Source organism: Gobius niger (assembly GCF_951799975.1).
Source record: "Gobius niger genome assembly, chromosome: 10".
Lineage (NCBI taxonomy): Eukaryota > Metazoa > Chordata > Actinopteri > Gobiiformes > Gobiidae > Gobius > Gobius niger.
Genome location: NC_136861.1, coordinates 27,806,251 through 27,928,146, shown reverse-complemented (window position 1 = coordinate 27,928,146; position 121,896 = coordinate 27,806,251). Strand labels below are relative to the sequence as shown.

General features: G+C 42.9%; 2 protein-coding genes and 1 long non-coding RNA gene across 3 annotated transcripts in view; all 3 read right to left on the bottom strand.

The window, feature by feature from the left end:
• Nucleotides 1-1,021: 1,021 nt before the first annotated feature.
• LOC306968602 (protein shisa-8) lies at nucleotides 1,022-71,991 on the bottom strand. The gene is made up of 4 exons (XM_079564030.1): nucleotides 69,513-71,991; nucleotides 35,368-35,483; nucleotides 8,418-8,534; nucleotides 1,022-4,746 (listed from the first exon to the last, which is right to left on the bottom strand). The coding sequence occupies exons 1-4, from the start codon at nucleotides 70,082-70,084 to the stop codon at nucleotides 4,247-4,249; spliced, it is 1,305 nt and encodes a 434-aa protein (XP_079420156.1). The 5' UTR covers nucleotides 70,085-71,991; the 3' UTR covers nucleotides 1,022-4,246.
• A 25,616-nt stretch (nucleotides 71,992-97,607) lies between these two features.
• On the bottom strand, nucleotides 97,608-97,985 carry LOC306969553. Its single transcript, XR_013793334.1, has 3 exons — nucleotides 97,887-97,985; nucleotides 97,733-97,853; nucleotides 97,608-97,699 (listed from the first exon to the last, which is right to left on the bottom strand). It is a non-coding gene; the product is annotated as an uncharacterized lncRNA (long non-coding RNA).
• A 14,477-nt stretch (nucleotides 97,986-112,462) lies between these two features.
• The window catches only part of LOC306969607 (myocardin-related transcription factor A-like), a 26,637-nt gene continuing 17,203 nt past the window's right edge, over nucleotides 112,463-121,896 (bottom strand). The window contains 11 exon segments of the mRNA XM_079565270.1: nucleotides 112,463-113,022; nucleotides 113,096-113,141; nucleotides 113,939-114,007; nucleotides 114,090-114,188; nucleotides 115,901-116,017; nucleotides 116,119-116,295; nucleotides 117,467-118,267; nucleotides 118,393-118,532; nucleotides 119,793-120,021; nucleotides 121,578-121,707; nucleotides 121,782-121,896. The exon segment at nucleotides 121,782-121,896 is cut by the window's right edge and continues 76 nt beyond it. Coding sequence (XP_079421396.1) covers nucleotides 112,508-113,022; nucleotides 113,096-113,141; nucleotides 113,939-114,007; nucleotides 114,090-114,188; nucleotides 115,901-116,017; nucleotides 116,119-116,295; nucleotides 117,467-118,267; nucleotides 118,393-118,532; nucleotides 119,793-120,021; nucleotides 121,578-121,707; nucleotides 121,782-121,896 — 2,438 coding nt within the window. The 3' untranslated portion in view covers nucleotides 112,463-112,507.

Sequence of the window (121,896 nt, the reverse complement as noted above, 5' to 3'; positions counted from 1 at the left end):
CAGGGTTTGTTTCCGTAACGTGCGCGCGTTGCAAGTCGTAATCGGGTGACACAGTGTATACGCCCTCAACAGAGCACACAGTCGTGTATGTGTGTGTGTCTCAGCCGGATGACATCACACACACTTAAGGGCTTTAAAAGACACAGCAGCAGCTCATAAGTCAGAGCACACGCATCCAGACAGTCCCAGATGACGTCACAGCCAATAAGCAGGCAACACAGAGACGTCAGCGAGGGAAAATCAACTTTGAAATAACTATTTGAGGAATTCCAAACCATTAAACCACATGATGATGCCATTAGATGATGCTCCATTGTGTTTTTAACAAGTGCAGACAGCTTTTTCAATTTTGTTCTGACCATTTTTGATGCTCAGACAGTATTTCTTGCTAATACCTGGCAGATATTGAGCCAGATCCTGTGGCTGGCGCAATGACAGCGCAAGTTTGTAGTGATGTGGTTATTTTCCGAGTGGCGCTGCTGTTGTGCTATGTGCCTTCACCACTTCTTATAAAACGAGAGGACCGAGGCATGGTTGGCAATGTTCGTGTCTCGATAGAAAGAGATGTCGCCTACAGCCCGTCCTCGTTCGGTTTGGTCTCGATAAATGCGTTTCTGAGACCCAACTAAAAGCACATGTTCACCCCCCACAACCCCTCCTTCTCGCCCCTTCCTGGCCGAAGGGTCTGGTCCAGACTTGAGGAGGCTCTGCAGTAGCTAAAAACATCAATTGAAGAGAAAGGCCTTTGCAGTGCTTTCATTAACTTTATAGAAAAATGAAATTCGACTTCCAACAGCGCTTTAGTCGCCATGGTATTGGTCAAATGAGATGTCTATAGACCGGTCATCGGGACATCCCTACTCTAGACGTTTGGTAAGTTCTGAATACGTTTTTTGGTGATACATCTCAATACCAATGCTCAGGAATGGAAAGTAAACCTGAAACCTAAAAACATGACAGAATATTTAAATATTTCCAAATCCACGCACATGACAGACGGAAACATTTTATTATTTTTTATTATTTTGTATGCATGAAAATTCAGTATTACATCCCTTCAACCCTTAGAAAACCAGTGGAGAAATTTGTGTGGAGTTTACAGAGATTGACGTCGGGTCGCCCAGTCTGCTCGAGAAAAAGCCCTTATTTCAGCTGAGTAATCGACAGTTCACAGCAGACACGTGGTACCGCATACATATATACACAAGTAGTACACAGCAAACCCCAGGAGGCCTAGTGCCTCCGATACCAAATGATCATGAACAACACGTTTTGTCATTTTCAACAGATGCAGAAGCTGTACACATAACCTTCAACTCACCCTCCAGCTAAAGTGTTGGCAAAGCACTTTGTTACAATGCAGTATTTGAACATTAATACATGAGTGCGTATAAATAATATAACAGAACTTAGCATCACAAGCTCAAACACACTCGTGAAAATTGGGCCACAAGTCTAAAATCTGGAAGCATTTCAAATGTTCCATTGGTCGAATAAACTTTTATTTTTACAAGTGCACAATCTTTGAAAAACACAGTACAAAAACAGACAAAACAATTGAACATTACGCAGGTATCTATATTGCTAAGGATCATGGAGCCCAAGTATGTCTATCAGGTCGCATTCAGAATACCTGATAGCATACTTTAACTGTTTTATATAGAGGAAGTCTTACAAACAACAGTCAGGTAGCTCGAGGAAGAGCGAGTGCCGCCACAGTCTGTGATGAGAAGATATTTGTGGAAGTTTGTTTATTTGCATCCTGATTCAAGTGGATTGGTCCGCTGTTCTGCCACACTCTAATGTAGATAATGACAAACAACTATGAGAATATACTTTATCACCTATTGTACGATGGCCAGGAGAACTGGGAGAACCATCACAGACGTTAGGGGTTGACCTTTTTGGAGTTATTTACATAGTTTTGACCTGGGATTATATGCCATATTTGCAACTGTTGTGAGCCATGATTGAAGTCAAACTGTTTTATGGCACCCATTAAAAATCTACAGTGTATTATTGTGCCTCCAGAATATGTGACACTGGGGAAACACATCTTTAGCGCTGCCAACACAATGAATGCATATCATGTACATCCACATTGACAGAGTGAAGAGATACGGTATCTGCTCTGTGTGATGCTGATGATGTGAGCTGCTTTCATTTGGCCCGTAGCCTGTCTACAGGCCGGTTTCCTCCTCAAGGGTGTGTTGTTGACTGTCACTTCCCTGTTGTCCCAGTGTCACTTTTGACACTGTATTAAGGATTTACAGTTGCTTGTGCAAAACAAGGGAGACAAGTGAAATGATCATGTTTCCATCTCCAACCTGACAGACAATATATGCCCCGACAGTTAAAGGGAGGTATACGTAAAAACACTTTGGTTAACCTTACTCTTTTGTCTATATTTGTTGAATTATATTTATTGAATTGAATGACACATCGACTGTGTGAAGACCTGGGCTTATTGCTTAACAGTTGCATATTGCTCATGTCATCCCCGTTTTGAATTTGAGATGCGGAAACATTGTCTGAATGCTTTTAAGGAGCTGGGATAAATTCTCAAACATGCAATGTACACATTGATGCAATTCTTTCAACATTCCACTTTCTAAATGGCCTCTGTCGTACTTGTCTTTTAAAGAAGGTAAAGAGCAGGCGCCGCAGCAGCAAAGAAGCATTTTCTTTCATTAATGAAGTTGTTCGTTGAGAAGGGGAGTCTCTAACGCTGAGATGCATATATTTCTGTTTCTAGAAAGTCTTCCAAGTGCAACGCTGCCATTGCAAACTGACTGGGCTCATCTGAGGGAGGCAGATGGAAGCGGTAAATCTCCCGATGTGAATAATATATTGTGAAGCATCTGCCCATTCATGAGCCTGTGTTGTTGTATATGTGATTGGGAGCATGCTTTAGGAGGGATTGTCCACAGGGAGTTCTGCTTCTTATGCAGGAAGAGAGCACATCCATAAGATTACTCAGAGAATTGGCTATAGGCAAACCGTTATGGGCGCGTAAGGAGGACTGCGGTCAGGCATTATGGAGGTGGAAGTAGGAGGTAAAAGCACTAAATGGTGTGTGCTTGCGATAAACCCCGCTGTATGATTAGCTTCCACCACCTGTCTGCTGTCCTTTAGCGCTGGCCGAACATCAAGCATATGCACCGCAGCAGAGCTGCCGTGTGCAGGGAAACAAATGAAGGTGAGTTTAATCAGGGACTCAGCCTGGCTTTGGACCACTGTGCTGTTCAAGCCAAGCTCAGTTAGCTCTGTGCACCAGTGAAAACATGCACAGTTATACAAGAGAATGATCATATTGTGTAAAATGGAGCTGTTTGCACTTGTCTGTATGAAAGACTTTGTTATTGATGATGTGCTGTCTTTGCTGCTTTAAGGTACTCTGCTCTTGTTGGATTTGACTTCATAAGGGGTTGTAGTTTCTTTGTGTCATTGTGTTCTTTCTGTAAATAGTGCGCCTACACACATTATCTCTACAACACACACGCACTCTTATGTCTCTGTGATTGACAGCAGCCCTTTGGATGAAACAGAACCATCACCAGAGACTGAACAGCTTTTTGAGGGTTGTTACACCTGTCATATTTGGGCGAGGCTGTTCTACATGCACATCCTTCACACCAAACCTTCAATTTCTTTTTTTTTCTCAATATTTTTGTGTATTTAGACGTCTGGAAAAAATACTAATCTCTCTGATGATTGTAAATGTCGACACAGCACTGGCAGAACACACATTAAGTATGCTACAAAGTTGAAAAGATTACAAGTACAAATGCTGATGTACAAAGATGTTTTATGTCTATTAGATAGATATGGCCTCTACCACTCTGTAGAGCCTTGTATTGTGTCGTCTTTGTCGGGTCCTCTCTGGGCCCTGAAATGAGGTGAAGCCGCCCTCCAGTGTGTTCCAAAGTGCCAGTGTGATATCTCACTCCCGGAGCGCCCGGGGCCGGTGCAGCTGACTACACAATGGCACCGCCTCCTCCACAATCTGGAGGTGGCATCTGTGCTGATGAGCTGCGGCGCGGCCTGCCTGGGTAAATAGCGCTGCTGCAGATTGTCATTGAGGTGTGAGAAGGGGAGCGCAGCGCCACACTGTGAGCGGCCACTCAATTATTTAGCACAGCCCCTGGTTCAAAGAGTTATCCAGCTCTGGACCGCACCACACCTCACTCATGTTCACACAATGAGAATAGGATGATATTTACTCTGTATAAAAGACCTCTGTCCCCTACACAGTGACCTCTGTCTTGCTGTTGGTGGGCAGTCCTTTGTGCTTGGGGTGCATGAGTGGCGAGTGCCCGTAGCCCAGCGGCTGCGAGAAGAGCTCCGGCAGGGTCTCGATGCTGAACTGCCTCTTGGTGGAGTAAATCTGACGCCTGTTCTGCTGGTGCAGACTGTGGTGCTGCTGCGGGGGCATGGGGTGGTGCAGCAGTCCCATGTGGCTGTGCTGCTGCTGCTGTTGATGCGGTTGCTGGACGTGACTCTTGCTGGGGTCCCAGGCTTTGAAGGCCGAGCTGGAGGTGAGCGGATGGGTGTTGGTCTTGGAGATCTTGGGCCTGGGCATCTGCGAGGCGTTGATGGTGATGGCCAGCGGCGCGTGGATATCCGGGGGCGGCAGGAAGGGCTTGTCCTTGGGGTGGAAGTTGATGGGCTGGAAGGTGGGCGGGGACTGGCGGTGGGGATATTCCAGCATGGGGTAGCTTTTGTAGTAGTCTCTCGTAGTTGTGTCTGGGTGAAAGACAGAGACAGATGAAATGTTGTTAAATAGAGAGGGGTGAAAAAAACGTGTTTCGCTCTGTAGACTCAGGGGGTAATAAACTCTCAGTTGTTGTGAAAGCTAGAAGTTGAAGATGGCACTAAACAAACTATGAATTAAATAGCTGCTTGGCTTCCACAACAACGGCTGTCGCTGTCCGTTTGAGTGGCCCCCGCACATGTTGCCAGCCCGAGCACCTGACAACCCTGTCCTCTGCGCCTCTCCATTTCAACAACTCCCATCTGCCACAGTTTCCCCACCAACTTCTGCTACTTCATGTTGGCCATTCTTTTAAATGTCCTGTTTTATTCAGGCTGTTGACTCTGTAAATTATGAACATGTATGTAAAAACAATGTGGACCATCCCAACTTGGTAGGGGGAAGACGCAATAGCTGCTAACATGAGGCAAGAAATAATAGTGGCGGCGCTTTGAGTGCTGAAAGCAGAATGAGGCTGGTGAAGCTATTTAGACTTCATGTGCCAAAATAAATACCAAAGTATCACATGTATGTACCTGGGGTATGGATTTTTGGGGTCCGATACGATACCCATATGAAGGTGTTTGGATATACAGGCCGATATGGCTAGTGATTTAATTTTATGTATTTTTTATCTCCCAAATAGCCTATTTTGAAACATTTATTACTATAGTAAAAGTTTAAGTGATAGAAATAAAACTCACCACTTATGTAAAATAATTTCTTATCGGTTAGTTTGAAATGCATTTTTTTTATGTCCTATTGCAAAGCCACTTCTTTAGCTTTAGCTTTAAACCAAGTGCCTTTTGGCTCTAAGCATTTCGGCTTTTTGTACTTTCATTGTAATTTTCACTTGTATTAAACTTAGGGCAGGCTCTGGTCACTTTGGCGTTTATTCATAAACATTGCTGTCCAAGGTATTATTGCTAAACATTGTTTTTGTTCGCTTATTTAGTTGATTGAATATGCATAAAAATGTGCCCATTGCTTTCATTGATCTTTCACATAACAATGTTGGCCCAGTAAACATGAATACTGCCAGCAGCTCTTTGAGAGCATTAAAGTTATGCCCAAAAGTTTATATACTCTGGAAGAATTTAGATTTTTTTTACTCACATTTCAGAATGTGAAAGATAACGCAACAAAACGGAGTTTGCTCTGTTGAAATCATAATGAAAAAAGAAAGTACCAAAAATGACCCTTATCAAAAGTTTATGATCAAGCTACCACAAAAGACTCCAAGCTGTCATTGATGCTAAAGGGGGCAATACACAGAACTGGGATATGTACACTTTGGATCAGGGTAATTTTGGTACTTGGAGCAAACTAAACTAAACTAATTTCACAAGATTAAAAAATTCTGCCAGGGTATGTAAACTTTTGAGCACAACTGGAAATTATTTATATGTAGCTAGAGGATGAAAAAAACCTGCCGTTCATTGCACTTTATTTGCCATTATTACCATTAGTATACTTCTATAAACATTCAAGCCTGACCTAGGCTATGTGCCATTCGCATTTAACCTCACTATTTTGGCTTCAGTTTATAAAGACACTAATGAAACTCCATTCATTTCCCACCATGTTCAATGTAGACGCAGAACAAAATGGCAGCTGACCGGTGGACACTGGTGTTTATCTCGCATTGTTTGGAATTCATGAAGGATTGTGTAATGTGTGCAGGACAGTTCTGTAAAAGGAGCGAGGGGCTCGCTTTCCCAATGCAAATTCCCAATTTCTATCACTTTTCGTTTTCCGGATAATTGCAATATTTGTCGGCAAGATAATATCGGACATATCTGCAAAAATGTTGTCCGATATTCCTCTGGGTGCCCACATCGCCCACTAAAATCGGTCAGTCCCTATTATGTACTGCACTGAAGTTCAGCGCATAGTTTGCAAAGGGCTTTAGCTGCGTCATTTGGAAAGTTGTCTTCATTTGCTCATGCACGCGAGTCTACACAGGCTGTGTTATTGATTGCGTAGAGGACATGGAGAGGGCAGCAGGGTTTATGAAGGAGCGGTGTTGGCATAACTTCAGAACTGATTTGTTCATACTTCATCTTAAGCCTTGTGCATTTCATTAAGATTTTCCCCGCAGTGTGTTCCAGATGCCCGCTGCATTCGCCGGCGTTTCTGCCCCAACCTGATAGTGTGCCCTAGCCATGACTTTGTGGGCACAGTCAGGAGCGTTTGGACGGGGGTGCGTTATCGCCGAGCCAAGAGCTGCTCAAACCGTGTGAAAAGATGGATCGGGTTTTACAGTTGATAAAAAGCTGAAAACATTGCCCTAACTGTTTAAATTGCCACCCACCATTATTCTAAGATCACTGTCTACTGTACGCTCACATATCTCTATCTCATTCTGTCTGTCAGCAATGTTTAGTCGCTGGATGGTGCTCTTCTTCTCATACATCATCGTGCATAGAGCCCATGTGTCAGGCAGTCGCTCCTCATCACCGTCACTTTGTCATGTGTGTCTGCACTGATCACATGATGACATTCTCTGTTGTAGTTGTGAAATTGTAAACCTCCCCCCCCTTTTTTTTTACCCCCTCAGCATCACCAACCATGCAAGTCTCATGGACATGCTTTAACAGTACTGGTGCCTATGCTCAATGCGTTCATTATTTAAAACCATAATGCAGGATTTTGGCGGATCGGGCAAGTACCTGCAACAATACTCAAATGTTTCTGTAACTAAGAAGGTCATTTAGCAGGTTCTAAATAGCAAGAGCAAGCTCGAAATGTTCATGTGTTTGTTTTTTTAGGGCTCGTTGCACCAAATTCACCAAACGAGAGTAAAGAAAATGCACAAATGGCCCTGCTTGCTCATCCACTTGGTAAATGACCCCCCCTATATATGTTCCTGTAATAACATAACAGCCAGTTCTGCCATCAATTCCACTGGCTTCCGGTCCACCACCAGATTGAATAAAAGCCTTCACCTGTTAACCTTCAAAGCTCTCCATTACCTAGCCCCCCCCTCCACACACACACATCTCCAAGCTGATGCACCCCAGCACGCTCACTGCCCTCACCCTCCTTCAAACGGACCACTATGGATTAGGAACCCACTCCCTCTGCACCTCCGTACACTGACTGGCCCTATATCTTTTCAAATCCCATCTTAAAATGCCGCCTGTAAGGTGACTTTAGATGATAGGCTACCAACAAATCTAGTTTTATTAATATTCATTTTGGCCTGTTCCCCAAAACCAATGCACCAAAAGGTTTTCCTTAAACTACTGAAGGCAAAACCAGTATACTGCAATCTTATTTCTGTCTCTTGACCCTCCAGCTATTAGGAATATGTGTATCTTCATTGCTTTTTGGGGGTACTGTACACCCTTTGACTTTTCCCTACCCTGATAATCCGACTTGCAAGGGGGTAGAAAAGCTCTACAGAGGACTTCGAACTGCATATCATCTCGGTCATGCTCAGTGTAGTACACAGCCTACGAAACAAGTGACTTTAAACATGAGCCATGATAGGAGCCGGTCCGATGAGAGTCGCGCTCATAAAAAATCCATTACCTAAATGGGTGCTTGGCCCCGCTCCTGGGTGCTGCGGAGCATGTGCATTACTGTATTTTTTTAATCGCGCCCCTCCTGACTCAGGACTCCCCGTTCCGCACCGTGCCGTGCCGCGCTGCGTACTCACCCAGAGCTTTGAGCGGCGTGTACTTATTGAAGCCCATTCCCAGGTTGTTGTGAGGGTGAGACAAGGCCATGGCCGGGCCCAAGGGAGACAGGGAGGCGTTGTTCAAGTGGTTATGCTCTGCGGAGACAAGAGGACACGAGGGATTCACTAAAAGATCAGCAAACATAGTACCTGCAACATTGACAACACATCATTCGGGTCTTTCTGTTGCACAATATGAAGACATCTACACGGACTTTCAAAACACAGATGAACTCTTCGTGGAGCGTTTGAATATCCCGAGGAGAAGGCGGACTGAATACGCAGAAGTACATTATGATTAAAAGCTCAAGAAAGTTTTGTAAGGTAACTTTCGATCATAACCTCTTCCGACAGCTACGTTTTATATTGCTTTTCTATTCACCACTGCCGTTAACAAGTCTTCCCATTGTGAGAGACTCCGAGCGCTGGGAATGAAGTGAAGAGGAAGTAACAGAGGAGCAGCGAGCCGGAGATGTGACACCAGCTCTGACTGATGGAATTAGAAATGGATCTGCGCTTCCCCGTGTAATTGATATGTGACGATGACACGCCGAGGACCCCACAGAGCGAGGAGAGCCACCAGTGTGCGTTGTAATTGAACGCATCTCCCCTGTTCGCTCAGCCGACAACACCTCCAAAATACATATTCCAATGAATGACCTTCAACCGAGCTGTGAAAGATGAAATGACTTTTGAAAGAAAGCTCAGAGGCGCGGGGGTGCGTTTCGCAATGAGGCTGGATATGTAGTAGCTGATGAAAGATTCCACAGAATTCTTTCATGGTACCAGTCAGTGGGACCCTGTTTTGTGCCCCCCCCCCCCCCTCAAGCGTGTTCTGAGAATGGAGACCAATTAATTACTTTTCATATTCAGCATTTCCATTTCTTGGAATGGCGAGTGTTCTCTCCCAAGTGTGTCAGACCCCCAGCCTCGCAAACAAAACCACACGTTGCTCCTAAATTCATAAGTCTGGGACCTGGTGTTATCTCCGAGAAGTCCCCTGGGCAAAATTGACAGGGAGATTAAACCAATCAGAATAACGCATGGTCCATCAGAAGGAAGCAATGAAAAAGAACTCATACAAATCACACAATAACTGCGAAACTGTGTGATCTTCTGCCAAGTGCTGAACTTAATTACAGGTGAGAGAAGTTGTAAAATGAGTTAATGAGAACATCTTTCATACAGCAAATGCGCATCTGTGAGTGGATCGATGCCAAATTTATCAGAATGTCAGAATATCTGAATATCAGAATATCTGAATGATTCAATGTGCAAGCTGGATCCCGCGGTCCTGCTTTTGAAAAGTAGCTGGCCAGGCCCGCGTAAAACAAACAAAAAAACATTTACAATGACTTTACTTTATTGAATTTATGCTTTGGGTTTAAGCTCAGAGGAGATTCTCTCGTACAAAAAGTATCGCCGGCTTGCGTCATACATAGCGAAAGGAATATGCTGGAACAATCATCTGGAAGCACAACAGAGGAGGCTGGAGAAACTGTGCATGAGTGTTATAAATTCAGCTGGAATGTGCTTGATCTTAGTCTAAAGGGCTGTATTAGACCGGAGATGAAGAGGATGCTGCCTGTTTGTGTGCGCGCACTGTTTTTTTTCCCGCCTCTCCATGCCAGCTTGCATTTGTTGTGTTTGTGTTTGTGCCTGGGCTCTGTCTGTGCGAGTGTGCAGCAGCAGTTCCGCTGGTGATGTCCTAATTCAGCAGGGCTCAACATCAAAGAGGCAGACTGCAGCGAGTCTCAAGCCCTCTCTGCCGTCGCACACTCTGTTCTCTAAGTCAAGGAGAGAATGACACCTCTGGCCAGCGCTGGGCCTTATATTATGCTTCATTAACCTTGTTGTTGTTCAAATTAAAATAATTGAACTACTTTGAAATTTAGCTTCAAAAAATGCCACCAGAGGGCGCAACCCGAGTGATTAGAAATGTGGTCCAAATTGAAGTATTGATGTATTATGAAACAACTAACTTGTTTATCAGCACATGGAGGAGAGACTGTAAAAATAATGGAAACTCACTCACTCCTCCCCGTTTGCCATAATGACCACGTTCAAAAGGAAATCCATGCAGGATTTACAGACTCTTCCTTCCCCGCTTCGATCGGGCATGTTCCTAAAAAGGGCATAAGGGCATCTACACTGTAGACTCGGCCCTCGCAGGGCGTGTAGTTCGGTCGCACACCTTTAGATCTGATGCAAACGGCCTGTCAATGAAAACCTCATTAATATACAAGAATTCTAAAAAATATGAAAACCCGCCTGGTTTCTTTAATTGTAAGTCACCCAGTGTTATCACAGGAGGAATATCTAGCGGCAGAAAGTTGAAAAAAATTCAAAACCAGGCTTGACAGTTGTTTAAAACGTGTGTAAAGTGCAATGCTTTCTAATGGAAGATTAGTGTTTTCTGCCGCCCCTAGATGGAGGTATTACAGCAATGGTGGGCAATGGTCACGAAATGGTTGTGGTCCCGAAGCAGAGCAACCAGCGACCATTGGTTTAATCACAGAACAGGTTTCGTGAAAGTGTCTGTTCAGCGGAGCGTGATGAACTACTCTGAATGACGTTTACAGGAGTGTGTGCAGGCAGCACAGAGAAGATGGACTAAAGACAGACTAAATGTGCTTGATTTCTGAAACGTGAATGAAACAAACACCGATCCAAGTATGTTTGTGATGAGGATGAAAGAAGTTTGTGTGGGCAGTCTTCAGAAACATGGAGTAATTGGCTTCTATGTCTTCGTGCCTTTATGAATGTAACCCAAATGTGCGAGTAACACAGTAACAGCATTTTTGCCCTTCCTTGTCATAAAAGCTTCTGACATCTTTTTTGTAGTGCTCTCTGAGTGCCGAGAGTGTGACACTGGCGCTATAAACTTCCCCTGTTGACTCGCTGTGCGCTCAGGCAGATTGCTGTAAGTTTTTTTACTGGCTGTGTTTACAGACATATAAAGAGTCTGACAAAATGGCCGGGAGCAGGAGCTGATAATGCTGATTTTCTTTTCTGCGTTCAATGGAGTAGAAGGACTTGTTTCAATGCAGTGACTGGAGTCCACGCGAAGGGTAGACCGGGGCTTATCCCGGGATAACATCATTATTTCCAGCCTTTAGCTCAGCCTACCCGCTGCATTGTTTTCAGTCCACCACATTACATCATTCGGCAGACAGCTACACGTACACACTAGCACACTGAAGGCTGCCACTGTTTGGGCGGTACAACAGCCTTTCCATACTGCGAAATAGAACGATTTGGCGTTCATATTTGAGTCTTCTCCCTGGAGAAGACTGGACTGTGAACTAAATGCAAATCACAAATCCACTTGCATTTGCACCTCGTGAAATGGCCTTGATCATGATGATGCCGAGCTGCAGCTTTTCTCTGGCACTAGTAATGAATTTGTATTAGTTTGTATGCTCCTGCGTGTTATTTAATGCAGAAACAATATGCATAAATCTTTCCTCCCCATTATTCAATTTCATTATCTACCAACAGTTATTTTCCTTGACAGACTTTGAAGTCCCCTGGTCCCTTTCAAACCGACGGAGCCGCCGTGATTCATTTTCGTTGTCTCTTCTTTGTCTGTAATTGTTCTTAAGGGAACAACAAAACAGACCTCTGGACGCTGCCACTTTAACATTCCTGTTAATAGATACAGCCTTTCATAATAGCCCCGTCCTTTTGTAGGACAGTGCGGCACGTTTATCTTCATGGAAATAGCGCATGTACGTGAATATGCATGTTGCGTAACCCTTTGAGATGCAAAAACAATGAGAAGAGGAAGAAATCCGCCCGGAATGTGCCTTTGTACTCGTCATTATTTATGATTTTTTTTTTCTTAATGAGAAAACAAAGCCAAGAAAACCCAATGTGGGATAAAGATCACGAGGGCTGATTTGAAATTACAATATGAATGGTTGCTATTATATTGTCCTTTGTAGAGTACTAGATATTCTTTCTCCGTGCAGTTTTACAAAGCATAAATACAAGGATGTTCTGAAGTGCCAGTGTAGCAGTTTCAATCTTCCACTGGACATACAAGGTCATGCAGCTTTGGACTGAGCCTCGCCGTGAGACCAGCTACATCTACTTCCAGAAGGCTTGAGAGCGTTGCTAACAGGTAGCACTCCTTCTGTACTCCGACGGCTGCTGAATAATTGAAGGCATCTGAGTGTCGAACACAGACGATCATCACTGAGGCCAAGTGGGCCCCGGGGCTTTCCCTTTACAAATCTACGAAATCCCACCCAAACGCCGACAAACCCTTTTTACACTTCACTTCAGACTCATTCAATATTCAAGCGTTTGATGTGCACTTATTGCATGTTTACACAGTAGGTTTACAGGCTCTAAAGCTTTTAAATACAGAGTCTGGCTGCGTTTGAAAGCACCCACACGATACCGACTCCCGCGCGAGACACTGGCCTAATCTAGTTCAGGGTAAAAGGCTCTTTTCATTGAAACTTTGATATTGGCTTTACAACGCGTTACTTACTCACAGTCACTCGCTCATTGTTGCCACATTTGCCCTCTCAGAAACTGTAATGCAAGATCGATATATGGGACCTTTAACTAAGTCCTATTTTGCCTTGGTTTTCTTTGCGCTTCAAAGCTCAATAAATCAGGCCTGGAATATAAAAAAATCCTTCAAAAATAAAAAAGTAGTTTGGAGTTTGTAGGACTGACATAAATGGACATGTTGCAAGAAGAAAATGGACCCTAAAGTTTCGTAACATCTGCGCATGTGTGTAATTCTCCTTTAGCTGGGGCTGTCTCCCAAAAAGGAAATGCCCATATTTGGATTGCAGCCACATCTGGGTCAACTTTGGTGCTACTCGTGGATGCCAAGTCAATATTGGTAATAAATACGGACATGTGAAAGATGCGGGAATAAAATAAGCATCGCAAAGGGTGAGTTTGATCTTTTTTGTTTTATTAATTAATAGATTTTTTTTATTGTCAATATCCTTCTGAAAGGGTTTTGAAGTCATAGTAGCAGAGGTAAAATGATTTAATTATTGCAAGTAGTAGTATTGGTTAGGTTGCACTATATTTCACTGGTCTGTATTTCCGTTTCACTTTTACAATGTTATTCTCGTCCATGCCGGGCCTTAACCACTGGTCAGTGAGAAGAGCCGCTTCTTATCATGCTCAGAGCTGTGAAAAAAGAGAATCCGGCGGTGGCTTCATTATTTATGTATGCACGCAGATATGGAGAAAGGCCATGGGTTCTGCATATCGGCGCCTTTTTGAAATATAACTGAACAGACCTTTGATGCCGCCAAAGAAATGCAATAAAGGATGAAAGCGAGAAGGCATGTGCTGAGACGACTGGGAGAGAGAGAGTACTGGAGGTGGAGAGGGCCGGCAGAAAAGCACGAGATGGAGCGATACACCGCTGTTAGTGAGAAATAGCGATTTGAATTCGATTGCGCTTATTCTGGCGGCCATACTGCGGCGCGTACATGTACAGCGCAGGCCTCATTCCTATTCCTGAAGCGAGCGCACTAGAGCTCGATCACTGACGCGGTAGCACTATAAAACCTGCAGCCAGCCTCTCTGTCCTTCGCTCAACAGCCCCCATTACTGCGCTTGGCACGGGGGGGGGGGACCGATGGGGAATTTTAATAGTGCACCTATAGTGGGGAAGAAACGGCTTAAAATGGCCTCCACGTACAGTCAGAACAGAAGACGGTGTTTTTTTCTCCTTCAATCATATCCATCTTGGACATTTTCTCCATGTCATGTACGCCGCATTAAAGTTGAGTGAAATAGAGGTCGACCGGCATCTTTTATTGCATATAGTCTGTGTCAATGAATTTTTAAAATCCTGAGCCAATATTTTATCACAGACATGTAGGTCTTTGGGCATATATGAATTTTGAGCTACATTTTTTCAGTTGTCCATATGTGCCACAGTGGGTTTCTTTTCTTAATCCATACATCTGATCATTTCAGTCCTCAAATTGAGTATGTTTTCATAATTTAAAAATGTGTACTTAATTATGACGTTTTGTTTGCGAGAAAGCCAGAGATTTAATAACTACAATGTGATGATCCCTCGATATCCATGCGTCGTATGAAAGGCAGACCGAGATGACGCTGTAATCCAAATACGATCTTTTCCTATCAGGGGACATCCTATCTCAAAACTTAACACTTGCAACAATATCTCCACTTCAGTAGCACCTTCAGAGCCCAATCTTGTGTTTCTAAAGACTACAGTGTAACATTTTGCACTAGGAGTACACTTTCAGATCCTGCCACTCCAGATTTAGCGCTTTTAAGTGGGAAGTACGTGGGGTGGACGAACACTCATGACCCATGATGAATGTTATGTAGAAACAGACTTTTCCTCCAACCAGACTCCGCGGTCAGGGGGAGGGGTCGTGGGGGTGAACATGTGCTTTTGTTTTGGTCGCGTTAACACGTTATGGCTGAAAGAGTGCCGACCGGTGCCACAGCGGGACCAGCTGTTGGCTACATCTCTTTTTTTTCTCGGGACACGAACATTGTTTAGCTCACTGTGGTGGTAATAAAGTTCTTCGTTTGACCTGTGAGAACCTATAGTGCTTAAGGAAGAACATAAGGCAGTGTGATGTAAACGAGGAAATGAATGTGAGGCTGCCATCAGAGCACCGCTGTCAGTGCTGCATGTAATAAGCCACGCCTCAGTCCTCTCTCTTCTTATAAGCAACACCCTCTCGCTTGGTGCAGGCACATGACGCAACAGCTGCGCCTCAGGGAAGATAGCCATAGCGCTTGAAGTTTGCGCTGTCCTTGCGCCAGGCACAAGATTTGGCCAACAGACTCAGAACTTTCCAGTCTTGTATTTAACAAGTTTCCAGAGGGATTTTTTTTATATCTAATTCCCAGCCTGATTTATTTTGCTTTGAAGGGCAATAAACAACGCAAAATTTAAATTGTTACAAGAACTAAAAATCCCCTCTGACAAAATCTATATTTCAACAAAATAAAATAATGAATTTAAATCTGTCTATTAATTATTGAGATTTTGTAGCTGAAATTTTGGCAGTTTTGGCTTTCACTAAAACAAAAAAGTGACCATTCTTTCCCCTGTAAACCTGCAGGGTCTCGCCTTAAGGACCCAAACAAGACAAAAGTTTACCAAACCATAAGATTTGGAAGCTGCTTAACTTGTTTTACTGCTCGAGTCGCTTTTTGTACAGAGACTCTGAAGTGGACGTGCCTCAATTACACGGTCATGTGGGTTCCCCCGTGAGGACCGCTGCACCACTCTCGTACTCCATCTCCCGCTAACTCCTCTTCCTTTGTCTTGTTGATCCCGCGCCAGCCCGTCTCCCCTAAAGCGTGAATCTCCTGCCGCTGCGCCCGCCCGCCCATATCTAACGCTGATTGATGCTGGCCGTTCCCCCCCCCGTCATACAAGAGCTCGCAAACAAAAGCCTCTCTGAACGCACTGTGTTCTTTGACCTTCAAGCCACCCTTTTCCTGCGACAGCGACTGTACGGCACGCAACAGCCCACACAGAGTTTGCGGATCATTAATATGGTGTAGCCGGGGTCGGTCGCTCCCAGATCCACCTGGGACACAGAGTTGGAGGCGGTTACAATGTCCTGTACAGACTGCTAATTGGACACCGTCCTGCAGTGGAGGGGGAACAAAGGATCGAAAGGAAGGTATAGAGCAAGCGCTGATTTATTATTGCGGAACCGAGAGCATGTTCAGAAAATATAAAACAGATGGTGTGAAAGGAAGCTTGGGTGACATGAAAAGTTCCAAGCGCATCGCAAAGCAACTGCAACAAAACATGGCAACAAAAGTGAAGACCAGTGTCGACACAATGCCACAAACCAGACACCACCGAGGCATTGGACTTAGCTGGCCCAGATTGGGAAAAGTTCACTATGTGTTCCACTTTTTATACTGTATTGATCAGTCCTCCTCATGCGCTTCATGTCAAGTATCACCTTTCAAAATAACTTTTACAATGAACGCAATGAGGTCAATATCATGACGAACTTGCGCTAAATAAAGTCTTAGTTTTTCTCAAATCAACAGAAAAGTGACCATAAAATACTATACTGTTAAAATATAAACTTGGATGAAACCAGGACTGATGTTTTAACACTTTTATCCCCTACAGTAAATTATACACGCATTCCCAATGACGTCACACAATAGTGATGTTTATTATACGGCTCCATTGACTTGAATGGGATTTTCCAACGTTCTACCAGTCATTATTTTCTGATAGAGGACCTCTGAGAAAAATAATGACCACTGCCAATGGCAACGGAGGTCGTGCTTGTAATACAGGTCTTTCATATCACTCCGCATGTTGTAATAGAGGACACTATCTCTGTCCCTGTCCCTACGAGAGAAGATTAACGTGAGTCCGACATTCAACTTACCCAGAGATTCCTCCTCTCCAACTGCACCTTCAACTAAGTAGCTAGGCTAGCGATAAGAAGCTAGCCTAGCAAAAACGAATCACTTGCCAACGTGGATCAGGTGTTTTGATTCGTGATTCAGTGAGTCAGTCTAATGTAAATTTCAGTTTAAACCAATGAAAACATTACAGTGGGCGGGCAAATCACAGAGAAGCAAAAACTGTCGCTGACATACTGAATAACATCGTTCATTCGATTCATGTCAGTGCTTTCGATTGCATAGGACTTTGCGGTGCACTAGCTTTTGTTATGTACAGAAATATTCAAACTCTTAGTCTGGTGTAGGATCACTCTTAACGAAGGAGCAACTACTGTAATGTGAAAAAGGAAAAATAGGAAAATACTGGATAAATTGTGGTGTATCCAAATGAGTTAATAAAGCAGGTGAATCATGGCTCCTGATTCAGTAATGTGACTCGCGAGTTTTGAATGATTCATTCACAAATCGATTACTATCACGCATAGTTAAGGCCGCCATTTTGAAGATGGAGATTGAAGTGGACCATGCACTGTAACAATATCTCTACTCAGGATGAAAATGGACAACTGATTTACAGTAGCATTTTGTATGTAATCGTAACCATTGCTCAAAAGATAATCGTAAAAAGACATGTCCCAGAGAGCACATCTTTATCTAAACAAACCAGCATGGGGTTCTGTTTATATAAGCCAAATTTTGTTCAAAATCTGCTTCAACTCCCAAGTCTGAATGAACACATCAAAGAGGTAACAGAAAACCTTTCTTTATCAATGGGTCATGTCAGCAGAGCTTCAGTTTGTCAGTGTTTAAGCTGCTCAAGACGTTAGCAGGTAAGTGGTAGTATGCGAACAAAAAGAGACATCTTTTAAGGCAGGTTTTGTCGCCTGTCTGAAAGTTGTAAATTGTTCATATGAATTGATGCGTGTGAAGAAGCTGAAGAAGTGGAAGGGTGTGCGAGACCTAGATATGAGTTGGGGCTGCTGCTAACTGCCTGGTTTAAGAACGGCAGAGATTGGGTACTATAGCTTTAATGAACTAAATGTCTGAATTGCAAAAGACAGTGTATATTTTAAGAATAGATTTTTGAGAATCTCCATACTATCTTTCCCTGAATGTATTTTACTACATTGCTCCGCTTTAGCCCAGCCCCGAGTCAGACTTTATCCCATTTTTGTTCCCCCATGGCTGTGATTTGTGGATTCTGTCACATTCTGGCAGCTGGCTCCTCTGTCTGGGCCCTCCTCAGGAGAATAGAGCAGCAGACAGGAAGCGAGTGCAAACATAGAAAGAATGGAAGTACATAAAGGTCCAGCCACCTTTGAATAATCACAGCTCCCTCATCCGCTGTCATCTTCTCCGCGGTAGAATGTAGGCCAATTCTGAAAAATACTATTACGCAGGGACACGGCTTTTATGAATGGCTGCCCATTCTTAAGATGAATAAAGATGGCAATGCTAAAGTGTCACAAAAGTAATTTAAAAGCCTGAGTAATGTACATAGTGATAGTGCCAGCTGGCTACCGAACACAAAATCACAGTGCACAATAACTGAAGCAGGGGATTCCATTAATCACAAAGTGCCCAAGGTTTGTACAATCTTTGACATTTGCTCACCTGACTTGAGCTAACTCGTGTCGCAGTTAATTACACGCCGCCGCAGCTCCAGCGTGTCAAAAAGTGCAGTGACAAACGAGCCTCGTGTCTGTGCTCTTTGTCCAAACAATTAACCTTTGTAATTCATTTTGTTCTGTCCATTCACGGTCTTTTCTTTCAGCGCTGCCATGTCGTGCACCGCTCGCTGAATTTGGATGGAACTCATAAATTCTGCAAACCGGTGTTACTGGCAGAAAAATTCAAAGCAAATATACATTGTGTTGGTTTAAATGTCAGACCATGTGGATTCAGTTGAACAAACATAAGGCTGAGATGGAGGTTGCTGACAAGATTCTGATTGTTCTGCATCTTTCCTAACACTGTTCTGGTTTTCTGTGTTCAGCTGCTCACAGTAGATGTGCCTGCATGGATGATGATACTGGAAAAAGGCCGATTTTGTGTATCTCAGGAACTCAGGAGGGGGTTGGCCTAAATTTTCATAAATATACCTTCAATTGGGATATCAAAGACATATTATGTCAGCTATGGTTTTCTCTCTGAGCCTCCTCGTCTGAACCGTGGCCGTCCTCTCACGGTAATAATATACTCAATTGAATTGAGCTCCACAGAAGCGCCGTGTAAACGCACTGTTGGGAGCGTCTTATGAAGGCAGCGATGTGATTTCATATGCCAAGGTCATGGTGCTGACATTTGTAACATGTGATTCAGCTTGTTATTGATGGAGACGGGCGGGTGAAGTGTACCTCCTCAGGGCCTGTTATAAAACACTCACAGTGAGGAGGCTGTGCTGCACATCCACAGGGAGTGGGTTACTGTCTCTGATTAAAAAAAGTGCTCATTGACGATGTCTAATGGTTGGCTCTGCCTTGACTTACAAGGAGACATTATACTATGCTTGACATTTCTGTCACTGAGCAAACGGCAAATGTATTCTGTCCACTGACATTTTACACACCCTCTGACAAGAGATTAAATAAATACAAGGCTTCTCAAAGAGAAAAGAAAAGGCAGTGTACTCTCTTCATCTTTTTTCAATCCACTTGTTTTGTAATGCACAAGTATCTTTAGATTCTGTCAACACAACAGTATGTCTCTCATCTCACTTTGTTTAAATTCTGAACAGGAAAAGCCACCTATCACATCTGTCTGTCTTTGACAAGTGAGATGCCACAACATACAGTATATGATGTGCATGATCTAAAATCCTATTTAGCTGTGCTTCCTTCTCCTGTCTCTCCTCCGTTCCTCTCTGGCTCTTCTTGGCTCTCTGTTCCAGCATGGTGGCCCACTCTCTGGCCTCTCTTTGATCCCCCATAATGCATTGTGATAGCTGTGTCAGCGTTGGGCTGATCTCAGAGAAACCCGCTCAGATCAATAGCACAGTGTCATGAGGGGCGTTCTCTCTGGTGGCCGGCTCCTCTCTCATCCCCCTGTGATCTCATCCTCTCTACTCTGCGTCTTCTTACTCCTTAAAGGCCACATGGAGCTTTCTCTCACTTTGTCTTATTTTATTAGGCTCTCCTCTTTATGCGCGCTAATAAATTATAGTTCAAGTCACGTATGCCTCGCATGAAATAGGTTTGTGTTCCAATACTATAGGACTTGTTTGGAGTTGGACACATTGATACATTGTTGATGTTGCAGACATGACAGTTTCTAGATTATAATGAGCAGTTTAGCGCATTATGATCTGTTGATCTGTTGAATTAATATCATCATTAGTTCATTAACAGTATGTCGTTTATTAGAAAATCCACTCATTTACTCAACAGGCCCTTTGCTTAACATGATTCCACAGATGAGACTGAACAGTGATAATATCCTCTATCAGCTCTGGTTGCAGATGATGTAAAATGGAGGAATCGACCTGTGACATTTTCCACAACAGTTTTGACATTCCCGACAGTTTGCAGATGTAGATTGCACGTTGGCGTCTGGTTTGTCCTTGTTCTGTGGATGTGTACTTGGCAGAGAAGGGGCCGCAGCAATGTGTCTGGACATATGGTGTGTGTGTGTGCGAGTGTGAAACATGACAGTGTGTGGGCAGGAAGCATCTGACTGACGTCCAACATGAGATTCAATTAATGTTTCATTATTCAATCAAACCCTGCTCGGTTGTGACAGCAGAGTGGGGGGAGCGTCTGAGGAAGTGGGGCTCAGGGAAAGGCGACTCCACAACAACAAACACGCCAACTATAGTTTACAGACTTTTTTTTATTGCTTTTTACCATGTTACACTGTTCTCTAATTAAAAACGTTCCCGCTGGAGCTGTGTTTCAACCCACTCGCACATCTTTGAGTAATCTTTGGACTTTCCCCACTGGGTGTTCTTGGCATCACGGCGACAGCTCCCAATAAGCTCCTCCTGAGGTCAAGAGCATCCAGGAATCTTGCTAAGCTTAACCCGCCCATCGCCGAGTAGAAACACCACAGTTTCACTACAGCCATACGAGCGGAGGATCAAAAAGTGAAACTATTCGACATTTTTGTTTGAGCAGTTTTAGCTCGATACAGCAGTTTCGAACCAACAAACTGTAAGATGGTGATAAAGATGTGTTGGACATCATCACCAAATACCTGCAAAAAGCATAATACCCCTCTTTAAGTTTTCCTCAGTTTTTGCTTTCTTTACTTGAATTAATTAATAAATTACAATTTGGCCAAAATATTGTTTGCAGCTCTATTTGTCTGTCTAGATCCCAGACCTTAGACAGCTCCTTACACATGAGATCTCCAACCAGTAGTTTGCTCTTTCAAGGTCGCCAAAGGTTTTCTACATTTCTGCATTTTCTTCATCACCTTGAAGACAATCCGCAATCATTTAGGCGAATGTTGTTCTCAGTTAAAGGGAATTAAGAAACAAAGGCTCAATTCCCTTTAAATATGCTTAAATATCACCTTGGCTGAAGGTGAATGGCTGAATCCCTCATAAGTCGCTTAGTTGCAAGTGTCGTCAAAGCATGAGTAGCTCTCTGACGTTTTTCTCACGTTGAACAAAGTAGCTCACTGGTCTGGCTTTAGTGACACAACTACTTGTTGGCAAATTTGAAAACCTGCATAATCACCACACTGACGCACAATTATCCATTTTCCAGTGGGTTCAAGGTAAAGGGATCAATGGGACCTCGTCAGGATGAAGTTTCATCGGCAACAGGGCAACAAAAAAGGTCTTGGTTCCAGATGCTTATAGTCACTTTCCAATTTTCATGCATTATTCATATGTAGCTGCCCTGGGGTAGACTGGCAGAAGCAAGGCTGCCAATTGGCGACATCGGCCACTCCGACGGCCACCAACCACTTACACAGTCTCACAAACTACATGCAACCAGGCTTCCTGGTGTTCCCTGGTGGTCTCCCATTGAGACACCAACCGGGCCCTACCTGCTTTGTTTCCGAAATCTGGCAGGATCGAGCATAGTAAAGGCGTTAATCATTGTCTCGTTGGTAAGGCTTCTCTTCAAACTCTTTGCCCCCTGTCACCCTATACTTTCTTGTGCAACAAACAAGTGATAACATAAAAATAAAACATACATACACAAAACAAAGTCCATCCATCCATCCATCCATCCATCCATCCATCCATCCATCCATCCATTCTTTTTCTTCCACTTGTCCGTTTCCGGGTCGTGGGGGCAGCTGTTGGAGCTGCCCAAATCACATTGCACCAGCCCCTTATGGCTTCTCCTGCAGGGGGTTGGGCCACAGAAGGACGGCCTCATGATTCAAACCGGGCCTGTTGGTCTCTCATAAGGGGCTTCTGAACCGCTCTTTGTCTGACCCGTCACCCAGGACCTGTTTGCCATGGGAGACCCTACCAGGGGCACGAAGCCCCGACAACAGAGCTCCAGGATCATTCGGGTGCTCAAACCCCTCCACCACGTTAAGGTGGCGGGTCCAGGGGGGGCAAAACAAAGTCAGATAGCGCATCTTGAAATATGGGTATAGCAATCTAAAATCCAAGTCATTTAGTGAGTTAAGGGTTTCAGCATTGATCCAGACCATGACAATATGAAAACTTGACGCCGTGACCTTCTAATCAGCAGCATGGACGCGTACAGTAGGCCTGCACTGTACTGTTAAAGTGTGCGTGCTGCCTAGTGTGTAGTTGGATGAGTGCGGTCAGTGGTCTCCGGAGCCTGCAGCCGTCACACAGCACATGGGCTGTCATAACAGACTCCTCGGAGGATCATGCATGGCTGAGTGGGATTAGGTCGTACACGCTCTGGGAATGACGTGATGCGTGGTGGCAATGTGGCTGAGCATATAGGCGAATATTTTTGTGTACCAGGATATTTTGAGTGGCTCTAAAAATGTCGATTGGTGTAAAGGTGTGTGTGGTGTTTGGAAGCGTCTGAGGTTTGATGGGAGCACATATTACTATATATACTATACTAAAAATCATGTTTGTTCAAATTATTTTCCATGCAATCAGGGAAGAAGAAACCCATTGATGGAATAACCTGGTCATTCAGGATGTTCAGGTCGTCAGCTGATCTCATTCTTTAGGCACATAGTGTTGCTGAACCTAGACCTGACCAACTGCAGCAACCCCAGATCAGAACAGTTAGTTAAATCCAGGTCGTGCCTAATTTATTGAGAAAGCTTTGAAAAAGAAGCATGTACAACAGAGGAGCTGAAATGTCTTTATTCACAAAGTCACAAACTGTAACGTTGACACACTTAACTCTAAAAGCCTGAACTCTCCCATACCTATTCCACATTGATCAGGTGAGAGACGTATTTGTTCTGAGACAAAGCAAAGTCTTCCGTTGCAAAACTACTGTTTCTCTGACGCCATTCCTACGTGCGACTTCTGCTCGTCATCAGCGCACATTGAGGGGGTAAAAAAAAAAAAAAGAACTTCAGAAATTTCGGGGGGGGAAGCATTCTGTCGTGAGAGAAAGTGTGAAATGCCATTCTATTCATAATCAAATGTGTTGCGCAGCTCGCTTCTTCTGGCATATTTTTGTCCTACTTTTTGCTTTTCTCCAAACGCCCCCTCAGTTCCCTGTCATCCGGCTTCCCGCAAGTCAGCAGCATTGGCGTTAACCAGTAAACTCGTACACGGCGGCGCGGAGCACGGCTCATTATGGGAGAATTAAAGGGAGTTCGAATCGAGCGTCCCAGTCACTTCGTAATAGTAACACTTGGAGAAAGCCCGCGGCGGTTCAGGCTAATCCGGGCCATTAAATGTATAGCCACGCACCTCTCTCACTCAGGAGGTTACGCTCATATCAGACTCCACACACACACACACACACACACACACACACACCAACGCTCACTTTGGGTTCACTTTTGTCACGCCACTTTCCCTCCATGATGTCCCTATCCCCACGCCTCGGACGGCCTCAAAGCCACTTCCGTGAACTCGCTGGTAATAAAGCCTTAAAGCCAATCCACGCCATTATTGTCGTATTTGAGGGAAACTGTTTTATCGCGTCGCTCGGAATGAAAGGGGAATTGAAAGCCGTGTAGTTCCTTGCTCTGCTATCATCACGCGTTTCGAATTTAATTGATTCACTGGCTATGCTGGCTTAAGGTCATATTATAAGTAGACAAGGAGAAAAACAAAAAGAAGTAGTGAGGTTCCACATTGTTGAGTTTCTTTTTGAGGCCATCTATTCATTAGAAACTTGTTTTTTGGTGTTTGTTTTGATGAATTGGTTCAGTTCATTTTTCACTAAATAATACAAGAAGGAAGGCAGAAATAGCGTTGTCCTTTTTTTCATGAGAAATTTTAGCTGCTGACTCTAATTGTACACATATCATCAATATGCGTCACAAGAGGCGCTACAGGGAACAAAAAAGGGATACATGAGGAGGTATCTATCTCTACTATTGTTGTGACTAATGTCCATTCACTGGAGAAAAAGATGGATTATGTTTGTCTGCTACGCTCTTCCCAGAAAATGGTGAAAGACTGTTGTGGAGCGGAGGGAGCTGCGCAGGAGGAAGAGGAGGGAAGGGTAGGAGCTGACCTGTGCTCTGAGATGGGGACAGATCCAGAAGGTGGTGCACCCTTTCAGAGGAGCACTGAAGGCAGTACTCCGGTCCTAGCCTGATAAACCACACCCACCTTCTTTCTGCGCGAAAGAAGGTGGGTGTGGCCACACACGGTAAATAAGTTGTTGATTAAAGGACAAGGTTACGTCACTCTCTGCACCACTATGTTGTTAGTTCAATTAACATTAACATTAGCCAAAACTAATCATGGATGAAGTAGTCGAGGATTTTGCCTCGCGTTCTCCGCGTGAGTTCATATTCACTTCATTTAAAAAAAAATGGACTACAGCTGTCGTCACGTCCGCTAATTGCTAATTGGTTTATTTAACTGACAATCTGTGCGCGTTAGGCCCGCCCCTTCAAACTGCTCCAATTGCTCCGTGACCAGACTAATTCCCTGGAATGGACAGGGAAGAGTATGGCAACTCGTCTGACCTCCAAAATCATACTGGTCAAGTTGGCCCACAATGGCGGCGCGCTCAGTCACAGCGGCTCAGGACTAACCCAACACCTGAACACAAGTTCGTTGTATAATGAAGCACTTACAGCTTGAACATCCCGGCATTCAACAGTTGAGCACTTTTTAAACAGGATTACTGCATTTGCATGTGTAGTAACGTTGACAATGTAGACAGCTACATGGAGCCGTCTGATTTTCTGACAAGTGAAATATCAAAATGACTTGCTTTCTTTTCCAGAATGACAAGTTTCTTGCCAAAACTCTTATATGAGAATCAATGGATTTGACACTGGTGCAGTGTCAACCTCTAAGTTATGGTAACTATTTGAACTAAAGCATCTTTATGAAATCAAAAGATATATGTAATATTTCTTGATACATTGGTTATTGGTTTCAACTCCTCTGTTTGTGATATTGGTATCAGCTTTCAGCCCCCAAAATTCCATATAGATCGGCCTCTATTTCCCATCACACTCAGAAACTTTCTAAACAACACAGCTATTTTCTGAGGCCAAGTTAATGAAATGTGTCAATCCATATCGGCTGGATAACTGCAGGCAAGGACGCAGCAGCCACAACACAACCACCCAGGGCTTCTCTTCTTCTCTTTCTCACCCCTACCCCACGCATACGAGTGCATATACATGTACCGATCACCACTCCCAGTGCTCTCCCAGAGACGCTCCTCCTGTCACTGCCCGGGCTTGCCGTCATTTGTCTTCATTGAGCTCAGTGAATTGTCCGTCCGCACTTTTTCTATTGACGGCTGATGCTGCTGTATGCCAGAGTGAGCGTGTTTTTGAGCGTAGACATAGGCTCTTGATATGGAATACAATGGTGTCACGTGAACGTAGCTTATGGACTAATTATGCACAAGTACTGTTTCAGAAAAGCCCGGAGATTACGAGCCTCCCTCATATGCATAAATTTGCACTAGAAAAGAAGCTGGTATTATTCCATTCAAAACAGGCGGTGACCTTGTCCTTGGTGTCCACGTTTTCTCCATCCTTTGATCGATAAGTCATTGGTTAACCCTGGCTGCTGACCTGCAGCGCTGCAAAACACTACTAATTACCCAATATTTCCAATCACGCGGTCGACCCCCTGCCTGCTTCTCAGTCATTCCCATTCATTTGTGGGTCATCAAAGCTGCGATCTGCCTCTGTTCCGGATTATTAAAAAAGACGAATCTATCCTCAACTCCAATACACCACTCTGTTACCATATACAATTGTTAAGTTTTATTACAATGACTTGATTTAATTTCTTCATTTGAGCTTTGTTGGATGAACCGAAATTAGCATCAGTGATTCACAACCAGTTAAAAATAACTATTATATATTATATAAATCCTTTAAGAAAAGAAATCTTCTCTTGTTAAAACGAAAAAATCGACATAACCATGTGTCTCTCATATTTGCAAAAAGATTTATTGCTGCCTTTTGGTAATTGTTACGCTTAAGTCACAGAACAAGGTTCAGACAGCACAGATTTGAAGCGGGCGGAAGAGGAGCGGGGAAAACAGGAGGGGAGGGGACACCGAGATGACAGCAGAAGGGAGACAGAAAGACACCTCAAGGGAAGCCAGGCTGTGAGACAGAAAGAGGCCAGAGCAGAAGAGAGAGTGGCTAATGAGAGGAGCTCCTCAGAAGAAGACAGTGGCTCCGGTGCTAACGCTTGTGATGTGCCTCAAAATTACCACCGTGAGTTACACCTGATTCCCCCATTTCAGAAAGCCTACACTGTTGGGCTCTCTTTCAGGCACTTTCTGAGCTGCTCTGTGCTGAGCTCACTGCATGTAATGGTTTCAAAAACATGAGTCGCGTCCTATTTCTGCAGATCCTTTTTTTCTCAAGTAAAAGATGAAACACAAACAAAGGCGCACAGCAGCTTGTCTTAACAGTGGTTAAGGCTGCTGCACATTTACATAGAACACTTTTCCACCCTCAGCGTGAGTCTTAAGTCCCGGCACCAACACTTTGCTGAATGTCTCTCCCCACTCTTCGCCCCTTTTGACCCTCAGTTGTCCTGTCTCATAAAGCCCATAGGCCAAAACATCCTTATGCAAAGACTGGGAAAGGGGAGAATAAAGTTATAATGAGAGCGAGAGGAAAAAGTTTTATTCTTGTAAATTCCAAGTAGTAAAACTGTTTGTGAGCAATGTTGACCATTTGTCCTGTTCTTATGGATAGAGGGCAGCTGTAAGTGGGTCTAATGAAACAGTCCTTAGCACAAGCAGCCCCTAAAGCGGTGGCAGAGCTCCTTTGCTTTTACTCTGGCACACTGCCAGCTCTCCTTGTTTTCACTTACATTAAGGCATTCAAAGTGCTGGCATTTGTGCTGATGTATTGCAGCTGCCATGTTTAGTTAAACATGTTTGTATGATAACAAATGTGTATTGTTTCAGCGTTAGAAAGTCACCCAGAGGCTGTTGAGAGTGAGGTCTTAGTCGGCCGTTTGGGATTCACATGTGAACAATGATGCACATTGTTTTAATATATAGCCTCATATAGAACAACCTGCTGCTTTCCACCATTCATTTACATTCAGTCTTTATTAAGGACACAAGTGTGAACACATGATCCACAGCTACGTTCAAAATAAAGAGAATGTGCTCTTCAGTGAATATAGCTGCTGTGAGAGACAAGTGGGCCACCTGACTGCACAGGCAGCAGCTCACGCCTCAGTGGATGTGTTCAACATACCACATGCACAGTCATATGCTCACATATAAAGCATACAGTTCACTTTCACTGTCTGTGCCATCCTCACTCAGATATAATTGGCATTGGCCCCATGTGGCCTCGCTGTGACAGCGAAGGCTGTGTGCACATGTAAACAAACACTTAGTCTCTCGCAGATGCCCCCCCTCATGCCTATAGTGCTTCTTTTCACTTAACACCATCCTGCAGGCTCCCATGGCACTCATTTCCTTGTTTTCATTTCAATGTCACACCAATTCTATCTCGCCTCCAAACCCTCGTTCTCCTGATGCAGTCCTCTTCCCTTCTGTCTCTACTTCTCTACAGCCCCTTCCCCCTTTACTCACATGTTTTTAGTTCTGCATCTTACTGTTGCAGGCCAACAACATGCAAATTATGCCCCACAAATGCAAATCCCCTCCTATCTCACAGGAGACCCCCCGGTGGAGAATAGAACCAGCACAGCACCGAAACACCGGCCGCTTATCCTTTTGTGGCAGGAGAGCCTATTGTTTGAAGGTTACCTGTGAGAACTGCTGAATAAACAGGAAAAATGGTCATGCATGAAATGGTTCAAAGCTTCATATGGAACCGATAATCTTCAATATATTCAGTCTTAACCTCATTCTGTAATGGCTCCTGCTGTAATTTTTTTCTCGCCTCATTAAAACATGCCATTTATGGAGAACAGTGTACAAACATATTACTGGGTTTGCCTGTTGGATTATGTAATTCAGGGAAATCCTTTCAAATCCAGCAGCACAAAAACCTTAAAAGTGTGCTGTTTTTATGTGCGTTATCCGTGGTGCTGAAATGCGCTGACGGCAGAGAATGGCTGCAGGTTTGCATGGCTCAGCTGCAAGTGTGTCTTTGTATCCTCCTTTCCCCGACCATCTGCTCCTCACCCTCAAACATTTTAGCTCTGTGTTTACAACCCTTGCATGTCATAGATTTATTATTGTGCATCCAGCAGACCATGTTTTTACGTGTTTTGCTGCTGTAACGCTTTGGACACTTGTTTAAAGAGTGTGTATTGAAGTGTGTTTTTGGCCCACTTGTACAGTGTGCATGTGTAGTGTGTGTGTTTTCTCCACTTGCGTAGTGTGTGTCTTGTCCACTTGTTTGTCGAGTGTGCATGTGCAGTGTGCGTTTTGTCCACTTGTTTGTTGAGTGTGCATGTGCAGTGTGCGTTTTGTCCACTTGTTTGTCGAGTGTGCATGTGCAGTGTGTGTTTTGTCCACTTGTTTGTTGAGTGTGCATGTGCAGTGTGTGTTTTGTCCACTTGTTTGTCGAGTGTGCATGTGCAGTGTGTGTTTTGTCCACTTGTTTGTTGAGTGTGCATGTGCAGTGTGTGTTTTGTCCACTTGTTTGTCGAGTGTGCATGTGCAGTGTGCGTTTTGTCCACTTGTTTGTCGAGTGTGCATGTGCAGTGTGTGTTTTGTCCACTTGTTTGTTGAGTGTGCATGTGCAGTGTGTGTTTTGTTCACTTGTTTGTCGAGTGTGCATGTGCAGTGTGTGTTTTGTCCACTTGTTTGTTGAGTGTGCATGTGCAGTGTGTGTTTTGTCCACTTGTTTGTTGAGTGTGCATGTGCAGTGTGTGTTTTGTCCACTCGTTTGTCGAGTGTGCATGTGCAGTGTGTGTTTTGTCCACTTGTTTGTCGAGTGTGCATGTGCAGTGTGTGTTTTGTCCACTTGTTTGAGTGTGTATCATGTGCAGTGTGTGTTTTGTTCACTTGTTTGTTGAGTGTGCATGTGCAGTGTGTGTTTTGTTCACTTGTTTGTTGAGTGTGCATGTGCAGTGTGTGTTTTGTCCACTTGTTTGAGTGTGTATCATGTGCAGTGTGTGTTTTGTTCACTTGTTTGTTGAGTGTGCATGTGCAGTGTGCCCCTGTCCTCGGGGCGCTTGTCCACACCAGAGCAGAGCAGTGGCTGACCAGCTGTCCCCCCTCGCAGCAAGCAGCATGTTCTCTCAGCTTTCCCTATTTCTATGCATCGACTTCATTCATTATATATTTTTTATAGAAAATCTGTTTGACCTTTTCACACACTTAGAATGCGACAATTAAATGCATTTCAGAACATTCATGTAGAATTCTTTCAGGCAAATAAAGATTTATAGTTGTTTGCAGAGGCCTTTTTTTTTTTAATCTTTCAAACCAGTCAAGTTGATTTACATGAATATTACTGCTCTTTATTTATAGAGAAAATAAATAGCAAGTGCACCATACATTTTCAAATACACTAAATAACTTTGTACCACACACATTTTAAGTGGTTTGTTTTGCTTTCCCATTAAAACAAAAACAGCTGAAACTTGTCTTATTCTTATATTGAGCCCTAGCCAGTAAACTGAATACCACAGTTGAGAGACCTGAGGTGTGAGGTTAGTCTTCCAGGGCGGGACAAAGCAGAGACAAGTGGAGGTTATACAACGGCTACGATGAGTTGAAGCCGCTAAGAGCTTCTGCGGCTTTACACATGAGAAGAAAAGGCATGTCACAATGAGAGGGGTCAGGAGAGAACAAGTGCCAAAGTCAGAGGAGTCGCTGACGGTGGGGCGGAGAGCTGGATTAGATGAGGTTAAAAGAGACATTGTACTTTAATGGAGGCGCCAGAGGAATGACAAGACATGGAGAAGACCAGGGCCAATCAAAGCGGGAGCGATGAAGGCGAAGGGTCACGAGGAGACAGGAGGGTATCGTTTTCATTCTAGTCACGTGTAAACTAAGCGATGTGGATTACCATGCCGTCTTGGATTTACTTTCGCTTTTCATTTTGATGTAGTTTGCAGCCATCGCCGACACTATGAAGAGCCCAGACTCTGATGAAGCTTCATTTCAATATAAGTGACAGATCTTTGTGATTGATCCCAAAGGCCGGAGCAAATGTAAACATACTTTTCTCCACCTTTTATTTATTGACTTTCCTCTTTTAGACGTCTTCTCTCGATTTGAGTTGTATATCGATTATGGTGTCATATGCAAACCCTCCATACAAGATTGTTAATGTTGCCCTGTGACCATAAAATACATACAATATCAGGTCAGCAAAGCCTTGCACGATGCAACTTTTGGCACTCAGAACTCAGAACGTTCATATTATTTAGGAGAGTCATATCAATTCATTGGGGACTCATAAGTCTGCTGAGCTGATACAGTATGACCTGAAATGCACCAGAATGCAGGTGCAGGAATACAGGAATTGTCAGGTGTTCAGTTAAAATTTTCCTCAAGGCACCCCTCCTGGTAAATGTCCTTTATGGCTCCCCTCCCGGTAAATATAATACACTTGTGTGTGTGACTTATGAATAAAGCCTACTTGCCTACCATCAGCACTTTCCGTTTCCTGTCATTTCAAATAATAGGCTAAGTCTTCTGTACAACTGGGGGTGTAATTAGAGATGCACAGGCTATGAGATCACATTAATATTAACAGCGCAAATAAAGTGATCTGATCATTATAACTTGTGCATTATAAATAGCCTATGTTACATCAGTTATTCTTTAATGAACTAAAATGCAAACACTTGGCCACTCCAGCAGTGGCTACTTTATTTGATTATGTTTTCCAATCATGATTTCTGTCCCAGCTTTGATTTTAACGTATTAACATTCTGCCGCTAGCATTAGCATACTGTTGCTATAGCCGCGGGATTTTGCAAGGGGAATCACAAATACATTTGCTGGGGTTAAAACTAAGAGTGATTGAATTCTCCTAGTTCTTTGCTTCGTAATGGCATATCGCATGCCCATATTGCTGGTCAGGAGGGCCAGCTCCGTCCTGGGCTGCCCCCTGGACTCTGTGGAGGAGGTGAGGGACAGGAGGGTGTTAGCCAAGCTCACCTCCATCATGGACAACACCTCCCACCCACTGCACGGGACTGTAGAAGAGCTGAGCAGCTCTCTCAGTGGCAGACTGAGACACCCTCAGTGCAGGACGGAGCGCTACCGCAAAGCCTTCATCCCCACTGCTGTCAGACTGTACAATAAAACTGTAAAGTAACATGTGCAATAATCTCTGTATCAGCTGCACTTTATTAACTCTGAGGGATCTTCTTGAACGCCGACTGTAACAAGTGAATTTCTCCTTTGTGAGATGAATAAAGGATTATCTTATATTCTCTGATATTTAAACGGTGAAAGTTGTGTTTTTAAAGCTGTGAGAGCCAAAACAGGTATCGGTTCAGTATTGGATATTTGTAGCCAATACCCAATATCGTTTTTTTCCCAGTATCTGCTTCGATATCCCATACCAGTATCGGATACCGTGCACAACCAGGTGTAATGATTGTTATTGTTTCCCCTTTTAACCTCAAACTACTCTGACCTTTCACCTCTGATCTCTGGCAATCAACAAGACACATTTCAACTAGTCTCTGTATTGTGTCAATCCTAACTCGTATTTTGGAACCACTAATTTGCCGTCATCTTAAATTAATTACAGAAATGCTGTAAAAAGCGTTCCTTGTGTCCCACTGAGCCTCCTCATATCCTCCAGTACTCTGTGTGCCGTCTTGTGTCTAATTATCCTCCAGGGTTAAATATATGTTTAATTGAGAGCTCGTATAACGCATCCAAAACCCTGGCCTTTTCAAAACTGCTTCGGCACTTTCTGCGTTTCTATTTTTATGCACAGCTTCTTTTCTTTAAGAGCCAAGAAAAAAGACAAAAGTGAGGAAGACAAACGGCCTCAGTTTTACGGCAGGACTGCAGCTTATCAGCGCCGTTTGGGGGTGAAAAGCGGGACACCGGCTTGTTTGTTGTAATTGCAGGGGGATGAAAGCATTGCCTTTTGTCTCTCGCGAGCGGGTGGTAGCAGTGTGAGAGCTGAACAAACTCAAGGCAGTAATAATTAATGTACGAAATAACCCATATATGAATCAGCTCACAGCTTTTATGTTTGTCCAAATGACCTCCTTCGAGAGTCCTGTTTATTTGTCACGTGGAGCTGTGTGACCACTTCTGCTGTTTACAAAGTTAGCATCAAGCCAAGGCCCACTACTGTTACTCTATATGAGAGTAGTGAAAATAATCGACCCGTTAGGGCCTATTAATTCCATGTTATGTGTCACGTACAGTTGGAGATGCTACACGAGTACTGATGAAGATGCCGAAAGAGTCAAAGACAGAAGTAAAATTACAACTTTGCACTGAAATATCTATAGAAAGCCTCGTTTATGACGAGGATGGACTTTAACTTAAAGAGGAGGTATTAAGCTTTTTGTATGTATTTGGTATTGATCCCATCTTTGTTGACATTGATCTAAAACAGCTGAAACAAAACATCCTGTTGTCCTCTTTCTCCCCTTTGCTGTGCAGCTGTTTGGAGTGAGCTTGGCTTTATTGAAGCTATGGCGAGATTTTTACTGCTTTGTGAAAGGATTAAGCTTAGCAAGATATCGAGTAGTGAGGAATGCATTTCCTGGATGCGTTTCCTGCCACTGCAGTGCCAAGAATTGCCACTGGGGAAGATTCAAAAATTACTCAAAAATGCATGACTGGCTGTGCTCAGTTCTCACCATGCTGTTTATGAATTCCGCAGTCAATTATTGGTTTTCATGTTCTTTATTATTATTCCTCTTCCATCTTTTTCCCGATTTTCTCCAGCTTTCAGCACCTTCATGCTTTGTGCAATTTATGCAAGTTATGCATCAAAATGTTCCGCATGTTGAGGAGAAGGGTGCTATTACTTTTGGGCCAAAATGTTGGAGATTTTTCCAGCACTTTCAACAGTTTGACCAGTTTATGGAATATAAAAGTTTATGCAATATTAACAATTTATGCAAATTAACCACTTTATGCATTTTAAACCGTTTATGCAACTTAAGAGTTTATGCCATTTAGGATTTATGAATTTTAAAGAGTTTATGCAATTTACATAATTTATGCAAATTAACCAATTCATGCATTTTACCACTTTATGCAGTTTATACAGTTTATGCAACATGACATTTTATGCATTTTACCAGTTTATGCAAATTATATTATGCAAATTAAGCAATTTATGCAATTTGAACAGTTTATGCAATTTCTGCATTCGCTTCCCGCAATTCCGCAGTCAATCGGAATTCCGCAGACCATTTCTAGTTCCTCTTCCATCTTTTTCCTGATTTTCTAGAGCTTTCAGCACCTTCATGCTTTGTGCAATTTATGCAAGTTATGCATCAAAATGTTCCGCATGTTGAGGAGAAGGGTGCTATTACTTTTGGGACTTCTGCAATTTACGTTTTTTCCGCAATCGGACAAAATGTCGGAGATTTTTCCCATTGACTTATAATGTGGCTTCCGCAAATCCATGCTTTTCTGCACTTTTTTCTGCATTTTCTGCAATTTCTGCACTTTGTGCATGTTCAGCTTATGCAACTTGTGGGTTTTGAGAAAAAATTGGCCTTCTGCAGATTTCCAGTTTTTTTTATTTTAAAGCGTTTATGCAATTTACATAATTTATGTGAATTATCCCATTCATGCATTTTACCACTTTATGCAGTTTATACAGTTTATGCAAATTTGATTATGCAATTTGAAGAGTTTATGCAATTTCTGCATTCGCTTCCCGCATTTCCGCAGTCAATCGCAATGGCGCAGTTATTATTATTATTTACCTTTATTTAACCAGGATAGTCCCACTGAGATTAAGAATCTCTTTTTCAGTGGAGTCCTGGCCCCAGAGGGGAATCTATTGTACATGTTTTTAGTGGTAGGGGAAGCCGGAGTACCCGGAGGAAACCTACGCAGACACGGGGAGAACATGCAAACTCCACACAGAAAGGCCCCGTCCAGGTGGGAATCGAACCCAGGACCTTCTTGCTGTGAGGCGTGAGCACTAACCGCTGCGCCACCGTGCCGCCGTTTAATTTTAACAAAAGTATTTCACAGGAAAACCCAATCGTATCCACTGTAAAGACTCAGATCTGTCTGTTTTTATAATGAACTATTAGCCCTAAGTGAAATGTAGAACTGATGCAAGCCTCTGGTGTTATGTAAAATTGAGACTTAATCTTCATTGACGCAAGAAGGGCATGCATTTAGTCGACCAATAAAAACCTGGACCACATCGACTTAACGACCAAAAGGGGGCAGCCCTAAACTCCAGATATGTTTTGGATGAGTGAACAACAGCGTAACACGATTAAAAGCTCTAAAAAGTCAATTCTTCAAACCACTATGACTGTTGTAAATATTGTTAAGAGCTGTTTAAAGATGTAGCAGCTTCTTATTTTGTGAAAAAGTAATAATAAGCCTTAAAAGTTTTGCTGTTGGCAAATGCATAATCCGCCCACTCACGGCACCTGATTAGCACCAACTGCTCCACCATCGAACGGAATCTACCACAAACAAATCCACGGGCGCCTGACGAGATGGATTTTTGTAAGTTTGTGAACTCAAACAATTACACGAGATGATTTGTAAGCAGGAGTTGACTGATCTAGCATCTTAGCGTCCTACTGTTCAGTGGCTTGAAGTCGATAATGTGTTTTTATCCTAAAGACTTGGCTCCTGTCACAAACGGATGAAGGCAGTGCAGCCTGAGCCTCCGAGGACACAGAGGGTTATATTAGGAGCGCTGTAAGTGTGTGAGGAGACAGATGGGTCACAGAGCTCCCTCAGTGGGGCCAGAGCTGGAGCAGGGCTAATTACATCTTAATTAAATACAAGCGGCCCGTCCCGTGTGTACAGCCACTGCATGTGTAACAGTGTGAGTAACCGTGCGAGTGTGAAGGACTGACCGTTGTTGGAGCGCAGAGCCCGCGCCGAGATGCCGTTAGTGCCGATCGGGTGATGAACCCCGGCTCCGTCCAGCACGCCCGCCTCCCCCGGCTGCTTTAGCAGCTCAGTCAGGGTCCTGTCAGGAGTCAGAAACAACACATTTATCACCAACTTTAGCACACAATCTAACAACAAATCAAGAAAAGCTGATACCGAGATGGAGAAGCACAGGCTGAGGAAGATGATGAATATGAAAATGAAAACGCGCGAATCCACACAGCCCTGACATGGTTAGAAGCAGATGGTTCGTGTGTATAAACTGAAAACGCTCTGAATTCATTTCAAAAAGCCGGCACAAAGGGACCGTCTGGAGGTTTGCCAAGTCGCTTCGTCAATCATTTACAAAACGTCATCCATCTTTTTTATTATTATTTGACGCATTTGAACAAGTCGCACAAAGCTGTACCAAAGGCTGGAAGAGACGAAGCCTAATAGGACACTCTTATTGAAAAATAACCAAATCAACCAGAACACTCAGTTCCTATCTTCCTGTAGCATAACTTCTACCATCTATAAACATGATGACGGCTATGACTCACGACAGTTCAGTTAAATTTGATGGTAGAAACGAATTTAGAGTCTCTTGGCACGACTATCATGCTCAATACCTTACACTTAATACCTCTTTCACATCATAACATTTATCTCTCACTGACGACTTGCGAGCGACTTGCGAGCTGTCACGTTTGCATACATCCCTTGCTTTACGTGCAGCGTGAAGTTTAAAAAGCCCCGGACTTATTTCATCCATTTTGCGATTCTTGTTTTTTTTTTTTTACAACACTGCAGATCAGGGAGGGGTTTTGCATCATTCCAAATCTACGCCCAATCGTTATCTCCCCAACAACTAGCATTTGTCATATTAACAAGGCCTCCAAGCCGCGAGCTGCTGTTTTCCCCGCATTCGCCGGGACATTTAGAACCAGCCAGTCAACAAATCAGACCTCAGAGCTATATACGACTATCGGGAGAGAGAGAGAGAGAGAGGGAGAGAGACGTGGATATTTCCTTCCCCGTTAATCTCGCTGTTGAGGCCTTTTAAAATACACCACAGCGATTGTCTTTTTATTAGCCCGCTGCGTAACGACGGCCATGAGAGCGCCGAGCGTGAAAAACCTGCGCCGATAAAAATGAACTCAACCCATTAAATCTCGGGCTATTTTTAAGCCCCCTGCTTTGGCGAGGAAACGGCGGCTAATGGGCGCCGCAGCCACTTCGCCGCCGTTACATATGCTATTGTGTAAGGCGTAATTAGAATTTAAATGATTACAATGGGGCGAATGGAAATGATCAAATCTCTACAGCCCACTTTTGGAAAAAGGACGGCCAAGGACATCACTGCGCTGCACACGTATATTGTGTTTATCCTTTTGGTATAGTTGCTCTCATTAAAAAGCCCGGCTTGTTTCCCCGACAGCCAATAGGGCTCATCATTCTTCCTCCCGCTTACCCCTCCAGAATGCTTAAGAGCGCTAACGTCCCGGCCTCGGCATGTTATCTGGGCGCACTATCTCCCAGAAAACATCTCTTTTTCCTAATCCGTTCTGTCTAATCGGCTTGACTTCACGCATCCCGCTCTCTTGTTGTTGCTGGTAGGCGTATAAATATCTCTTTCTCTCTCTCTCTCCCCCCTTCAACTTGTTATCCTCGTGATCTGCTCTTATTTGCGCTCCCGGACCGCTCGCCCTTTGGTGCCCATTTCCTGTTTGTTTACATCTCTGAGCAGCAGCAGCCTTATTCACAGTCAATCCTCTCGTTTTGGCTCGTCCTCCCCGGGGTCCCTGTCACATAAACTCACCAACTTGGGGATATAGGCGCGCTTGAAATGATCCGTTGTGATAGGAGGGGATGCGCAAAGTGTAGTGGCGTGGTTACGGAAAGATTCATTCTGAGATCACGACAGGATGTTAAGATGTCAAATAGTACGATACAACCACTTTGTCTCTATTCTAGAAACGGAACTGCCTCCTGATCGACAGATGGAGTAAGAGAAACAAATGGTTGTGAGCCATTTCCTAAAAAAAAAAAAACATGGTGGCTGGGACAAATCATCAATATTTTTTGCATGGCTGTTCTCACAACTGAATAATTTGCTCACTATTTGATGGTCATGAGACAGTTATTATTTTAAATGCATAGATAGTAGGCAGTCTTTTGATGTGCCCCGGATTACTTCCTCATTTCTTGCCCACTAAGCATGTGCACTGCAGCCCTAAACAAAGTTATTTATTAGGCAATTGAAAGTGCATAAGACACATAGTTCACACCATTATATTTAAGAATTTGCTATAAAATGTACCCAGTTTTCTTTAGTTGGACCATTTTTGTGATGTTTTTTAGGTTCACTTCCTTATTGGACACTGGCAGGAAGTGACATGAATAGAGGCAAACGATTTCAAACTGTTGCCGTGCCGACCATGTTATGTCAATGGGAAATGAGTGAGTCGAACGGCTATGGAGCTTTACCTCTATACAGACGGCATTGCGTCATAGAGTAGAGTACAGTATTTTGGGAACGTTTTTTCACTCTTTTCTGGCGGAATAGAAACTTATTTATCTGATACAAATAAAGTGAAGTCTAAATTGGGTTCATATGGATAGTTATTCACAGCAGGTGGTTCAGTAGGAGCGAAAAAACGGCAGTCGTAGCTAGCGATAGCATTAGCACAATGCTAACATGACGCATTTATTTATGCATTTATGGGCTGTTGAACCACTTTGCACTTCTCCATGTCTTTGTATTTTAATTTAGTAGAAAACTATATTCATAATTCAGCATTTGTTAAAGTAGTTTTTGAATAGAGAATAGAGAATAGAGAAAGTTTAGATTTTTCTCCAAATTGTTTTCCCCCATAACAAGTATTCAAACATGACCATATATTCCAGCGTTGCCGTCTGATGGAATCTGCAAACTGGTTCAACAGCCCATAAATACATAAATCAGGAGAATCGGAGAATGCTAACATGATGCGTCATGTTAGCATTGTGCTAATGCTCATGGCTAGCTAGCGAGAGCTGCGTTTGCCGTTTTTTCACTTTTTCTGAACAATCTGCTGTGAGAAAATATCCATATAGGCCCGCTTTACACTTTACTTTATATTTGTTTGGTAAACAGGTTCATATTCCACCAGAAAATGGCTAAAAAGAGTGGAAAATTCTGTTTCCCAAAAGATGGAAATGATAATATTTTGTGTGCTCATGCAGCTCAGGCCTCAAAGAACAGGGAGCGCATGCGAAGGCCAGTTGCAAGAAACCGCATCAATGTCATGTTGGCAACTTTTGGTAAAGCACCGTGTCAGAAATCAAGTTGACTTAATTACACAGTGGATTGAGAACAGATTTAAATAGAAACAACAGGTGACAAAAGACAGTACTAGAAACCAGAAGTGAAAAAGCTCTCCCTGTTGAGTGATATGGGTTTGCCTTTGTGCAATGGAATAACCCATGGCTCTAAAGCTCTAAAACAAAAGCTGGAGTGTCTGCCCAGGCGAGTGTAAACCATCCATCGTGCATTGACAAATTAAAGTGCAAAAACACATTTGGGGGAATTGGGATATAAAATGATTTACTTGATACGCCTAATATCACTATAGTGCTCTGTATCTTTGCCTTTCTCACAAAGATTAAGCTCAAATGAGCCCTTCAGACTGAATGCAGATCGAGATAAGCGCTGACAGAGTAATTCATCGTGCATAATGAATGTATTCTTCCCAAATTTGACAAATGTAATTGGAAGCACTCGCACACAGCAGCCCCGCCTGACACAGCCTATTTAACAGTATGATCTAAAACCAGGGCTAAATGTTCACTTGACAGAGCCCTGGGCCATGCACTTATGAGCAGTCACTTTTACAATGTTAGGATCATGCCGGATCTCATGTTTGCAATACTGAGATCTTTTTATTATACAGGCTTGTTTGTGCAATTGCATCCACCACAGTTCACATTCCACAGCCAGACGTTTGCTCATTTTGTTCTGTGTCAGCGTACACAATGGCGATAATGAAACCCCTCTGCCTGTTCGCTTTAATCCTGTTTAGGTTACCGCTTTGCCCCCCCGATGTGGTTTATTTCACATCAACTGCCCCACAGTCGTTAAATCAGACAATACATTTTAGCATTGTTCCACCGAAACCGTATCCCAACTCGCTTCCTCTTTGGGGAGTTCGGAGGCTGAATCACTCCTCACTGTCACAGCAGGTTAGTGTATATTACAAGACCCCCGACAGATAATTCCAGGGGCCCGGGGCCGAGCATGGATCCGAGCAGGAGCGCAAACCCACTCATTTGACATGACGATGCTGGAAAACTGTTATTCCGCCTCCCACATGGAGCGCTGTGTCTCTGGCCTACGCGGCAGACTCATGAACATGCAGGAATGAAGGCTATAGGGACCAAAGCTCTGAAGTAAACTCTAGATAGGACATGGACATAGTATACATTGGATCGAATGGCAATTCTGGCGGCCATCTTGTGATTGGCTCCTCCTAACCCAGTGCAATGGAATCAAATGGGGAACACACCTTGTTATATATAACTTTTTTCCTTGATACTGTTTTGATCTATTTTTAGTTTCTTCATGACTCCAAATCTAAACGCTTCTCAACTGGAGAGCAACAGTGTCATGCTTCATTTGAAAGCTAAGACCTACAAAACTGATCCTAGCTTTTTTGTCACGTTGTCGCCGCGTTTTTGTCACATTTTTGAAGCGTCTCTTTTTTGTCATGTTTTTTTTTGTTTTTTCATTGCTTTTTGTTGCTTTTTTGCTGTGTCTTGGTCACATTTTTGTCACGTTTTAGTCTCTTTTTTGTCAAGTTTTTGTGGCTTTTTCATCGCGTTTTTGTCATGTTTTTGTCCCTCTTTTGGTGCTTTTTTGTTGCTTTTTCATTCCTTTTTTTGTCATGCTTTCACCATATTTTGGTCATGTTTTCGTCACATTTTTGTCACGTTTTCATTCTATCCTAAGCGCTATTTTGATGCTTTTTTTTAAGCTTTTAGATTTGGGTAAAGTCAAACTGGAGAACATGTATTTCTGTACTTTTTAACATGGGACAGTCTTACAATGAATGCTACCCACTGAACCCTGGGAGTGAATGGAGAAAACAATGCTAATATGGCTAAACACCACCACTAAAAAAAAAAAGACATTTTAAAGAAATTTCATCCTGAGACTGAGATACCTTAAACTTAAGTTATACAACCAATCACAAACAATCAGTGTATCTCACATTCTGTCCTTTAATCAAAGAAAATGCTCCTGATTTTGTATTAGTTACTATAGGGGTTAGCCACAAGCCACGTCAACAAGCGTCATGTCCGATCTAGAGTTTTATTAAATATCTTTGGTAGAACTAAGTAACTTGTTTACCATAATAAATATTTTCTGTAGTCCCTCTGGGGTTAGTACAACTGTTAATGGGATGATTGGGGGGTCTTTCAGTGTCTCCGGCCAGATAACCACAATTGTAACTTCCCTGCACTGGGTCGGAGGCCCCAATACGCACTAATAGAATCACAAAGAAGAAGCTTTAGAAGAAGTGCTTTACAGATTAAAAGCAAAGCGTAGCAAATATAGCGTAGTATTTACTCTCACGGACAATTAATGAGTAAAAAACCATAACATGCTACGACACCTGCAGTGCTGCTTATGGCCTCTAGGGGCATGATTTACTTAGTACTACTTTAAGACAAAGGGGCCTTTCTGTGTGGAGTTTTGAATCCATTTGCTTAATTTTTTGTCCACTTCCACAAGACCAACTCCAAAAGTGTCCCGAACACAACAGAGAGTATTCATTTCGGTCTGCATTTGCCCGCTACTATCACAGTGAACCCCTGTGCCACATTTGACTCAGATTTCCCTACACTCTGCATTCATTCACTGTCGGAGAGGGGCCTCAGCACTGCAGCCCCCCCTCACAGAACATCACACATATACATTATCTGCCAGAAAGTGCACCCTGGTAGGCTTGGTCTGCAGCCCGAGTCTGTCTCCCACCCTGCTTTACTCCTATTAGAGCTGACAGCTGCCAAATAATGTCCCTTGGCGTGGCTGAGCACTCGCCATGCCAGGCCCTGTCTGTGCAGAGCTACTCAAGAATGTGTGTTTGCATGCCCATTAGAAGAAACTCTAAAAAGAGGAGCAGAGGCCTCATTCTCGACAACAACCTTTTTCCTCAGACTTTATCGTAACACCTCCTTGAACCGTAAACAAAAACATATAAACAAAATCTTGTTACTTTTTTGAGGGGCAAGAAAGGGGCAATTAAGAGACTGGACACATTTCACTTAATTAAATTAAGTAAGTATATGTGGTTGATAACATTATCTGAGTGGGCGGCTAGGACAATAAATCAATGAATGAAAAAGTACTATCAGTGTTTAAACTGTGTTGCATTTATCATTATCATCCTTATAACAAGTTGTTTTTTATGTGTAAACCCCTCCCACACGATCGTCTCTTCCCACTTAGTGGCCCGGATTCAAACAAATCAGCAGAAGCTGCACAACGAGTTTGTGAATCTTGCAACAAATCAATTCAGTTTGCAGGGAGAGGTTACCAAAACACCAAAAACCTCAACACAGATGCCAAAACAAAGACCAGATTTATTGACTTTTCTTGTTTTATCCCCTCAGGCTACAATCATTCAGCTGGTAGGGGACTCCTCTGCCAGTCAGCTCCAGGGCAGTTGTGGCCACAGGAATCGTTTAGCACCACAGAGTATCAGTAAACGAATAATAAAATGTAACTTTCAGTGTAGAAAACAACAACTCTTTAACCTCTTAACCCCTGACATAACCAAGTGCATTTTCTGCAGTTCAGCTTTACCCAGATCTAAAATGTTTCATCCTATAGGCCAAAGTTACGCCTCATTTGAAGACTTGCAAAACTCATCTCAACGGATCTTTTGCTTTTTTTGTTGCGTTGTCGTGGCTTTTTCATCCTCGTTTTCGTCGCAGCTTTGATGCTTTTTTCAAGAAGCTTTCAGATTTGGGTAAAGCCAAACTGGAGGAAATGTGCTCGGTTCAGGCAGAGTTTAAGAGGTTCAACTGATCATGACCGGTTACCAACACCGTACCTCACATCCCTTTCACACTATTGTACAATGCCATTAAATACAGTTCAGAATTGAAGTAATAAAACCCAGTTCTGCAGAGGACCCTGAGCTCCACCTGAAGACGACCACACGCCGCAGTTTTCGGAATTGCCACTTCGTTCTATATCAGCGTCAGTGAGTGGTGGAAAGCGAGCAATAGCTTCATTCCATGTGCATCCTGCAGCCTGAATGTGTCCTGGCAGGATGTGCTTGGTAAAGATGATGTCACACACCGCACCATATGTCGCCTGTGAGTCACCGTCTGCGCTCATTATTTGGTCTTTATTTTAGAAAGCACAAAACCGCGCGCTCCCCTCTCCTCCAGGGATGTCTTGTCAAGCGTTCATCGGTGTGACGCACTCATAACCCACGCTTCAGTACGTCGGCACACACACTCTGTCAGTCTGTCACCGGGCCGGTCCTATATGCGCTATTGACGGCACAAATGTACGCAGCAGGCTACAATCATTACTTCATCAATCACCTGACTGCGATAGACAAGGCTGTATCGATCAGATATTAGCACAAATCCATATGTGTGTAAACGGCTTTTTAATGATGGAAATGCTCGAAAGTGAGGTGTGTTGTTGTAGTGTGGAGAATGTGTTTCGCTTTTTGCTCGTAACATCGCATTAAATCAATTCCATATTTTGTGAATAGACCATGGCCACTAGTGGGAAATTTGTCCTCTGTGTTTGACCGATCCTTCAACCAGTGCTTCAGGGTGACCTGTCAGAAGCAGGGGGCGACCGCAGTGCAGCGCCTGGGGACTGTTCTCCAGATTTGAGCAACGTTCATGGTCAGGATTACCGAGCTGGAAGATTTGCCTGCTGTGCATGGTCCGGATTGATGAGGGGAACCGTAAAGCTCAGAGGAAACCATACACACAAACATGGGAGAGCATTTGCATGCTCCACACAGGAAGTTGACTAGGACTTTCCTGTCATGAGGTGATATTTTTCTCTCCGTAGAATCTTTGTAGCAGCAATATCTAAAAAACATTTTTTTTTTTTTTTTTTTTTTTTTTTTTAATACAATGCTAGTGTATTGTATTTGGGCATTTTCACACTTGCCCTGTTTGATTCAAACCTTTGGACTATTCTTTTGGTTTGGTCTTAAGTCCCAAATATGAATACTCCCTTTGGTCCAGGATCAAGAGGTGGTATTGACCAAGGTTTGATTCTGTGTAGTGTGAAAACTAAAGATTTTTGGGTAAAACCCACTAAGTGACATACATTAGAGTGTGCATATACGAGAGGAGAGAGAGAGAGAGGTTAAAATACAGTAAACTCGTGGATTGTGCTGACTTCCTCCTGCTCAGAAGCCCCTTGGTTTAGCACAGAGAGAGCACAACACAGGAGAATATTAATGTCTCTTCTGTATCTCCATAAAAATTCCGTTCTTTCTCTCTTTTTTTCTCAGCTTTTGTTGCAGACTGGGGTAGTATTGTAAAAAAAAATTAAAAAATAATAATATTGTATTTTATAGTTAAAGGGACTTGCTGCAAGTTGGTCATTTTATACTCACTACTGCCACCTCAGGTCTTACGCGGAACTGCAGCTTACAGAGTTGATATGTAACTGTCTGTTTTTTGTGCGTGCCCTCAGTCACGCGAAATGACCAAAGATGTTGTTAGCATTTGGCCTCTTCCATTGTATTCCTATAGCTCCAAACGGGGGTGAAGTTGGAAGCTACCACGCTCTTCCACGGGCACACACAAAAAACAGACAGGTACGTATCAACTTGTCTAAGCTCAGTTAAGAATATATCACAGTATGGAAGAACTGTGTGCTCTCGGTCACTCAAAAAAGTCCAAAGACGTTGTTAGCATTTGGCCTCTCCCAGTATATTCCTATAGCTCAAAACAGGGGGGAGGTTGGAGGCGACCAAGCCCTCCTATGGGCACACACACAGACCAGACAGGTACGTATCAACTCGTCTAAGCGCAGGTAAGAACAGTATGGAAAAACGGTGGCCTGTTCCTTTAAGCTTGTGCATGACAGCATGAATCAACACCTTTTTGAGTGACAGTGCAGGATTTTAGAGGCAGTTGTGGTGAATAGGTCTGAGCTCATACACATTAGGACATTGCTGGAACATGTAGGGGAAGGAAAATACTTAATTTAATTTTTTTAAACTCCGTATAGTCCCTTTAAGAAGTTGAATAGTTAATAGTTTACAGTTTCTTCGTTTTTATTTTTTGCTCCTCAGGATTTAAATCATTGTGACGATTACAAAAGAAATTCCCATTCTATCAATTCTGAAACACTTTAGAAGATGTGACTTTATTTGTTCAGTAAAAAGTAGTGCGACTCCCCCCCCCCCGACACAGACAAAGACATCAGCTCAGTTGGTTACAGACAGTTGACCTGAACCCCATACACCTTAGCTCTTGTCACATAAACATGTCACGGTCACGGCTGCGCTGATGAAGAAGCAGTGCCACAGCCGTCTGTCATCTGCGCTCCCCCCCTGCCAACACAGAGGTGGGCCGTGAAGTCGGGTGACCTTGAGAGGGGCGACAGGCGAGCCGCACATGCCACTGATATGGACAGCACATGGGTGGGGGTTAGTTGCAGGAGGGAGGGCACCTATAAGTCCCCTCGCTTATTCCTGAAAGGTGCAAAGATGGAGGGGCAGACGACACGGAGATTGATGGCAAGATGACGGGCCGTGTTTTGCAAATGTGACAGCCTCGTCTTGATGGGCGCTATTTATGGCCAAGGGGCTGCAGCTGGACCCGTGCGGTCCTATCAGAGATCATGCCAACCACTTGATTAGACGCTAACGGATGACTCACTTGTCTACGATGCTTATAAATATGAGCAATGCCAACTCTGTTAATAATCCCTTACTTTTACTACTTAAAGTGGACGTATCATGCAAAATCGACTTCACTACAGTGGCATTTCACTACATTGACGCAGTTTTGTGCAATCCTCGGTTAATCCTGTTTAATTTTGTTGTTCCTCCTACTGTGTTCTGCACTTTGTTCTGTACTTCCTGGATTCAATTCAGTCACATTGTTAAAAACTGTAGAATCTGTCCTCCACAACTTAAAAGCCAACAATCCAACATTGTATTGGTTTGATTATGGGCAAAGTGTGTTTATCACGACGTGCTGAAGCTGTAAACCACGCTGTAAATTGAAACAAAAAGATTGTTTTTTTAAAATATGTTATTCCTACAGCTGCCAGCAGGAGGAGCCTCAAGTCTTCACCAGCTCCAGTGATTGCATTTCATTGTTACTATTTGATTCAGACTGAGAATGTCTATTTTTAAGCCCCATCTGAATGATATGTCCACTTTAAGTCCGGTACAAACTGGTGACGTCACCAAAGATCAAAGAGCAAACAACTCTGCGCCACTGCTGCCCCCAATCAATTTATAAAAGGGGCTTAATTTTTGATTCAGTCTTGCACAGCGCAAAGACTGATCTATTGTCTGGATGACAGAGAACCCCGGTCTAGCCTCGGGATACTCTTTGTCAAATCTAAATGAATATTTTCTCTATTTCTGTCATGATGTTTCAGATCATTGTTTCTCCACTAGAACAAATGGACCGAAGCGGCTCTATTTGATCTATTAATTCCATTTGAAGCCGGTACAATATACTGCAACACAAAGCAACAGTTCAGAGGGCTTCACAGCACTGGCAGTCAACCTCTGTTTAGCTCATAGTTCAGCCTCGCGCGTCCACATCAGAGACACAATATGGAGTTTGTCAGCTCCCAGCACTCACCGGTCTACAGCGTAGAGCTTGAGAGCACTCCTGTCGTGTACTCAGATGCAATACTTCACAAAATTAAAGCCACTCAGACGCCTGTTCATGCGATAAGTCCGCTGTAGAGTTCTCCTCAGAGTGATGGAGTAGACGCCTTCTGTAAGGGTCACCCCAATGACTCTAATTCATCAAGCTGTCCCTGCTGACCACCCTTTCCATCCAACACATGCATCAAGCTTTACCTTCACAAATCTACGTTCTTTCACCATTTATACGTGGATGGCTAATGGATAAAAACAACATTTTTCTTAAATAGAAAAATAGTAAATACTGCTAAAGTGGCGCTAGCCCGCAGTTAGCTTTGCCCGTTAGCCTGTTAGCTTCTTCTTTGTGATTCTGTTGGTGTGTATTGGGGCCTCCAACCCGGAGGCAGGGAAGTTGCTGGGTTGATTTTCTGGACAGAAAATTTTATTTTGTTAATTCTCTAATGTTAGCCGTTGGTCAAGAAATGTCCAGGTGGCTGTTTGAGCGTTTAATTCAATCTGGATTTGGGCAGTGTTTGCCTGGTGACTGCTGGTGTCACCAGCGCTTTGCCATCCTGTGGGAATGCAGTTGAAAACGTTGGCTCTGAAGGAGGGCTTTGTTTAATCTCAAATAGTAAGCCGTTTGCCAAGAAATGTCCAGCTGTATCGGTTTATCACACTCTGATCATGCACTTTATAACACTTTATGTTACAGGAGCAAAAAATTGGCATGCATTTTGCATAGTCGCCCCAAAAATCCAATATGAAGAGGATTTCCAATTAAGACTATACTGTGAACAGGCCAAATGTCAGACCCCTCGTAATTCTTAGTTCGCTCAGATAGTCATCCTGCTATGAAAGTGCAACACTCCTTCCTCTTGGACAACGAGTATTTCATAGGAGGACAAACCCCTGAATAGAAAATCATATTCTGGTAGACTTGTGTCCCCATTGGGACATTTTGTTCTCTGCGTGACCAGTCCTTCTAATGCCACTGGGACGACCTGTCTGGAGCTACAGGCCACTCTGTATTGGCTTTTTTGTGCCTGATTTAACGTTGATGGGTAATGCTGATTGGAAAGTTAACAATTTTACTTGTCTGTAATTAAAAATGTTTTACTATTCCTCTGCTTCTGCTTACAGGGAACTATCACCCACAAAATGAAACCTGTGTGCCTCCTTAATGACTCTCTGACTCTTTCTCTCACACTTCATCTCTCACGTCGGCCAACACCCTCCTTGATTTCACACACTGCCTTGTCCTCCCGTTTACCGTTGGTAGCTACTACTTATCTGTGCTACCTCGGCGAGTTACGTGTGCTGTTTAGCCGCGCTTAGCTTCACCTGTCAGCTCGGATCAGGCCTGTGGAGCGGCACATGACAAACTGCCCTCTGATTCACTCGCACACACATGCAGTGGCACACACACTTGCAACGTCTCCACAACTGTCCCGCCTCTCCCACTGGCTTTGTGTTCCAGTGGTGGTGCTAAAGGCAGGGCTGGCACAGACGTGGCCGTGGTGCCCTCGGTCTTTGATGTGGAAACTTCAGTATTTAGGTGTGTCTGCAAAGGATTTCTCGCAGTTGTAGGTGAATTCCCAAGAAAAAGTATGTGCTTGTCAGTTTTAGGAAACTAGATGGATTATCTGCTCTGTTGTTTGTTTTCCCAATGCTCCGAGACTTTGATGTGTGGGGCACTTTGCATTATGTTGATAACAAGTCAAGCGGCTCATGCATTACACAGTTGCAGCGGCAATCATTCATATGATGGACAGGGTTTCCGTAGGGCATTAAAAAGCATGAAAAGTCCTTAAATGGATTTGGCCAAAATCAAGGCCTTAAAGGGACTAGATGCAAGTTGTCATTTTTATACTCACTACTGCCACCTCAGGTCTTATGCATAACTGCAGTTTCTATGTTAAGCTTGCATGATGGCACTTAAACAATTAACAACTTTGACAGTTCAGGATCTGTGCAGTTGTGGTGAACAGGTCTGGGCTCATTCTACACCTTAGGACATTGCTGGAGCCAGTAGGGGGTAGAAAATACATCATTTAAACATGTTTAAACTCTGTCTAGTCCCTTTAATGTCATTGAAAAGCAATAAATTGGATTAAAACTGTCATTAAATCTAAATATATTGGAAAATTATGTCAACAATTTTTGCTGCATAAATTCATCGAAATTATTATGCTCAACATGTTCAGCTGCAGTTTGGGCTGAAATTGACCAGATTTGTTTTTGCTTAAATGTTGCCCGTTTTGTCCAATTATCTTTCCTCTGTTTGATGAATTGTTTGCAAATTCAAAGAGATTAGTTATGCGTTTTTTTATTAAAAAGCTTTTAATTTGACTTGCTTCTGTATAAACCCTGGATGGATAAAGCACACTTCACTGAATAGTGTTAGTTGTTCTTGGTTCTCATTCAAAGTGTCAAGTCAGGTGTTGTTCAGGTAAAAAGTGAAAATGAGTTTCAAGTCTAAGTGTAATTGCAGTGATGGTGACACATTGCGCAGTAGCATGTACGTGCAGTTTGTGTATTCAGTGTGAATTCTTTTTACTAAATGGAGGCCTAGAGTTAACTGAAATTCTAAAATGTCTGGCCTCATACTGCACCTTCTCAAATGAGTCCATTTTCCACAATAGCACGCGTACTGCATGGCCATCCATATTTATTGTATGTATTATGCAGACACGCCGTGTCAGGCCCAGTGGAATTGAGGTCATTTTATTCTCCTGGCTCTGCTGCAAGCTGGCATTTTGAAAGAAATGGTCCAAGAGTGTGTAAATCAGGTTTGACGGCTTTATTGTTTTGGAATAAAGCGCAGTAATTATCATTTTAAACCTTTTGCCACTTCCATTTAGTGACATGGTTGCAGTCCTGCAGTACTTCTGCTAAAATGGCCGTCAATGGGAGTAAACTGTGCTGCACAAAAGTTGTGTACCAACACAAAGGAAAGAGAAGCACTGATTCGACTTGGCTTGCTATAGCTCTCTGAGAAGAACGCCATAAATCCACTTAATGACTGGAGATATTAGCATGGGCTAAGCTGAGATGCTCATCACTTAATGGGGAAGACAGAGGGAGAGATGGATGGACAAAGGCAGACAAACATCCAGCTGGGAGGCAGTGCAAGAAAACACAAAAATATGGCAGAATTTCCCACAAAAATAACAATTCATAACATGACAGCGAAACTCATGTTTCAAATGAGCAGTGTTTAGAAGCTGCATGCCTCCACTGGCTGTAGCGTTTGGCTCTTAGAAGTGCTGGATGGAGTCTACACAGAGGAAGTCCTTTGAAGTGCAGTGTTTGAGCGCGTCTATTGCCACAGAGAAAGAAGAGCGAGGGGTAAACAGCCAGTCGGTTGACAGCTCAGGCTATTCCCCAATAGGCTCAGGCTTATCAGTAATTACCTCTAAAAACATGCCCGAGTTTTTGCTTAACTTTACCCACAGTCCCAGAGCCAAAACACGCACCATTCACTGTTGTTTTCTGAATAAATGGCGAACACAGCTTGAGTGGATGCAGTCACTCTGTATTCAGAAGGCAGTCCACAGCAGGATTTATCACCCGCGTTTGTACCAAGAGTTAGAGATGGAACACAAGGCTCTATGGACAGAATAGAAATGCTTTTACGCAGCGACACCAAGGCACTCAAAAGAACTGAAAAAGGTGTTTGTTACTGTAAAAGCAATTTTATGTTTCCAGATTGGATATATTATTAATGCCAATTGGCATAAAAGCTTCACTGCTGTATAATGTTTTCTGAGATATTTGAAACAAATGTATTATTCTTCCTTTTGCTGACGTCTCTACCTGCCGGGGTCTAAGCGCCAAACTGTTGAAAGGCCCTTTACATGACTTTTTCCCATTCTAAATAAGAGAGAAAGAAAAATATCTACTCCTTCTTCATCTGCAATGAATAGTTTAGCCTGATTGTGATGCTGAAGGATGTGTTGAGGTTTGTTGATGATGCCGCTGTGTCAGTGGACAAAAATATATTTTTACTGGTTAAAGCAGTACTAAGTAACTCTTGCCCCTAGAGGCCAGAAGCGCAACTGCAGTTGTCGTAGCAAGTTGCGATTTTTTGACTTATTAATTGTCTTGGAGAGTAAATACTACATTGACAGAAAAGATGAAGGGAGAGAGGGATATTGTGCATCCAATTATACAATGGAATTTCTTTTTTTTTCACTCAAACTTGGCTGTAAATACCGTTTAAAGTGACGCTAGCCCGCAGTTAGCTTTGCCCGTTAGCCTGTTAGCTTCTTCTTCGTGATTCTATTAGTGTGTATTGCTTGCTCCGGTCCGGTGGCAGTCAAGTTGCAAGCATGGTTTCATCAGGGGGAGATGAAAGACTCTCCAATCATCCCATAAACACTTGTATTAACCCCACAGGGACTACGAAAAGGATTTATTAAGGTAAACACGTTACTTAGTACTGCTTTAAACAGCTTTGGAAAGTTATTCAAAATGTTTTTCCCAACCTCAAATATCGTGAGAGTGATCAAGACATCAGCCAGGAAGTTAAAGCTTGGGCGCAGATGGGTCTTCCAAATGACCCAAACATACCGCCAAACTGGTTACAAAGTGGCTTAAGGATAACAAAGTCAATGTTTTGAAGTGGTCATCACAAAGACCTGATCTCAGTCCAGCTGAAGATGTATGGGCAGAGCTGAAAAGGCATGTGCACACAAGGCAGCCTAAACATTTGGCTCAGTTAGCCTACATCAGTTCAAAATTCCTGCCAACTATTCTGAGAAGCTTTTGGAAGGATATCCAAAAGGTTTGACCCAAATTATACAGTTTAAAGGCAATGCTACCAGATATTGATGAAATGTATGTAAACTTTTGGTTTTGTAAAAAGAAACAAAACCGTGGAGGAAATTCCATCTCTCATTCTTCTGGCATTTAGCAAATAGAAATAATTTTGAAAATTCTAAATGTCCAAAAAAAGTAAAAGTTAATTCTGGTTTCATGTAAAAAAAAATCATACATAATGGTTCCTACTATATGTCTTCTTTTTTCACTTTTTAATTCATGCAGTCCATATATTTGAAGAGTTTAGTTTTATTTTATTTATTTCTCCTTCATTTATCCAGGATAAAACTCAATGAGATTAAAAATCTCTTTTTTAAGAGTGGCGCTCGGCTAGTGCATGTCTATGGTAACTAGTAGTATCCTGCATTAAAAACCTCTTAAAAATCATGGGGTCGTCCTCCAAACGTTGCCATATCTGATTTGTAGAAAGATCCTTTGTGAATTCCACGTGTAGTAATGCCGGCCGCATTCAGGTGCACTGTGCTTGGGTCAGACTGTTTTTAATGCAGGCTACAGGTTACCATAGACATGCACTAGCCTAGCACTAGCCAAGCGCCACTAAACTCTTCGAATATAAGGACTGCGTGAATTAAAAACTAAAAAATCTTCAGAAATAAACAACACTCTGGATAACATGAGGCCCTATGTCCAAAATCCTGAAATATCCCTTTAACATGGTTTAAAGCTCAAAAAAGTTAACACTTTAAGGGAAGGAGATTGAGAAGGTGAGGCGGCTGATGGTTTCTGCTGCTGTGTTGAAGATGAGATGGTGGAGTGAGTGTTGCCGTACACGGCCGGAATAGATAGTGTCAATATGACGCTCTCAGAGGTCAAGACAGTAGGAAGCGCCATGCGTCATTGTCTGAAACACTGTTTATTCAAATTAATAAGGTTTAGGCTTTGTTTTACATCATTCACGTCAGAAAGAACTGACTCGAAAACACCACAGTGATGTGTTGATTTGAAGAAGCACCTTTGAAATAATTTAAAAATTAACAAGTGGCTTCTGTGGTTAGCGCCTCTCATTCACTCAGTCACACTCACCTTCTATGAGGAAAATAACAAAGAAAAATGAAACAGATCCATGTGTTGATTACAGTTCACCTCTCACCAAATGTGTAGTTTATTCTTTATTTCACTTCTTACTGTCGTAAAACATATCTGCTATGTGGCTATTAGGATGTTTACAGTTGGTTCTTCAAATGATCTCAATGGATACTATCCTGGAGGGAAGATGGAGGGGTTTGGTTGAGACACAGTGGTAGCAGCAGGCAAGAAGACAGGAGCAAGTTGAATTTAAACATAGCAGTTGCTTAAAACTATTGGAAGTATACAGATCTTCTTTTTTGTATTTGGCTCTTGACTGTCCCCAAAGCTTCTCCCCCGATCACTCCCTCCCTCTCTCCCTCTCGCTCTCTCGCACTCATCCCTCGTCTTGCGTTATGTAACAGTGTTTGCGTCTTCATGCTCCACTTTCCGAAAGAGTGAAGTCTCCCGTTATCTGTTAACCGCCTGCCTCTCTAGGATACTTTTGTTTTATTATCCATGTAACAATGCACAATAAGATCAGGTTTTCGACAGCCGTCTGGATTCTCATGGCACCACAGCACAATAACAGCACGTTTAGGATCTTTGTAAATTGGTCTCAATGGAGAAGCTCGTGTGCACATTTGAAGTCTATACAGTTATTTTACATCAAAGGCCATGTTATAATGCTGTTCCTCACCAAAAAGCATGGAGATTGTGCCTTGAGTTTTATTCTCCATCAAATCAAATAAAGCCAGAGAACATGAATAGAATTAAAGTAAAAGTAAAGAGGGTAAACTACCTTCAGCTAAATAGAACTGTTTTCAAAAGTTGCATCTGTGTCATATTGGCCCTTTAGATAAATACAGTATATATTTCCCGACAACACGATGGTGGGTTTTGCACAGTGAGACAGATTACACAGGGGCGAGGAGAGGGGCAAGGGGATATTGTGTAAAACGGGGCAGGAACGGTGATGGATGGACAAAGCGATTGCACGGGAAAGGGGAGGAGTGGCCGCATCAGCCGAGTTGTATTTCGACCATCACGGCTGTCACTCCGGAATGAGAAATCCCACTTCCCCTGTCATTTTCCATTCGCCCTGTGTTATTTCACGGGCTGCCCGCGGGGGAGTATTACGGTATATTGTTTTTCGGTGCAGCTCAAGGGCACCCGCTTTATACCTTTTGGGGCTGCATGCGTTCACGACGTGCAAGGATCTGATGTCATGCTTTCACACGGACAGCACCAGGGTCCTTTGCCGTAAAAACCCGCTCCAAAACGACATTAAACTATCGGCTCTTTGTGAGTGCAGCCTATAAAATCTGCTTTTCGCCAGATCACCCTCGCATTCCCGGTTCTCATGTTAAGCGTAAATGTTATGTCACTGACTTGGAAGCGTTGGTGCAGGCGTTGGTATAATTAGGCTGCCCATATTGACTGTTGTTCCGTTGCCAATTGTGACCGCTCGCATAAAGAGAGTGGCTAAACTTCCCTCTAAATTATTAGGTCGCATGCAGAAATTCGAATTCAATTTTTATGCTCGCCCATTTTGAAATTTCCACCGTATAGAATCACTCCACTTTGCCAAACTGCATTCAAACCTGGGTTGCACGCACAGTCCACGCCATAGAAAATAATTGTGAGCAGCTGACGGAGATAAACATTGGAAAGAGTTGACAGTGGGGTATTAGAGAGCCGGGCATGTTTCCAGTCCCCATCTGAGGCGTCCAAACTTTTTAGGTAGCGGCTGCACAGTGCTGGCTCTTTGAGGGCCGTCGGTAAATATGTGGCGTCGGACTGTGACCGTACGACATGGGGTTTAGCTCATTCATGAAAACATTCTGGACCATGCTCTTTTTGTACACGAGCGGCACACTCGCACCTCCCGGTCCTCTTTAGTGCAGTGACGTTAAACAAACATAAGGAAGCCGACCAACCACCCGCCCCAAGAGATTGTTTGTTTCAAGTACAGGTCGGTGATCCTCGTTCATTCAAAATAAATGCATTGTGGAAGGGACGGTTTGGTGCGGAGCTTTTTGTCAGACTTTATGCCTCCAGGTTGACAATGCTTATCTTTAACAGTGTTCACTTTCTTGATCCTTTAACAACACAACAATGTGCTCGTTAAAACGTAAAAGCAAAAGCGTGTGTATCTACAAACTGCCAAAATTACACCATCTTGTCTAAAACTATTAATTATAGTACTATTACGTTTTATTCAGGCGCTTTTGGACAGTTTTTGTCTAGTATAACATTTGGAATTAGAATATGTATATTCTTCTCAATGAACTCCATCTTCATCCATACAAATCATTTAATTTTTTCCCTTTCCCCCTGATCTCCCAGTGAGGGGACTTAAACTGGCCTGCGTACTTGCCTCATTTAGCCCCAGTGATTATTACCTGTCTCACAGTTTTTTGTTTCATTGTCAAAAAAGGAAGTTCTCACACCCCACCCTTTTTATTGGAGTCTCAACAAAGATTTTTAGTGTAAAGTATGGTGTACATCAGGGGTCTCCAACCTTTTGTACCCGGTGAGCTACTTTTACATCACAAAACCATTGGAGAGCTACTTAAGCTTCGAAGACACAAATATAATTATGTGACTTAAAGGGGCTGGAAGCAAGTTCGCCATTTTACACTCACTACTGCCACCTCAGGCCATATGTGTAACTGCACCTTCTATATTGAGCTCGTGCATGACGGCAATTCGGGCCGAAGTGACACATTTTTGAGTGACCGTACAGGATTTTAGAGGCAGTTGTGGTGAACAGGTCTGGGCTCATTCTACACATTAGGACATGGCTGGAACATGTAGGGGGAGGAAAATACTTAATTTTAACATTTTTAAACTCCTTATAGTCCCTTTAAAGGTGCATTATGTAACTTTTCATGGAAACAAACCACTTTTTTAGTTGTGCGTAATTGACCTTTTTGTAAACCGATGGCTGTATGGGTCACACCTTTACTTTTGATCATGATGGTCTCAACAACGCTCCACGATCAATTGTTTTTTTTCTGGTGAGAGGGTCCGTCAGCAGTGAAAACCTACCAGAAACTCTAAAACTAATTGATCCTGGAGCATCACAGATGCCACCATGATCGAAATGAAAGGTCAAATGCTAACCACTAGGTCACTAACACACAGAAATTACTTTAATTTTATCCTTTTACGTGACTTTAGTTACCTAATTGTATTGCAGGTTCAGTTTAAAAATATTCAGGACAAATACAAAATGCTTCTAAAATAACAAATGAAGCGCGAAAAGAAATGTAGAAAGCCATTGGCGAGCTACCAAGGAAGGGCTGGAGAGCTACTGGTAGCTCCCGAGCCACTGGTTGGAGATCCCTGCTGTAAATGAAACAAAATGACACTTGAGGTTTTTTTTTAATAAGGATATACATTACAACATGGTCAGAAGTTGATTTTCCACAACACTGTCCTCTACTGTCTCCTTAACTTCTAGCCGCCTCCTGCTTTCCTTTTGTTGTACCTGACAGTGTTTCTGTCGAATATGGCCCTGTGTGTGAGCGGAGAAAGGCTGATGAGAGTTGAGGAAAAAAAGAGAGAGTGTTTTATCGACTGTGTAGCCCCCGAAGCCCTGAGGTCTCATCAATCATATTACGCCGCCAACACCGCAGCCAAAGCGCCAATTAGTTGTAGCCAAACACACTTTTTTTTCCAGGCAAAAGAACACACCTCTTGTCCATCTACCCATTCTATATGTATTGCACTACACTGTGACTTGATAATAGGGATGAAGATTGAATAAGAGAGATTTTATCTTTGATTATGCTGCAAAATTATACAAATATGGCTGCTGGGTAATTTGTCTTAAAGATGTATTATTGTACAATCTTGCATATAAGTTATCATTGTCATATCTCTATTCTATTGCCCTTCTCACACATCAATATAGTATCTTGGGGCAATCTCAAGTGTACAAACATGAATAAAATGGATTGAATCACTGACCCTAGGGTCAATGGGCTGCTAACACAACCTCTATAGACATTGCAACCCACACAACATTGTAAAAGCGTTGTAAAAGATTTCAATAAGGTGTGGTGTTTCATAAGACAGGCACAGAGTCTACATTGGAATAGATCTTACTGCTGTAGATTTGCTATTAACCTGTCTCTGAAATTAAGACTCCCATGTGATACACCATCAATAGTCAAATTACCTTCACCAACCAAACATTTTTGATGCAAGGAGCTATTATTTTGTTCAGCCTCATTTTAACTATTTAAGGGGAAAGGCTTTTTATGTGTTTTTAAGACATGCATTGTATTAAAGTGGTAGTCTTTGAATGTTTTACAAATTGAGTGTGATGAACCGCCTGGGCCTGCACTTATCTATTTGACATTTTATTTGACATTTGTCATCTGTAGTCCCTGGGCAGGTTTGTACAGTGGCCAATGAGCATCTTACTTTAGAGTCCATTCACAATTCACAACAATTCACAACTTGACCAAACATGTTTTTGAATAATTACTCTTTTACTAAAGTCCATCACTTTGCTGATCTCAGCAGCTAATCAGAATCCCCGGTGCCATAACTTTGACCAATGAGACGAGCTTTCCAGTGAACTGGCCTGTCAGGAGGGGAGGGGGAGGGGGACGGAGCGTGATCGTTTACTTTGGAAATCTCTTTATCTCTCTCCTCATTTTGTAAACCAGGAGTGGCTTTCAGGTCCAATCAGGAGGGGAATTGATTGTTTACTTTTGAGATCTGTCTCCTCATTTTGCAATCTTACAGACTGTCACTTTAAGAAGCCAATTCTGCACCAGTGCTTGTGTAAGCTCTTAGTCACCTATGGATTTTCCATTCTGGATAAAATGGTCTCTGTGCACAGAATGTTTTTGCAACTTCTTCTTGTCCACATTTTAACGTAAATTAAAAATGAATTTTCAATGAATGTGTCAATGAGATTATGTTTCATTAAAGGTAGTTCAGATGGTGGTGCTCTTTTACCTTTTGTTAGCGTCAGATGATTGTTAGCATTTATCACAATGCCCCCGATGAAGCCCCGCCCACCACCTCCAATGCTTACAAGCAATGAAAGGATCTATAGAGAAATCTTCATGGATCACAGTCCAAATGTCAAATTGTCCATTGTGATTTTTGAAAATGTTTCCATTTCAGCTATGCTAGATATGAGAAAGATATACAAATGCTAAAGTGCCCAAAAATAGTTGAAAGTAATGCATAGTATAGGACCTGTGGATTGAATACAACCATGTTGGATGGCATTGATCTATCACTGTATGCAGAACTTTAAACACCAAACTTCTGATATTGTAGTTTTTATAAGTTCTAACCTTTGTCTCATCTTCCCTCCAGAGCTCCGGGGAGAAGACGAATTACCCAACTCCCCAACACCAAAAGGTGAGACGCTCCCGACAAGTTTTTCTCTCAACATGAAAAAGGATCTGCTTTGTGCAACCTGCCACAGCAACTTTGTCCGCGTTTCTATTGTTTTGTACAACTTTAAAAGGCCGGTTCATGTCACAAAACATCAAAGCTGCTCTGAAGCTGATAAATGAGTAAAACAGTTCTTAACTTTCAAGCTTTCAAATTAGGGATCCCAGCCCTATGCTTTCGAAATTTCTGAAAGTTTGAGTGATTATTTTTTGAAGGAAAGGACTGATGAAAAAAGAGGATAACACATTATGGCGGTTGGTAAAATGGGTGTGGGGTGAGATAAATGGAATAGAGATAGCTGTTTCCCTGTTTAATGGCTGAGTGTGGCTGCTGCTTTAGATATGATGTTTGGAGATAAAGTAAAACATGAACAAACACCCTGTGGATAGACATATGAGATAGTTAAGGGAAAATAGTTGAGAATATGTTATTCTTTCCCCCCGCAGCTTTTGTCATTTGGTGGTTTTGTAAACCCAGCATAAGCCGCTATCCCAGTTCTTTTACTCTTTTTTTTTGCCACCTTTAAAGTGTTATAGAATCCGCTCTTCTTACATCGACAAAAGCAACTGTCAGTGCTTTTTGAGCATGCACAGTGGAGAAAGTTTGTTTCTGCTATCGCCTGACACTTTTCAAACTTTTTGAAAGCTTGCCATCATGTTAGTCCACAGTTAGTTTCGTACATGAAATATCTATACTGTTACTGCAAGTGTCAGAACTACACAACATGCAAGAAGACATTTTAAAAAGAGCAACATTTATAATCATTTTAGCCAAAATGAAAAGACATTATAAGCTTTCAAGTTGTTTTTTGTGGCAAATAACGGCCACTGGGTATTCTTCTTCACCGTGTTTTGTTTTTCTTCCACCCATCTTGACAGTGACGGCTTTCTCCAGTGAAAGGTCAGTTCTTGTTTATTGGGCTGTTGTTTGGTGTCTTTTCGTTGGTAAAGATGTCCGAACTGTGTCTGAAAGCTTTCAATGCCAAATGCCAAAAACAACGGCTGTACTGCTAATGGTTAGTGGTAAAAGTTTGACGGTGAAAAGGGGCAGGCTTGTCGGTTGACTGCTCCGTCTGACAGAGATACATTGAAGAAATGAAGCAACCAGGAGGCGGGACGGGCGGGTTGCAAAGAAATGGGGGGAAATATAGAAAAATCAGCAATGAATACAAATGAAGCCCAGAATCTGACTGATAAAAATGCGCGTATACGAGGGCTGAGCCGAGGACGGCGGCCCGGCCCACAGCGCAGCGACTGAGATAGCGCCTGCCACTGAGCGCGCTCCAGCAAACAGCTACATATAAGCAGTTGATTTTCTGTCAGAGCGACTTGGGGTTCGCGTCAATCTTCGCATGGGACAAGACCATTACCAGGATCAGTGGAGTGAGAATGCAGCCCCTGTTGGACGGCATGTTCCCAAAGCCACTGTGCACAGACACTGTCCAAAGTGCACAGTTTAAGGCCGTGCCACCACTACGCCCGGGCGCGCACCGCGAGAAAGCACACAAGTTTGATAGTGACACTTTTACTGAGAGTCCTGAAATGACCCTGGATTACAACAGTAAGAACAGGCAACAGAGCTGGCTATTAGTGAACACAGTCATAGGATTGACTCATTTAATGTAACGTCCTTTTAAATGTACTTCCTTTATAGATAAAAATACAATTTCCAGAAGTCAAGCCTGGGGTCAGACTAGTTTTAGATTACTTAGATGAAAATGTGATGGCTGTTGCTTACAGTGTGCTGATCTTCCAGCTCGGTACTTGGGTTTCTTCAGAGATGGACCCTTGGGTGCAGCTTGGCATTTAGGCAACTGCAAAAGTTGCTCAGAGCAGGGTTGCCAGGTCTGCGGTAATCTCGTGAAATTGGGCGGCTTTTGAAGTTTTTCCCATGGGTGAAAAAAAAGGAGGTCCGCAGGTTTTTTACCATGCTGTTTTACCATGTATAATTAACTATATTTACCTTATTAAGAATTTAATTAAAAATGCATAATTGCTTGTTACATTACAGTGTTGTTTTCTTCTTCCTTTCAAGATTCAGAGTTCACAATGGTTGCATTTGACCTGACATTAGGAGATCCACTGATTGTTCTTCTTATATATGTCTAGATATCAGTTTATTATTATTGCTATTTTTAGTTTGCCCTCTGTAGCACCGTCCGCATGGGAGCAGCTCATGGGGTAAGACATTTCACTCTCAACGCAGACCCCGTTCCATTAGATCTGAGAGATTGTGTTCATTAAATAAAAAAAAAGAGCCGTTTGATCCGACTCTTGTCATCTTAATGTGAAAGAGGATCATTTAATTGAGTGTTACCGCTTGGAAACAGTTCATCTGAGTAAGTTTAACTGTCTCTTTTAGCGCGCTCGCTGTAATGAAATGTGAGAAGCTGAAAATATTTTGACGGAACCAAGTGAAGTGGGACGATGAGGGGGAAGCATGACTAGTTTTTCAGGATGTTTTGCTCGGAACGATTTAAATGAGAGTGGGCATTAGATGATGTAAGCGCAAGATGGAAAATGGTTTATGGGAAGCAGAATTAGAATTACTAATGTGGAACACGGATATTAAGATTCCAACTTCTGAACTTGTTGCCATTTCCTAAACCCAGACAATGACATTTATCTTTTGTAGTTCATTGCCTTTTGGTGGCTGTCGTGTAGCGGAAATTGACAGTGACAGAGGCCCTATCTGATTTGATAACAAACAATGAAAGAGGAAACCACTGAATTAAAATGTTAGCTGTGGTCTCCACTCATTCCTGACTTTCCCAACGTATTTGTAGAATCCCATTTCTTCACAGGAACGAGCTGATTTCACAACATTTCTCATCACTTTTCAGGGTCACTTTCACAGAATTGCTGGAACAATAACCTGAATCTTCATACAAATGCTTACAATTAGTTTACAATATATGAAAGTAGGACAAAATTAATTTCATTCCACTTCTAGAAGGAAAAAAAAAAAGAGGTATAGTCCCTTTAAGTTTAGCTGCTCAGTCCAAATCGCTTTAGATTAAGGTGTTCTCATTAAGTAATAAGTATTGTAATCATTTTAGGCTTAGGGTAAGGGTTAAGGTCAGGGTTAGGTTAAGGGTTGGCTATGAATAAGCGTATTATTGATGGCCTATTAGTATGTTAACAGATAAAAGTATAATAAGAAGTTTGTGAATACTTTGCAAGCATATTATTAATGCTTATTAATACTTAACGGCACACCTTAATGTAAAGCGTTATCCAAATGCATTCCTAACTTTTGGAACACAATCCGAGCATCACATTTTGTTTGCGTGTTAGTTTTATAAGAACTATTGTGCACAGCTCTTTAAAGGCACACTGTGTAACATTTTGGATTCTACAGTTCCCGATTCACACGTGCTCCCACTGACCAGCTCGACACAAAAAAGTACATGTTTGCACTGAAAGAACAGATGGTGAAGAGAACTTCTTTAAATCTCATATTTGGCATCAACATCTCCATGGAGACGAGCTGGAGACGTCCCCGCTCCCAGTAAAATAAGGTTTTAGAAGAGGTTGAGCCGCCCACAGCAAACACGGAGAGTATTTGTTTGTCAATTTTGAGTTATTTTTCAGCAGTAATAAGATAAATGCTCACCTTTTACTCCCCTTCTCAGATTAAATGTTACGCAGAGTGCCTTTAAAATCGGACATTTTCCCTTAATCAGGACACTTTTAAATGAGTGCAGCCTAAAATCGAGAGGTTAGGGCAACGATTTTTGCCACTCACTTCCAAGGGTTGCTAATGAAGGAGGCTCTGGGGGCGCGGGCACTGCAGCAACAGTTGAACGGAGGAACTTTGGGGCTGCAGCGATCCGTCTTTGTTGTCTCTGCTGCACTGAGGCGTGGTGTGGGGTTATAATGGTACAGCCACCACAGGGCGTTGGGACACTACCGACCTAGCTAAAACCGCTAAGAAGACAAACCCAAGCCAATTGATGCAAGACATTAATACCTCTGCATCTTGTTATCCCTATTTTTAAAAACGCGCGCGGCTTAATGAAAGACTGAAATGATTGCTGCGTTTTGGAATCCCAGCATCACAGAGCATGTTTTGATTTCAGATTAGGTGCGGGGGATGAAGTTAATGCTGTTTTGCTTTAAAAAAAATAATGATAATAATGTGCCTGATTGCGTGAGCTTATTGCGTTGTAATGTGCTGACACAAAAAGGCCGCAAGAAAGTCCTTGATACGCTAAATCAAGGCCACTCAAATTAAGATAAATAAATGAAATGTACAGGCCTTTGTTAAATTGTTGGAAAATCAGAGAGTCCTCAGTTTGAAAGTCCAAAACAATGGGTGTTCAAATAAACAAATGTTTAGTATGACGTTTATTATTACCCTTAATGGTGCTGCACTTCTTGGCCTCTCTATTCCATCGAGTCCTCCCTCCCCATAAGGCGTCACGCTTTCACAAAAGGATTCCTCAATGTCGACTACAAAGCTCTCACCGCTAACCCACTCTGTCTTTTGGCTTTCATTTGCAGCGGTTTCCACAAGCTGCCCGTGTGCCCGCGCGGCCTCTAAACACCTGTCAGAGGCCGTGATGAAAGGCGCAACTATGGCCCGACAAATAAAGCAAATGGTAAACGCACAATACAGTAAAAGGAATAGAGCGGCGAATGAAAGCGGCTGTAGCGATCCCCAGTGGGTCATTCAATCTGCTGTGCCCTTGAACACATGGCTGCTTAGCGGAATAACTTATGATAAGTGCTACAACAGTGCAATAGGGACTGATCGGGCGACGGTGTGAGAAAGAGTTCAGTTGGTTGTTGATGTTTATCTGCAACAAGAAGGTTACGCCTCCGCTGCATTGTTGTGCGCCCGTCCCTGAGCAAGATAACGGTCAGAGAAGTGATTTAAGTCTCAGGACCTTGTGAGAAGTTGTATTGTTTCTGGTGTTAGAAGGAACACCCATCAAAATGCCAGCCAACACACTGATATACATCACACAGAGGAATCCATGAAGTTGCGTCAGATTTTTAGATCACATTGGGAGAGACGTGGGGATTGAAAATGACGGCCTGCGCTCGTTTCAAAGAGAGGATCGCAGAGTTTTTCGTAGCGAATTTCAGGCTCCCGTCGCAGTCTGAGGCGAGTGCCACATGCTAGCGGTGTTTGTTTCCACGGAAAAGTGCAACGTTCATGCCTGGGCTCTGTTGCTCGTGACTGGCACTGTGCTGATGTTGTATTTTGTTGACGAGACACTTGACGGAGATCCTTGCAACGAGAGGATGGCTCACTCTGGGACTTGAGCTTGCTTGCTGATTGCTCTCATTGTTGTTACTTTCAGTTTAAGCTGCTTACTGCGTCCATAGGAGTGGGTTTGCATGCTCGACTGTTGTTTTATTCCGACCTCCGCTTCCTTTTGCTTCCCGAAAATGTTTTCTGCTCAAATTTGATGGAAAGTAGACTGATTTATGTAAAATGTCCATTGTTCATTTGCACCAACAAGCCGAGACAGCACTGTTTCTCTACACATCCTGAAAACGGCTTTGTGTCCGTGTAGACCTGATTTTCTCTTGACGTCTCCAGTCCTTTGTAAACTAATACGAGTGAAGGGATGGGCACAATTCATGGCAGCGCCCACACAAACTTCCAGAATGAGGTGAATACAACTACATTTTATAACATCTTTAGTCCTGGGAGTATTTTTTGGTCTCAAACATTATTTGAAAAATAAACTACAAAAAATATCAAGGCTAAGGGGTCCAAAAGTAGTGTTTGATCTGTAAGGCCTAAGCTTCTCTTCAAAACACTGTGGTAGCACTGACCGCTCCAGTCTGGCTATGCTTCCATCGCAGGGATTTATATAACCTAAGATGACACAGGTCTTTGGGTCATCCACAAAGAAATGTCAACAAGGACGCGACTGGAGGTGGCCTTGTGTGAAGGGAATGGAAAATTCCCCAACAGGGATCAGATTAGCGCACGGTGGAATGTTTTTAGGTTGAATGTGGAGCGGAAGGAGGAAACTCACCGAAACACAGGGAGAACATGCGACTTAGTTCACACAGACAGATCCCGCACGGTCTGACTTACAAGACTCTCTTTTCCAGAGCCATGGGAGCTTATTTTGGTTAGGGGGTGCTGATGGACAAGATTGCCCCGAAACTGTTTTGTTCTGTGCTCATTTTCTATTTAATAATATTGCTTGTGACACACAAACCATTCACCAGGGGGTGCTGCAGCACCCTCAGCACCTCAGGTTCCCACAGCTCTTTTCAGACCTTAAGCTGTGGGTTTTGCCAGGACTTTACCCCTGAACTGAAAGACTGTTTTGTCTCCCTTTTGAGTTAGTTAAGCTCAAAGCAGTCCTATTACTGTCTGCATGCGGCAGTGGGAACAATTTGCTGTAGAATGTAATTCATGCTTTGGCACTTGACGTCTTGTTTGTTTATGCTGCCGGCTACATATTGTTTTATTGCCTTTGAATTAAAACGCTTTGTACTGTGTGGTATTGAATGCCTTTTATAAAAAGCTGAGTAGATCGTCTTACGTTATTTATAATGATGTACCCTGAATAATCACAGAAAGCAGCATTGTACTTCTTTCTATATAATCCTTTCTTCAAGTTTAATGCCGGTGATTTTTAACGAGTGCCGCTTTTTTCTTCCTTCGCGCTCCTCTTTCCACATCATTAGAGCTACACACCGCGTGTCATTACGAGTTCAAGACGTATTAATTAAACCGGCTAATTCCCCGCACTGAATCATGTATCAAAGACCGGTATAAATTTTTCATTTTTTTCGTTGCGGTGGATTTCAGGCAGCAGCGGCAGACAGGCGGAGAGGAAAAACAAAAACAGGAGCGGCCTCGTGGGAGCGGAGGAGCAGAGCAGGGCTATAATGAGAGGTATGTGCGTGTGCACGCAACGATTGTGTCTTTTGCGTTTGTGCGACCCCCGTGGTTACACAACATTACCACCTAAATGCCCAAGTGGGTTTATTTATTTGGAGCGCGAATACGAGGCTTCACGTGACCGCACACTGTCCCGCTCACTTACAGGCCAGAACGACGGCCCATTGTGTTAGATAACCTCTTTCTTGGATTTTATTAAAGAGGGGGTATTATGCTTTTTTCAGCCACATAGCACCAGTCTATGGCACACTACAATGATGACGAAACCTTCTGCTGGTCTGTAAATGCAGTAAATTAGAATAACTGCCTTGTATAAAATTGCTCTTTCAAAATGGCGGTAGCGAAAGACTTGAAATAGGCCCCTGTCTCTTTAAGAACCTCTGACCCTTTCCGACACGCCCCCTCCACACGCTGTCTGTGGCATCACAACACTGCGCTCGTCGTCTCAACAGTATTGAAACTACGATCGGTGCATTTTAATTTTTATTGTTGGAAAGGAGCTACTGTTTATCACTTTGTGAACAATGGCCACACAGGATATTATTTGGAGACAAACCTTCCACACCGGACGCTTGGAAGGGGCTCTTGCCTGAAAAATAACTGCTGTTTGGAGGCTATCTCTTTGCATCTGCCATGCCCTATGGATCTCTAACTATACCCCCATGGACGACACCAGGATCTGCAGACCATACGATTCAAAGACGGACATTATCTGTGCAGGTGGACAGTGGTTTTTCGAGGTTACCCGTTAGCTTGTTATAATCGACTACAGCTCATTGTTGATGAAAAGTCTGCAATAAACCACAAATGTGTAAAGCCAGGCTCATTGTGTGATCATCGTAAAGGCTGCTTCAAGTAGTTGCCTGCTTTATTGACGTTATTTGTGCATAATATGCTGCCTGTTTTCAATGAATGTTGTGAAGGTGAAGGTTGTTAGCTTGTCGTGGCTAATAGTGCCTTAGCTCCGGGAGAAAACCACTCGGCTACGACTCACTGTAGATGAAAAGTGAGCAATAAACTACAAAATCAACAAGCCAGGCTCCGTGTGTGATCATCATAAAGGCTGCTTCAAGCAGTTGCCTGTTTTAGTGACGTTTTCAATGCATAATATGCTGCTTGTATTCAGTGAATTTTCCCGTTAGCTTATCGCGGCTAGCTTGTTAGCTCCGGGAGAAAGCCACTCTATGCTATGACCCATTGTAGATGAAATGTGAGCAATAAACTTCCAAATCAACAAGCCTGGCTCCGTGTGTGATCATTGTTAAACGGTTCTTTATGTGTGTGGTGGTTTTATTGACTTTATGTGTGCATATTTCTCGTTTTCACGTGATGACTCGAGGTTTAGCTTAGCATTAGCTTTCTCCGGAGGCTCTGTGCATCATCAAGGCCCAGCGCAGAACCAGACACTGAAATAAGTGTTCTTGTCACCGGTTTTAATCCTGGGTGTTTCGGTAACAGAAACACTGATGTGTGTCTTTGTAAAAGTCTGCTGTGGCTCCGGTTCACAACACATGAAGCTAATCCTCCATGATGACTCTGTTTACATCTTCGGGCTAGACACTGCGGGGAGGGGGTTCTGCTGAGGGGCAGTGGTTGGTTACTCGGCTGGTGACGAAAGGTCGGAGGCGTATCCTGGAGGTCGGAGGCGTTTCCTGAAGGAATCAGGCGTTTTATCCCTAAAATGGCTGCCATCGGAGTTTTTACAGATTACTCGAAAATACGTGAATGTGCTAAGGCAACACTTCAGGCATGTTTTTAATGAGGGAATGACTTAATAACATGATGTAAAGCTTGAAAAAGTCGATTTTGCATAATACCCCCCCTTTAAGGCAAACACTGTGAGTCATTTTTTTGCAATAAAGCTATTTAAAGCTAGTTTTATTTCCAATAAAAGTAATTCAACCTGTCAGTGAGGGAAATGATGCAATTAGAATTTTATGCTCCTGAGACAGCAGTTTGGGGCTAAGTTTTGGTTTGTGTTATATGGATGTAAACAGTAAACAGTCCTCTAGGGGCAGCACTATTACAATATGCACGGAACAGATTTATGCACAGTTTTCATGACCTGTGAACACATCATTGTGAGGACTAGAGCTGAAATGACTGCTGAGCACTGACGAACCCTGGTATTCTCATACTCCTATTGCCAGTGGGTAAGTGACGATAGTTGAACAGTTAGAATATGTTTTTGTCTGAGGAATGTGACGTTTGTTTATAAATATAGAGCAAGAATTGCTTGATATAATATGTGGTCGTTGTCATGTGTGGGAAACTAACTATGGATATATTTGCTCAGCTTCTTCTCAACTTACACACTATGGTTTTATTTTGTTGACATACTAGGAACAAATATTTTTTCAGAGGGGATTTCAGATATCTTAAAGTGACCAGATGTAAGTTGGTCATTTTATGCTCACTACTGCCACCTCAGGTTTTATCTGTAACTGCAGTCTCTAACTAAGCTTGTGCATGACGGCACTTCGGACCCAAATTAACTTTCTGAGTGACATTGCAGGATTTTAGAGGCAGATGTGGTGAACAGGTCTGGGTTCTGGAACATGTAGGGGGAGGAAAACACTTCGTTTTAACATCTTTAAACACTGTATAGTCCCTTTGATATCTATAACTTATCTAATCATGAGTGAAAAAATCTGTAAAAAAAAAAAAAAAAAAGGCACATTTCGGCACATTTCTCCGCTCTTCCGTACCGAGCGTCTCGCAGAAGGGAAAATACCATATTTGGATTATAGTGGGACGCGTGGATGTTAAATCTGTCAAAATTTGTGAGGGAAAGACAGCTTTGCGAAGCGACATAGTTGCTACTCCGGGATATCAACCATCAAAAAAATCTATATTTTCACTTGCCGTGTCTCGCCTTAAAGTGATAGTCGGTAAGTTTGCAAAGTGAGGAAAGAGACAGTGAAATTTGAAAGCAAACAATAAAATTCCTCCCCTCTTTAACCAGAAAGCCCTTCTTAGTTTGCAAAATGAGGAGAGCAGGAACAGAATTCTTAAAAGTAAAAGTCATGAAATAAATTTTGCCAAAATCAAGGCCTTAAATGTTATTAAAATGGAATTACTTATATAATTATTGGAAAATGTTGACATTGCTCAACACTTTTTGCTGTATAAGTTCATCGAAAATACCAAAATTTGACCGTTTTGCCTAATTCTCTTTCCCCAGTTTGATGAAATGTTTGCAAATCTTAAACAATGAAACATATACAGATGTTTTCCTGTGTTTGTGGCATTCAAAACGGCATTAAACACTGGACTTGCTGCTGCCTGTGTAAACCCTTAATAAAACAGTTGAGATTTATTTCTGTTCACTTACTGAGCATCATGTCGTATATACACTCCGCGTCAATGGGTCAATCCTGCGTGTATCGTAACATCACAGCAACTGAAAGTGGACTAAAAATAACAAAAATCTCAAGTAGAATACGACACTGACCCTGTGATGGCAGCTACCTGCATCATTGTCACAAAACCTTGCCCTTCCTCCCGCGCCCCTCACGCTCCATCAGCCTTGTCCTTTATCACCTCACCACCGGGCTCATGTGTCACGTCTGCGCGGCCTGTCTCGGTCTCACGTGAGCTTTCACCTCAGCTCTGACGCAAGCGGGCCAGCCTTTAACAGCACTCCTCGATCTCTGCGGACCACGGCTGCGGTGTCTTATTTATACACACCTGATGAAACGTCCCGGGAGGTCAGAGTTAATGGTCAAACATGTAGTGGCTGGCTTTGTGACGCAGAAGAGGTGGTCTCTGTCTGTCGGCTTCCAGACAGAAAATCTCGTTAGGGCCGATGTTGCAGTCAAAATAATCTGACAATAATGTAAACAACAGGCGACTTCTGACATGTCCAGGGTGTGGGGAGGCGGGGCCTATGGACAGACGCACATGTTGAAGCAGGAAGAAAGGCCAAGGGTAAGTTTGAATAAGACGTTTTAGATCAATATATCGTTTTCTAACAAAGTGTGAGATACTGAGCAACATGTGGTTGAAATTATTATCATATACCATAATAATCTCTCTAATCTCTTGTTATCCATCATTAACACTGCCCAAAAAACCTAACTTAAAGGAACAGGCCACCGTTTGCACATACTGAGATACCTGAGCTTTGATGAGTTGATTCATATCTGTCTGGTCTTTGTGTGTGTGCTCAGTCACGCAAAACGACCAAAGATGTTGTTAGCTTTTGGCCTCTCCCAGCATATTCCTATAGCTCCAAACGGGGGTGAAGATGGAAGTTACCACGCTCTTCCACGGGCACGCACAAAGACCAGACGGGTACATATCAACTCGTCTAAGCTCAGGTAAGAACATATCACAGTATGGTAAAACGGTGGCCTGTTTCTTTAAATCAAATAATGCAATATTAAATCATATTGCTTCCACTCCACTTCCAGTCGCCTTTTTAGACTTTATTGATCTGCACAGAGATTCCTTTCTAAACATTGGAAACCAATAGGATTACTTTAAAAAGTACCTAAATGCTTTGGGAACCTCCTCATTGTTAAGTTGCCAGTTTAAAGTCACCCATATTGCTGTAATAATCCCTTAATCATCTACAACTAAGTGCAAGCAACCAACATTAAATCCATATAGTAACATTTCGTTCACAAAATACAAACATATAACATTAATTAAGCTTTTGGATAATGTCAAACCAAGCAGCTTGATGCTTCATCATTCTAATATTGAAAACAGCCAAAGGGGGGGTCGAGCACCTGCCTTTGAATATTTTCTCTTCTCTTCTTCGCCTGGCTGACCTCTGCACAATCTCGTGCGGCAGCTCAGTGTCTGACTTCACAGACATTATCACCTCTCTGTGATTCATGAGCGATCCTTTGCCCCTGTGGTGACCCCTTATCACATCGTTATGGAGAAGTACGCACAGGCAGGGGAGTAGCCACACGCAAACAGGTGGGAGAGCGCCAACACCGTGGACTCGAATAGACAAAAGCAGTAGTTATGAGAAAAGAAATGCTGGACGTATTCAATCAAGTTTTAAGTGTATATTCTCCCAAGTCGCTCCACCAACTAAATCTCTCAGAAAGTGACCCAAACATGAGATATAAAGGCCAGGTGCTTCTTACCTGGAGTTGGTCATGTCTGTCTGTCCTCCCTGGCTCTTCTCCAGGCCCAGCTTGGTGAATATTCCCACCAGGACCATGATGGCCACTACGCCACAGATGATGTAGACGATCATGTGCGTGCGGTCGCGGTAGGGCTCCTCGGGCACCTCGGTGACTGCAGCCACAGGGCCCTTGGTGTTGGCCCACACGGGAGTGTCGTAGTTGGAGCAGGACGTCTGGTCCAGGCTGTGCACTTTGAACTGGCAGCAGAAGCGGTAGAAGCAGGAGCCGCAGCAGAAGCTGTAGATGCCCGAGTTACAGTTAAAAGGGGGGTCCCACTGGCCCATGACGTCGTAGTAGCCCCAGCAGCGGTTGGTGCTGGTGGGGGCTGTTTGGTCCTCAGTGTCTCCACTGGGTGTGGGCAGGGCAGTGTCTGTGAGCCGTGATGCCTCTGTTTGGTTATTGGGCATGGCCTGTGCCAGTGCCCCTCTGGACCGCTGTACCAGCCCCCCTAGAGAGGTCAACCCCAGCACAATGGCCAAACTGAGGCAAACCACGACAGAACTCACTGTAGGGGCCATGCTGGGCTTCATTTAGCACAGTACTTTAGCTCTGTGTGGATGCAACTTAAACGTCAAAGTAAAAGCCACTGACTGCCTTGGCTTGACACCTTACTAGTACAAAATGACTACTGTGTCATTCATGAGGGAAAGGGGCGGTTCTTTTCATTATCCTCTTAACGTGCCTGCAGAAAACAGAGCAGTCCTTTGCCATTGAAGGTGCTCTCACTGCACACAGTAACTGTCATCAGGAAGCAGACAAATGGTAAAAAAATCAATCTCACTCTCAGCATGTTCTTAACAAGAAGAAATGTGTCCCCAGGGAGCAGCTCTCACATGCACTGATACGCAGCAGTCACGGCCAGTATGTGCAGGCTGTAAACAAATAGTGTGATATTGAGAAAGTGTCACCTTTTATAAAGCCATATGTCATTCACAGACGGCAGAGTACACAGGCAAAGCCAAAACCAGAGCCTTGGAGCAAATCCACTTTTAGAGGGCGGGTTACCTATGAATGAACTTGCCTCTGGCACATCCACTGTAGTAAACCCCCCCACTGAGTGGAACAATCCGTAAACAAAACAACTGTGGATTCCTTGTGAATTCCGGTCAGCATTAGTAAAAAAACAAACCACATTAGAGTCCTGTCTTTGCTCCACAAGTTAGTAGTTATTATTTCCAGAAAAAAAGTGTTCAGTTCAACTTGCTCCTCTCATCCTCCAGCTCTCAGTGGTACTGCTCACAGGAAGCTCTTTCAGTTTTGATGTGGACATCTTTTCACTTCCTCCTCCTGATCAAAAAAAATCGTCCCAGATTCTTTAGTTGTTATAAAGTCCACTCTGTCAGACAGGTGTCATCAGTCCAGTCTCCGTGCGGCTGTGGTCAGGACGTGCTCCTACAGAGATGGCAGTGTCAGTGGCTCTCGTGCACTCTCTCCTCCTGTGCCCTGTGCTGCTGCTCTGTTAGAGTCTCTGTTGCTCCTGACTCTCCACAGCTGTCCTGCCTGCAGATCTGAGCGGCCCAGGACCAGTGCTCGGTCACTCACTCTGCCCTACAAGTGCTACAGCGGGACGGGGGCTGCTGGGGCTACAGCGCGGGATGGGGGGGCTGCTGCTGCTGCTGAGGGGAGGCTCTGATCTCTCTGCCTGTGCACACTCACTTTAGCAGAGTGGAGTGTCCTACATAACGGATCTTTGGCGTCTTTTTCTTTTTTTTACCACTTGCTTTCCTTTTGTCTCCAGTTTGTTTACTATTCCCTTTTTGCCTCTGAACTTACCTCACGGAGATTTCAGAGTGAGGTCAAAAGCTCGTGGGCTCTATACATCTGCACTACTCCCAGCTCATTTGGACGACAAAGACAAGTGGAGATGCGACAGCGCAGCGGCGCACTGGGGAAATATCCTGTTTTCAAAAGAAGCCCCTCTGGAAATAAAGGACTGCAGCAAGCCTGAGCTTTTTTTTTTCTCAGATTTTTTTGGCCCCCCAAAATGACAAATAAATTTCTCTGGTCAAGTCTTTCTTTGATTCTTTTCTTAAAAGCAGAAATAACAAAAAAAGACTAATTAATATGCAACAGTTTCAGGGAACTGCTGCATATTAAACCCCCATATTTTTTCAAGCGGTCAATTTGGTTTTGCTGACAGTTAGTCCTTGTCCGGCTGCAGCTTCTCTGAAAACAGGCATAATTTGATATATATGTATAGGAGTTTTATATATATATCATATGTATGTGTTTTCACTGGTGCTCTGCTTGTGGATGTCCAAACAGAAGTCAGTGAGATGCAGCTATTCCGTCAGCGCGCTGTTGCTGTTGTTGTTGTTGTTCCTTGAGTATATCCAGTATTGGCTCCGTGTGCGTCCGACTCCTGTCCGCTCCTCTCACTGCTGCTGCTGCTGCTGCTGCTCTTCTGTGGCAGGACTCAATGGCAGTGTCTCGCGCACACATCCACCGAGGCGCGCTTTCACTCCTCCCCTCCGCCGCTCACTCCCCTCCCCTCACTCTCTCTCACGCTCTCTCTCTCTCTCTCTCACCTTCAGCAAAATGAGCGCTTCTCTACCTCATATGTCACTTCTTTTACAGCGTTGGTTCATTTTTACAATCCTTCCTTTTACAGCCTGTATGTGTCTACTTTAGTTCTGACAAACGTGTTTCTTTTTTTTTTCTTTATTCCTCCAACTGTTGAGAATAATTACCAGCACCCTGTATGCAAATTCCCTCTCCCGTCGCAGGCTCCCTTCGCGGGGATTGCTTCTGCCGCACTTCGACAACATGCGTGCCACTGCAGTCTGAGCGCTTTGATTTAGATGGAACCAAAGCGCGGGGAAAGAGACGCAGGCGAAAGGCAGGCTGTGATAAACTCGGCAAGACAGGAAGGAAGAGAGGAGACAGAGAGAGAGAGAGAGAGGAATTAGGAAACGAGGGGAAAGGATTAAGGAGAAAGAGACATACGAGGTGGGGATACAGGTATAGCACTGGCAAACTGATTTTTATTCATTTTTCTTACTGCGTGAGACAAAGCAAAGTCGAAATGTCCCCCCCCCTCCCTCCGAACGTTTCAAAAATGCTATAAATTTTAGATAACGTGAACTAGATTTAACTGCAAATTCCACTGGGTATTAGCGCGAACTGGGGACGTGCAGCCCCGAAACCGCTCGCCATGAATAGGGGGAACTTAATATTGGATTCCCTTTTTTCAGGAGGGTATCAAAACATTCGGCTGCTTTGGCATGAAATGTTGCAGCATAGTTTCCAGTCCCCAGCCGTCCCCAATTTTTAAGCCGTCTTTTGTCCTCCCACTTTATATCACTGTGTTGTTGTTATGTCTGCGAGCGCCCCGGCTCATCTCTCTCTTCATCCAGCGCTCTCTTGGCCTAAATTTGCTCCAAATCTCTGGCAAAGTGCATCACGCGTTCTGTCAAGAAAAAGAAAAAAAAAACTCTAAGAAATACATTTTTTCTTTTTCTTTTTTGCCTTCTCTTGCATGCAAACACGCCCTGCCGTGACTTCACAATATCGGCACGCACCGCAAATCGGCTAATCCTCTTCCCGACCCCGTACAGTCGGACATTAAAGAGTCCTCAGCGACATATTTGGCGGTTGTGTGTGTGTGTGAGTGTTAAATTGGAAGAAGAAAAAAAGAAAAAGAAAGAAATGAAAGTTGTGTGGTGCAATTCAGCCAGGCCTCAGCTTGAGATAAACACGTCACTGTCACAGCGAGAGCGGACAGCTTGAGAGAGAGAGAGAGAGAGAGAGAGAGGAAGATGATGGAGAAGGGGGAGTGTTCTCGGGGAGAGATAGAAGGAAGACAGGAGGAAATTGGATATCAGTTTAAATCATTTGACTGAATTTCTGTCTGGAGAATACGCCAGACCTTTTTACTGCTCAATCTGGGCATTTCCGCAGGAGGAGCAGAGGGATGCATAATGTAGGAGTGAAGCCAACAGTTCAGAATATTGATTTTTTTTTTTTTTTTTTTTCCCTCGATGGAGTTTTCAATGGAAGTACCTTGCAAATGCGCCTACCTCACTGGAAAATGGTAAATGGTCTCAACTTATGTAACTTCATTTGGCCTAAAGCGGTTTACGGCAAGGAACCAGTCGCCCATTCACACTCTCATGCACGCACACACCGGAGGCAAGGAGGGTGGAGTGTCTTGCCCGAGGACACAACAACAGCGGGCAACTTGCAATCATGAGACGACCCGTTCTACCAACTGTGCCACTGTCCACTGTAATAATGGGTTCAATGTAAATCCAATACAAAAAGTGGCAAAAGGAGTGACATGGGTGGAATGGGTTTTCAATCGATGTCAAATGAATCAAAATAGTTCATTCTCTGGTCCTTTTTGTGGAGCAGGGGGTGGAGAGAAAGGGGTGGAAGCAAAGGGAGGGCAGGGAAGAGAGGGAGTGCAGCTTCCCGATGGCCTGGTGTGTGAAACTGTTCTTCAGTCGACTGGACCTGGCCCGTGGATTCCTTCCTCCCTGAAGGCACTACCTTGAAGCGTAGGGTTCCTGGTGATTCTGACGGCTTTGCGGGTGAGACGGGTGGAGTGCCTGTCCTTAATGGAGGGGAGAGGGGCCTGTACGTAATACAATTAATAATCTCACACTGGTATGAAGGTACAGATTATCTGATTCAGACATTGCGTGAGACCACTTTAGGAAAGATTTGCGGCACATGAGGCGCCCAAAAGAGTCACATGATCAAAAGTGATGCCAGTTTCAAAACAAAACTCCAGAATCAGAATAGTTCACATTAAACTTGCTGCTGCTCTTACGTTGCTGATAGATCCTCTTATGAAGGCTGCTTTCCCCAATGTACTGCTCTTTGCACTTTTCATTGCAGTGAATGGAATACACATATTTCTGTGGAGTCACTAGACTATCTCACTAAATACAAAATATATATTTATGCTGCCTAAGAAACCGATTTTCCCCTATCCCAGACACATATGGGATAGCCACACCTTTTGGCTCTTTGAGCATTTTGAACTGGTACAGTGTCATCTTGGCTAGGAACAGATTGAAAGAACTTCCAGGATGTTCTTTTGCCTCTTCTCTTTAAGGACCTTGTTGAACTCTGTGTTAAGGAGTTCTAATTCTAATTACTCAAGTTAGGGTGTGGTTTCATTGGTAGTTTACTGAAACAACAATCTACATTTCACATAAAAATCATTCTGTGTTTTAAGCTACACACTGCTTGAACACATTTCTGTCTTATGAAATATGCACAAGTAAAGGCATAGTGAAAGAAGAAAAAAAAGGAATTGAAACTTATGAAGATGAACTTAACCACGCGTGTTATTAAGAGACAACTTTGTTCTTGAAGGCAGCACATCAGACTGTAGTTTCACACAGCCCCCTGCTGCTCCTTTCTTTAAAGTGCCAGTTTCATTTGATGAATCCCCCCTGTGCAGAGGGCTGCCTCTAATTCCCATTTGTGGCCCATGTGCTGTAGTGTGATCCCTCACTGTCGGTGACCTGCTCGGCTTTCAGCTTTTCTTCTGTCAAAGACAGTGGAGCAAAAGTGCGTCTTCCTCATGTGACACTAAAACAAATGAATACAGCAGTGAAAGGGGAGCTCCAGTGTAACCTCACTGTGAGACAATGTAGGTCAGTCTGAAACTCAAAGACAAAAATCTTTCTTCGGTTTCCTGTTGTGAATTGATCCGGTTATTATTAGTTCCTGGTAATAGTGTATATTCATTCATGTGTATCAGGTGTCCATGTGCAAATGGTATAAATAGCAGGCCCTCTTTTCATTATAGGTAATGGGATCACCTGAGTTTATACTGATCAGCTGACATGAGTTAGTTTCTTAGTTAGTCAAACAGTTAAAATTTAGTTCAATAGTACATAGATGCAAAACAGGTGGGTTTGGCTCTAGCCTCCTGCAGAAAAAGGAAAAAAAATCCATACAAAATACGTTGAAGCTTAAATAGTTTGCATTGACTATCACACGCATTGATTGCTTCTGCTGAAGGATCTAATTGCAAAATCAAATTTAAGTACGGACCTAAGCTAATGAACTCTTGCTACTGCATGCGCTACGGTGAAAGCTCTGAGATATTTCAGAGGCGTCAGGTGAAGATCTGCTGAATCAGTTGCTTCCCTTGTGCTCTAAAACACTTTGCAAATAAACTGTATGGCCAAAAGTACACCAACGGAGCACCCACCCCTCACCCATTCATCTAAAAACATGCACTATTGGCTGATTTATTGGTTTATTTGGTGTCGGGACGGTGCATGATAATGAGCACACCGGATTGTAGTCATGTGCTAATTTGCATCTGTCCCACATTCACACACTCAAACACGCTCTCATTCATCCTGGCCTAATGTACATGTTGCTTTTAGTTCTGCTTGGTTAAGGCGAGACACAGCAGGTCAACAGGGATTTTTTTTTTTAGCTTCTTCGTCGTGATTCCATTAGAGTGTATTGCGCCTCCGGGTCGGAGCAGCGAAATTGCAATTGTGGTTTTCTGGCCAGAGTCACCAGGGGGAGACCCTCCAATCATCCCATTAACACTTGTATTGCCCCCAGAGGGACTACGGAAAGGAAAGAAGTTACTTAGTACTGCTTTAAAACATCCATCCATCCTTTTTCCGTTGCCGGGTCGTGGGGGCAGCTGTTGGGGCTGCCCAAATCACATTGCACCAACCCCCCTATGGCTCCTCCTGCAGATGGTGGGTCCACGGAAGGTCGACCTCATGGTTCTAACTGGGCCTGTTGGTCTCTCATAAGGGGCTTCTGAGCCGCTCTTTGTCTGACCCACCAACTAGGGCCTGTGTGCCATGGGACAACATCGCTCTCAGCATCATTTGGGCGCTCAAACCCCTCCACCACGTTAAGGTGGCGGTTCAAGGAGGGGTGCTTTAAAACATCCCTCTGAAAAACCCTTCAAAATATTGTTAAGTTCAAGACGGGAACGTTTGGGGTCTACTAGACTGTGCACATGTATATCCCTCATTACCATATTACAGCGCCATCTCGGTCGGATAACAAACATGTGCATGAATACACAAGGGAAAAACAAAGGATCGCCGAGCTTGTGTCACGATTCTCTGAAGCGACACTCAAGAAACTTATAAAATAAGCATCGTAAAAGGGTGAATCTAAGATGTTCAGGGAGAAAAGTAAAAAATCTCGCCGCATGTGAAGTGTTTGTTGTCACCTGCAGTGTCTCGCTTTAAATCCTGCCTCCATTTATTCTACCATTATCGGTATCACAAAAGACACACAACCGCTAACCGATAATGCATGTGCGCCCAGAGATGAGGATCAGCCGGCGTCTATTGGAACAAGTAAGCAGTTAACCAGTCACGCTGTCAGCCCGGCACGTCGCGGTGGATTATGCGATTTCAGCGCGCCGGGGGAGGCCTGTGTCTTCATTAGACGGCGGTCTCAGTTTCATCTGCACCTCGGCCCGGGTCCCCTGCAAAGCCATTTGTGTGCTCGCCGTGTGTCACCGGGACTAAAGCGGCAGTAAGTCACACGGTCGGTCAGAGATGGAATCTGTCCGCGCCGCTGCTGCTGAGGGAGGGATGTGTATAGTGTAGATGGATCGGGTCATTCTGCAGAGGTCAGGTAGAGGTGAACCAAGACATGTGCCAAAGGTTTGAAATGAAAGCGGCCGTATTAGGATGAACTGACCTTTAGCCGTTTACAGGTCAGGAATGGATCGGATACAAAGTCACACTAAGAAGACAAATACATCCAGTAAAAAATAAATAATTGTTATAAAATCGAAAGGCAACCAGTCCCAAAATGTTCACAAATATCACTCCGCCAAGATGTTGGTACTTTTGTCTTCATATCGGTCGATAAACATATGGTGTGTGCTGAGCCGCTGCAGTGTGAGACCTGTTCCCTCTCTCTCTTCTGCTGTTAAAGTTCTGTGACACAAAGCGGATTTGTACAATCCACTCGACTCATTGCGGCTCAGCGACGTAGACACTCGGAGCGAGGTGTAAAGCCCCTAAATGAACATGTTTAATAATCTGTGCAGCGGCTGTCTATAATCCACATATGCATTAGCTCATGTAATAGTCCTTAATGAAGCCACTGTTCCGTCTCAGTGCCGTTCGAAGACCTTCAAGACTTTTTTTTTTTATTACTCTTCCACTTTTTAAAACCAAAGATTTGAATAGAAGAATATGTTCTGGCTCTGCAGTTTGTCTTTCGCTCGCAACAGAAGTGGAGCGTTTCAAAATGAACCTGTAGCAGCAAAACGATTGTCAGCATGATGCTAATGGTGCGCAGTGAAGGCAGTTTAAGCACCGAAAGGATGAGAAGGGAACGTGAAGGTGCTTGGACCTTAGAAGCATTTTCTGTGTACCATCTGTTCAGAAGATGGTTTTAACAGCATCAAGTAGAGCTGCAACGATTATTTTGGTAATCGATTAATCTACCGATTATTTTTTACGATTAATCGATTAATCACTTGGCCGTGAATGACATATAAAAAAATTATTTTTTCATTCTTTTAATCACATAAAGCTTAAGCGCCGCCCATGGAGGATGTGTTGATGGAGTAAACTTAAAGTGAATGTTTGTTGGAGACTCTTAGAGCAAATGCTGATTTCTGATTGGACGAGACACAGACAGCTATTTATGAAATTTTCAATGTACAAAACTCTACATACCCTAACTTTAAAAACAAAGTAGGTTTCCATCAAAAATTAAAAAAAATATGAATGTCATTTTTTCTCTATTGAAGTTTGTGTTTACTAGAAAATGATTAATCAATTACTAAAATAGTTGACAACTATTTCAATAATCAATTAGTAGTCAATTATTAGTCGATTAATCGAGATACATTTAAACCATAAAAATAATGACACTGAAATGGCACTTACGTACACATACAGTTGGCAAACTCTATATAGTTTTTCTTCAGTTAGCCATAGGCAAAACCTAGCCTAATAAACCACACTTCTTTGTGAGCGAACTACTTCATCCATGATTAGTCAAAAGTAATCATGGATGAAGTAGTCGAGGATTTTGACTCCGCGTTCTCCGTGTGAGTTTATATTCAGTTCATATTTTTTGTGAGTTGGACTACAGCTAAATGCTAATTGGTTTATTTCACTGACAATCTGTGCATGTTAGGCCCGCCCCTTCAAACTGCTCCAGTTGCTCTGTGGCCAGACTAATTTCCTGCGTGGAATGGACAGGGAATAGTATGGCAGAGCCAGGCAAAGCAAAACCCATGTTCTTGGCTGTTGGCAACTCCTCAACTACGTTTGCCGGATGTTAAAGCCTGGATAGAAATCACATCACTGAGTGCAGAGATCTTTACACTGCGACGTGATAATATCATATAGATACACATCTAGTGGTGACTATGATCTCCTCTTTTACCATGTTCATGATGGCGAAACCACATGAATCACATATAAATGTTTTGAAATCAGCATTTTATAAAGGGGGCGGTTTAAACATTTATTTGCATGTGTAGATAACCTGGATTTGATCTGGCTAATAACTGCTTCTATGTCTATTGACTGGACTATATCTACTTCAGTAAATGACTAACAGGTCAAAGCAAGGACTATGTGAAGTCCAAAATATGAATACAGTGGAAGATAGCGAGAAATAACTGAAAAGAAGATAAAATACCAGAGAACCAATAGTTAAGGTTGAATTTATCACGATTTCACCTTTTTTTTTTAACTCAGCCTGTTCAATGTTTGTGACTCATATTCTACCCATATTTGGCGCTGACTTCACCGCCCTCTCCCCCGAGGCGCTTCATACACCTCTATATTTATCACCTCATCACACTCACAGAGGCATCATGTGCAGCCGATAACCTACATAGCACCTTTTGGCTTTCGCGAAGAGCTCCGTATCATCTGAAGAAATCCCCCCCCCACACCCGACTTTGTAAATACGTGGCACATATTGGAAAGCAAATTGCCTGGGGGGGGCGAGCATTTTTCCTGATCTAATCGAAAAACATTCATGCTGAGATCGCACTATCAAAGTCTAGCCCTCCTTTTTAATTTGATGCTTGAAACTTCTTCAAAGAGAAATTGGAGTCAAGGAGGCTTATGGCGATGCTGGAGTTAGTAAATCCCCATTTTAACCGGAAAGAAGAGGGAGTGTGCAATCTCTAAAGGCTGGCTTTTTAAATCCAAAGCTGAAATATTTAAAATTAGCCAAAATTATTCATTCTTATCCATTCAAATATTTATCCAGACTGGCCTGACATCTTTCATTAAAAAAAAAAAAAAAAGCTTTAAGATTCAGACATTGCATATGAAAGGTAGCTGAAAGATTTGTGGTAGTATTACGTAATACTCAGACATCTGTATTTTGACATGCAGACAGTACTTTGACCTTTCAGCTGGGGCAATAACCAGAGTGCAACTCTATCTAAAGAGCTTTAAGGAAGTGTCTGGGGAAGATTCATGCACCTAAGTAAGTAAGTAGTGTAGACTTGGAATGATACAGTAACTATAGTACTTTGATATACAGTATACACAGCCCAACAAAAAATAAAGTGGCCACCTGGATTTAACTGTTATGATCTGATGTCCCTGCAGTTGGTTTGGTCTAGGCTCAGCAACAACACTTTGAATGAGATCAGCTGACAACATCCTGAATGACCAGGTTATTCCATCACAGGATTTCTTCTTCATATTCTTCATATTCCACAACCTTTTTGAAATGTAAAATATTCCACTTTTCTTTTGTCCCTGCATGGTGTCAACCATCGTCAGGGGACTAGACTCCAAATCTGTTTTAAATCCACCAAAATCGCTCTTAATTCAGTATTTTACTTTAAACTGTAAAACACAGTGGAAATAGCTTTGTGGAGGACTAGGGGCAAACGTGTATTTATCCTTTATTTACACAGGTCCCCAATGACACAGGTTCAAACATATGCATGAAAAACAGGACACATAAACCAAGATACCAAGATAATACTGATTTAGAGTCTATGTATTAGTTTGAGTTATTCATAACAATATGTTTCAATGTATTTGTTTTGCGCATAATAGCAAACAATTAAAACAATAAAATATAGCAGTACAAGTGCAGGGAGGGGTGATATAGGTTATATATACATATTTATTTACAGTGTTCACCATTAAGTCTGTGGTACATCTGTGAAATCTGGTATTACAATGTTGAAAATATCATCGCCTGCCACTGCAGTCTTTTCCTCGACCAGTTCCCCTCACGACGTCAGCCATTTGTACCTGGATTAAAACCACCGGAGACAGACCTTGTCACAACACCAGGAAGTAGAGTACAATTAAGTGAGCTATTTAAGCAGCCTATGCTCTGAAAATTACACGAGTCTGTGCTCATCAGTGTCAGACAGTATTTAATGAAGCAGCTTATTCTTCAGATGTCTGTGCTGCTGTCCATCATTCGTAGAAAGCTATCATTTTAAGTATGTGCTATATTTAGCCCGCTCATAATTTTGCAAATAAATGGACTGGGTCAACGTTTCACTGCTTTACAGCTAGGGAACCCAGTCATGTTTGTGTTTTGGATATCCATTGTCACAGAAATTAATCAAAAAGCGCATTTCTTACAAAAACATTGTGACATAAAGTGCTTTACAGAGTCAAAAATATTTCTTCAAAACACTCCCTGGTCTTCGTCAGGACGCAGGCTGCAGAAAGACTCTTTTTGGGAAGATCAGAAAGCAGGTCATTACGGTGGTCAATACGACTGGTGAGCAAAGCGATCTCCGTGTTGGCCCGAGAGAGATAAAGGCGGACTCCAGCTATGTTTTTTAGATGGTAAAAACTATCTTTGTGTTGTTCTGTTTAAGTGAAATTAAAGTCAGTTCACAGTTCAAACACCTGGGAGGATTAAAAGGCAGTGATTGTAGTTTTGGCAAAAGTTTCTCTCTCTGGACCTCAGGAATTGATATCTAATATGCAGTTAAACAGTGCATCCATTGACCTTGTATCATCAGGAGACATTGAGATGTACAATGTGTATCACGAGCCATGAGCGTATAAGTCAGTCGACTTATACGCTCATGTCTCCTGATAACACTGCCAAGAGGGAGCATAAAGATTATAAAGTATTGGGGCCTAAAATCGAACCCTGTGGCACACCACCTGTTTGTGAGGTAGGATGTAAACCATTTGTGAACAGCACCACAGTGGCCAATGTTGTTTAAGCGTGGAGGACATCTCACCTCAAGCAACTCATCAGCAACTTGAAATAATTTGAGGCGTATTAATACAGATCTATGGAGGTGTTACTTTGTTAGCAGGCCTATCCATCTTTGACAGAACCATAAACAGCCAAAAACAACATAAAGATGGGTTGTAATTGGTTACATTAATCTGTCTCACTTCACACTGACATAACTGATTGAAATGTCACTTTCGGGTTCACCTAATAATTTTACAGAAGCATAAGCCAGGGCTCATCTGTGGGACAAGGTCCAGACGCAGATGTTCGTCTGGGAATAGAGCTCCCAGTGGAGTTCTCTGCAGACACCATGCATTCAGTAAACACCATGTTATCAGCCCTGTGAGGCGACTTCTGTTGTGATATTGGGCTATACAAAACCATTAAACTTGAAACTTGAAACGTATCCTCATCAGAGCCTTCGATATTCATAGCACTGTCATAGAAAGTCAGAAACTGTTTTATAGTTGACTGACCATATGGTAAAATTTCCTAGATTTGAAATGACTTCCTAAATTTAACATTACCGTCAAGGTTTATCTTGGCGCTAATCAATAGTGTATGACTTCCATTATCTTTGTCCTGTAATATAATCACATTGTAGCCCCGCAGGAGAGTAGCGCAATCCTTTATCATCGTAATCATCCTGGTAATTGTTATTGATGTAAGCGCAGGGATATTTAAAGCACACACTAGAAGATAATTTAGTTGGCTGATCTGCTACGAGAGCCATCACACCTCAATTACATGGGCCAACAGAGTACCGCTGTGGAGCAGGGCTAATCTGATATAGGGCTGTGTGCAGAGTAACTAAAAGGAGTGGCAGCACAAATTATACAGGTATAGTCAATGTGAATGACAATTGTATACATTCATCTATATTTCCACTATCCCCAATGAGTAGACACAATATCCTGATCACTTTGACTTTATCAGTCAGTTTCATTACTATGGAAGCTGTAGGTGGAGCCTGGTGAGACATGCCCTGAAAACCCCAGGGAGTTGAAAACATTTGGAAAATATGCCCGAGCCCAGTCACCTAGTAGCCTGGCCAGTCAGCCACTCCTGCTTTTTGTTTCTGTTTCTGTTTGGCCAAAACAACATAGATCCTTCACATTCATTCTTCACATATCCGGCTATTTTCTGATTGGATAATATGCTTGTCATTCATACCCCAGACTAAACATCTTTGTAAAGAATCGGAAAAGCATGTAGTCTGGCTGGCCAGGCTACTCAACTGGCTCTTCTCGATGTGAACGATTAGCAGCTCCACTCTAAGCTCCTCGATGGTTAATCTCACCCTGTTTGAAAGCACAATGACCGGTATTGTTGTTTTGATCTTAGCGCCTTCTTCACCGCAGTTGACCAATAGTACTGTCACTTACTGTCACATACTATCCACTTGAGACATAAAAGCCAACAACCAACAAAGAAATAAAGTCGAAAAAAGTGAGATCTTGCATTTCAGAAGACATCATACAGTAGTTAGTGACTTACTGTCAAAAGAAAGTGGCAACTTTGAAACTTCAATAAAAAGCGTTTCTCATTCTCGCATGTGAAGCTTGGACTGTCCCGCTCATGAAACCACTGCTCCATGTGGGGGCTTTAAGGCCTTGGACAAATTGACATGCGATATATTTTCATGACAAGGCCGTTATGGGGAGTTCGGGAGGGCACTGGTGCACACGGAGAGCTCATGTTGTGCTGGGCTCATCCAAGCGAGGCCAGAAGCACACAGCCCGGTCATTCATCAGCCCCATGTCTAATGAGGGGGCATATGGCAACCGTGCATCAAGGACCACGGGCGCACACAAGGGGGAAAAAAAAGACACGGCACTCAAACGGCCTCCTCTTCTCATGGAACTGCTGGAAGTTTGAACGCAAGCTAAAGTGAAGCTCCAGCCGAGAAGACCTACATTGCTTTGCTTGCAAGCCAAACACAGCCTGCAATCCCTTCATCTCTCAAACAAATACCTTCACCTTCTTCACCTTCCAGGCTTCTTCCCTCAACCACTACCACTGCCCAGACCCAAGGAAGAGACATTTTCCCAAACAATGTATCCATGTATGTACAACACTTTCCAAATGTAGCGCCTTGTAAAACCCTCGCTCATGAGATCCCAATGAAACTACACTGTAACTGCCTCGTCTTCATAAACGCGACTGTCATTGCGCGCAGTCGAAGACACGTGGCGCGGAGTGCGGCGTCGGGGGTTTTGAGCGATTGCATTTGACATCCCGCAAACAATTCCCTGTCGGCGGAAGCATTTAAAGGTACAAATACCAAGATGTTTTGCTTTTTGCTCGGGGCGCGCGACACAATAATAGCATCAGCTGTCAACCGTGAAGAGCCCGAGCGGCGGAGAGCTGCCACACACCAGTGGAGGAGCCGTCGAATCAAACAGCTGCACGAGACTCGAGCGGGGGACACACCAGGCTGGTTCGAAGAAGGTGCCTTTCGCTTTAATTAGCGACGGTAAATTAATTAGCCGCATGATGTGAATTATCAATGTTGCGACGACACCGGCGATAGAAGACACTATACGGGTCCCACACGGCTTTCCACTCAGTTTCAGCCCAGACGTTCATCCTGTTAATTAAATGCCTCTCCAGTTGCCCCGTTCTATCAATCTTTTCTCCCTTGTCTTAAGTAAATAAGCTGTGTGCTGCTGTACCTCAGAGAGTCTGTAAAGACTTGCCCCCGCTGCAAATCCTGACTGCTCTAGCATCAGCGTGTCTCAAAATCTCGCTCGTTTGCTAATTAGGTCCCGCTTCCTGTTAATCCTCGAGGCTTCTTTTCAAGAACACGTGAAGTTCATGTAGGAATTACCAAAGCAGGCAAGAAAAGGAGCGTGCATTTATATACTGTAAGGGCACGCTGGATTTTGCAAAAGATTGTGCAGACGAAGGGGTTGTGTTGTTGAAAAATAAAAGCTGATGCAGTGACGGTAAATCATAGTCACACTTTTCACTCTTGACCCGCGACGGTGAAAGGAGGATGTGCCAAGCTGAGTCGCGGTGTTGATGTCTTTTTTCTTTCTTTTTTTTCCGGTGGTCCTCTGCGCTCGCGGTGCCAGATTTTAATGCGTAACGGGATCGATTTTGTGTCATGCGCTGAAAAGTGCAGGGAAAGTAATGGAGGAACTCGAACAAGAGCCCAAAATCACACAAAGACATCAGCGCCTGACATAAAGGTCCGAACATCATTGATTTCACCTCCCCATGGCGTGATATTGTAATCGATTGGAATTCTGTTTGTTACAACGTAAGCCCTCAAAAGCTGCTTATATTGCTGAATTAGTGAGCCTTGCCAGCCACTTCTCCATTTTATTTCTTCTTGACAACAAATTGTTCATGCTGTATCATAAGATTTTAGAATGGTCAGGTCATAGTGGCATAGTTGCCTATTGCAACTTATCCCCATCATCCTGAACAAACTTAATTTCCTTCACCTCTCATTCTTCAAAAATCCATGCTTTGTCTTTGGTCTTCTAGACGTTTTCCCACTGCAGGAACCTTTTGGAGTTCTTGGAACAGGCCACCGTTTTTCCATGCTGAAATATGTTCTGAGCTTAGACGAGTTGATGTGTACCTGTCTGGTCTTTGTGCGTGCGCTCGGAAAAGTTGTAGTTTCGTCAGCATCATGCCACGTCCCCTTTTAGTCGACTAATCGCTGCTCGTGGCAAGTTTTTGGTCGACCAAGAAAATCTTTGGTCGGGGACAGCCCGAGAGCAATTACACGATCCAAGTATTACGCAAAATTAGACATGTCAATTTTATAAGCTTTCTGTAAAGGGTTACTATATTGTAAGGCGTAATTACACCTTTGGATATTTTCACTTCTAAAAGTATTTCTTGGATCGTGTAACTGCTCCAACATCTTTGGTCTTGTTGCGTGACTGAGCGCACACACAAAGACCAGACAGGTACGTATCAACTCGTCTATAAGCTCAGGTAAGAACATATCTCAGTATAGAAAAATGGTGGCCTGTTCCCTTAAAGTACCAGCCCCCATTTTCCAACAGGGAAGAAGTGGAACTGGACCACTTTTGGAAGAACTCTTTGGTGACGTGGTCAACAAGATATGAATCACTGCATTTCAATCCAATCCACTTTATTTATATAGCACATTGAAACAACAAAACGTTTCCAAAGTGCTGCACATGCAACAAAATCAATAAAACCAAAACAATACAAAATGAGCTCTACCGCTATATGGGTGTATTTGGCTGTTTTTTCTAAGTAACTATTGAAAACGCACTATCCTGACGCTCATTTCAAGCCAGTTAGACTCAACCCACTGTGATCGTCAATGTATGGCGATATCAATCCTGTAAACACCCAAATCTTACTCATTGCACGCTGTATTATGAACATTCTGGATGCCTTCGGACACATGAACTGTTTGGTGTGAAAACGGCTTGTGTGTGATTTTGATGTGCCCTTTGCGCTGCTCCCTCTCTCGCAATTTTTTGTTTTGAAAATGGACGAACCAGTCAGAGAAATAAATGTGTGACATAAACGAGTTGTTCTACGGCTCTCCTTTTATGTCGTCTGGGCTCATATAACTGGATGGATGGACACTGTTGCCTCTACCGTCTTCAAGCGTGGCGGAATCTGCACGCAGCGTTCCATTTATGACATTCGATCTTTATAGAACAGGAAAGCCGTCGACCGGGCCAGGCTGGTTGAGTTACGGCGTGCCAAATAATGTAGGTATAATGTGTGGAAGGGGGGATTTCAGGCTCCAGTGACTGTTTTATTCATTGCAGCTGCTCTTTCGCCCTCAGCTCCTCCCGCGGTGCCTCGATGTGCGTCCTCATCTGTGATTGTGCTGCTTGGCCCCACTTGGCCCCGCGCTAATGCCTTTATCCATGTTCAGGTCACACAGAGGAGTGGCGTCATGCTCTGTTCGCTCCTCTGTCTCCTGATTCAACCTGAGAGACGAGAAATCTGCCCTTCATGCACAAAAATGATTTGGCTGCAACACTGTAGTGAATCGTGCTGTGACATTTGTCGATGAGCCCTACGGTGCTCCCCACATTGCAAAGATGTGGTTGATAAAAGTAGTCTTATGGGAGTCCAACCGGCTGCAGAAAGGGGCTGCAGGTGTGAAACTGGGCCAAGCCACCACATTTAAAAAATTTTTTTTAGGAAATCTTCAAGCGTAAAAGTAAAGGTTGATTCGAAATTCTGTTTGTACGATAAAACTTTGCGCAACTTCAAACTTCCTCTTTAGGCTGAGCTCCTCGGCCTCGGGATAGACGTCAGTTACACATTCACATAAACATTTCCTTGATAAGTGGGGAACGTGCCCGCCAGGCGTACAGTCTTGTTATTGTAGCATTTAATTTGCAGCTTGTCAGTGCGGCTCTCGCTTTTAAGGTGAAATGCAGCACTTTCTGTTATTTTCCCTTCATGGTGTACGTTGTGACTGTGAAGTTCTGCTTTGTAAAGAATGACAGGAAAAGTTAGATTAGTTTCATAATGAACTGGAATTTTCACTTTCTGTGCACCAATGTAACGCAGAATCATGTTGTATTATTAATGGCCTGAAGACCTGCCACAAATATAAATCTTTATTACAATACACAGCTTTACCTTTGCTTTGGAATCTATGCAAGGACTTTGAAGCATTTTGGATTCCGTCTTAATGAAACTCAGATGTATAAATCTAACGTCTTTGGAACAGAGGATGAATGCTTATCTAAACAGTTCAGTTAAAGTCTGGAAAAATAAGTCCCATTGAAGCTCCCTCAGATGAGCCACTTCCTTGAGGGTCATCTTGGCGTTGTGTAACATGAGCGTGTCCATTGATCGGTCGTGCTCTGACTGTAGCGCTGTGTGGTCGTCCTCCTCACACAGCGGCCGTCCACTGGAGCTGCCCTCCATCCATGGTAATGACTCTGCACACTGCACATGATGCAGCAACGCCACAACTCTCACAACTCTTGTTTTGCACCCGAGCAAACGTTTGGTAAATGACCTCCTATGTTTTTGTTATTAGGCGTTTTCCCACTGCAGGAACCTTTTGCAGTTCTTGGTGCCATTCTTTTGATCGCTTTCCGAAAGGGGAGAACTGGGACTGGAGGCTTTCAGGGTCAGTCCCCATGAACTGTTTGGTGCAAAAACGTATTTTGTTCCCCTTTTTTGAGACAAAGGTTCTCACAGTCGTCACTGTACTGAGTTGTTTTAGCATTCATTTGATATTTCACCTTGTGGGGCTTTGTCAGCAACTTATGATCTTTTAGCAGAAGACTGTATACCGCTAGATCTGTATAAAGGCAGCCTATTGCTGAAAGATTGTCGCTGTGTCATCTCATTGCTTCCTTTACATCGTGCGTAAGGGTGTAATGATCTAAAATGTTATTTTGGTTCATTCAACTAATTGGATGGCATGGAAAATAAACTTGCAAACTGTCATTCTTCAAAAAAATATACCATTAAAAATATTTTTAAAGACCCATTTAGATCTCTTATCCTTTCTTTATAATCTATAATCTTTAGATTTATCCACAATATTAGATTGTTTCGATCAGACAGGGCATGACAATAACAAAACCATGTGAGGGAAGCCGTATCAGACGCGGTTAGCCACACAGCTAAAGTTTACCTGGAGGTTCCGTGCATCACTTGAGTATAGACCACTGCTTTTCCCTTTTCCACAGATGAGTAAAAAGAAGTGCGACAAAGGGCTATAGTTTTACTGACATAAGTTGTTTGAGAATGGATGTCTGCAATCTCCTGGAGATCTCATCACAGCTCCCCTTTCCGCCCAAACCTCCACCTACACGCTCACATTTTTAAAGAGGGGGTATTATGCTTTTTTCAGCCACATAGCACCAGTCTATAGCACACTACAATGATGACGAAACCTTCTGTTGGTCTGTCAATGCCGTAAATTAGAATAACTGCCTTGTATAAAATTACTCTTTTAAAATGGCGGTAGCAAATGACTTGAAATAGGCCCCTGTCTCTTTAAGAACCTCTGACCCTTTCCGACACGCCCCCTCCACACGCTGTCTGTGGCATCACAACAACACTGCGCTCGTTGTCTCAACAGTATTGAAACTACGATCGGTGCATTTTAATTTTTATTGTTGGAAAGGAGCTACTGTTTATCACTTTGTGAACAATGGCCACACAGGATATTATTTGGAGACGAACCTTCCACACCGGACGCTTGGAAGGGGCTCTTGCCTGAAAAATAACTGCGGTTTGGAGGCTATCTCTTTGCATCTGCCATGCCCTATGGATCTCTAACTATACCCCCATGGACGACACCAGGATCTGCAGACCATACGATTCAAAAGACGGACATTATCTGTGCAGGTGGACAATGGTTTTTCGAGGTTACCCGTTAGCTTGTTATAATCGACTACAGCTCATTGTTGATGAAAAGTCTGCAATAAACCACAAATGTGTAAAGCCAGGCTCATTGTGTGATCATCGTAAAGGCTGCTTCGAGTAGTTGCCTGCTTTATTGACTTTATTTGTGCATAATATGCTGCCTGTTTTCAATGAATGTTGTGAAGGTGAAGGTTGTTAGCTTGTCGCGGCTAATAGTGCATTAGCTCCGGGAGAAACCACTCGGCTACGACTCACTGTAGATGAAATGTGAGCAATAAACTACGAAATCAACAAGCCAGGCTCCGTGTGTGATCATCATAAAGGCTGCTTCAAGCAGTTGCCTGTTTTAGTGACGTTTTCAATGCATAATATGCTGCTTGTATTCAGTGAATTTTCCCGTTAGCTTATCACGGCTAGCTTGTTAGCTCCGGGAGATAACCACTCGGCTATGACCCATTGTAGATGAAATGTGAGCAATAAACTTCCAAATCAACAAGCCTGGCTCCGTGTGTGATCATTGTTAAACGGTTCTTTATGTGTGTGGTGGTTTTATTGACTTTATGTGTGCATATTTCTCGTTTTCACGTGATGACTCGAGGTTTAGCTTAGCATTAGCTTTCTCCGGAGGCTCTGTGCATCATCAAGGCCCAGCGCAGAACCAGACACTGAAATAAGTGTTCTTGTCACCGGTTTTAATCCTGGGTGTTATGGGAACAGAAACACTGATGTGTGTCTTTGTAAGAGTCTGCTGTGGCTCCGGTTCACAACACATGAAGCTAATCCTCCATGATGACTCTGTTTACATCTTAGGGCTAGACACTGCGGGGAGGGGGTTCTGCTGAGGAGCAGTGGTTGGTTACTCGGCTGGTGACGAAAGGTCGGAGGCATATCCTGGAGGTCGAGGGCGTTTCCTGAAGGAATCAGGCGTTTTATCCCTAAAATGGCTGCCATCAGAGTTTTTACAGATTACTCGAAAATACGTGAATGTGCTAAGGCAACACTTCAGGCATGTTTTTAATGAGGGAATGACTTAATAACATGATGTAAAGCTTGAAAAAGTCGATTTTGCATAATACCCCCCCTTTAAGTGTTTAACCTGTTACCTGCCGTCACCCTGATCAGGGGGCTAGGGTTAGGGTTAGTTAACCCTAATCAGGATATAATTAGGGTTAAGAACGACGTAAGTTGTGTTTCACTCACACAGATCTCACACATATTTTTAGAAACTAGGTCTTTCAAATTAGGCATCACACTGGCACATAGGCTGTAAGCTCTCCAGTCAATACGCTTTGAGATTTGGATATAAAAAATTGTTAATCCTAATCCTAAAGTGGCAGTTAAGTGTTTAAATACTTGAGATAGTTACAAATATATTAATCACTAATTAATCATAATACACCAAAATAAGCCCAAGAAGTTGTCCGATACCCAATAGCGTCCGAGTGAAACATCCAAACGGTTCACAAGTGATCGAACCGAACATGCTGAACCAAAAAGGCTCAATACTGTATGTTCTGTTCCGTTATACCCCTAATCACGCCTCATGTACTTCATTCAGCCCGACAAGCTCTCACAGGACAAACTGTTTATCACAGTGAGTTAAACACTGTCCATGTCCTGAGAGAAAGAGAATAAACCGATGATCTGGTGGAAGGAGGAAAAAGGTTTGGAACTATTGTTCTACATAACATCTCCATCTCCAGCGTCCCCGTCAGCACCAGCCTCTAGTCTACCTGCTTTGAAACACAAGATGCACAATCTTTTAGCAAAAGGATGGATTCACACTGAACTAGCAGGAAGGGATTTTTGTGGTATTGGTTCCCAACTAATCCCCACTAGATCCGTATAAATCCAGCCTGCTGCTAAACGATTCTTTGTTGGAGTAAAACAACCTAGTACAGATGATGTCTTGGGAACCTTTTGTCTAAGATGTAAAACACGCTCACACGAACATGCACACCTTAGTAATTACAGCTACTTTTTGACAGGAAGGGCATGTGGCATTAAATTAGCCAAGTCAGCACGCAAAAGACAAATGAAAAGGAAGATTGGGAAAAAAACAAAGAAGAAACTGACACGTCCTCCAAATTAGGTTCTCAATGATTTATATGCTTTGAAATGTTTTTGAGAGAATATGCCAAGCGCACCTTAACGGCCACAGCACAACCTCCTCATTAAAGTGGACCGAGGAATGTGGAGGTGCCAGGACGGCCGATCAGCGAGATCGGTGCGCGTGATAGTAATATTGTGCAGGAGGCGGCGATAAATCACACACTGATAAGGTCAGCTCCTGAATAATGGCCATATTAATGCGATGAGTCCCAGCCATGAGCCCGAGAGCCGCCAGACATTCCTTTGGGCACAAAATGATTAGACCCAGACTGTCAGATACATTTTTAATAGGACACGGGGACAGTGACGGTGCACAAATCTGACATGCAGATTGTGATTTTTGTTCATATTTGCTCTTCAGTGGCCAGGTCTGATCATGGCTGGACATACTGTATATTCATCTCGCGCTGCATGATGGGTAGAGGGTTTGTCTCCAAACCCATCGTCAAAGTGATGAGGCTGCACACTCGCTTTACCTGACACTCTTAAGGCGAATCACAAAAAATAAGAGGTGTCAATTTTTGCTGCTGACTACTAGCCTAAATATGAGTGTGAATGGGAAATTTTCATATAAAAAATGCATAAACATGGCCAAAAATACCTATATTTTCCGTGATGAAAGCTAAGTAATGGAGTGATCCAGGTTTCCAGAGGGAATTTTGGATCTTGTTCAGTTTTTGAATACGCTATTACAGAACCTTCCAATAATTAGTACAAGATGGAAAGTCTGGACAAATCGGGCTCCCGTCTTTGGCCCCAGCTATGGCCACAGCCGTCTCCCAAAAAGACCATATTTGCAGCGTAATCACCTTTCATGCTACACGTGGATACCAAACATTTCAACATTCGTGAATGTAGACCAGGGAGCGTTGCGCTGTTGTAGTTCTCACCTGGAAATCTGCAAATCAGAGCGGCATGAGGAGGCAGTGGAGTTTAAAACACACATTCAGGAATTTGGAGCAACATAACCGCCTCTGCTGCATCATAAAGACACAAGAGAAACGGACGCGTCGATGAAAAGAGGAGGAAAAGCTTCATGAGGAGCACCAGCTGTGGTTTGAAATGCCTTTCCTGAGCCCAGGCATTCGGATCAGAGGAATTATATACAAAAAAATAAGGCATTCGCAGATCATTCACTCATTCTACATTCATACATTTGCTTGTTTTTAGTTTGTGTGTGTTCTCGTGTGTTTCTGACGAGGACAAGATGGGAACATTGATTTAACAATATTGGAACAAACATGTTTTAAAGGGGATTTTATCATGACTTGAGGTACTGCACATTACAAAACCACACACATTGAAATAATACAGTAGCTTAAGATGTTAAAGGAGGAAACTAGCTGAAAATCTCAACATCACCTGCCGTGTCTCGTGTCAAGAGTATTTGGAATCTTTCTCCAAGCAACTTTCACAGTTATAACACAGACAACAGCACCTCATATGAACTGTTCTCACATATTTGACAATGTTTTGTTTCAGTTGGTAAAGGCTCGATAAAAATAGTCCCGTATAGCTTATTTTTATACGCCGAGAATCGCACCATTTGCGCTCAACTGCTGTTCCCTTGTTGCACATCTGTTCTAAACGCACACAGCTCAACGATTTTACACTTTGGAAAGGCTTCAGGAGAGGAAAACTTGTCTGGCACCTCCCCCATTCTCCTCTCCCCTGAAAACAATATCTCCTCCTGCTAAATATAGCCCGTCTGCATTTCACCCTTCTAACCATCTCTCCGTGTCCCACCTCTCACATACTTTCTCTCGTTCGGTATTTTGTGTTGGGGTTTTCTTTTCCTTTTCTTTTTTGCCTCATTTCTGCTTCATCTTTCTGCTTTGCTACAGGCACAGCTCTGGGGGAAAATTCGCACATCTCTCTGGTATAAATTATGCGCGGTGGTGTAATCTCTCGCGCTGTTATCATTGCAGCTTGCTGCCACCAAAGCCAATGAGGTCACGCTGATGCTAATAGCTTTGATGAGTGTTTTCTCATCACCGTACGTCCCCCCCCCCTCGCTCCTTCCCTCCCTCCTCTTCATCGCTCCACACTGTGTCAGCATTTTGTCGGGCCGCATGCCGCATTGGCCGTTGCAGGGAAAAAGCGTATCGCGGGGTGGTCTCGTCTGTCCGTCCGTCATTTGCGTGATTTGCATCTCAGCTGGAATTGTGCGTGGAAATACTGTACGATCAGCTCCGGCTTCGATGGGGCTGGTAAGACATAAAAGGCTGGCAATTACTGCAAGTAGGACAGTGGGAAATGCATATGGATATGTTTGGGGCAATTTACATGAAATTTTGCTTCCCTTCATGTCTATGTTCAGTAATGTTGTGGTTACGCATTATTCAAGCTCAGACTGTGCTCCTAATTTCAAAAAGGGTCAGAGAGAAACATATTGTTTTGTGATCTTGAGAAAACAACCCAGTACAGATGACCGTTTTTTTTTAGGCGAATACGCAACATTACTTAGACATGTGTGAGTGAAACAAACACAGCTCCAGGCAAATTCTGAGGAGGGAGAAACGTAGCATTGTTCGCAACGTAACCGCTTATACATGATCTGATTGCGTCTGCTAATGTCCTCTAAAGTCAGCAATTAGTGAAGCACTTAGTCTGTAAAATTGTCAACGTTGTTCAACCACAAAATGCACTCATCTTCCACCTTGCCAAACTGATTCTTAGCATATGAAGCGTACAAAGCACTTGTCAGTTGCTTCACAAACCAATTTAGAAGTGATTCATACCGTCGACGGAGGGAAACCAAATGCTCAGCCATCTGTCCACAGCAATACCTACAGTTAGAAACAGAGAGCCTGCTTAAGAAAATAGTGAGACGGTAGAGATGCCGTCCAGGAGCTGTTTGAGCCTCATGTGACATTTACAGTTTGGTGACTCGAATACCTGGCTCTTCACTCCTCCTATCTGTTGGTTTCAATGGATGAAAAAGTACGTTTGTTGACAGAGGAGGCAACAATTTAAAACCAAAACATTTGTTTCAATGTCATTATTACCAGCCTGCAGTAACTGGTGCTTTACGCAGTGTCCTGTATACATATGAACAAATGATTAAGTTTGAAGTGTTGGGGGAAATATACTGTATGTAGAAAGTCCCAATGAAAAACATTTCTTGTTAAATGAATCCTAAACTTCTGTCTTCAGAGCATTAAGGATCTTTCTCATCTTACCATGATTTAACTAAACTCAAAGCAATATCCTATTGTATGACTGTATTACTGTGTCCACTTGATATCAACTTGAATCTTTGAGCGGGCAGACATTAAAGCAATATGTGAATGTGGTAAAATTGGCGGATAAACATAAAGAATCTTATCGGGCAGCACTTGCATGGCTTTGCATGTGTGTTTCCTCGGCCTGTAGGTCCTCTCTGGTTCTCCTCACACTTTGCTCACTAGTTAAACAGCACGCTGCCTGGCTCCTGTCCACCTCTCTGCTGACGCATGCATTGGAAATCAATGTGTGTGCGGACAGTGCTGCAACAGAGCACTCTAATATCGCTGTAGTGAAGGGAGAGGAAACCCCCTTCTGTTTTCCCTGAAACACCAAATGTGCTCATCGCTCATATGCTCCTCACATCTGGAGAAATGCATTTAGCAGCAGGGGATTTCTGCTTGTGTTGATCTCATGATTTCACTCTTTTAGAGTGAAAGCATGCACTTTTTAATTAGCTTTCGAGAGACGGGTTTAATATTATCCTGAGGTACCAATACACAGGTGGTAAACAGTAATCCCGTGATGAGGAGACCCTGGTCTTTTGGAGTGAAGGAGGCACCACAAACAGGGAGAGAAAGAAGCCGAACAAGAGCATGTAGAAGTGCAGCTCTGTCCTGGGCTGTCCTCTGGAGGGCTGTCCTCTGGAGGACAGTGTTGGAGATGGGTGGCAGAATAGTCGTAGCAATACTATCATCTTTGCTGGATCATTAGTTACAGACTTTATCAGGGCGCCCGGTCTGCTCTGGAGAGAAGCTTCAGGGAAAACTGATTCACTCATGAAGGAGAGGATCTTTCCTGCTGCTGTTCGACTGTGCAATGAACACTGTTAGCACTCGTCATCTGGTTTAATCAATACTATTATGAGGTTGTGAGGCAACTCCAGTTGTGATATTGAGTTATATAAAAAGTACTTGATTTGATTTGATTATGTGAAATCTCCCTTTCTCACTTTACAGTCACATTCATATGTTCATACTGTATGCTGTTATTTTTGTACTTTTTATTCCCAACTTTGCTTCAAAGACTCTTTCTTGTCTTGAGTTGTTAAAAGAGAAATCACAGAAATTCAAATAAATAGTATAGTTGTGTTATTAAGCTTCCGACTTAATAACACTATTGTCTTTAATGGACAATTGCCCATTATGTCCAACAGAAAGTCCATTTCCCAGATAAGCCATCAGCGCGTGCTGCCTGACATTAACAAACTCTTGCATTGATTCACTAATGCTCTCCTCCCTTTTTCTTTCCCTGAAACATCCTACTCCTTCTTATCTGCGACAAAGGGATTTAATAGAGCGAGCAGGACTTTTGCCTGGGCCCTATCTGCTAATGCCGTGGAAGAAAACGCCATCGTTTGGAGCGTGCTCGCAAAAACTACCTGTCACGCTGAATTATTGCGCACGGAAATATCATCTGCTGCAAACGGGAGCGCTTTGATGTGCTTTTGTGTGCGTAATGATAGATCAAACAGGAAAATGACCATGAACAGCACTGCATTATAAACCAATTTCCACATTTCCCTATTCATCTTGCTAAAACATCGCAAAGCTATAGACGCTGCAAAATGTGCTAACCTGCAACGCTGGGTGTGGAACTGATGCAATTATCTTGGAAAAAGTATAAAAATAAATAAAGCAACACGAGCGGGCGATGCAGCTGCGCAGTGGGAAAGCTCCAACCTTCAGTACACATCTTTCTCATGATGTAAAACTCTTTTGGCTGCATAAAGCATATACAGTGTAGTGAAAGAGACTCCATTCCACATTGTCCTCATCCAATAATGAAATATTTGCTTTGATCGCAGCAATGTGCTGATCGGTGGAATTTGTTGGGGCCCATTGTCTGAAAAGTATACAGTAAAACATCAGCAAGTTCGTAAATTAGTATGTGAAAGAGTTTGTGAAAGCTACAAACAAACTTTCCTCCTACATCTCTGCTTGATGATGGAAATACAGTGGGTACAGCAGCTTTACAGCAGGCTCTGTATGTGTCACTCACTGAATCATACTATTGTCATCTTGGAATATGTGCTATCAGGAGAAGCAAAATCCATCGATAGATTGGCGTGTCAGTCAGTGTATTCAGGTGACCTCTTTCTTTGGACACAGTTATTATCCAGTAGAGACCCATTTGCTTTGTCCAATCCGTGTTGCGTCTTTTGACCTACAAAACAGGAGCAACATTTCCGTCTTTTTCCTCCTCGCTCGGCGCGTTGTCATGGGGGAAAAAAAGCAGCTCACTTGCCGAACAGAAGGCGCCTAAGCTCTCTGCCTTGATCTCCACTCAGAGGGAATATTACAAATGCCTCCTCAGGGGCTAAAGTAACTGACTCATTGATTATGCTAGAGGGCTGGATACGGCGGGGGCGGACCGGAATAAAGCGGAAACTCCTGGTATTTTTGGGGCGACAATAAATTCTACTTTGCGGCGCAGGGGAAGTCATAGTACCTTTCCTTTCGGGGCCATGCGCTGTTCTCCTTGGTGTGTAACAGAAGGCAGTTGAGGCCACACCTGCAGCCCAGTTGTTTGTTACCTTATAGCTCACTCTGGCATCAACAAGCTTTGGGAAGGGCAGAAAAGCGTGTGTGCAAGTTTGGAGTGTGGATGACTTTTTAAACTATAAAACTCACGCAAGAAAGGAAGAGCTTATGTTTTATCACAACTCGCTTTAAGGTTGGCAAGGTAGACATTTAAGAAATCACTGAGTATCTTCACCAACATCTTAACCAAAATATATACATGATATTTATATTTTTGAAAGGGCTCATCCTCAATCACCAAAGTCTTAATTAGGTATGAAAACGAACAGGTTTGATTTCACAGTCTCCACATGGTCTCCGAGAGGCCTCAGAGAGATTGACTTGGTCTCAAGCAGCTGTAGCAATGTTGCGAACACTATTTGGTGTCCTCAACCTGCAAGACGTCCCTGCAATGTCTCAGAGACCTATCGGATACCAAGGAGAACTCAAAGAGTTGTATGGAGTCTCTTTGAGATCTCCTTGGTATCCCACAGGTCTCGGAGACATTGCAGGGACGTCACAGAAACGTTTCATAGGTTGAGGACAACACATTTTATTTGCGACACAACTGCTTGAGACCGCAAAGACCCCTCAGAGATCTCTGAGACCATGTGAAGACCTCTCAGAGACCATGTGAAGACCTCTGAGACCATGTGAAGACCTCTCAGAGACCATGTGAAGACCTCTTGGAGACCATGTGAAGACCTCTCAGAGACCATGTGAAGACCTCTTGGAGACCATGTGAAGACCTCTCAGAGACCATGTGAAGACCTCTTGGAGACCATGTGAAGACCTCTTGGAGACCATGTGAAGACCTCTCGGAGACCATGTGAAGACCTCTCGGAGACCATGTGAAGACCTCTCGGAGACCATGTGAAGACCTCTCGGAGACCATGTGAAGACCTCTCAGAGACCATGTGAAGACCTCTCAGAGACCATGTGAAGACCTCTTGGAGACCATGTGAAGACCTCTCAGAGACCATGTGAAGACCTCTCGGAGACCATGTGAAGACCTCTCAGAGACCATGTGAAGACCTCTCAGAGACCATGTGAAGACCTCTCAGGGACCAAGTGAAGAGCTCTCAGAGACCAAGTGAAGAGCTCTCAGAGACCATGTGAAGACCTCTCGGACACCATGCGGCGAAGACTTTTTGAAGTCTCCATGCAGTCTTGAACATTTGCTGTCACCTAGACTACCTGGAGACTCTCCTTATCTCCAGGGGACGTCTCAGAGACATCTCGGTGACCAGCGAGTCTCGAGACTAGTCCAGGCCGGTGAGATAGGCCCTTTAATGAGTCAATATAATTACTTATAATTATAATTATGATTATAATTATAATTATAATATAATTACTGTCTTGGCAAATAGTCATGTGTACCAAGTCATATTCATAGATCAATTTACTGATTTGAATAAAATAGGTTGAGTTGAAATATTATCTTGGCTAATAACCGTCAAGGATGTTCTCTAAGTCCAACAGTTTTTTCCAAGTATCCTCAAAGCATCAGCCCCTCTCATGCCATTATTATTTTCTAAAAGCAGCTCATGAAGGTAAAAGAGGGAAAACCCTAGGCCCGTACACAGTGCATGTGTAAATCTAGCAACAAACGTGACCAGCAGCCATTCATTGTCTAATCAGGCTCACCCAGGAGCCCCAGCGGCTTGACAATAATTCAATACCTCTGCATGTTCGTTTGATCACTAATTTAAAAGGAACTTAGGGCAAGGAAAGAAGCTGATTGGATATTAACTAAACATAGGTCTATTCAATTTTCTGCAATTGTTGCTGAACTGATAAGGCTTTAAAAATACCTCAACAGAACCATGCATTTAAACAGATGGAAAACATTCATAACAAAGGTTCAGCCCCTAATGAAGAAATATTCTGAAACAAATAAAATGTAGCTTTTCAGACAGCTATTTCTGTTAAACACTGTTATCAAAGTAGACCAACAATGAGTTAATATTCCTTACATGAAAATGCAGACGAGATAATAATTTTTCATCTCAAAAGACAAGCGATCAAGGACCACATGAATGAATAAGGCTAATGCGTTATTATTATGCAGCACGTTGTTTTTGTGAGGTTCTGCCCCTGTCTGGTGGAAATGAAAAAGTCATCCACGCTTTATTTTTGCTTTAATAACAACGTAGTCGAGATAAAAATAATGAGCTGCTAAATGGACTAGAGCAGCTGGCTCACACAACTTTGCATAAATTCTTTGAGAAAGAGTTTCCTTACATCATATTCTAATTTCTCTCGGTATAACTGCCATTATCAGACATCCCCTCAACTCCTACATCACCTCGATAATGGAGCTAGCATAAATAGCAATGCAAACCCTATTAGTGAAATTAGGTTATGAAGGAGAGACCTAACTCGTTGCTTTACTACGGCCATTACGGCCATTTATCAGCGCAACCTCATGTCGGGATACTTTTGGTCGTTTGTCTCCTCGAGGTGCTTCACTCATCCATCAAGAATCCACGTCCACGCAAAGCAGTCACACATGTTTTCGTTTGCACACGCGCGCACTTGTGATGAGCTGAATCCCACAAACCACTGCGCGTGTCCCTGTGAGCAGATGGAGCCTGATGGTAGAGCTGTCTTTCTCTGCGTCTTTGGCAGCGTTTCAGCCGTTGTGCAGAAAAAGAAGAGGAAGTAGTATGGATGCTGTCAGGGGCTGCACGATGCTGTCTCTGCAGTTTGCACACACGGCCGGAGTGAGAGAGATTGATGGGAGGGACGGAGCAGGTTAGGGATTCAGCGGAGGAAATGTAATTAGTGCATGTTCTGTCTTTCTGGTCAAATAGAATGAATTAAATGGTGCGAGGGAAGAAATTGGCTTTGTTAAATTTGTTTTGACAAGCTAAAAAGAAAAAGACAAGTCTGGCAAATTGCTTTAATGTTTTATGGCTGAGGCTGCATTTGCAAGTCGCTTTTTACCAGTGTTGATGTTGTAGTCCATGTGTTAAGCCACTCCAGTGCTTGATTCTGCTAAAGTTCTGCTTCCACTTTAAAGGGACTATACAGAGTTTAAAAATGTTAAAACTAAGTATTTTCATCCCGCGACATGTCCTTATGTGTAGAATGAGCCCAGACCTAGTTCACCACAACTGTCTCTAAAATCCTGCACTTTCACTCAAAAACATGTTAATTTGGGTTAGAAGTGCCATCATGCATGAGCTTAAAGGGATATTTCAGGATTTTTGACATAGGGCCTCATTTCCTAGTTATCCAGAGTTGCTGGTACCTGGAGATGTTCTTATGTTTGAAGAGTTTCAAGGTGCTAGGCTAATGCAAGGCTAGCGCATTTCTTCATTTCATTGCTAGCCTGCATTAAAAACAGTCTTACGCACTCCACAGAGCACCTGAGGCAAATCATTTATAGACTAGACCACACTAACGATATAAATGTCTGTGTCGATAGAATCATTTTTGGAATATAACTGACCTTGCATCACATGAATGATCGCATTTTGAGGGACTATTTTCTAGCAGATCACTCTGCCGCTGTGTAGCTTATACAACCACGAAGCACATGCTACTCAAATATAAGGTATTTTAAATGCAAAATGGTTAAAATTACTCTATCGACACAGACATTTATATGGTTAGTCTGGCGTTATAAGTGATTTTCCTCAGGTGACATTGCTAGCTGACATCGTAAAAATGCGCTAGCCTTGCATTAGCCATGTGCCACGAAACTCTTCAAACATAAGAACTACATGAATTACGAAAAAAAATTCTCCAGGTTCCAGCAACACTCTGGATAACTAGGAAATGAGGGCCTATGTCAAAAATCTTGAAATATCCCTTTAATATAGAAGGTGCAGTTACGCATAAGACCAGAGGTGGCAGCAGTGAGTATAAAATGACTAACTTGCATCTAGCCCCTTTAAATAATGTCCTTCAAGTAACATCAACATGTGGTGTGCAGGCTGGTGGTGATGGGAGAGGGCGTCGCCGATTGAATGCCAACTCAAATGAATTTTAAGTTACTGACATGTTTTGTTCTAAACTGATTTGAGGATGAAGCAAACAGGACTTTAATCATCTGAAGAGAAGTCTAACTGTCATTCTTTGCCTACAACTTCTCTGACCACCACAAACCAGTCAACCAACTTCATACAGTGGGAAAGACGCCGTGAGAAGTATAGCTGCAGCTGGAATTAAAACGAGTGTCTTTACAAACGTCGTCCTGGCCTGTGCGACTATCAGTTCACCACCTTTAAATGTTATTTTTCCTGTTTTTATTGTCACATTCAACGAGAAAGAATCTCCCGCCGCTCAAGATTGAAATGTTTCTTTGATGACGTCATGTGCTGAATCTTTGTTGACCTAGATTCCCGAAAAACCCTTTACATTTTTGTATTTGGCTGTGCTGTATTTTGCCTCCGTCTGAATCCTAATCCCCCAGTAGCTTTTTGGTTTGGAGCACAAGACGGCGAAACAGTGAGCGACTTTTACAATGCGCCTGACCTACATTGCTCTTAAGAAGTCACATCAAGCCGGTCTTTAACGGCTGCATCTCCCAACGTGAGGCGTCTGGCTTTGCTTGCGTCTGTAAATAGTCGCTCCGCACTCAAGGCTCAACAGTTTAGCAATGATGCTAGTTCCACTGGAAATGCTGCTGTCACATTAAGCCACGGATTAGGTTGTCCGTAAGCTCTTCTCCGTGGGCTGCCTCTCTCCAGGTGGTTAACTGAAGAGGTATAATCTTTTCGACGCACACAATAAAGGCAATGGATGCTGAGGAAACGGGCGCGGATGTATACGCACATGCGGAGGAGTGCGACTCGAGCTATTCGCAGCAATAATTAGACACGTGCAGACAGGTAGAGGTGGAGTAAATGAGCCCCGTGCTATTTCGGGTCCAGATTCACTTCCTCGTGCCTCTCAAAGATTTTTTTACCACCTGCAGCTCCGAGCGGTCCCTTACCCGATCCTTTTACAAAGCCTTATCTGTCATCTTTCTTTCCCCGAGTAAATTCCGCGCTCCCTCTCCCCACCTTTTGTCTGCGGGAGCGACGTGGTGTCAGCGGTTTCATGCGGCACTCATTAGATTTTGTCATCTGGAGCTTTTCCCCGAGAAGAGAGGTGTTGAATACTTCAGGAGCAGATCCTCTTTCAGAGCGACGAAGATTTATCAGGTGGCATTGTGCTGAAGAACGACCGTTGCTCATCCTCACGGCGGTGTTTTGGCGTCTTCTTGTCTGGGAGTGTCGGTGCGGTGTTTTTAAATGACTTTAAGCCCTGATGTATTGAGTTCCGCTTTTTATATTCACATCAAAGTCAGGCACTTATGTAACAATCGCACTGCTGTTGTGGAAGCGATGGATGCTCTTGCTCAGGCGGCGGAGTTTCCTCTCATAGCCAAACGTTTGGAGGTTCATTCCCAGCTCTGACTCTTTTTGTGTCCTTGAACTGTACACCTCAACCCCTTCCTGTGTGAATGTGATGTTGTTATGTGATAGGTGGAAGTGGAAGAGTCTGCGCAGGTGGCAGCCAGGTTTCTGTTAGTCACACCTCAGGGCAGCTGTGGCTACAGAAGGAGTGAAGGTTGATTGCTGTTGTTTCCGTGTTAGCACTTCTCTTTGGTCCTGTGCCACTGGGCATGCACCGGTCTCGAACTTATATAGCGCTTTTCCACCTACACTAGGCACTCAAAGCGCTTAAAAACAAGGAACCAGTCGCCCATTCATACTCTCATTCATACACCAGTGATACGCAGACACTGGAGGCCGGGTGGGTGATGTGTCCTGCCCAAGGACACAACGACAGTGTGCACCTGCGGAAGCCAGGATTCGAATCCCCGACCTTCCGATCATGTTGTGTGTTTGATTTTCTTTGTTTGTTTTTTTAACTGGACCTCGCGTCTGCAATAAAGGTTGATAATGATGATGATGATGATGATGATGATGATGATGATGATGATGATGATGATGATGATGACGAGACGACCGGCTTTACCATCTGCACCACTGTCCTCTTCAATGCGCAAATATGTTCAGTATGAGTTGATAAAAGATCGTAGATGTGCCCTGGCTAAGAGTATATTCAGATGTTTCCCTTGCACGTTCTCACGGAGAAGAAGCTGCCTGTGAGGAACTCCTCCCCTCAAGCACCCCCTGCCCCTGAAGGCGGGGAGAGCAACACGTGTTCTCTGCTGCTGCTGTTTGTTTGTAGCATTAGCTGTTAGCAGACGAGACATGGCCGTGGCGAGCAATGAGACTGGGAGACCAAAGTTTGAACACGCCACATTCGCACAGATGTGGCAGGATCTCACTGTCGATTATAATGACCCGGGGAACATAATGGTGTCTGGAAACACATGAGCAGCCGTCTTCAGCGTCATGACTTGGACAAGCTGTCTGCGAGCAGGACAGATGAGGTAAAAATCTCAGTCTATATTGTGGCCTCCTATAGCTTTGCCTTCGACATACACAAGAAATGCACACATGCTGTTGGAGCATTCGCTGCCAAAGCACTGCAGCCTTATTCTGTGGTTGAGAACGACTGTACTTTATGAACACAGGAGACCACATTCAAAAGATTGTTCTGAGCATGTTCTCTGTTAACTCAGGAGGGAATAAGCTGTATCACATGTATGTCAATTGCATGTGAGATGCTGTTATTATTAGGAGTGCGTCCTATGGGGAAAGCATACAGCTGCATTTGTTACTATAAAATGCACGAGTCGAGTATTGAATATTGAATACTGAACATGGGGAAAACGCGCATAAGCTTCCTGGCTTCAGCCTTCTCCATTGTTGTGCAATGATGTGAAGGCTAAAAGAAAATAAGAATGTAAGCGGCTAAATGAAACTAAAGTATAACGAAACTAAATATACAGTATTTTCAAAGGTCTAAAGAGCTAAGCACAAGAGGCCCAATAAAGTGGCGGATATGCGCCTTCGCCACTTGTGAGAGGGCGTTGCAAGAGGAGGTGACTGCTCTGATGGGAGCACCGCTGACATTCATTTCCTCGTTTACATGGCGCTGCCTTGTGTTCTTCCTTTAGCATTAAAGGCTCTCACAGGTCAAACTAAAAACTGTATCAACCCATTGTGAGATGTGTCAAAACAATGTTCATGTCTTGAGAGAGAAAGAGCTACAGCCGTCCACTGTGGATCGCGGATCGGCCCTCGCTTGGCCGTAAACGCGAAACAAAACTAATAATATAAGACAATATTTCTCATGATCTCAACCTCTGAACAGACTGATCGTTGTGGATCCCGGGTAATATAGAGCCCTGGACCCTTGGTGTTTGATTACTGTAATCGACTTTCTTATACGAAAGTCAATCAAATAAAGTCCAAAGTCAATGCAGTAAAATGAGCTATCAGCATTTCCAACATAGGGATTAGCTGAGGCACTCTTATGCAATATGCAGTAAAATCCAGAGCTGGTTTGAAAGCAAAGTGACCTAATAATGAATCATTACAAGCTCCATAAACAAGCCGCAGTGTTTGTGCTTTTTAAGCGATAAGGGCAGCGTGGTGTTTTCTGTCCTTAACCGCCTGACGTGACCCCGAAACCTCTCTGCACAGATTGGATGAGACACAAGTTGGTGAAACAAGTAAATTGAATAACTCATGAAAAACAATGAATCAGCTCTTTGTGTTGACTCAGTGTGCTGCAGCTGCCCTCATAAGCCCGCTGTGCTAATCGATGACGTCTCTACAGCCTTCCAGCTGTCCACTTAAGAAACATGTATATGAAAACAACAAGGATGCAGGATGTGGGAGTCACTGCCATTGATAGGTAGTTTTCAGAATTTACACAGTAATTAAGGGATGTGTACCAAAATCTGGTATCATAACGGCTGGCTACGTCTGCTGGTCCACCTAGACCATGATACTGGATACATTCTCTGCATGAATCTGTTAATCCCCGCTACCTGTTCTGAGAACTCATGATGTCGGACCATCCACAGGAAAGAACTTGCTTGTTCTTCTGAAACCCCCCAAGCTCCTGCCGCTAACTGACTTTAAAAGGCTTTAGAAAGTGAAACTAAAAACTAGATCTTCTCCTGGTATTGTGTAAACAGACGAGCCACGCGCACTTTTCTTCATTCACAAATGCCCGAACTAAAAGAAGTCTGGGAGCAGAGCCGCCTTAACCAATGGGCTAGCAGGGGCTGGAGCACAGGGGCCTACCATAGTCAAGGGCCTGTCAGAATTAAGGGAACAAAAAGAAAAGGTAATTTGTTGATTTTTGTGTCAATCACTTCACTTAGCGGCATGATCGTATGTGATGCTCCTATGTGCGCACCTGGAGTAGGCCCTCTGTACCTGGCCCAGAGGGATACATGTACGTGTAGCAGGGTTAGGGTTTTGTGGGATTTAGGGTTAGGCTTATAGGTTAGCATTAGGGTTAGGGTTTGCGCTGAGGGGAGCGGGGGCCTACAATTGTGTTTAAGCACCGGGGCCTATGAGTACATTAAGGCGGACCTGTATGTGAGGAGTCTTTTTTTCATGTTTACAGCGACGTAAACATGCTCACACATGTGCACTTCCATGTGTTTCTCAGCACGAGCCGGTGTTGACCCACCAGACACAGCACAACACAGTGTTTTATTTTACAGCTCTACGTTTTCATTTAGGCTCAGTCCCCACTGCACAGCCAAAACACACTTATGGCACTTCATCCAAATTGTTTTAATATTTCTTAGACATATTGGCTTATATTTTAATTTTACATCCCATATTATGTATGAGCTAATTGGAAATAAATCAGGTCCAAATTTAGAGCAATTAAAATAATATATATACTGTATACCGAGTTTAGAGTGAATGAATAATGACGACAGTAAATCCTTAACGATACTCATCCCTACGGTAATGTAAACAACAGCTACCTGCTAATTCACAATTGATAAAAGGCTTTATAATTAGATGCTGAGTTAGTTAGATGCTGAGTTACACAAAGATCTATTTCCCACAAATATCAAACAACAACAACAACATCTTGGCCCGCCTCTGGCAACTGCACTTTTTCTTATTTTTACTTTATTTCGAGCTGTAATAGACATGACAGCGCAGTACCACACTGTTCTTGCGAGCATGTGCACATGACAGCAGTCCTGGCAGATCAAACCAAAGCTTTTTTTTTAGTTTGTGTTTCGTGAAGGGTTTGATCACAACAGGCTTCCATTAAGAGTGCTCCAGATTTAGAACATTGTCATCTGACCTTGAGCGTCTAATTAAGAATACATGTTACTGTGGTTTCCGCTGCTGGTTTGCTGATCGGCTTCTGCAACTTATCTTATCTTATGATACTATCCTCGGGTGCCATATGTGAGTCATGACCGTATATATTTTTGCACATGAATTCTCTAGTGGTGAAGAGAATAGTCTGAAGTTAAGTTGCAAAATGAAGATTTAGTATAGTTCACACTTTAAAGTGATAAGCCTGGAAGTGTTTTACAAATTTTATCAAATGTGCAAAATTCACCGCCCGGTCTTACATTCTGATGTAAAGTAAGTAATAATGATATACATGTATTTGTTTTTGTAAAGTCCCTCCTTCCCAGATCTCAGCAACTCATTAGTGTCTGGTATCCTCCCGCGTTGACTTTGAGGCGACTTCTGTTGTGATATTGGGCTATACAAAACCATTAAACTTGAAACTTGAAACTTGACCAATGAGACAAGCTTTTCCTGTAAACCAGCCTGTCAGGTCCAATCAGGAGGGGAGGGGGAGGAGCTTCATCTTTTACTTTTGAACATTCTGCTCCTGCTCTCACCTTTTGCAAACTAAGAAGGGCTTTCTGGTTAAAATGGGGAGGGTTTGCTTACTTTCAAATGTCTATCCTCAGGGGAGCTGTCTAGACCTCCAAACATAAAAGTAGACATTTGGAGGTCTACTTTTATGTCGACCTCCAAATGTCTACATAAAAGTAGACCTCCAAAGGCGCTCGTATGTCCTGTATATTATATATGAAATAGCACTGAGGACTTAACACTAAAGAGTGTTTTCTTTCTATGTTTACTAATCCTGGCATGTAGGCATCCTTCATAAGAAGACCCCCCATTGCTCCAAGAGGCATCAAAGCATCTGCAGAATGACTGGAGGCTGTCTGTCATCTACACCCCCTGCCGCCTCTAGTCCGAGATCTGCTACTGCTGAGGCATGTGCAGAGTTAGCCATAAACATTTCATCAAGTCATGTTCTTAAGCGATAATTGGCTTGATGTTGCATTTCTTTCAATAGCAATCGCTTGCATTTACAACAATATTAACAATCAAAGCCAACGATCATTCTCACGGTTCAACACATGACACATCAGAGACAATTGGAAAAGCACTCATTGGTGATCACATACTCGGTTACTCTTGAGTTCCTCTTTTGAGCTTTGCTTTTGGCCCAATCCCTGATGCAGTTATTTGCCGTGAGGCCGTTCGACACATTGACACAGCCTTCAATGCTGCCGGGTAAGCGAAGTTCGATTCATTTCACTGACTCGAGTTAAAATGAATCACTCACCAACGTGAATCAAGTGTTATGAGTCGTTTGAGTCAGTGAGTCAGTCTGATGTTAACTGTTTAAACCAATGAAAACATTACAGAATGACATCACTTTATTTTATTGCTAATGTTTGTTTTCTGGTGCCATTTGAGGATTAGAAAGCGGCCAAAGTAGTATTTTATGTCATTCATAATTTTAGGATTAAATGATATTTATCTGTTTTGCTCCACTCAGCCTGGATTGACCATCCAGCTCTATTTTGACTTAAAACGTGAGGCTTGGTTATATTAGCCACGAGTTAGCAGTTTGTTCATTTGATTTATATCAGTGAGTTCGATGGACGTGAACCATAAAGTGATCCCTTCTCTCAGTTCAGGTCACGCTAGCTTTTGTTATGTACAGAAAAAATGAACCTATTTTATCGTAAAGTTTGATGTAATAGCCAATGGTAAGCACAGCAAATTGAAATAGTAAAAGTATCTACATAATCCTCAAACTTTTTTACTTTTTTTTGGTACAGTTATTTTGTACCTTGTTATCCAGAGTGTTGTTGATTTCTGGAGATATATAGATTTTTTTTAACTCATGCAGTCCTTATATTTGAAGAGTTTAGTGGTGCTAGGCTAGCGCACATCTATGCTAACTAGTAGCCTGCATTCAAAACAGTCTGACCCAAGCACAGTGCACCTGAGACAAATCCCTACCCATAAAAATGTCTGTGTTGACTGAATTAGAAAAAATATATATAACCATTTTGCATTTAAACAAACTTGTATTTGAGCAGCATTAGCTTCCTGGTTGTAAGCTATGCAGCGGTGGAGTGATCTGCTCGGTTACCGGATCTACAGTACTTTGTTTACCTGCGGTCGGCATTACTACACGTGCAATTCACAAAGGAGCTTTCTACAAATCAGATATGGCAACGTTTGAAGGACGACCCCATGATTTTGAAGAGGTTTTTGATGCAGGCTACTAGTTACCATAGACATGCGCTAGCCTAGCACTAGCCTAACCACTAAACTCTTTACTGCATGAATTTAAAAAAATAAATGTATCTCCAGAAATCAACAACACTCTGGATAACTAGGAAATGAGGCCCTATGCCAAAAATCCCGAAATATCTCTTTAACCAGATCCCTGCCATCCATCTTAGTACAAGGTCTTAGCTTTCAAATGAGACATTACTCTGGCCTATAGGCTGTGAACAAAAAACTCATCAAAGACACGATAAATGCAAGAAAATAGTGACAAAAAAGGAACAAAAGGAACAAAAAAGCAATGAAAACTCGCGAAAAATCAATAAAAAAGGGAGAGAAAAAACGTGGTGTAAAAGTATATAATATAATAAAAAAGCAACAAAAATGTTTCAAAAACACAACAAATACGTTAACAGGTTGTTAATAAACTACCTACTACCCTCTCTACTGTGCCAGCCTCACGCCCCCTGCTGGCATTTTGTAAACATTTATTTATTTGGATGTGTTTTCTATAAAAAACAACTTTGATGATGTGTTAATGTGAAATGACTTGGGAAACAGATATTAATAATAACAGGAAAGTGCCCGTTTAGAAATATATTTGTTGGGAAAGCTGGTGAGATGGCAACTTATTATTCTACCTTCTGTGTACAGATCTGTCCGATATTTGAGCATCTCCACATTGTGCTATAAATAAAAAGGCCATGCTGTGGGCCGATCACGTGTCTACCTTCCCATGCATTACTTTGCATATAGGCACATGTTTATTCATTCGTGATTCATAGTATGTGCTTTGCTTTCCTCTGTACTAATGCCTCCTCACGCGGAGCTGCCGCCGCTTTCTTCTCCTCTTCTTCAAGTGACTCACTGTGCAAACAACACTCGCCGAGCCCCGCTTTTTACTTCCCGGCGCCTGATTTAAGCTAACAAACACTGAGTAAGTAGTCACCGGAGAGAGAAAGTGATGGTACGTGGCTAAAAGCAAAACAAGAAGAAAAGAAAAAACATTGTTGCGTTTCGCGGATCCTGTTTGCTGTCATGTTCCAGGCGGCTTATGCTGGTGTAAACTTGTTAAGCTGAGATTTTTATGCATCTTCAGAGATAAGTGGGCAGATTGAAGAAAAAACGTGATAAGCATTTGGAGTGACAGCGCGGCTCAGCATTAAGCGACTGCCTTAATATATGAACATGTGCACACAAGCCGTTCTGCACCAGGATTTAATCAGACCGCATAAATGATGAATGGAAGTTGGCCCTGCTTGCTGTAATGAAGCTCTTCAAATAGGCGAAGTATAGGCGCATTTAATATGCATTAGATATTGTGGCATGATATCAGACAACATGAATAAGTGTAATAACCCTGTTGAATATTACAAGAACATTTGCGCAGTGTTTTTGAGAGGTCTCTTAGATAACGCCAATACCCAAATGCAGATATAAAGTATACAAATATGACTATGAATTTATTTTCCACATTTTTTTTGATTTTCCACACTATCCTTGAGTAGCCAAGCTATACTTTACATTAATAAAAACAGCAGTTATTCTTATACATTTCATAAACTAAAATACAAACACTGATTTTATTTTATCAGTCTACTTTAGGTATTTCATTCATAGTTTCTGACCCTGCCTTGATTAGCTGCAGTTAGCATTAGCATGCTCCCGCTAGCTTAAGCATGCTGTTGCTAGCCGCAGCATTTTGTGTGGCGAACTTAAATACGTTTGCGGTTGGATTCTCAGGTTCTAAGCTTCAAAATGAGGCACAGCATGTCCATATTCCCTTATTTAATCACTGAAAGTTGTGTTTCTAAAACGGTAAGAGCCAAAAGGTATCGGTTCAGTATCGGATATTTGTAGCCGATACCCGATAGTGTATTTTTTTCAGTATTGCGCTGATATCTGATACCAGTAATCGGATCGGTGCAACGTTGTTCTCTCATCAAAAACATACCTGGAGCTGTGTTTCGAGCTTCACTACAGCCACACAAGTCGCTTGACTTTTTAAAAAAACTTTTTCTTGAATGAGCTGCACAGCAAAGAGAAGTAAGAGGTGGGGAGGGGCTTGTAGCGAGAGTGTGTAAAACTATTTCTTATTTGTTTCAGCTTTTTTTCTATAAGTATTGCATTTTCTAACCAACAAAGTGAAATGTAGTGATAAAGATGTGTTTGAGGTTATTGCCAAATATGCCAAAAGCTGCTCTTTAACAGCACAACTTAAATTCCAGGTTCTTTGCCACAAGCTCTGCTTAACAATAACACATAAACAAATGTGCCAGTGATACGGTAACAAACATACTCCTAATGTTCTGCCATGACTCTGACTATTTTTGTAGTGGAAATCAAAATAAGGCATTTGGACGAGGACCAAACATAACATCGAGCACAGGTGTTTTATGAGGTACTTCTCACTAACTAAAAAAAACAGTGATGGGAAAAAAATGTATGTATTGGAAGAAATGTTACACTTTGATGAATGGCTTTAATGAAGCAGAAAAATCCACTGCAGTCAAGTGTCGAGAAGTTTGATTATCTTTGAACATTTAGTCACTTACAAAATGTAATGGCTTTTGTGGTTTGTTTTTGCAAAAGCCACTTCCATGTCTGAACAGTTTTTTGTTGTTTTTTAGTTCTTATAGTCATCAGTGTTAAGCCAGATGACTGATTATATAAATGATATAGTATAATGATATATGATATAACATATAACAAATTCAATTGCAATATTCAACAACAGACCAACATCCACACAGTGAATCAACATGACCCCCTCTTTTCCCATGGACTTTGCTATTATGCTATAAAAAACACATTGACTAATACACAAGCTTAAGACTTTGTTTTATACATGTGACATTCAAGTACACATCCACCTCTTTTTGGACCATTCATAATACAAATATGAAAATACTAAAGTCGACTAAACTGTCGGGGTGCAGGATTTCCTACAAGGATCTCAGGAGCAGGCGACCTTTGGATATAGTTAAAGCGTGAATACTAGTGAGGGCATTTTGCTCTGATTGCAACTTTTACGCACAGCAACGACACGGACATGAGAAAATTACTACCCAGCCATTAGACCTTGCACTCATTTATAGTGGTTCTCTGGTTTATACGCACACAGCAAGGTGTCAAATTTAAAATATCACTCCATATGCCGTACGCAATGCAGTGAAGCTCATTAATCGCGGAGTTTGTTGATATTGTAGATCGGGGGTACAGACCAGAGTGCGGGGCAATCTCTCCTCGTCAAAGGGTGGTCTGGGATATTGTTACAAAAGTGACAGTATTTTCAGTGTTTTATATGATGTTGCTAGACCAGTGGTTCCAAAATGAAGCATTATTTCTATGCAAAGAATCTTTTTTAGACATCTTTGCAAAAGGAAGTTCCAACCTTCATGCGGAGAGTCTAACTTGCCCGTACTTTCAATGGAACAGAAATTTTAACACCACACAATCTAGCTTCAAACCTTGACAAAACCTGGATAAAATGAATTAAAATCAGTTTATTTCATCTTGCAATCAACAAAATCCACTTCTTGAGGACTTAAACTGTTGAGGAAAGTCTCTTCATGTGAACTTTGCTAACTGATTTGATTGATTTATTGATTTCCTTTACATCGGGTGTGGACCCAATTAGATGAAGGTCACTGCAGTGTGGTAATGACCGAGTTAAAGTCTTAATGAGCGACCGGCAGCCTCGTGCGAAAGTGCTGCTCCAAAGAAATAATGTAAGTGCATCTACGTACAAATCGATGCTAAGATGTGTTGTGCACGATAAATAAAGGTCAGAGTGTCCTTTGGTTCAATGAAGACGAGCGAGAAGATCCAAGCGCCCTTTTTAAAGCTCATGCCGAAAAGTGGAGTCGACAAAACAAACATGGAAACCCACCTAGACACAGGGAGAACATGCAAACAACCCATAGCGCCGCCCCACGGGAACAATAAAGTCTACAAATACAAAAAAAAATGTCAGCTCAAATCAAAAAATGACATTCCGGTATCTTCACAGGCGACTAAAAACAAATCGTTTTCATAAATTAGACAATGAAGCCCTAAAATATACATTGTTTTCGCACATCATTGGACCTGGAGTTGTGTTCATTACATTTCAGTGCATATGTTGTCACAGGCAGGAGTCCCAGGCTGTCTCCAGGTCATAGTTATCCAGGAAGTCAGTGGAAAAGACGCTTGGGGGTGTTGGCGTGGCTAGTTTCGGTAAATCCTTCCTATGACTCTCCTCCATCGTCAGGTCCAGCCAGTCCATGCCGTCCACGCCGTGCTCCTCCGAAGACGCGCTCGGTTCTGCGTCCATTGCGTCCATGGGAGAAGAGGGGGGATGGTCCAAGATACTCTGGGTGCACAACATTTGACTGTGCAGGTCGTCGATCAGCGTCAGCGGGCCGCCGGGCTCCACTCCGAGGAGAGGCGTACCCGTGGTGCTCTCCAGGAAGTCCTCCAGCCGCCCGGCCCTGTTCCGCTCCGGGGCGCCGGCTGACTCGTGGGGTGCTGCTGAGGGTGCGGGAGGAGCGGGGTCAAGGCAGGGGGCGGTAGCGGGTGACAGCAGCGGGTGGAGTGGAGAGGAAGAGCGGTGGAGGGAGTCGAGGGCTGGGTCGGGACTTGGTTTGAACCGGGAAATATCTGGACAAAAAGATAACGCCACGTAAAGATGATGTTTTTTGTTGTTACAAGGGCATTAGCTAGTGCTTGTTACCTCCTGTCTTCAGAATAAAGTCAAGGAAGTCTTCGTTTTCTGTGTCCTACAAATATGAAAACAGTAGTTCAGTTTATAAATTTCCCATCTCTAGACCAGTGTTAATTTCGTTGACTAAAATATTTAGTCTTAATTTTAGTCAAAGTGATATTTTTGACAACTAAAATTGGACTAAAACTAAATTAAAAGTTTCTCATGAGACTAAAACTATGACTAAAATGTCCAGATCTTTTAGTCGACTAAAATAAGACTAAATAAAAATGAAAAGGAGAGACTAAAATCATCCAAACTTCTATTGACCGTCTGAAAGAGCCTCATATAATTTAAATTCTCTGCCAAATGAACAGGTCTGAGCTTTTTTCATGTGGAAGAAGCTCCATGAAGTCGAGGACCTTGATTAAATATGATTATAATGAATTTTATCAATGCAAAGTCCACTAAATTAGTCTTAAATTTAGTCGACTAAATTGACATGCAATTTTAGTCGACTAAAACTAGACTAGAATTGAAATGCTTTTTTTGACTAAATCACATCTAAAATTAAATTACATTTTAGTCAAAAGACTAAAACTAAATTAAAATATGTTGTCAAAATTTACACTGCTCTAAACCTTGACCTTTGGAAAAAACGAAGCACAGGAAATCGTAGATGAGAACATGCAAACTCCACACTCTTCCTGTGAGGTAACTCAGAAGCCAATACCTAATACACGGACCTAAAATGATTGCTTTTGCTAATACAGCTTGTAATCCCAAACATGGTATCCCTCCTTTGACGAAGTGACCACTCAAGTACGACGGCTTTCCATAAATCTAATCTGGTGACTCGGGGTTAAAACATACTTTGGCGTCAGATGAGGAGGCAGCCGGAGAGACGGGACTGAAGAGGAAATCAAGACCGGAGCATATTTTCTGGGAGAGGTGGGAAAAAAAAAATAGATGTAAAGACTGTAAATGCGTGGATCAGGCTTAGTTTTGTGCAAGAGGGCCATACATTTAGAGCGGGCGGCGGTGACGGCACACTCTCGTCACACAAACTCTGGCTGAGTTCTTGATGAGGTTCCGCTCGGCTCTGCTCGAGTCCGCTTTGATCCTGAAGTCATCAAAAACAGGGAAGAAAAGGAAAGCGTTTGAACGGCGTCCCGATCAGAATGGCAAAATACGTTTTCAAAAATCAATCAGAGTACATGGTTGGCAGGTTCTCCAGACCCAATAAGAGCAGGGGCATTTTGTGGTTCGCGCGGGGCAAAATGATGCATTACATAAATAATTGCGGTCTTTGCCGATTGTGACCATTTTGATTCACGTGCGATTAACCTGAGAGGAATTGCCGGTCGATAAAATCTCCGCGAACCACTCTGCTCTTCAGACTGAAATTTGCAGAGTGTGATTCATTATAATGATATCCTTTGCACAAACGCCCTCCTGTTCCATCGACTGAAATAGCAGTGGCGGTGCCCGAGTGTGACTTTGCGCGGTTAAACACCACTTTAAATAGTGCCATCATGGAGATCCGGGAGAGCCGCTGAAGCCTGCTGAGGGAGCAGTATATAGTAAACAGCACACAGTGTTCCGCCAAAGCGCCGCATTTTTCACACCGCGGCCGCTCCGCTGCACCTGCACGCACTCAAACGGCACTTCTCAATTAGCCCTGACGCGCCTTTGTACGCTGTCTATTATCAACATAAATCACTGTAATGGCGCTTGTCGTTAAACTAATTAGCAAAGCAATAATAATCTGCATCGGGCGGCTGTCTGACTTTCATCACGGGCCGCTGTCAGGCTCTCAAACGGAATACTTCATCTGTGATCCTATTGACTTTGACTTTGGAGATGTGACTGTATGGGACTCTGACAGGCTGCTCTGTTGCAGCAGCTGTGCTCTGAGCGGAGGTTTGATCAAGAATGGGAACTGAGCGGCAGGATCATAAAAGAAATGGCTGATGAGAACATAGTGCTCTCAGTTTTGAATTTTAGAATAGTGCTTTTTTTTTTTTTATATATAAATGAAAGAAAATACCCGAATGTCACAAAAGATCATCATTTGTCATTTATAAGACAGCATTGTATATTTAACATCTTAAAAACATCCGACTTATTTCCTCCACTGCATCTTGTCCAAAGAGTGTAGTACTGCTGTGATATTTCACATCATATTGTAGAAAAATCCAATCCAACTGTATAAATAAAGCTCTCTGGAGCAACCTAATCTACCAAAGTGCTGTGCACATATTCTGAGTGCAATACACAGATGTAAGATATGAAAAACGGCATCTTCAAAACAGTAAAATAGCTATCAGGCAGAGGTAAAAGCCAGAGAGAAGAAATAGGTTTTGAGAGGACACTTAAAATAGGAAGGGACTCGACTTGTCCAATATTTAGGGGAGGCTTATTCAGAAGTAGGCTTGCATTGTTATTAGAATAACAAGGTCAAGGATAAAAAAGTTTTCATCTTCTCTTTCATCTTTATTTGATCCCATATTCTATAAAATGTAAAACAAATTTTGGAAACATAAATAAGAGCTAAGTGGATTTCTTGGAGTGGGAGGGGATAGGAAATGTGGGCGGAGATAAGAGCGATGAAGTGTTTTCAGCTCACTGACAGAGGCAGAAAAACATGCTTGGACCAAGCAAACAAATCTGCAAGTGTCTCTTAAATGAAGTAAAAAACTTAAAACTAATGTGGTAGAATTCTTTACCAAAGCATCCATTTTGAATCCTCCCCCCCTCCCCTTTAATGCTGTGTACAGCCCAGTATCATCTCTCCTATTGTGTGTGGCTGCAGAATCTGTATGCAAATCTCACCTTTGAGCTCTGCTGTTTCAGACCTCCCATGAGCATAATCGCGTTGGCTTCATTATCAGGCCGAGGCAGCTGAGCAGAGCCGTGTCCTGGGAGCTTAGCGGCAGATGACTGTAATCGCTGGTGGGAATACGGAAACAAAGACCAACCACAGCGGAATTTAGCATATAAATGACCGAGAAGGTACCTTAATGATTGCAAAAGAAAACCATGACGGCTACCTGCAGTGTAAGGTGTTTGGATGTTTTCCCATTCGCCTGGCTCTCTGTTATTTGATTGGTCAGGGTGATCAGGAAGTGGTTTCCATTGCTGTCCGTGACTATGGCTGGAGTGGAGTTGTTGTGGAGATCGAACGAAAGCATGTGCTGGAGCTTCTGGTCCGGCCACACTGCGGAGACCTGGTCGGAAAATGAGAAGGACCATAAAGGCTTCACTTGAATTGTCTGTTACAAATCGCATTATGGTTGCCAGGTTTGAACAACAAAACTTGCCCAAAAGTATCAGAAAGCCATTTCACAGCGTTTGTTAACCTGAATCTAACATCTTGCTAGCCCAGTCTTTCACCCTGACCCTTTGATGATGGTAAATGACAGGTTGATTAACCAATTGGAAAATGTCATGGTCCGTCCATATCAAAACCTATGCAAGCACGAACAACTAATCAACCAGAAAAACGTAGAAACACGACAAACTTCAGTGGAATCAACAGGAGAGTGTTTAAAAGGCGAGACACTGCAGGTGAATAGGGAAAAAATGTATATTTACAGATATCAATTTGAAACTTTCGCTGTAGATCACTGGCATAAATGTGAGAACAAAATACATGGCAAGTTTTCTGTCATTTTATCTTTTCATATAAGAACAAGGTGTTTAATGCCTAAAAATGCCCCACATTTCACATTCCACATGGATAGAGCTACATTCAAATTTATGGTTTCATTTTATTGATAAATGAGTTACCAAGACTTTTTCAGAGGGGATTTTGGATTTCTTGTTTAGTTTTAAAATAAGCTGTTTTTTAGTGGAAAAATGTGTAAAAATGTATTTTTCGCCTTATTTTTTGACATTCAAAACTCAATAAATGGGGCTAGGGGTTAAATAATAAAAAATCCCTCTGAAAAAATCTTCCAAATATTGTTCAGTCCAAGGCTGGAAAATTTGAAGTCTTTAGGTCCGACTGACGTGGACATAGCGTCGCTAAAATGACAGAAAAATGTGTTTTGAGAAAAAGGCCCTTAAAATTGTGTTCTCCCATATAAGTCTATGGGGGAACATTGAATCAGCGCAATATTTAAACATGTTATTGTGAATATTAGGCATATTTTCTGTTTCCGGGTGAAAGCTTGTATGTTCAGAGACCAATTTGGCCAAAAAACCTGAAAACTGAAAAAATTGAGTTTTGCTTGTAGTGTCTCCCCTTAAGAGGGAATGTTTTCCATTTGTCATTTCTGGTCTATGGCCCGAGTTGTGAGTCTCTGAGGCCCAATACTATACACTAATAGAAAGTTAACCAAATCAACCAAAACTACTGCTAACATCACACCTCTGGTCTCAGACATATTTCTTTACCTGTGGAGTTTTCTGTTTGGGCTGCGGTTGCTCTATCCTGCTCTGTATTTGCGTTTGTTGACACTCTTTGGACTGCTGCTGAGATAAGACTTTCTGCTGCTGGAGTAGAGCCTGTTGCTTCAGCTGGATCTGTTGTTGATGATGATGCTGTTGTACGTCAAACACAGGCCTTTGCTGCTGTCTGTGGGATTTCTTCTTCTTTTTCTCCTGCGGCAGACACGCTTTCTGCTGCTTGTCCCCGCACTCCGCTCTCTGATCGTGCCTCTGAGTTGCCTGGTTTTGCAGTCTGCGCTGTTGCTGGAACAGGAGTCTGTGAACCGCCTGCTGCTGTCGGACGTTTTGATCGGCGTGTCCGTTGGGCAGCTCCGGACCAGCCGCCAAGGTTTGCACACTCACTTCCTCCACGACTTCTTGCTTGACCTTCACAGCAAGTTCGCCCACTGACATCGTCAGGGGCGGCTTTTCAGTTTTGCAGTTTTTATCTGGCGGTTCTTCTTTGACTCTCAACAGAAGCATGGTGTCAGTTTCGTGTTGCGACTCTCCCCTCCTCTTCCTCTCCAGCTTCGTCCGAAACATCTCCACAAGTCTCTGATTGTGCACGAGCAACTTCTTCAGCTCCTCAATCTGCTGGTCCTTCTGCTGCAACATCAAGTCTTTATCCACCGTGTCTTCTCGGGCTTTTGGCTTGGAGGAGTCTTTCTGGGCCGCGCAGCATTTGTCTATGTAAACAGGCTGTAAAGAAAAGTGACAAGGCGCTGCTGGCAAGGGGCTGGTCTGCTCCTCTTTGATGCTGATGCTTAGCTGTGGAGTTGACACAGGCCGTTGGTCAAGCTAAGTTACGAGAAAACAGAAGCACAAGTTTGTTTTTTGATACCATTGTAGGGTTTTTAAGACATACTGTATATATCAAGTACATAAAGTTTTACCGTTTCTCCTAAAGCTTCTTGGGTTTTAGGTTGTTTTGGCCCCGTTGCAAGAATGGAGTCCTCCGGGACAGTTAAGGAAGCACTGGAAGAATTGTCTCCTGAACTCCTGATCTGGAAGGTGGAAGTTCTCTGCGTGGTAGCTACAGCAGAGGAAGGAAAATGGTTATGGTTCTCTATTTGTTATAACGATACACGGGTTGTTGAAACCGTAGCAACATAAGCCTCTCAACCTAATTGTTTGGAAAATCCTTCCACCGCTATCAAAGGTTATGCGGCTCCATGGCTCCAATGATGATAATTATTTAATCGCCATCAGTTCATTTGCTTACCAGATGGTAACGTATGGCAAACTGATGGCCATTTAAAGGGGTGGCATTAGCTGAGTTGGTAGAGCCGTACACCCACTAACCCAAACGTTGCATGTTCAATACAGTTACTGGCAATGCATATCGTCAACCTCATTCAAGTCATTTTTAGGACAAATTGAGATTTTTTGTTTCATTCTCTCCAAACACGGCTGCATGTTTTGGTACAGTTGTGTCCTGTGTCCTCTACTTAACAGAATAACTGTTACAGGTTTTTCCCTCCTCTATTTTCCCCCCAAACCTTAAAATATAGCTTAAACATTTATGCTAGCAGACTGGCGATCTTGCTGCTCATATTCATGTATGGTTATTCATATTACAGCTCACTCTATTGCTGCTTGTTTTCTTTTCTTGCCTATTTAAAGTACACTTGTATCTTGCCTTGTCTGAAGTTTTACAGAGCATCGCCACCTCTTTCTTTCTTTCTTTCTTTCTTTCTTTCTTTCTTTCTTTCTTTCTTTCTTTCTTTCTTTCTTTCTTTCTTTCTTTCTTTCTTTCTTTCTTTCTTTCTTTCTTTCTTTCTTTCTTTCGTGCCTTCCTTTTTACATACCCTCCCTCTTTTCTTTCTGTCTGTCTTCCTTCCTTCCTTCCTTCCTTCTTTCCTTCCTGCCTTCCTATACCCTCCCTCCTTTCTTCCTTCCTTCCTTCCTTCCTTCCTTCCTTCCTTCCTTCCTTCCTTCCTTCCTGCCTTCCTTCCTTCCTTCCTTCCTTCCTTCCTTCCTTCCTTCCTTTCTTTTTACATATCTATGCAAATTGCTTACATGCATTTCAGAACATGTTTGTAGAGACCACAATGTTAGCGGCTTTATTCATAATAACCCCCATGTGGTGCAGGAATAGTTTGGACAATTGCAACCTTTGAGATTTGGTTAACTTATTTTTGGTTCCCGACACTGGCACTGACTCCAGAAAATAAAAAAACAAACAAAAAAATCAGAGATGCTCATTATTAAAGCAACATTCTTGTGCAGTACATCCTCTTGTGCCCCTGTAGATCCTATAGCCTGCCCCACGCTAAGCCGTTTGGCACCTCACCTGCCTGTCCGACGAGTGAAGACAGCTGCAGTGAGAAACTCCCATTAGCAGCTGTCCTGGACGCTCCTTCCGGCCCCGGCTCTTTTGCCCCCCCTGCTGCCTGAGAGCCCGCACTGCCCCGGCCCGCCGCGCTCCCCGCCTGGTGCGCCCTGAGCCTCTCTATCAGGTCGCTCTTGGTGCCAGACACGGTGAGGCCGCGCGACTTCAGCTCCGCCTTGAGTTCCGCGACCTGACAGCAGACAAAGTGGAGGGAGATTGAAGGGGAAAGAGCGAACGGGAGCAAAGAGGTGAGGATAATGTGAGATGAGAAGAGAGGAGGATCATGGGAAACGGGCGAGAAAACAGTAAGACAGAGCTATCCATCACTGTCGCGGAGCCGCTTCACAACGACGACAGCTTCCTTCAAAAGCATCAACTGCTGTTTGTTACAGTAGGAGCTATAGGTGCAGCTTTGGGGAAATATCAATCAGGATAGTTTTGTAGTTTTGTATGGCACTTCTTTATTTCTTATTCTTGGATTTCTGAGACTTTGTTTTGAGAAACTTCAATTCCCACATCATCCGAAGTACTTCATAGATGCAAGAAAAGAGTTGTATGATGTGACTCTTGAAGGCTCTGTGCATAGGGTAACGACTGTTTCCTGTTTGTGCATTTGCCATGTATTTAAATAAATAAATAGATGAATATTTAAGCAGTTTGTGGCAGAAAGCAGCTGTTGGATGATTACTTGCAACATTTTAAAAACATTGCTCAGGAATATACTTCAGATATGTGTTTTTTCAACCAAGTATTTTATCATCGAAGCTAAAGGCTGATGCTAATTTCACACTAACAAATGTTAGCACCCCCATCTGAACCAATGTTTATAAAACACACGTGGCTTGACTTTTACTTCAGTTTAGTTCTGCTCTTTTTAATCATTTTTCATTCATGTTTAAATGTGGACAGGAAGTGGTCTTTACCCTACGCTGGCCAACACGAAGTAGAATCTATTATGGGGTATGAAATGCTCGCGGGTTATGGTGCGTTCATGTGGTGCTCAGGAACTCGGGCGAACAACTTCCCAGTTGGGGAATGCACTTGAACGCTCTCTCAACTGGGGGAAAACGACTGGGAAACTCGGTTCAAAACGACTTCCGCACCTGACAGAGCAAATCATCTGATTTGTTCATTTATCGTCTGTGAGCTTTTTAGCTAAACACTGCAACTTTTTTGAGTTTAGTGTTAGCTATGGTCATCCTCGAAGTGACAAAATTGTGAGTGAAATGCCTGACATCAATGCTTGGAAAAAGTGAATTTACGTGATTTTTTTTTTTTTTTTTAAACTAGCGTTTAGCTTTTGAGATGCTGACAACACATTTAAATAATTACCTGAGCTAAGCACTAATCAATGATAAAAGACTGTTTTTATTTGATGACATCAAAATCCCCACTTTGCCACATAAAAACCACATCAACACAAAGCAACTGGGAACAATGATGTCACATCTCGGGAAAACGAGCACCCTAGTCCACGTGAACGCACCATCAGTGGCAGAGCCCACACCCATGTTTTCAGTGGTTGGACATGCGCCTTGCTTCTGGTGCCTGTGTACACTGCTGAGAGTGCGTTTGAGAGTGTGAATGCAGGATAACAGATACAAGGTCGGCCATAGCTACAATGCGGAGAGTTCACATTGACCTCCCACTTATTTATTTATTTCATTGATAGTCACTGTTTTGACCCAATTATAATGTTTTCCTGCTAAGATCGTTACATCTCTTTGGTATCATCGTGAGCTTTACCTTAAGTTCATCCAGATTTGGGGGCAGACATGTTGCTCTGTTGATCTCCTCTGTTTGAGAGTTGGATGGGACCACTGGAACATCCACAGGTAGCACTGATGTGAGACTGGATTGCTCCTGGTCTGTCTGTCTATGTATATTAAAAAAAAGTATAGTAAATATAGTAACTAGGTTTCATATCCAGTGTGTTCACTGAAGTCTTACTTGTCTGACTGAGTGGGGATGGAGGAGTGTCCGACGCTCTGCTGTCTGTGCTGCTGACTGAGGATCTGCAGCTGGAGGAAGAGCTGTTGCTGCTGCAGGAGTTTGGCATAAGATG

What these genes read in the sequence shown, in the direction of transcription:
- LOC306968602 (XM_079564030.1), bottom strand. Translation starts at nt 70,084, where the DNA reads ATGAAGCCCAGCATGGCCCCTACAGTGAGTTCTGTCGTGGTTTGCCTC. An exon ending in GGCTCTGCGCTCCAACAACG is followed by an intron (nt 8,535 to 35,367) that starts GTCAGTCCTTCA and finishes TTGTCTCCGCAG; the next exon opens with AGCATAACCACTTGAACAAC. An exon ending in CACGCCGCTCAAAGCTCTGG is followed by an intron (nt 4,747 to 8,417) that starts GTGAGTACGCAG and finishes TCTTTCACCCAG; the next exon opens with ACACAACTACGAGAGACTAC.